General features: G+C 44.2%; 1 protein-coding gene across 2 annotated transcripts; it reads left to right on the top strand.

Moving 5' to 3' along the window:
• The first annotated feature begins 45711 nt into the window (after positions 1-45711).
• LOC126298752 (uncharacterized) lies at positions 45712-132427 on the top strand. 2 transcript variants are annotated; one of them, XM_049990197.1, is made up of 5 exons: positions 45712-45840; positions 63447-63567; positions 89191-89273; positions 89406-89535; positions 132020-132427. In XM_049990197.1, the coding sequence occupies exons 1-5, from the start codon at positions 45766-45768 to the stop codon at positions 132094-132096; spliced, it is 486 nt and encodes a 161-aa protein (XP_049846154.1). In that variant the 5' UTR covers positions 45712-45765; the 3' UTR covers positions 132097-132427. The 2 variants fall into 2 exon arrangements, with proteins under 2 accessions (XP_049846154.1, XP_049846155.1); XM_049990198.1 differs by lacking the exon at positions 89406-89535 and having other exon boundaries at positions 132020-132367.
• The last annotated feature ends 11752 nt before the right edge of the window (positions 132428-144179 follow it).

Raw genomic sequence — 144179 nt, 5'->3', positions numbered from 1 at the left:
CATCCTCCACACCTATAAATCCCTCATCCGCCCTATCCTCTGCTACACCCACCCGGCCTGGATCTACGCCCCCCCCCCCTACCTTTTATAAATCCCTTCAAATCCTTGAACGCCATGCTCTCCGCCTCACCTATCGCATCCGTCTCCCCTCCCCCATGCGGATCCTATACGATCTCTTTCCTTTCCCCCACCTCCTCCTTTTCCTTGAAAGGATATGGATCCTGTACACCTCCCGAAAACTCGACCCTCCTCACCCACTTGTCTCACCCATCCTCTCCCAACCCCGCCCGCTGCCGCGCCTGTATTCCCACGTCCCACCCAGTCTCCATCTCTCCACCCTCCTTACCCTCTCCCAAGGTGGCTTCCGGTAGCTCCCCCTCCCTGATGAAGTCCTCCTCCCCACCATCTACCCCTCCTATCAACTTTAATCCTACCCGCCCCCACTTCCTGTGGCCTCTCCACTTGGCACCCTCCCTCCCTTCTCTTTCCTTTTCCCCTGTCCCCTTCCTCCACCCCTCTTCCCCCGGGCTCCCCCCTTTTTTTCCTCCCCTCCCCCTGTCTCTCTTGCCCATGGCATCTGCCCTCCCCTCTCCCTGTTCCACTCCCCTTCCTCCACCCCCTCCCTTGGCAGGTCCCCGGACTCGCACACGCTCAGTGAACATTCGCGTGCCGGAGATCATCACCATCAGTGTCTCGTGTGTGTGCCTTCGTTTTGTGTTCAGTGTCCTTTCGCCGTCACGCCACCACTGTTCACGTGTGGCGTCGCAGTCATCCGAGTTATGCGCGCTGTGTCAACAAGTGTTAGTGCTTTTCGTCACCCAGCGTGAACGGCTTCATGTTTACTGTTTTTTTTTTGTATCTACATTTTTTGCCCGCCGTTTTTATTGTATTGTCTGTGCCACTTATTTGTCATGTTATTGTACCACTCAAGGCCGAAGAGCAGGGTAATGTGCTGCTGCCAGCCCGCCTTGTCTGAGGTGATTAAAATTACAATAAAGGAAAAAAAAAACGAAAAACAGCGCTGCGAGGTACGACGCGGCGCAGCGCGGTTCGCCGTCCACACTGAGCGCGCATAGCCGCGCAAAGCCGTTTTGCGCAGCGCGGCGCGGCGCGCTCAGTGTGGACCCGCCTTTAGCACCACTGAAAAAGTGAACATTACTTCCATTTTGTGTAAAGACAATAGTATATCTGTTTCCTGTCTACTTCTGCCGGCAAGCTGCCAGGGTTAAGATGTGTTTTGTTGACACTCTAATTCTAAAGAATTTGCATATGGCTTGATCACGCACTGAACCCCCCCACTGCCCCCTTTTTCTAACTACTACCACGATAACTAAAGCGTAAGGATAAATACACACGGACGTAATTACTGAAGTGACACTGTAAATGTTAGTTACAAAGATTTGCACACAGATTTAATTATATTATGAAGTATTAGTTTCCTTAGTACTCATTAATTAATAAGGAGGCCCCTCCCGCCGGAGGTTCAAGTCCTCCCTTGGGAATAGGTTTGTGGTTCTTAACAAAGGTTAGCTTAAGTAGTGTGTAAGTCTAGGCAGCGATGACCTGAGCAGTTTGGTCCCTTAGGAATTCACACACACACACACAAAATCAGTAAGGGGGTAATGGCAGCTATTAAATGATTACAGAATGACAAACAGTTTAAGTACGACGAAGTGTTTTATTGAGCTAACGACATGGAAAAAATATACATACAATTAATCCTCATAGTAAGGGCACAACGATTGGAATTTTGAATAAGAAGTTGGCCACGTAGTTGAACAGGCGCCTGTTCTCAAATAATAAGAATAAAGTGAACGACCACTTGAGTCTGCAAATGAAATGCTACACCCCAACTGTCTAACAGTATTACTGAGAACTCTCATTACGAAAAACTGAAAATTTGGGTGGTATTGGTGACACTGAGAACACGTGCTGCTGAAGGCTTCAGTTCAGAAACTTTTCCAAAGTCATTACAATGCCGGAGTAGCCAAAATACTCTACGAGAAACGTCCTCAGCTGCAAGAAATCGGCAAAGAGCAAACAGGTGTGCAGTCGCTGAAATCTCTTCTGATATGCTCCGGCTGCGAGAAAAAGCCTGACACGAATTGATTCTGTACTGATGACCAGGACAGTGCACTTGCTAGATCGCGATACACAGGGAAGAACACCTAACACGAAATTTTGCACCCAGACGGTACTAGGGCTAGATCCAGAGTGACCTCTAACGTGCACAGCACTCACAATTTCCAAGTTGAGCCATCCGCGACCCCCACCACCGTCAAAAGTTCCAAATCGACGGCGCCTGCGGAAACATGCGCTAGTCGTAAGTTTCAAGGTGCAGTTGAAAATTCCACTAAACTGGCGAGCAGCATATGCCCATCCAAATGAGTCTTGTCCGGTAAATTTCAGGACGAGGCTGTCTGATGTCACAGAGTGCCATCGTGAGCTGCCGAATCGATTTCCCACATCTACGCTGACGCGGGAAAATAGTTCCCCCCCCCCCCTCCCGCTACACACATGAGACCGAAAGTTCATCGAACTGTCGGCGCCAGAGAGTCGCACTCAGCGGAATACAGTGCTCAGTGGTGGCATCGGCCGAGACCCCAGCCGTGGTAAAGCGATTACACCGGTGCCGGGCCATCGCTTTCCGTTCTCTTCACAGACAGAGTAGAATGCAGCTCTGGTTGCACCAAAGAGAGACGGGCTGGCCGCTTTTGTCCGCTGATCCCGAAGAACGGTTGCCTTGTTTCTTCTGCGTAAGTACTCCGTGGCAACGTTTATTTGTCAATTTCGATGTCTCCGCTCCCTTCATATGCCTCAGGCTTCTACCGTTGGCTTCATCAAATCGCTATAATTTGCAGCAAGATTATTTTTAGTGTAGGATTCGAAGGTGTTTCGCAAATTTTCAACGAATGTAAACCAGGGAACTGGAGTGTCTGCATCTGTTTTAGGAGTGTTGTACAGGAACCACATTATATAATATTCAGTACCACCACCGTGTTGGAACATAAAATTGTTTACATTTACCTCTACATCTACACTCCTCAAGCCACCATATAGTGTGTGACGGAGGGTAATTCATGAGACACTGTTTGCCAATTCAAACTCAATTTCCTCGTACCCACTACCACACGTTTGCCCTCGTTATATCAGTTTGTCATGTTGCCCAATGCTCTTAGCCGGCCGAAGTGGCCGTGAGATTCTAGGCGCTGCAGTCTGGAACCGCGAGACCGCTACGGTCGCAGGTTCGAATCCTGCCTCGGGCATGGATGTGTGTGATGTCCTTAGGTTATTTGGTTTAACTAGTTCTAAGTTCTAGGGGACTAATGACCTGAGAAGTTGATTCCCATAGTGCTCAGAGCCATTTGAACCATTGCTCTTACAGTGAAATTCCGGTTTCATATTCCAGCCGAACAAGCATCGACTGATCTCCGTACTTGATGGTTGGAATTACTGTGTTTGTTTAGGCTGCAGTTCTGTATGTGCTCTTTGTAAAGTTAAAAACACAAGAGAAAGTGGCGAAATAAGTATGTTTGTTACACATAAAATGATACTTTCATTACGAGTTGAATGAACTGTTCTACTTATTTTATTTCGTATTTTTGACGATATAGCAAAACTGTTCATTTTTAAGATTTCTTCCCACTAAGTATTTATGGGTCTGAATTAAACATTTCAAACAAAGACAAATCAGAGGCTGGTTTCGTGGAAAAATAAATACAAGTTTATTTAATTTAGAAATGCATTTGCCGGCCGCGGTGGCCGAGCGGTTCTAGGCGCCTCAGTACAGAACCGCACGACTGGTACGGTCGCAGGTTCGAGCCCTGCCTCGGGCATTATGTATGTGATGTCCCCTCGCACACCCGATTTTGAAGAGGAGGTTCTGGAGCCAGCCGATGTGGCCTAGCGGTTCTAGGCGCTTCAATCTGTCACAGTGCTAAACACACATTATCTGTTGAAAGAACGCAAAGCTGCATCCCATGGCAATAACCTCACGTGAGGCTTCTTCTTATTACCGTACAATTCTGTAGACTGTTTGGCTCTGGGTCGTTCTAAATGGCGAGTAACTCAGAGAGCTCGGCATTCATTGACTGGGTACGGGTCTGACGAACCTGGGTTACCTTAGATGGGCACTGGTGAGAGCCCCAGTCGTCTGTAATCGTAAGCTCTGTGTATGCCTCAGTTACCACTGAGCGGCGCGATGTTGGAGTGTTGTGTATTATTTAAGTTTTTGAAAACAAAGTAGTTCAAAATGGTTCTGAGCACTATGAGACTTAACATCTTAGGTCATCAGTCTCCTAGAACTACTTAAAACTAACTAACCTAAGGACATCACACACATCCATGCCCGAGGCAGGATTCGAATTTGCGACCTTAACAGCAGCGCGGTTCCGGACTGAAGCGCCTAGACCCACTCGACCACAGCGGCCGGCCTGACAGTTTTAATAATTAGTAATAAAGGTATTTTTCCTATAGTGTTATAGGTATGGACATCACTGTTCTTCTCAAGTTCTGATGGATTATTTATGACGAATATCGTTAATGAATATAGTTTTGTGGTAGTGTAGTTAAAATGCCTATACCATGAAGAGGTGCCTGTATGACCACTGCGGGTGAACGCTACATATTATTCTCATTGCTCGCTCGTTTTGCGGCCAGTAAATTCTTTATAAGTGATGAATTACCCCAGAAAATTATTCCGTAAGAGTTTATTGATTGTAAATACGCAAAAATGTCAGTAGGTAGATTCTTTTATGTCCAGGACTAACAATTATACGACGATCAAAAGTAGTTGAACTTACCTGTTTTAAGGAAATAGGGAAGGAAAGAAAGACAAAAAAAGATCAGGGTTTAACATCCCGTCTACATAGAGGTCATCAGAGCCACAGCACAAACTCGGCTTGTTTCAAGGATAAGAAAGGGTATCGGCCATGCCCTTTGAATGTGAGCGCAGTGTGCTAACCGCTGCGCCTACTCGCTCGTTTTAATTGTCTGAGCAGCTCAGAAAAATGCTTCTTCCAGTTCAAGTTTTCATCAGTATGTTCAATGAAAATTTGGAGCGTTCTACCTTGTTTACTGATCCCTGTTCATGTGCTACAATAACGTTAGTATCACTATTTGTTGTACACAATCGAATGGTGTATCTTCTCAAAATTAAGGGAGAGTCCATCTTCAGAGACCCACTTAATAATTTTTTGGAAAAGGTCATTAATAATCCCTTTTGTTGCTTTCTCTCTAATAGGATTTATTGTAACATTTGTTTCGTTTCCTAAATGTTCCAGTTCTGCTGGATGCAGTTTAAGCGGAAGGTCATTCACATCTATAAGGCATGGGAGTGGACCCAATATCGAATCTTTTGGGACACCGTACGTGGTTTCTCCCCAGTCACTAAAATTTTCTCTCCTTTCAACATTGTTTGAATTTCTATGATAATTTTTGCATTCTGTTTGTTAAATATGATTCAAAACCACTTGTGTGTAAAACCCTCAACTGAAGGTTTTATGAGAAAGTACGCAATGAAACTCTTTGGAAATAACTGAAAAAATATCAACAGGTAACATTTTACTGTTCAAGTCATGCAATATTTGATGAGTGAATGTATAAATAGCATTCTCATTCGGGCAACTATTTTGGAATGGGAGCACCGATTATGGCTTAACCGCCTGTATCTCAACGATAGCATAAACCTCTTTAAACAGTCCTCACCCTAGGTGTGCTACGTGCAGTTAGGGTCGATACCTGTTGAAGTGAAACAGTCGCTAGCGGGTGACCCCTTCTGGACCACCGACCGCGGTGGTGCAGTGCTTGTAGCACAATAGACAAGCATTCGGGAAGTCGACGGTTCAAATACCCCTCCGGCCATCCAGATTTAGGTTTTTCACAATTTCCGTAAATCACTCCAGGCAAATTCCATGGTGGTTCCTTTGAAAAGGGCACGGAGGATTTTCTTCCTCATCTTTTCAATCCGAGATTGTGCTCCGTCTCTAATGATCGTGCTGTCGACGAGACGTTGAACACTAATCTTCATTCCTTCCTTCTGGCAAACATAACACATTTCAGTTTTGTCATGCTTAACCCAGGCAAGAATGGCTCTGCCTGTGTGGAGTCGCATTTCCCTAGATGCTCGCTGGACAACTATAAGGCGTACGTTATGTTCAGACACTGCCAGCGATTCGGGTGGTCCGTTGGGCAGTATTAACACCCAAACAGCAAAGCGACCTCAAGATGCTAGTCCATCTAAGATATCTGCAACTGTAAGAGAAAACACTAGTAATAACGGACCACATATACGGTAAATGATATATTAAATAAGTGGAAAGTTCATTTGAGAAATTGTCGCCTTTCTACATGCATAAGGCTTTAGAGCCACTTGCAGGACAACTTAAATTTAGTAAGAAGGTGCACAACCGTGCAGTTTGATTCCGTTCCAAGTAAAACTGAGCAAGATAAGTGAAATTCGGGGTAAGCAGAGTTAGGGGAAGGGGTGTCCCTAGTCCTTCAAAATCGAAAAATCCAATTGAAAAGGAAAAGTATGAACTTGGCAGAATCCTGTTACCGAATGGTAAATTGATTCACTACCTAATTTAGGCAGACTGCTTACATAAATTTTCTTAATGGGATGCTTTCTCTATTCCCGCTTTAAACTAATCGGAAAACGTGACGCGTCATGTTGAGAGGGGGCAGAGCGAGCCGAATCATTCCTTTTTTTGTGAACTAAGCCAGGCCATTCGCGTAATCTTTCACTTTTGAGGGCAGCTAGCAGAAGCAGCACGTTGAAGGTTCTTTTAGGGGAGATGGCACATTTGTTCCTGCATTACTTGTACTACGCAGCTGGAGGCAAAGTGCGAATTGTCAAACAAATGTTATTAATATTTTACAATTTTCAGATCATAAATGAACTGTGCATCAAAGTGACACACTAGTTACTACAGCAGTATAATTATGTGGAAAGTAAGAAATATTAGCTAATCAACATTGCCTGAACAATATTTTTTGATGTAAAAAGTAAGATTTCATGTGTTTTTTTATGTAGCAGCCGAGGGGTACTTCTTTTCCTATTCATCTGAAATTACACACAACTCGTTTTTTTGTACACTGAAATCACATTGGAGGGCGGAGGTAGAAAGAAGAAAAGTGAGAGCCATCCTAATGGATACAGATGAAAGAGGAATGACAAGGGGAAAGTGACGCTAAAGGAAAGAACTTCATGAAAATAGTAAATGATGACCTCGAGATAACCTCTAATTCTGACATTCAGTTTACCGAAGTTGCCCGAGTACTTAGCAACAGGGGTTTCCCGCTTTTAAGTTATGCCCTACATATCTCACCCTACGTTCTTCTTTAAATGTCATTACTTCGGTCACACCACTATGTTTTGCAAATGTCGGGGTACGAGCGGAAGATGCTGTTCAGCTACCTACGAATCAGGCATTCAGTACTCTGCTCCACACATATGTATAAATTGTTCCAAAAAGCATCCGTTTGGGGCAGGAAATGTATAATATTCGCAGAAGACAAGAAAATCAAAGACGTAAAGGTTACACAACTCTTCTAATACTCTGAGCCTAAGAAAACATTTAAAGCCACACAGCCTCCTATTTTTGTGAATCGAAACAGCCTGTACAAAGACTAATTTCGGTAACTTGACATTGGCCACGGAACACAGCACAATAACCTGACCTGTAAATGTACCTGCAACTATGCGCTACTGGTTAAACCAACAACTATGTGTAAAAAATACAATGATGACACCAGAACGTATTGTTGAAGAGAATAATACGAGCGCACGGCAGAGAGAAAAATATAATCAGAATATCTTTTCTTAAATCGCCTTACTACTGCTCTCAAAATTCCAACTGGAGACAAAGATCCACAGCCTAAAAAGATCACCTCCAAAAGCATCAACGTGACCCTTGGTCGTAAACACGATCAAGGACAATGACCACAGTTACGATGGTATAGATGCAGATGTCTGAGGAAACTAACAAGTTCCTCGAGTAACGACCTCTCCGCTGCGAACTCCACATTGGAGAAACAACAGAGGGAAAGAAATAGGAAAATATCAGAAAAAGCGCCACCAAAGCTGTACCTTGACAGTGTCCTTATTCTATCACACGACTAGTTTCGGCGGCACATTACCGCCATCCTCAGGCGCCACCACTGCCAAAAGAATATTTGATTTTCTTGGCGCATGTACTGTGGGAGGTGGGGTCTGAGGATGGCGGTAATGTGCCGTCGAAACTAGTCGTACGATAGAACAAAGACATTTTCCAGATACAGCTGTGGTGGTACTTTCTCCCATATGTATCATCAGCCGAAATCCCTCGTCCATGCAATAAGATGGACACCCATAAACTGAAATTCAATCTTGCAACAACAGCTCATCAGTCGCAACTGATAATCAAGGACTGGAGAAATTAGTGGAAAAGAGAGCTTTTAACATTCCGGCCGAGAAGTTTGTGTGTGTCCTTTTTAGGCGATCTCGATGGACTTTTAGATTTTTCCTATGTTGATGATAAGGAAAAATGTTCTTTATTTTAAAGAAGTGGTGAAGTTTCTCAGCCTTCAATTTTATTTTAACACCTACGGGCCTGTAATCATGTCTGCTAAAAGCACTAAATAATTAAAATGTATTAATCATTGTTCACAGTTAGCGGAACAAACCTGCATGCTAGAGTTTTACGGATTTATTATGAGTCCATTGTGTATGGGTCTGCAAGACCCCCCTATTGAAACATGTTGGATGTGGTGTACCATGAAAGAATTAGGCTGGGTACTGGTGTGTTAAAAACCAGTCTCACACCAGGCCTCTGCTTTAGGAATGGTGAGCCACCTCTTACTATCAGGCGGTGAGCCTTAAGTGAGCGACGTAGTAAGGGGGTGCGCTAGCAGGACAGTGGGCTCATAATCGGAAAGATAGCGGTTCAAATCCCTATTCGACCCTCCACAATCCGTGATATTCCTAAATCACGGTAAGTGCTGGAATGGTTTTTTTTTTGAAAACGGCACGGCTGATTTCCCTTCCCATCCTTTCCTAACCCGAGCTTGTCTTCCATCACTTAAGATCTTGTCGTCGATGATACGTTACAACCCTTGCTTCGTTTTCCTACGTGCTCTGGCAAGCCTACATGACGATACCCACGCCTCAGATGCCTGCATACTTTGTTGTTCACCCACTAAGCTTCAGCAAACAGTGAAGCCCCCTGGGATTAGCGCAAAGGGCTGCTTTGATTGCTATAGAGTTGCAGATTGACCCCCAAATAAGCCAAGAATTATTTTAGATTTGACAGATTTGAAAGTAATGCGCCCCGTATTTACCGCTAAATTTTTATTTTATAACATGTTAGACAGGTATATGGCTTACAATAGTATACATTGATGCTTCGAAGCAAAAGGACTCCCTTGGCTGATCAGTCATGTTTCCTGAGAGAGTTTTTAGGATTAGCCTTCCAAATGAATACTGTATCTACTGCTGAGCTACAAGCTATCATGAAGGGCCTGCAGCAGGTGATGTGACTTATAACCAAAAAGTTTCTCTTCTGTTCAGATTCTTTTAGTGCCCTTGTTGTATTGCAGCTAGTGTACCAACTAGAGAAAGCACTAGTCTCCTTCTTCAGATGGAGGGGAAACAGGTATTACTCTGCTGGATACCAGGGCATGTGGGAAGAAACAGGCCAAGGAGGTCTGCAAGGAGGCTTACGTGTCACAATGTGCCATTGCCCACCCCGCAGGCTATAATTTCGCCGTTGAGTCATAGAGCGATGCATGTGTGGTTGGGAGAGCGGCTAGCAGTCAGAGGCAATAGACGCCCTCAGCCGGACACTCTTAAACAGCACGATTTAGGACGAGCCACTCGGATCGACGCGATGTCCGCGTGAACGCAGTGTCATCAGTGACAGATGTGCGGTTGAGCCGCCGGCCAGATGCGCACCTTACCTGCCAGCCAGCGCATTTGGACTTACACGTGTAGCGTGTGGCGTTCTCACTCAGGGTGTTGTTAGTTCTCTCGCAGATTCTGTTCTGTCAATTGCGTTCAGTGCGCGACGGGACTGTTGTGTATTCTTTCCCAGATTCCTGCCAATAGCCTACAGAGCGCGACTTGGTCATGACGGATTACCGGCGATGGACTAAGGACGTTTTGTCGGAATTTGTAAATATGTACAAAGAGCAACAGTGTTTGTGAAAAGTGAGATCCAAACACTACATAAATAAGAATGTAAAGATTAAATATTATGATAAATTTGTTGCGTTTTGCAAACCACTTTTTCTCGAAGGAAACTGTGACTTTGTACCCAGAAATAAAATAAAATAAAAATAGAAAGCTTATGGGGCTCGTTTACAAAAGGGACTGAAGGAAGTTAGTGACAGTAAACTCAGTGGAAGGTCTCTAGATTACATTTAGTACCAACTTTGTGGCACTACGACTTGCTCTTATCTGCTATAAATCAAAAGCTGTCCAACTTTGCTGAAAACCTTGACTACAAAAAATGGTTCAAATGGCTCTGAGCACTATGGGACTCAACTGCTGAGGTCATAAGTCCCCTAGAACTTAGAACTACTTAAACCTAACTAACCTAAGGACATCACACGCATCCATGCCCGAGGCAGGATTCGAACCTGCGACCGTAGCGGTCGCGCGGTTCCAGACTGTAGCGCCAGAACCGCTCGGCCACCAGCGGCCAGCCCTTGACTACACAAATTAATTGTATGACAGTAATGTGTCTACCGTTAGGCTCTTGCCAGCACCATACCATGCTTCAACGCGTCTTTCTCTTTGGTCTGTTTCCACGTCTGCTAGCTCTCACACTCTTGTTCCAGCCGGGGCACTACTTCCTTTTAACACAATTTACGACTAATATGGTAATTATATGATAACAGACCAGTACCAACAGCGAGTATTTCTTTCTCGTTTATAAGCACTGACATCGCTAGAAAATTTACTTGGATGTCAGTGTGAGTTTTCTTCCATGTACATTTTTGCAATTTATTAAGTAAAAAATATTGATACATACTTACAATTGTTTACTTTCCTGGCCTCTGGCCGTAGCGAATCATATAACGTGCTTGGCAAGTCTCGGGAATTATGTTAGATAGCAACGATGCGAGAATTCCTGTGGGGAATTTTAAATCCTCGAGAGAGTGACCCGTTGCTAAAAATTCGAGAGTAACTGTAAGACGTTCCTCTGTGGCAATGATTTTCTTTATAACTGTGCCGTTCCAGCTGATTTTGTCCTCAATGACGCAGGCAATACATCATTCTTCAATAATTTCGACGGTCATCTGAGTAATTTTCTCCCACCTTTACAATAACAGAAATATGATAGTGACGGAAATTGTACTCCTTCACACAAGTAACATGTTTTCTTTCGTTTATGTTCATTCTCATAGCTGCAACACCTGTTCCTGTAGTAGCGACAATAATATGTTTTCGATCCGTTTTCGCATGAAAAGTAGCTGCAACTAACGTACTCTCCGAGCAAAGGCAATGCAAGATTTTGGAACTGACGAAATTCCACGCGCCACACTCGTGCACGTGCCTGCGCGCGGATCTCATCAGTTACACGCTGACGCTTTCGCGTGGTGCTTTTGAACGACGACTATCTTGCAATTAAGAATGTGGCCCTAAACTTCACTCCACGCACCTGCACGCATTCAGGCACGCGCGCAGCTGCGCCCCGCTCAGTCGCACTGTTGTGTGAGGTCCGCTAATAAGTTGTGGTCGGTGAAGTCAGTTGTCCCGTTGTGGTGTACCTCACATCCGCCAGTCGCCTACAAATAGGACGCAGTCCATTAACACGTGAAAATTGGAAATCTATGTTAAGTTCCTATGGGACCAAACTCCTGAGGCCATCGGTCCATAGTCTTACACACTACTTAACCTAACCTACCCTAAGGACAATACACACACACACACACACACACACACACACACGTCCGAGGGAGGGCTGGAACCTCCGACGTGGGAGCCGCGCGAACCGTGGCAAGGCGCCTAAGACCACGCGGCTACCCCGCGTGACGCTAACACGTGGCATCATACTTCGGCAAGGGAACCCCCCAGTCTGTGATGGTTGTGGCACACGAGTCACTATACGTCAGTTTTAATTGCATGTATTTTATATTGTGATGAAATAGCAAAAGCAAATTTAAGTGTTGTGCCATCTGTTTTAGGAAATAACGAGGCAAATAATGTAATGTTTTCGTATTTTAATGTTTGTACAGTATCTGGAATCCAGCATAAGCTTTTAGAGTGCAGATTTCAGTGCGTTGCAGTGTGGCTGGCACATCCTTTTTACTCTAGTGATCAGTCTGTGACATTTCCTGTACTGCGCTGCTGGATACTAAACTTGCAGCATCGTGAATATGGTATTCAACAAACGTCAAATTGGCGTAAAGAGTGCTACAGTCTTAGATATGCAAATGATTAGCATTTAAGCACAACCACACAAAATAGGAGTAACGCTGTCTACATTTTGCAGCTAAGGAAAGATTGCACAGCGGGTTTCTCATTCAGAAATAGTAAATAAAAGTTGTTTGTGTGTGAGAAGATCACTATACATCCGGTATCAACAGGAGAAATGACTACAAGCACATGTAACAATGCACATATCAGTATGTGGAGACCCCGAGATCGAACGTTGCCAGATCGTGTAAGTCATCGCCAATAATTTGGACAGCACCTATCACATTTATTTTTATTTATTTATATATTTATTTATTCGCCCAGAGACCATTTGATACGATAGCATCGGACATTTCTAATGTGTTACGGCAGAAGGCTGAACCCTATCGTGGGGGTTTCCATAGTTTTATCTTTCAACAAGATAACACTGAACTGCCTGTTGTCCTTGCTGTCCTGAATCTATACCTTAACGATAGTTCTGAATAACTACGTTCTTCGGGAGAATTATCTTGTAAACATTCTGTTGATTTGCCTCTATTAGCTCGAAATATGATTGCTCGGATTGTAATCATTCTTTCTCATATAACAGTAACAAAAATAATAATAACTAATATAATGATTCCAACAATTGAAATAGTATATTCAGTACTTAACAGTACATTTCATGATGTATTAGCGTTTGTGTAATTAGTATCAACGAGGATACCTTCTTTGATGCAGAGGGTGTTCAACTGTTGTCCTGTCCAGCACATTCTACAGAAACATCTGCTCATAGATTGCTGAGACTGACACATTTCCACTCGACAACCGTTACGATTGATGAACTTCGGCGTAGAGTCAAAGCAGCACCTTTCATACAATATGAATTCGATTCAGTGATTACCCACCTAAGAGCCAATATTGTTGATAGGTGTGGCGGCGCTGTTTACTAAATTCACACCCTGTATGCCTCCTAATCACCTACAAATATAACCATATATTCTTCCTACTATGCTTCTTTCATTCTATACCTCAGTGATCTGAGAAATGTGAAAAAATTCACACCAAATACCATGCAAACTTTTGGATACTATGAGTGAGGGACTATGCTCTGAATAAAATTGCTTTGTTATTGACAGATTGTAGCTGTGAGGGGCCCGGTTGCCGATGAGCAGCCAACAACATTTCACAATGCGCTGCATGTATCTACAAAACAGGCAACATAGCGAGCACGTGGCGCTCGAGAAGGAAGTACAACTGGACGGCGTCTGATCCTAACCACTCGGTTTCTGAAATATCAGTCACAAAGTAATTTTAATTGGTGTATGAACATTTCACCTGAACTATTTTTTCGTTCGTCAAAGATATTCATAAATGAGAATCTGTTTTCAATTGACTACCAGTCAGCAGGGTTCTCTAAGTCTTCAATGCGATTATAGGTTCAGAGATATGAAATATATAGTCTCAACAAGAACTACTAATCTGGTGCAAAACGCGACACACTTATATTTGTTAAAACAAAGTAACCGCTTCTACGAGCCGCTGGCGGCTACTCATCAAGATGAAAACAGTTTATATCAAACATAACAAAAGACGTTTGTGGTGAAACAGTCGACTTTCAAACAGTATGGAAACAAAAAGATGGTGCGCTATGTGCTATGAATTGTTTTATCTACATCTACATCTACATCCGTACTCCGCAAGCCACCTGACGGTGTGTGGCGGAGGGTACCCTGAGTACCTCTATCGGTTCTCCCTTCTATTCCAGTCTCGTATTGTACGTGGAAAGAAGGATTGTCGGTATGCTTCTGTGTGGGCTCTAATCTCTCTGATTTTATCCTCATGGTCTCTTCGCGAGATATACGTAGGAGGGAGCAATATACTGCTTGACTCTTCGGTGAAGGTATGTTCTCGAAACTTCAACAAAAGCCCGTACCGAGCTACTGAGCGTCTCTCCTGCAGAGTCTTCCACTGGAGTTTATCTATCATCTCCGTAACGCTTTCGCAATTACTAAATGATCCTGTAACGAAGCGCGCTGCTCTCCGTTGGATCTTCTCTATCTCTTCTATCAACCCTACCTGGTGCGGATCCCACACTGCAGAGCAGTATTCAAGCATTGGGCGAACAAGCGTACTGTAACCTACTTCCTTTGTTGTCGGATTGCATTTCCTTAGGATTCTTCCAATGAATCTCAGTCTGGCATCTGCTTTACCGACGATCAACTTTATATGATCATTCCATTTTAAATCACTCCTAATGCGTACTCCCAGATAATTTATGGAATTAACTGCTTCCAGTTGCTGACCTGCTATTTTGTAGCTAAATGATAAGGGACCTATCTTTCTATGTATTCGCATCACATTACACTTCGCTACATTGAGATTCAATTGCCATTCCGTGCACCATGCGTCAATTCGCTGCAGATCCTCCTGCATTTCAGTACAATTTTCCATTGTTGCAACCTCTCGATACACCACAGCATCATCTGCAAAAAGCCTCAGTGAACTTCCGATGTCATCCACCAGGTCATTTATGTATATTGTGAATAGCAACGGTCCTATGACACTCCCCTGCGGCACACCTGAAATCACTCTTACTTCGGAAGACTTCTCTCCATTGAGAATGACATGCTGCGTTCTGTTATCTAGGAACTCCTCAATCCAATCACACAATTGATCTGATAGTCCGTATGCTCTTACTTTGTTCATTAAACGACTGTGGGGAACTGTGTCAAACGCCTTGCGGAAGTCAAGAAACACGGCATCTACCTGTGAACCCGTGTCTAAGGCCCTCTGAGTCTCGTGGACGAATAGCGCGAGCTGGGTTTCACACGATCGTCTTTTTCGAAACCCATGCTGATTCCTACAGAGTAGATTTCTAGTCTCCAGAAAAGACATTATACTCGAACATAATACGTGTTCCAAAATTCTACAACTGATCGACGTTAGAGATATAGGTCTATAGTTCTGCACATCTGTTCGACGTCCCTTCTTGAGAACGGGGATGACCTGTGCCCTTTTCCAATCCTTTGGAACGCTTCGCTCTTCTAGAGACCTACGGTACACCGCTGCAAGAAGGGGGGCAAGTTCCTTCGCGTACTCTGTGTAAAATCGAACTGGTATCCCATCAGGACCAGCGGCCTTTCCTCTTTTGAGCGATTTTAATTGTTTCTCTATCCCTCTGTCGTCTACTTCGATATCTACCATTTTGTCAACTGTGCGACAATCTAGAGAAGGAAGCACAGTGCAGTCTTCCTCTGTGAAACAGCTTTGGAAGAAGACATTTAGTAATTCGGCCTTTAGTCTGTCATCCTCTGTTTCAGTACCATTTTGGTCACAGAGTGTCTGGACATTTTGTTTTGATCCACCTACCGCTTTGACATAGGACCAAAATTTCTTAGGATTTTCTGCCAAGTCAGTACATAGAACGTTACTTTCGAATTCATTGAAAGCCTCTCGCATAGCCCTCCTCACACTACATTTCGCTTCGCGTAATTTTTGTTTGTCTGCAAGGCTTTGGCTATGTTTATGTTTGCTGTGAAGTTCCCTTTGCTTCCGCAGCAGTTTTCTAACTCGGTTGTTGTACCACGGTGGCTCTTTTCCATCTCTTACGATCTTGCTTGGCACATACTCATCTAACGCATATTGTACCATGGTTTTGAACTTTGTCCACTGATCCTCAACACTATCTGCACTTGAGACAAAACTTTTGTGTTGAGCCGTCAGGTACTCTGTAATCTGCTTTTTGTCACTTTTGCTAAACAGAAAAATCTTCCTACCTTTTTTAATATTTCTATTTACGGCTGAAATCATCGACGCAGTAACTGCTTTATGATCGCTGATTCCCTGTTCTGCATTAACTGATTCAAATAGTTCGGGTCTGTTTGTCACCAGAAGGTCTAATATATTATCGCCACGAGTCGGTTTTCTGTTTAACTGCTCAAGGTAGTTTTCAGATAAAGCACTTAAAAATATTTCACTGGATTCTTTGTCCCTGCCACCCGTTATGAACGTTTGAGTCTCCCAGTCTATATCCGGCAAATTAAAATCTCCACCCAGAACTATAACATGGTGGGGAAATCTACTCGAAATATTTTCCAAATTATTCTTCAGGTGCTGAGCCACAACAGCTGCTGAGCCCGGGGGTCTATAGAGACATCCAATTACCATGTCTGAGCCTGCTTTAACCGTGACCTTCACCCAAATCATTTCACAATTCGAATCTCCGTCAATTTCCTTCGATACTATTGCACTTCTTATCGCTATAAACACGCCTCCCCCTTCACTGTCCAGCCTATCTCTGCGGTATACATTCCAATCAGAGTTTAGGATTTCATTACTGTTTACGTCTGGTTTCAGCCAACTTTCTGTTCCTAGTACTATATGGGCGTTGTGACCGTTTATTAATGAGAGCAGTTCTGGGACCTTTCTATAGACGCTTCTGCAGTTTACTATTAGCACATTAATATTGTTATTCCTTGTTGCATTTTGCCTACTCCTGCCTTGCCGCGTCTCAGGAGGCGTCTTGTCGGGCCTAGGGAGGGAATTCTCTAACCTAAAAAAACCCCATGTGCACTCCACACGTACTCCGCTACCCTCGTAGCCGCTTCCGGCGTGTAGTGCACGCCTGACCTATTCAGGGGGACCCTACATTTCTCCACCCGATAGCGGAGGTCGAGAAATTTGCACCCCAGCTCTCCGCAGAATCGTCTGAGCCTCTGGTTTAAGCCTTCCACTCGGCTCCAAACCAGAGGACCGCGATCGGTTCTCGGAACGATACTACAAATAGTTAGCTCTGATTCCACCCCGCGAGCGAGGCTTTCCACCTTCACCAACTCCGCCAACCGCCTGTACGAACTGAGGATGACCTCTGAACCCAGACGGCAAGAGTCATTGGTGCCGACATGAGCAACAATTTGCAGTCGGGTGCACCCAGTGCTCTCTATCGCCGCCGGTAGGGCCTCCTCCACATCTCGGATGAGACCCCCCGGCAAGCAGACAGAGTGAACACTGGCCTTCTTCCCCGACCTTTCCGCTAATTCCCTAAGGGGCTCCATCACCCGCCTAACGTTGGAGCTCCCAATAACTAATAAACCCCTCCCCCCATGTGCCTGCTCGGACCTTGCTGAAGGAGCAGCCACATGTCCATTCACAGGCAGAGCGGGCGATGCCACACGGCCAGCCTCCACATTGACCCTCCGCCTCGTGCGCCGCGAACGCCGCTGAACCCGCCACTCCCCTTGGGGAGAGGGTGGCCCAACCGCGCCCGGTACCCGCGAAGATGTCTCGACAGCAGGGACAGTGGGTGAAGCATCTAACACCTGGGGTGCACCATGCGACGCACCAGACTCCCCACTGCCGCTACACTCCGAGGCAGCAGCCTGAAGACGGCTGACCGCGGCCATCAACACGCTCAGCTGTTCGCGAAGAGTGGCCAGCTCCTCCTGCGTCCGTACACAGCAGCCACACATCCTAGCCATCCTAAGAAATCAATTTACTATAGAGTGTTAATCAGCTTTTAACTAGACTGCTAATTCACTAAAGGCGGTTGATTATTGACTAAACTGTGATTGCTAACCACTTCTTGTAGAAACAAGGAAAATAGCACTACCTGTCTCTGGACGGTATTGAAAACAAACACTAGCACTACGAGCGCTATGGCTGACTAAAGGGACTCTCTGACTGTATTTGAAACACACACGAGATCTATGGAACACTTAATAGCACTCTACTATTAAAGCTTCCTAAAAGCAAAAACACGCAGAAGAAGAAGTGACAAGTAAGAAAAATACAGATAATACTTAAATTAAGGTAGCTCGCTGCACAGCAGACGTGAAGCAGACGGCGGTTAGGGCGACACTGACACTACTGGCACTATGGCTGACTAAAGGGACTCTCTCTGACTGTATTCAAAACAAACACGAGATCTATGGAACACTTAATAGCACTCTACTATTAAAGCTTCCTAAAAGCAAAAACACGCAGAAGAAGAAGTGACAAGTAAGAAAAATACAGATAATACTTAAATTAAGGTAGCTCGCTGCACAGCAGACGTGAAGCAGATCACTGAGGTATAGAAATTAAATCTTTTTGCAAGTTTTAGTCTCCATTACACATTGGGCTACCCGTTAAAGGATCCGGCTCAAATTGCAACTAAAAGAGCGATTTACTTTCGTTTGACTTGTTAAGCTTATATTGTTTTCTGAAAAGCGACATTCGCTTCTTTTGCCAAACTAACACTCAAATGCAGTTGAAGTTGCAGGAGAATCCTGGCAAAGTGGGTTATTAAACGAGGAATTGAACACAAGTCAGGTAAATAGCTTATGAAAAAGTACTTTTTCGGCATAAAAATAAACATATGATTTCTTCACTTATGTTTCTGCAGAGACGCGCTAACTCAGTTTACCAACTATAGAGGACCCTTAAAAGAATTACATTATTCCACTGAAAATGTCTTTTATTTCTAGTATACCAGGGTGTTAAGATAGATCCGCCAGTTAACCTCGCGGAAAAGTACTCTCTTGCTTGTGTGCTATGAGTTGCACAAATTCCTTTCAGTATCTCGAACGGTGTAGAAGGCACAATCGATGTTATGAATATTACATTCTCGTTTTATCGTTATGCACGTGCATGCGGAAATGAACTTCCTATATAAAACCCATTTTCTCATCATTTGAGGTGAATATTGACCTTCTGCCAAATTACAAGCGAAATTCAATATGTTAGTTACATTTTATAAATGCACGAAATGTGAACTCATAGCGACTCTTATTTTTCATTGCTGTCTATTTGAATTTCGTGCAGTGTATTACCTAACTGCGAAATACAACAATAACTATTGTTATGCCGGAGCCAAGATAGCCCCTGAGGGCCGGTAACCCATATTACACCACTGAGGACTGGGTTGTCTATGTCCAAAAACACCATGGTAAACACAAACACCCATTATTTACATGCAAGATAATGGAAGCAGACATTCCGAGTACTACTTCCTGAAGTGGGAGCTGGATCCACGGCCTGCAGGAAGTATCACTACGCCAAAACCTGATTGGCTGGAGATAGTTATTTAGGGGCTAGAAGCAGCCCTGAAGTTCAGATCACTCAGGATGCTCACCTCTTGGACTTCGACCGCTGAAGATTACGTCTTCCTCTTTGCATTGGACTTTTACTAGTGTCGGTGTGTGGACACGAACCTTTGTGGAAAATTAGAAGTGAACTTTTGTTGCCTCAGTTAGGAGGACACTTTTTCTGGCATCGCTGTTGTTACCTTTCTTTTGTGGCTCAGTCATCAACGTTGTAAACGTACACAAATAAAAGTTGTTTTTGTGAAAATTGCGAATTGTCATTCACAACAACTATGACCATTAACGAAATGATACGCAGTTTATCTTGAAGCTGACCAACAGCCTGTGTAAGTCAAGAAAAAATTATCTTGTTTTACCGAACAGTTTCTTTAAAATCATGTGAGAAGGATTGCAGAGCTTCAGATGTGTGCACAACTTTCTACTCCTAGTGGCATTGTTACCTTGAGTAGCGGGCTAACCTGTGTTCTCAGTTGACACTTACAGGGTGACAGTTATTGAACTATGTAAAAAAAACGTAAATTAGTTACAAACTACGGCTGCACACTCTTTTTTCAGCATGTAAACGTCACTACAGATATTCATATTTAGGTTATGACATGTTCGATGTACCTGCCATCATTTGCGATGACGTGGCGCAGACGAGTAGCGAAATTCTGAATAACCCGCTGAAGTCTCGGAACATCAATGCCGTCGATGACCTCCTGAATGGCTGTTTTCAGCTCAGCAATGGTTTTGGGGTTATTGCTGTACACCTTGTCTTTAATATAGCTCAACAAAAAAGAGTCGCATGTGTTTAGATCCGGGGAATATGGCAGCCAATCGAGGCCCATGCCAGTGGCCTCTGGGTACCCCAGAGCCAGAATGCGGTCCCCAAAGTGCTCCTCCAAAACGTCAAACTCTCTCCTGTTTCGGTGGGGTCGAGCTCCACCTTGCATGAACCACATCTTGTCGAAATCAGGGTCACTATGGATAATGGGGATAAAATCATCTTTCAAAGCCTAAACGTACCATTCGGTAGTCACGGTGCCATCAAGGAATATCACACCGATTACTCCGTGACTGGACATTGCACACTGCGCAGTAACCCACTGAGGGTGAAGAGACTTCTCGATCGCGAAATGTGGATTCTAAGTCCCTCAAATTCGCTAATTTTGCTTATTAACGAACCCATCCAAATCAAAGTGGGCTTCTTCGCTAAACCACACCATGTTCATATCAAAGTTCTGTTCGTCAATTCTGTGGCCAACAGTGTTGGCAAAACACAACCGCTGTTCCATGGTCCTGTGGCTTAATGGCTGATGGAAAGTGATGCAGGTCCTCAACAACAATTTGTTGCAGTGTCTCCCGGTTGTTTTCCATCTATTGTGCAGCTCATCGGATCGATTTCCTGGGGCTGGTGTGAAACACAGGGCGTGCCATTTGATGTCTTCAGGCTTTTTCATCCTTTTTGTATGACCGACATCGCCAACAATGTCATCACGTACGCTACCCATTCTCTGTAACTTTCCAATCAAATTCTTGATTGTTAATCATACAATGAAGGCCTTTAAGACCAGATGTTTCAGCTGCCGAGAATTCTTCCAGGTTGTATGGCCGTGGTCCATGGAACTCTTCTATGCCTGACGTTTCGTTCAAAGCTGTGTTGGACATCATCGGAGGTGCTCTTGGTTGTGCTGAGTCTTGCCGACAGTCGGCAAGACTCAGAACAACCAGGAGCACCTCCGAAATGACGAACGTAGCTTTGGATGAAACATCAGGGATAGAAGAGTTCCATGGAGCATGGCCATAAAACCCGGAAGAATTCTTTTGACTATTAACACACCTGACTCGGTTGTCTTCAGCTTGAACTCGGTAGCAAACTTCCTCTGCACCACAGCTGGGCTGTTATTGTTCGCATAGTAGGCCTACACAAGGACGGTGTTATATTTTGCCGAAAACCGGTAAGAAAGTCTGTTCTAAGAAATTTGCAGGCAGTAGGAAACATTGCGTGACATTTTCACGTGCAAATAGCCGACGACAACAAGGCAAAGCGCATGCGCATGCACATACTAATTCCCAACATGCCCAGCGGCCAACCGTGCAGTTTGAATGTCCTAATGCAAATCGTTCAGAAGTTACGATGATTTTATTTCGTATAGTTCAATAACTGAGGCATTACCTGGCAAAACGTCGTAACGTCCATTCTCCGACAGACGCAACGCCCTCTAGAAACATTTGACGATCGTGCTGTTCCAAATCATTGTTCCACCGACTGCCGTAGTCAGTAGACAACTTCCACGCCGCTCGTACCAGTGTTGTGTGTGCGCTGTGCTGAGACGTATCTGTCAGTGACGGGATATCCTTACCGTGTAATTTACGTTTGTCATCATCAAATAGGAAGTAAATAGTGACTGTAGACAAAATATGGGAAGTGACTGTGATAGTATATCCAGTACGAAGTGATTATAAGAACGTAAAATTCAGAAAGGGAAGTGGAAGAAAGAGGTCGCGAAGAAGAAGAGAAATCAGTACAGTGTTATGTTTCGCCGATAACCTGTAAGAAAGCCTGTTTTAAAAATTTTGCTGTCAATAAGAAATGTTGCGCAAGAGAATGCTATCCAAAAATACACTGAAACGCCAAAGAAACTGGTATAGGCATGTGTATTCAAATACAGAGATATGTAAACAGGCAGAATACGGCGCTGCGGTCGGCAGTGCCTATATGAGACACATTTTAGATCGGCTACTGCTGCTACAAAGAAAGGTTATCAAGATTTATAGTGCGTTTAAAATTAGTTGGATCGGCTACTGCTGCTTCAATGAAAGGTTATCAAGATTTATAGTGCGTTTAAAATTAGTTGCCACTTTTGACGTTTGACTGACGGGAGGGGGACAGCCGCGGGGGATTAGCCGCGCTGTGCGGCTGGTCCCGGCGGAGGTTCGAGTCCTCCCTTGGGCATGGGTGTGTGTGTTTGTCCTTAGGATAATTTAGTTTCAGTAGTGTGTAAGCTTAGGGACTGATGACCTTAGCAGTTAAGTCCCATAAGATTTCACATACATTTGAACATTTTTTTGGAGGGGGACATGACCCCCAGGTAACACCAATGGTGAGCCGGCTTTCCCTACTACGCCCCAAGTAATTCGGTTGGTAAAGCGGCCCTGTTGCCACGCCGTGGATAAACGGTATCACGTGGTGTCGCGCATTCGAGGCACATATGTTCATTAGCTCTCGTTGTAAAGTGATATTTACTGGCACTGAAGTGTTCTACAGTCGTCAGGTATTGTGACGAGTGTTTCATGTTGGTGCTGCATTACCAACAGCACTGCAGCACGTCTGAACACGAGATTCGCAATAAAAGTGGTTGCCTAAGAACGCGTTCACCGACGGTAAAGATAATGTTCTGTTGCAAAACATTCCTGCATATTCGGTAACAGTAATGGACAATACGCAATACAACTCGGCTATGATGGATGAAGCTCCAATACTGCAGCAGAGGAAAGCTGCTAGCTGGCCGGTGTGGCCGTGCGGTTCTAGGCGCGTCTAGCGTGACCGCTACGGTCGCAGGTTCGAATCCCGCCTCTGGTATGGATGTGTGTGATGTCCCTAGTTTAGTTAGGTTTAAGTAGTTCTAAGTTCTCGGGGACTGATGACCACAGATGTTAAGTCCCATAGTGCTCAGAGCCATTTGAACCATTTTGAAAACAGCTGTTTTTCTCTGGATACAAGGAAATGTTCGATTGGATGAAGTTGAAACTAGCATGTGTGGGGCGAGGTAAATGGAAGTTGTGGTATTGTACAAGCTGAAAATTCCACCCTACCAGGTCGATGAAATGGCTAACGCTGAAGAGCATAGTTTAATCAGCCTTCCTCAATATCGTGCTCATCCAATCTGAGAGAATGTATGGACCTAGGTGAAAAGTTATATGGCAAAAAATAACAATAAATTTACGCTCTGTGAAACTGAAATACTGACAAAAGAAGTTATTGCAAATGTTACATCACTGGTCTCAAGTTGGCAGCCGAACCAAGAATGTTGTCGAGGAGACATGGTTTCATGAAGGATTGTATCCAGTTTTGAGTAATACGTTACTTCTCTTGTTGGTGTGTTAATATCTGTTTCTTTTGCCTAAACACAGCAGCGTTGACAGGTATACGTCTCACTAACATTCTAAAGTAATTGAAATTATGCCAGATTCACAAAACAGTGTGTCATTAAACTAGCAACTGAGGGCGAGACATATCAATAGTTACGAGAAATCCCATATAAATGTGCAGCTTCTTCACTCACATAGTTGCAAAACCCACAGCAAGTCTCGTTTCACAGGCTATTGATCGTCGTTAAAGATTACATTGTTTCATTTTAAAAAATCTTTAGTTACTTAGATATGGAAGTTTCGCATATTAATCATATGACAAAATACTCTTCTCTTTCAGTACTATCATTTGCCAAAATCGTTTGTTAGATATGAGGGATTTATGAATATTATATTCTGGCTTTTTCTCTGGCGAGTGCGTTCGTGGCGGAGCCCAAAATACATTCCATTTTCTCGACATTGGAGACCAGGCGATATCCTTCCACGTTTAAAGAATAATTTAGTATGTTATCTATATTTCATATGCAGCAACATATGACGTAAGACACACCAAACACAAATTCATAGCGGTCCGTATTTTTCACTGCAAACTTCAAGAATTTCTTGCAGTAGTTTGGCTAATACCGAAATATCACAATAACTATGACTACTATCGTAATGACAGGTAATACGCCATGAATCTGACAAATGAAGCTGTAAGATTTGCGAAGCTTAGAGTTTATTACCGTATGGTTCCTTTAAAATCGTTTGAGAAGGACTAATGGTCGGCCAGCTTTCGTGGCTGACACGTTACGCGCCGAGCAGGCTTGGCATCATCGCCCCTGTTGACGCGTCCAGCACACGCTGGCAACTACGCTTCCCTCCACTCGCTCCGTACTGAACTGTCAAATGTTACAACTAATTTTAAACGCACTGTAAGTGAGTTTGCACTTGGTGTTATAGTCGGCGCACGAGAGATGGATACAGCATCTCCGAGGCACCGATGACGTGGGGATTTTCCCGTACGACAATTTCACGAGTGTACCGTGAATATCTGGAATCCGGTAAAACATTAAATTTCCGACAACGCTGCGGCCGAAAAAGCATCCTGCAAGGACGGTAGCAACGACGACTGAAGAGAATCGTTCAACGTAAAAGACGTGCAGCCCTTCCGCAGATTCCAATGCTGGGACATCAACAATTCGCAGCTTGCGAACCATTCAGTGAAACATCATAGATATGGGAGCCGAAGGCCCACTCGTGTACCATTAATGACTGCACGACAATAAGCTTTACCCCTCGCCTGGGCCCGTCAGCGCCGACATTGGACTGTTGATGACTGGGAACATGTTGCCTGGTCGGACGAGTCTTGTTTCAAATTGTATCGAACGGATGAATCCATGGACCCTGTATGTCATCAGGCCACTGTTCAAGCTCGTGGAGGCTCTGTAATGGTGTGGGGCGTGTGCAGTTGGTGTGATATGGGACCCCTGATATGTCTAGATACGAGTCTGACATGTGACACGTATGCATGCATCCTGTCTGATCACCTGCATCCATTCATGTCCATTGTGCATTCTGAGGGACTTGTGCAATTCCAGCAGGACAAATGAACACCCCAAACGTCCAGAATTGCTACAGAGTGGCTCCAGAAAGGTTCTTCTCAGCTTAGACACTTCCACTGGCCACCAAACTGCCCAGACGTGAACATTATTGAGCATATCTGCGATGCCCTGCAACGTGCTGCTCAGGCGAAATGTCCACCCCCTCGTACTATTACCTATTTACCGACAGCAAGATTCATGGTGTCAGTTCCCTCCAGCACTACTTCAGACATCAATCGAGTACCTGCCACGTCTTGTTGCAGCAGTTCTGTGTGTTCACGGGGGACCTACAGAATATTAGTCAGGTGTACCAGTTTCTTTGGCTCTTCAGTGTATGTCCAACGGATCAAGAACAGGTCCAGGACCAATTTTGGGCTTTAGCTGACAAGAACGCACACGATACATTGATGTTACACTGTGTGATCAAAAGTATCCGGACACCCCTAAAAACATACGTTTTTTATATTAGGTGCATTGTGCTGCCAATTACTGCCAGGTACTATACATCAGCGACCTGAGTAGTCATTAGACATCGTGAGAGAGCAGAATGGGGTGCTCCATGGAACTCCTGGACTTCAAACGGGGTCAGGTGATTGGGTGTCACTTGTGTCATACGTCTGTGAGCGAGATTTCCACACCTCTAAACATCCCTAGGTCCACTGTTTTCGATGTGATAGCGAAGTGGAAACCTTAAGGGACACGTACAGCACAAAACCGTACAGGCCGACCTCGTCTGTTGACTGACAGGGACCGCCGACAGTTGAAAAGCCTCGTAATGTGTAATAGGCAGACATCTATGTAGACCATCTCACAGGAATTCCAAACTGCATCAGGATCCACTGCAAGTACTATGACAGTTAGGCGGGAGGGGATAAAACTTGGATTTGATGGTTGAGCGACTGCTCATAAGCCACGAATCACGCTGGCAAATGCCAGATAGTGTTGAGCATCAGTGGACGAAGTTCAAAACCATGGTACAATATGCGTTAGATGAGTATGTGCCAAGCAAGATCGTAAGAGATGGAAAAGAGCCACCGTGGTACAACAACCGAGTTAGAAAACTGCTGCGGAAGCAAAGGGAACTTCATAGCAAACATAAACATAGCCAAAGCCTTGCAGACAAACAAAAATTACGCGAAGCGAAATGTAGTGTGAGGAGGGCTATGCGAGAGGCTTTCAATGAATTCGAAAGTAAAGTTCTATGTACTGACTTGGCAGAAAATCCTAAGAAATTTTGGTCCTATGTCAAAGCGGTAGGTGGATCGAAACAAAATGTCCAGACACTCTGTGACCAAAATGGTACTGAAACAGAGGATGACAGACTAAAAGCCGAATTACTAAATGTCTTCTTCCAAAGCTGTTTCACAGAGGAAGACTGCACTGTGCTTCCTTCTCTAGATTGTCGCACAGTTGACAAAATGGTAGATATCGAAGTAGACGACAGAGGGATAGAGAAACAATTAAAATCGCTCAAAAGAGGAAAGGCCGCTGGTCCTGATGGGATACCAGTTCGATTTTACACAGAGTACGCGAAGGAACTTGCCCCCCTTCTTGCAGCGGTGTACCGTAGGTCTCTAGAAGAGCGAAGCGTTCCAAAGGATTGGAAAAGGGCACAGGTCATCCCCGTTCTCAAGAAGGGACGTCGAACAGATGTGCAGAACTATAGACCTATATCTCTAACGTCGATCAGTTGTAGAATTTTGGAACACGTATTATGTTCGAGTATAATGTCTTTTCTGGAGACTAGAAATCTACTCTGTAGGAATCAGCATGGGTTTCGAAAAAGACGATCGTGTGAAACCCAGCTCGCGCTATTCGTCCACGAGACTCAGAGGGCCTTAGACACGGGTTCACAGGTAGATGCCGTGTTTCTTGACTTCCGCAAGGCGTTTGACACAGTTCCCCACAGTCGTTTAATGAACAAAGTAAGAGCATACGGACTATCAGATCAATTGTGTGATTGGATTGAGGAGTTCCTAGATAACAGAACGCAGCACGTCATTCTCAATGGAGAGAAGTCTTCCGAAGTAAGAGTGATTTCAGGTGTGCCGCAGGGGAGTGTCATAGGACCGTTGCTATTCACAATATACATAAATGACCTGGAGGATGACATCGGAAGTTCACTGAGGCTTTTTGCAGATGATGCTGTGGTGTATCGAAAGGTTGCAACAATGGAAAATTGTACTGAAATGCGGGAGGATCTGCAGCGAATTGACGCATGGTGCACGGAATGGCAATTGAATCTCAATGTAGCGAAGTGTAATGTGATGCGAATACATAGAAAGATAGGTCCCTTATCATTTAGCTACAAAATAGCAGGTCAGCAACTGGAAGCAGTTAATTCCATAAATTATCTGGGAGTACGCATTAGGAGTGATTTAAAATGGAATGATCATATGAAGTTGATCGTCGGTAAAGCAGATGCCAGACTGAGATTCATTGGAAGAATCCTAAGGAAATGCAATCCGACAACAAAGGAAGTAGGTTACAGTACGCTTGTTCGCCCAATGCTTGAATACTGCTCAGCAGTGTGGGATCCGCACCAGGTAGGGTTGATAGAAGAGATAGAGAAGATCCAACGGAGAGCAGCGCGCTTCGTTACAGGATCATTTAGTAATTGCGAAAGCGTTACGGAGATGATAGATAAACTCCAGTGGAAGACTCTGCAGGAGAGACGCTCAGTAGCTCGGTACGGGCTTTTGTTAAAGTTTCGAGAACATACCTTCACCGAAGAGTCAAGCAGTATATTGCTCCCTCCTACGTATATCTCGCGAAGAGACCATGAGGATAAAATCAGAGAGATTAGAGCCCACACAGAAGCATACCGACAATCCTTCTTTCCACGTACAATACGAGACTGGAATAGAAGGGAGAACCGATAGAGGTACTCAGGGTACCCTCCGCCACACACCGTCAGGTGGCTTGCGGAGTACGGATGTAGATGTAGATGTAGAACTGTTGTCTGTGACTTCTGCCGGGAGTGTGAAGTCATATTGAGTGTCAATGCAAATGATCTTCGTAAAGACGTATATGAAGAAAATAAACCAAAGGTTTCATAGACCAATAAACTGAGGAATAACTATCTGAATTCGGCCAAACTTGAAAACACAGATAACTTATTGCTCGAGTTTGATTACGCACAGAACATGCCTCTGCTTAAACTGATTATTACTACGCAATTCTATAAGAGGCTACTGTGGCTCTATGTATTTAGTGTTCACTGTCACAATGATCAGTCAAGTATATGTTATTGGTTTCTCTAAGATTGAGCAAAAGAAAAAAGAAAAAATTCTGTTTGTTGCTCTTTATGTGACTTCATACGTAGGGAACGCTGGAGCCAAACAGCATTAAGACTACTATACTTCTATTGGATTCGTGTGGAAGGCAAAATAAAAATATGCTGTATTTGGCTTTCAGAAATAAAACGACGTACCCTACAACACGTATTTCCAGTTCGGGGACACTCATACAATCAATGCGACTGTAACTTCGGCCTAAGCTGGAAAAAATACTAAGGAATATTGAAAACACTGAGAATATGGGCCAATATATTTCAGTGCTTCAGAGTTGCAGAAAGAATCCAGCACCCTTTGAGATTGTGAAGGGAGTGGACATGCCGGCCGGGGTGGCCGAGCGGTTCTAGGCGCTACAGTCTGGAACCGCGCCGCCGCTACGGTCGCAGGTTCAAATCCTGCCTCGGGCATGGATGTGTGTGATGTCCTTAGGTTAGTTAGGTTTAAGTAGTTATAAGTTCTAGGGGACTGATGACCTTAGAAGTTAAGTCCCATAGTGCTCAGAGCCATTTGAACCATTTTTTTGGGTCGGACATTATTGAGGACGGGCATCAGCTTTATCACAATACTACGGCACAAAATCCACAGGAAGGACACCATCTGGAATACAAAAATACGCCATTTTGTATTAGAATGGAAACGCATTTTCCGTCTCATCTACTTATGCAGAAACATTCAATCCTTACCAAATAAAGAAACGTGGATGTAAATTGCCAATGCAGAAAACGGATACGGCGATGGCGAAGACGTCTCGTCCTGGGATTACGGGTGCAAATAAGAAATATATCTTCGCACTTCTCAGTTTTCTTTGAGACAACAGTGCAGAAATGCTGAAGAATGTTGTCGACGGTTATGCATCTATGCATCTACGACGGACAATGACTGCTCAGGACGCGAAACAGGCACATGATCGGTAGTAACCACGCGTAGACTGTTGTAGATCATTGTTGAGGACTGTGTTCTGTCCTATGTACGTCTGTAATTGAATAAATGATTTCTTTAACTTTGTGGATGATTATGTTAATTCTAAGCTTTTAGAGAGTATTACTATTTGTTATTTTTGTTGGTATGTATAATTCCTTCAGGAGCACCATGTACTGTTGCTCTGAAAACTAATTACGTTTGTCGAATAAAAATATATTTTGTTACTTTGGGGTATGAATACGCTACTTTTAGGTTTAACGACTGATTAATAATGAAATATGGAAAACGTCGTTTTCTTTTTCGTGTTATACAGTGATCTAAGGAAAAACAAGTGTGGTTCAGAATGGCTCTAAGCACTATGGGACTTAAGATCTGTGGTAATCAGTCCCCTAGAACTTAGAACTACTTAAACGTAAGTAACCTAAGGACATCACATACATCCATGCTCGAGGCAGGATTCGAACCTGAGAGCGTAGCGTCACGCGGTTCCAGACTGTAGCGCCTAGAACCGCACGGCCACACCTACCGGCTACAAGTGTGGTACGGTATTATCAGTTCAAATCAGTAAGTCGTACGTAGTACATCATCGCGTCATTTATTCTGAAACAACAATACGTCGTTTCTATATGACTGAAATTTCATCCATGTATGAGGGACTGAAATGAATGAAAACAATACGTCAAATATTTGATAGTATGTATCTTGATTTACATATACTGAAATTAATTTGTTGTTACAGGGAACGGCTCAGTTGTCACCCTGTATAGCTGTGCTGGACGGCGAATCGTGTCAGAACGCCCATTATCGACTTTCTTTGTATACTCACACTAAGGAAGGGACGATATGAGTGGAACGTTCTGCGACAGAAGACGTAATGCGGCGAAATGTAGAGTCCTGTAGCTCTGCATAGAGCTGTGGAACGATATGTGGAGAGCCATATATAGAGTTATCTGTTGTGCATCTAAAACAGTTCTATGTAAATAAAGCAAAGCTACATCAGTCTCTGTAATTACTTTGTGAATAAGAGTTACATTTCTTGTAAGGCGTTAAAAGCCTTTGTTAAAGGGTTTTCCTGTGTTCTGCGCTGTGTTCCCTTTCTCATTCAACTTTGAGAAAACTATTTAACGAAAGAATTTCTTTCTTCCCATGCAATGCGGCTCTGCGAAATTCCACAGCCGCAGATGTTCCGCCCTGCATGGACTTCTGCATCTACCAAAGGAGGTTATAATCTATCGAGATGCTCTAACTCCGGAAAAGTGAAGCCAGCGACTCCGCCATTTCTTTGAGACCGAAACATTGTATGTAGCCCATTGTGGCTTTGTTCATCGAAATAATAACGTAAAAATGGTTACTTGTGTTGCCTAGGGATCCACTAACAGAAGCGGAAAGTCATCTGCTACTTCCCACAGCTATACGCTGTAGCTAAACAAATAGTTTTTGTTTAAATAAGGACTGTGTGCTTCAGTGATTTCACTTATTGGCTTTAAAATTTTATGTTTACGACGCATAGTTTCCCCAAGGTCACCGCAAGGAAAAGTTTGTGGACCAAGACATTGCGACGAAAAGACTTGGAACCAACAAAATATAGTGGAATATGTTCACAGCATTTCCGAGAACCTGACATTGCTCAACTATCAAATGTTCGCCGCAGAGACGGCGCCGTGCTATGTATTTTCTCATTCTTTTCCTCGTACCTGCAGAGTGTAAGTTGCACTAAATGTTTCATCCAAGATTGTAATTTTTAAGTGCGTGATACATATTTATCTGACACAATTTGCTGACAGCTTGGTTCCATGTGGCGTTGATGTGCCATGTATATTTTTACTTCACTGTTTACGTTTGAGACAATCCATTGAGTGAATATTCTAACCAAGAAGCGATCATTTTTTTAAAATGCATAACATACATTATGATTTTTTCTGTGTGTACGTGGTTGCTGTGCTCTGTGTCAGTTACTGTGTTGTAAAGTTTTTCTGCTTCTTCGAAAAAAATAGCTCGCAAAAATTAAATAGGACATAGAGCAGGCTCCACTGAACAGTTTGAGGTAGGGAAGCTGGGGTTGGAGAAGCCAGCTTAAGGTGATAATAGGAACAAAATTACATTACTGTGCACTTTTGTATTTACATTAGTTACAGTTAACTGCAAATACCATCACTGACACAATTAGGGTGCCACTTGTAATGTATTTTACAAAATGTACTGAAACTGACGGCCATCAACCTCAATGCAAGCATTACATTGGCGAACAAGATACTGACGCACCATGACAAATACTCCTGGTGTGTTTCGAATCACGGCACAGACAGCTACAAATCTGTTAAGCTAATTTCATCACCGTATCCACTCGGGTCTCATACACAAGTGACTTAAGATATCCCCATAGGAAATATTCAAGGGGATTCAGGTCAGGTGTCCTCATAGGCCATGGAATAGGACCACTTTTCAGTCCAGCGACCAGGAAATGCAGCATTGAGATGGTTACGGACATCCACACTGAAGTGAGGCGGTGCACCGTCATGTTGTATCCACATCCTCTCACGAACAGGGGTACGCTCACCAACAACTCAGGTATTGCCCAGTACAATTGTCGCATACAATACCGGTCCAGAAACTCAGAACAAAACGTACTTGATGGTTCAAATGGCTCTGAGCACTATGCAACTTAACTTCTGAGGTCATCAGTCGCCTAGAACTTAGAATTAATTAAACCTAACTAACCTAAGGACATCACACACATCCATGCCCGAGGCAGGATTCGAACCTGCGACCGTAGCGGTCGCTCGGCTCCAGACTGTAGCGCCTAAAACCGCACGGTCACTCCGGCTGACCGTACTTGATGGTGTTACTCTACTACAGCGTGAGAGTTTCCTCATCCCACACATGGATATTCATTCCTGCTGTTCGAAATACCATCACGATAAAATGAAGCCTCGTTAGTAAACACAACGATTTGGAGCAAATCTGGTCGATGAGTACACTGACACAATGCGACCCTTTGTGCAAAGTCAGTCACAAGCATTGCATGGACTCGTTGTGAGTGATATGGGTGTAATTGTTGTTCGTGGAGTACTCGCCACACGTTAGTATGCGCAGCGTTCATGTCACGTGCACTACGACGAGTACTTGTAAAGGGTCCGCTGAAACACACTCCAGAACCTCAAAAATGGTTAAAATGGCTCTGAGCACTATGGTACTTAACATCTGAGGTCATCAGTCCCCTAGAACGCAGAACTACTTAAACCTAACTAACCTAAGGACATCATACACATCCATGCCCAAGGCACGATTCGAACATGCGACCGTAGCGGTCGCATGGTTCCAGACTGAAGCGCCTAGAACCGCTAGGCCACATCGGCTGGCTCCAGAACCTCCTCTTCAAAATCGAGTGTGCGAGGGGTTCTCATGTTCCAGGTCCCTCGTTTCTTCTTTCTAATGAAGCAGTCTCCCGCATTCGCCGATCGAGAGAAATAAACACTCGTCATGACGCATGATGCCTGTTAGGAAATCCTTCATAGCAGCGAGGGCATTGTAACGTAGTTCCCCATACACAAGGTGCATGTCAGTGAGTTCTGCGAAACTATACCGATGCTGCTCCATCGTACTGTACTGTGCGTCTCTGAATGGCACTGAGGAATGAATGGGGCTGTCGCCGGCCATTGTGACCGAGCTGTTCTAGGCGCTTCAGTCCGGAACCGCGCTGCTGCTACGGTCGCAGGTTCGAATCCTGTCTCGGGCATGAATGTGTGTGATGTCCTTAGGTTAGTTAGGTTTAAGTAGTTCTTAGTCTAGGGGACTGATGACCTCAAATGTTAAGTCCCATAGTGCTTGGAGCCATTTGAATTGAATGGGGCTGTCGTTGATTCAAAAATGGCTCTGAGCACTATGGGACTTAACATCTATGGTCATCAGTCCCCTAGAACTTAGAACTACTTAAACCTAACTAACCTAAGGACAGCACACAACACCCAGCCATCACGAGGCAGAGAAAATCCCTGACCCCCCCCCTCCCCCCCCCCCCCCCCGGGAATCGAACCCGGGAACCCGGGCGTGGGAAGCGAGAACGCTACCGCAGTCAGTATGTGTGAACCCAGTCAAACTGAGCATAACCTGACATGCAATGCGACTAAATTAGGATTGCTTCTGTTTACAGCAGATGTTAAAAATGATGTCCTTCTGAGGCAAGAAAGAGCCTGACATCTTTCGAACACATTGTCAAACACTCGACGAATTTCAGCTGCCGAAATTCACAAGTCTAATACTGTCTCCTAACTCTTCGAGTACTTCGGGACTGTTTGCGTTCAAATTACCTTCATTACCTAACGATAAAAATCGCACAAATTTAGATCTAGGGAAGGAGGACGCCAATCATCCATCCTGTCATGAACAACTCAGTCATTGACACTATGTCGGTATGCGGTCTTGCGTTGTCCTGCATGAAATATCAAAATGTAGATTTTTTCTTTAGTTGTTAGTTTCCTGAAAAAAAGCTGTTTGTTCAAACTTTTCGGGACACGGGTACATAATGAGGACTTGAGCACTAGAGGCCACGAGAGGCGGGCCCGCCAGTATGAAAGGGTCGGGGAGTATTGCGTTCTAAGTAGAGTAACAGTAACAGAAACAGCAGAATTGGTGGGTTAGGAGAGCTCAGTGTTTCCGAACATGGTCTGGTCATCGGATGTCACCTGAATAACTAATCTATCAAACACATTTCAACGCTTCTAACGCTGCCCGAGTCGACTGTTGGTGATGTGACTGTGAAATGGACACTCGAAGGAATAACCACAGATAACCAAAGACCAGACAGACCCCATTTACTTGCGGACAGGGACTGTCAAGCATTTCGGAGATTAGTTGTAATAAATCACATGAAATCAGCAGAAGAAACGACTCGTTAGTCCCAAAGTTCTACCAGCAGTCCAGCTACCACAATGACTGTGTGTAGGAAGTTAAACGGATGCGTTGCCTTGGTCGAGCAGCTCCTTATAAGCCAGACGTTTCTGTGGTCGGTACTAAGCGAATCTTGAACCAGAGTAAAAAGTGACGCCTCTGGACAGTGGATGACTGGAAACGAGTAATTTGGAGTGGTGAATCACGCTATACTTGCTGGAAATCTGATGGAAGGGTTTGAGATTGGCGAATGCCTGGAGAACGTTAGCTGCCGTCAAATGGTTCAAATGGCTCTGAGCACTATGGGACTTAACTTCTAAGGTCATCAGTCCCCTAGAACTTAGAACTGCTTAAACCTAACTAACCTAAGGACATCACACACATCCACGCCCGAGGCATGATTCGAACCTGCGACCGTAGCGGTCACGCGGCTCCAGACTGTAGCGCCTAGAACCGCTCGGCCACCTTGGCCGGCTAACCTGCCGTCAAGTGTAGTGCCAACAGTGAAGTACGGAAGAGATGGTGTAACGGTGTAGGGCTGCTTTAAGTGTTTAGGGAATGGCCTTCTTAGTGTGATCAAGAAAAAGTTAATTGCGGAAAGATATGGACACCTTTACTGCATACAATAGGAGATCAGTTCGGAGACCATGACTGATGGTATCATCATGAAAATTCACCCTGCCATAAAGCAGCATATGTGAGGAAATGGTATGTGGAAAATAGCATTTTTCAAATGAAATTGCCTGCCCCGAGTCACGACCTACCAATGAAACATCTATGGGATGAGTTAGAACGTCGAATTCGCTCAAGATCTCAGCGTCTCTGGTTTCGGCTCTAAGGAAAGTATCACTTGCCATTCCTATACAAAACTTCAGACAGCTGCTTGAAAGTGACCCCAGCAAGGCTCAACTCGCCGTATAGGAGAAGGCTGGACACATCCCATATTAATGTCCGGCTACTTTTAATCAGATAGTGTACCTATCAGACGTTACGGTTTGGTGGAAAACGATTCGTGTTGCGCTGATTCTACTCCACACTCCAGTCAGACGCTCTTCATATAAGTGATGAAGATTTTCAGAACTGCAGCGTCAATCATTCTCTGAGTTCACATACCATCACAAATGCAGCCGCGCTTCATGAGAGAGAGGATCAATCTTTTTATCACGGAAACTCTTAACTACGCAGTTGCAGTACCAACTTCGAGCGACAGAATCTAAATTGGTCAGTAGACGTACTACCGTTACGTGGTAAGGTTTGAGTTTGTACTCGGCCCTGCAAGCAAATGCCGCTGGCACATAAGTTTCCAGTGGCGCATCTATTTTCTCGCAGTTTCTTCCACGGTCCCTTTTAACTATTCTGTTTTGATATGAAAGGGAGCCGAAATTCTACTCTGTCCGTGCATTTTTCAACATAAGAAACACTCGTTGATCTGTCGTGTGTAACATAATGAATGGAAACCGTAGAAAACGAGAAAGGAGAAATAAATATTTCAGTCGCACAATTAAGGAGACACCCCCCTCCCCCACACACACACACTTTTAACGCCACCTGTCACGCTGTCCGAACAACAGGGCGGACCTTCATGAGGTGATCAGAAGCTGCCTGCAAACGTATTGGTTCCCAGGTAACGCTGTAGCAAGTGCTTGGTACTAGCGTCGCCCCTGAACTCCCTGTAGTTTGCATGGGAGGTTCTGAACTCAGTTTCGACTACGAATCATCTGAACTCATTGGCGAGACTGTGTGTTGCAATGCGGCGAGGGGCCATGGGAGAGCGGTAGTCGTATTTGTAAGTATCGGTTTCATGACAGCAGTCATCCATACCACGTTACCTTTGCTGCACTTCATCTTGCCTTCGAGAAACAGGGGCTACTCATCCAAAGAACGTTATCGTCGAAATCTGTAACGTGACGACACCGCATTTTGACGATGCTCTGAGAGTTTTAGGAGTGCACCTTCGACAAGTACATACATTTGGAAGTGGTTGCGGATATATCACCGACTCGTGTACCGCCTTCAGATTATGTAGGCCCAGTAGAGACGTAAACCTGTCATTCGAACACCTCACCTTCTTATTTTAACAGTCGGTCTAGTCGTATTTGAGACTATGAAGACAACGCATGGTTCGTGTCAGACATCGCCAACAAAGGTTCTTAATGAACGCTTGGGACGGAATGAGTTGAATTCATCTTCTAGCTCGCTTACCTGGAGCAGTTTAGCATTCGTTTTTTAATGAAACTCTTGCATACAATATCATAAGCTGTGTGCAGTAACCCCTGGTTCCAACATGATAGATACTAGAATATCTAAGTTTAGATGTGCGACTACCACTTGGTGTCGACTGTAGGAAACAGACTGTTCGAGGGTAACCTATTGCGAGACGAACATGTTTATCTGATACCACCTCCCTTGATTTATTATTGTATTTCACTTTTTGCCGGGGGTGGGACGTCAATAAGGTATATACTACTCCATTTGCTACCATACCTAAGACATTAATCCGAATCAATGATGCATTCCACTACATGGAACAGAATATTGCTCTATTAGACAGAGTTGGATGATAGTTGCTGCAAAGGTATAAAGAATGTGATGTAGCTGGGGGTAGACTGAGCTTATTCGAACACGTCTTTAGTAAGATATAATTTGTTTACAAATACTGTTATTCATTTTTGGAACCACATGAAGCCAAATGACCGTAATTCATGTATATAAATCGATGCTTGTATGTATGAATTTATTTATGTATGTATGGTCATCATCTCGTAAACTACTGGGTCGATTTCAAACAAACTTGGTACATGTGTCACTTGCTATCTGGGAAGAAGCATTGTTGGATTAAGTAACACCTATCTCTCAAAGGGGAGAATGAGTGCACTTATCGACTTACAACAAACTTCACGTATAATTTCGAACTTTTACAAAACTTTTTCTCGTTGAGATCCCCCACCCTCCTCCTCAGAAAATGATGAAAGTAGAAAAGTTTATCTCCCCATACATGTTCTCTGTTAATGCAGTGAAACTGCCGCATCAGACATATCGTTTTAATTTATAACATCTTTCCTACTAATTCTATTCGCAACACATTTCGCAGACAGTATCCACATACACCTTTGATTATACGTGCAAAATTATATCATTGTGCTACACGAAGTTCAGGAGACATAGTGTTATAAACACTGAGACGCGTGAAAAACTGGGTTTTCGTAAAACGGAGCAGAAATTACCCAGACTGTACACTGCCAGTATTTTGCAATGAGACCACTTAGCGACTTCTAGCAAACTTTAAACATAATTTCAAACCTTTTCTAAGCTTTTTGTCGCGTACATGCTTAATGCCAAATACTTAATACTTTAAGTAATTTGTAAAGTAATTAGAAGTTCGAATCTGTTTTACACAAAGAAGTACGATTTTTTAAGTATCTAGGGTTTGCAGGTTACTTGCTATCTGGAAAGAAGCACCGTAGGGTTAAGAACCACCTACATCTCATAGGGGTGGGAATAAATAGATGGTGACGTTGGAAGCATAACTCAGGATCACTTGGACCAATTTCAAAGAAAAGCTGATTAGGTACATGACTTATTATTTGCAAAAAATACTGTGGGGATAAGATTCCCCACCAGCATTAAGCGTGGGGTATGGATGGGTAGGGGTGACGCAAAAATGTTCGAAAACGATCTATTTGTTTTTATTTCCTGTAGTTAGTAATGTGAAATACTGTTAAAAGAGTGAAGTGCAATTTGTCTCTTACTTGCGCTATTCAGTGTGTCAACCAGGTCGCGAGAATTAACACTGTAGTGCGCCAATAATTTGTCAACTTCTTTCGGTACCTGGCGTCAAGACAGATAAATTTAACAAAATGGCTCTGAGCACTATGGGACTTAACAATTATGGTCATCAGTCCCCTAGAACTTGGAACTACTTAAACCTAACTAACCTAAGGACATCACACAACAGCCAGCCATCACGAGACAGAGAAAATCCCTGACCCCGCCGGGAATCGAACCCGGGAACCCGGGCGGGAGAAGCGAGAACGCTACCGCACGACCACGAGATGCGGGCTAAATTTAACATTCTATCTAGAGTCGTGTCGTGTAAAACAGCAGAGAACCACAGACATGCGTGTGACGTATATTGCATACATACAGGGTGGTCAAAAACAGTCTGGAAAGCTTTCAAAGGTATTGCAGGATAGCGTGTGCTGAGAAGGAAATGTTACGAAAAAACTTTAATTCTTTGCGCCGTTTCCGAGTTCGCAGGAGAGCTTCTGTAAAGTTTGGAAGGTAGGAGATGAGATACTGGCAGAAGTAAAGCTGTGAGTACCGGGCGTGGGTCGTGCTTCGGTAGCTCAGATGGTAGAGCACTTGCCCGCGAAAGGCAAAGGTCCCGAGTTTGAGTCTCGGTCGGGTACACAGTTTTAATCTGCCAGGAAGTTTCATATCAGCGCACAGTCCGCTGCAGAGTGAAAATCTCATTATGCTTTACAGAGTCTGCAAGCCTGCGACCTCCACGTTCTGTAATGAGGCGTGGACGTTCAGTACCTTTTCGCCTACGTGTGGTTTCAGCGCCCTTCAACTTTTCCATTGATGCCCACGACAGCACGCAAACAGCCGACCAGCACCGTCGTTTCAGAGATGCTGGGTCCCAGGTGCTAGGCCATAACAATCTGCCCTTTTTAAAAGTCGCTTATGTCAGTGGATTTCACCATTTCGGAGTCGTATGGTAGCTAGAATGGCTCTCCATTCGTCTGTGCTCTACTATATTACTATATTATTTTTCTTCTCGCGTCACGTGTCGCAAAAATACCAAACGACATTCCATGTCGCGATGGGCAGTGGTCATAACGTTTTCTCTTAATTTCTTGTTTATTTGCTAAGGACCTGAAGAAGCCTATACACCCCGTCATTTAGAGTTATTTAGTGCGTCTCTGCAGTTGGCTATGCCCGTTATTGCCGTCTAGACAGAAATGCGATACGTCTTTGACCACCATAGGATGACATTTTGCAATATGTCTTTGACCACGATAGGATGACATTTTGCATCTGTCTTTGACACCCCGACACTACACAGTTTCATCCTATGCTGGCGTTAGTGAATGCTGATGGCATTTAGCCAAAGTGCGTGTAACACCTATCGATTGCACGTGGGGTGGGGGGATCTTACTGTCGTCTGGATTTGTGGACAGTGGCTAATTCAGAGCATACTAATAGTACTACAGGTAGCAATTAAAAACGTCTCTTCTCTGTTTTCTTTTCTTTTCTTTGTGTGCAGAATGATCAAGCACACAGTCAGCAACTCCTACGACTGCCTGTGAACGACAGTGAGTTGATTCCGTGAGGAAATGAGAGGGTAATTGATTTACTCGGAGACACGGGTCATGGTGGAGAGTGGTATAAAGATAGACTCATCATGGATTGCTTCGCTTTTTTATATATGTCTTCTTGAGAGTACTTACGAGAGCGGTGACAAAAAAGAGTGTTGGCTCTCCCTCATGCGTCAGTCACATTACATGCTCTGTTACGAATTGCATATATTCAGTCGAAACAGGCATGTCGGTCTGCAGGGATTACATAAATGTTTTAGGTTTAAAATTTGCTGGAAAAACAAGTGGTCCCAATAGATCACGGACTACGACCTGTTTAAACATTGATTTTGACCTTTATTGCTGCGATGTTTCAGCCACTGAGCACAGGCTTCCCGTATCGCGCAAAAAAAAAAAAAAAAAAAAAAAAAAAAAAAAAAAAAAAAAACTGTTTTGTTGGTCGATGATACAAACATCTGCAAGACTGAAAATGAATCTGACTAGCAGCAGAAGAGCTAGACACGAACAGAATCTCACCCAGACAAAAAAAGTCCACTTTCGATGATCCCACATACGTTGAAGGTTGTAAGGACAATAGCAATGTTCAACGCCGTTCTTTGGATTAACCGCGCTCCATTCATGAGCAGAGTGCTCAATGACCTGTACGTGTTCTTACAGGTTCTGAGTACGAACTTGAAGCGGATGCATTACGTATTGATCTCTTCTAGTAAAGAAAGCAGCACAAGAATAACACCCCTAATTGTGGCAGGAGTTTGAGAATTCTGCTGAATTGTCTGGAGAGGAGCGTTCTCGGTTGGTCCACGCGTATTTCCTGTCTCCTGGACGTACATGAAAATCATCTCCGTAAAAAGGACCGATCACTATGTAGCTGTCCTTGATTACGTTCCGTGAATAGCGCACTACAGCGTGAGGTGGTGCAGTCGTTACTAGACTCGACTCCCACTGAGAGGAGCGAGGTTTAAACCCCCATATGACCGTCCAGATTTAGGCTCTCCATGATTTTCCAAAAACTTCCATGTGGAATGGCGGAGTGGAAAGAATACTGCTGACTTCCTTCCTCATCTTTGCCTTGTCCTGACTTCTGTAGTGTGACTGTAATTTGTTTCCTTTATTGCTACAACCGAGCGAGGTGGCTCAGTGGTTAGCACACTGGACTCGCATTCGGGAGGACGACGGCTCAATCCCGTCTCCAGCCATCCTAATTTAGGTTTTCCGTGATTTCCCTAAATCGTTTCAGGCAAATGCCGGGATGGTTCCTTTGAAAGGGCACGGCCGATTTCCTTCCCCATCCTTCCCGTACCCGAGATTGTTCTCCGTCTCTAATGACCTCGTTGTCGACGGGACGTTAAAATACACTAACCTTACCTAACCTTTATTGCTACAAGTCGTTTCCTATCTACATCTACATCTACATCCATACTCCGCAAACCACCTGACGGTGTGTGCCGGAGGGTACCCTGAGTACCTCTATCGGTTCTCCCTTCTATTTCAGTCTCGTATTGTTCGTGGAAAGAAGGATTGTCGGTACGCTTCTGTGTGGGTTCTAATCTCTCTGATTTTATCCTCATGGTCTCTTCGCGAGATATACGTAGGAGGGAGCAATATACTGCTTGACTCTTCGGTGAAGGTATGTTCTCGAAACTTTAACAAAAGCCCGTACCGAGCTACTGAGCGTCTCTCCTGCAGAGTCTTCCACTGGAGTTTATCTATCATCTCCGTAACGCTTTCGCGATTACTAAATGATCCTGTAACGAAGCGCGCTGCTCTCCGTTGGATCTTCTCTATCTCTTCTATCAACCCTATCTGGTACGGATCCCACACTGCTGAGCAGTATTAAAGCAGTGGGCGAACAAGAGTAGTGTAACCTACTTCCTTTGTTTTCGGATTGCTATTTCAATTCCCAACGGAGGAGGAGGCTGGCAGTGGATAAAAACGCTCTTCAGTCACAGGTTTTACACATTCAACAGAAGATTTAAAGTACATAAAAACCAATGAAAATAATTTTTAACGCTTTTTGGTGGCTAACTTTTTATTTGTAATTTTTAGATGGTTTTATATTACAATCAAAATAGAATCTCTGATGATAACAGTGCTGCTATAGTATAATGGTAATATTGGTAGTGCCTGAAAATGATCAGGTTCATGATGGAGGTGGAATGATGAATATGACTATGGGACCTTGTGGAAACGCAGGTAGCGACTAAAAACCATTGAAGGTAAGGAAGGGGAAGGAAAAAAAAATAGAAGGTTTGTATGAGGCGAGGCGTTGTGACTAGGGCTGGAAATAAGGGTATGTCTTAGGATGGATTTTGTTGTGGGAAGTGGGAGTTTGTTGAAGTTCCGGTTGGTGAGGATGGATAATGCATGAAGTGCATAGAAGATGGGATATGGGTGTGGTGGTGCATCAGTGTACCTTTACCAGTGATTAGAGGATAGGATACTGGGTGCCGAGACTGCGTTTTGTGGTTCATGCATTGGTTCCATAAAGAGAAAAAGTGTGTGGGAAGTGGATGAGCTGGTATGGGAAGCGAGCTGAGGAAGTAGCTGGATACTGATTTCAAGAGATTCGTAGAATTTAGTGGAGGCATTGATCCAGGAAATGTAGACGTAAATTAAGATGTGGCGGATGAGATTTATAGGTGAGGATAATTGTAGGAGAATGTAGACCTCAGGTGTGGGCCTGTTAGTAGTTTTAATCTATTTAGAGCTTTGTGTTCGATAGTAAGTAGGCGTGCGTACCACATTAGTTTTCTGTCAATTACTAGTGCTAGATGCTTTACTGTGTTAATGAGAAGGATAAGTTAGTTACAGATGTAGAGGTGGAAATCCGGACGACGGAAACCGCCAAGTGGTGCGACAAATAATGGTGACTTGGCTTTTCTGTGGATTTACTTAAAGTTTTCACGTATTACACCACTCGAACAGGAGGTTCCAGTGGCGTTGGAGGGAGGCATGGGATAATTGGCGAGTGTGGAGTGTAGCTTGGTCTGTTGGTACAAGCATCGCCCCTTTTTATAACTTAATGTCATTAATACACATTGCTGATGAAGCAGGGACAGAAGAATCTGGCCAAGGATCTGAGGAAAATGATGGACGCATTTTGATCTAAAATATCTAATGCAACCATTCACAGCTAAATATACGAAATAGGAAAAAAAAAACATACGTGAAATATCAACGACAGGTCTTGAAAACTAGAATCTAATGTCCGTATAAGAACTATTTCATTGACTAAGAAACTGAAATTTGCTTAAGTCACTGTCGTTCTTTAGGCCCCTACACTCGCATCACTTCATCGGCCGACCGACCGATAAGTGTCGTAGAAGCCTACACAGGTCCCGACCGACTGCACTCAGCGATTATAGTGTCGCCCTATTGATGTGATTTGTTATCTTAATTTCATTCTGTTTATGTTCTACGAGAGACCGGTTGGTTGTACACAGGCACAAAAGCAGGTGTTTCCTTTGGCTGTTTAAGAGGGGGAAAAAAAACGCTGGGAGAAAACTGTGTGCAAAGAAGTTCACAATGCAAGGAAAGGAATTCACCCACGTTCTGTTACTAAACCAGCTAAAATCCGACGATTATCATAATTATCTAAGAATGGATGAATCATGCATTTCTGAGCTGCTTGCGCACTCACAACATAGATGATATATTTCGTTATCCAAGTTCCAATCAAGTACCGAGTGAGGTGGCTACCCCACTCTTAATGTAATGTACTCACATTTGGGAGAACTGGGGTTTGTTCCACATCCGGCCATCCTGACTTCGGTTTTCCTTGGTTTTCCCTTGTCGCAAAGGTGAATGTTGAGATGGTTCCTTTGATTAGGCCATGACCAATTTCCTGCCCTATCCTCATCTCATCCTATCCTATTTTGTAAATGTTTTGTATATAAATAATTTCTCTTTGTTTCTGACATGGTCTATTCTGAAACTTCCTGGCAGATTAAAACTGTATGCCGGATAGAGACTCCAATTCGGGACCTTCACCTTCCGCGGGCAAGCGCTCTACCATCTGAGCTACCCAAGATCGACTCACGACCCGTCCCCACAGCCTCAATTCTGCCAGGACCTCATTCCTACCTTCCCAACTTCACAGAAGCTCTTCAGCTCTTCTGCTTCTGACGAGGTACTGCAAGCGCGCTTGGTACTGGTGGAGCACTTGCCCGCTGGAAAAATGGTCTATGGACGAATAAATAAATAAATACATCAAACCGTACTTGACGAAAAAGATTACAGTCATGATCTATATTAACGACGTAGGAGACAATCTGAGTAGCTGTCTTATATTGTTTGCAGATGATGCTGTCATTTACCGTCTTGTAAAGTCATCAGACGATCAAAACGACTTGCAAAACGATTTAGATAAGATATCTGTATGGTGCGAAAAGTGGCAATTGACCCTGAATAAAGAAAAGTGTGAAGTTATTCACATGAGTACTAAAAGAAATCAGCTAAATTTCGATTACGTGATAAGTCACACAAATCTGAAGGCTGTAAATTCAACTAAATACTTAGGGATTACTGTTACAAATAACCTAAATTGGAAGGATCACATAGATAATATTGTGGTTAGAGCAAACCAAAGACTATGATTCATTGGCAGAACACTCAGAAGGTGCAACAGGGCTACTAAAGAGACTGCTTACACCACGCTTGTCCGCCGTATTCTGGAGTATTGGTGTGCGGTGTGGGGTCCGCATCAAGTGGGACTGACGGATGACATCGAAAAAGTACAAACAAGGGCAGCTCGTTTTGTATTATCGCGAAAAAGGAGAGATAGTGTCACAGACATTATACGTGAATTGGAGTGGCAATCATTAAAACAAAGGCGTTTTTCGTTGCGACGGGATCTTCTCATGAAATTCCAGTCACCAGTTTTCTCATCCGATTGCAAAAACATTCTGTTGGAACCCACCTACATAGGGAGAAATCATCATCACGATAAAATAAGACAAATCAGGGCTCGCACAGAAAAATTTAAGTGCTCGTTTTTCCCGCGTGCCGTTCGAGGGTGGAACGGTAGAGAGACAGCTTGAAGGTGGTTCATTGAACCCTCTGCCAGGTACTTTATAGTGAATAGCAGAGTAATCACGTAGATGTAGATGTAGATGTAGATGTAGTGAGGCTGTAAGCTGCGAGGAGAGGCCGTTAGCTACGTTACGGTCTCTAGCCAGTGGCAGAAGTTAGGAGGACCTCAAAGTCATTGCTCTTGTACGCCCACAATCACTAACTGTGGAAATGATTCCTGTAACCTGCAACGTGGTTTATAGCTGAATGAGGAAATACTTGTTGGTAAAGGAAAGTAAATGAAACGTTATCAATTTTTAATGTATGTAGCATAAAAGACGACATGTAAATTTAAGTGGCTCATTTCAGATTGGAAGACGAAAGACAACACTTGATGGTGATACACATCATCTAATAAATATAACAGATAAATCAGAAATAAAGCATTTAGCAACTGCTGGATCCGTACTTTGCACTTCATAGAGTGGACTTGCATATATAGGCTGAATTTTTTCAAACACTTGTAACAACGAAGCAAATATATTTTATGAATTAATGTCTATGGAACATCGATATTTCGGTTTTAGATTTCATTTCCCGTAAGTATCAGAAATAAAATCTAAAAACAGAAATACAGAAGATCGACGGACTTGTATGCTCTATGTGCCACACAAAACCATTACAGATTCGCTGTAAGAAAAAAAAAAGTGCTTCATTTCTAGCATCCACATGGCTGTACTCCTCAAGTGGCGTGTCCCACAAACATCTAAACATGTGCAATCTGTTTCTTCAGAAACTCTGTCAAATTTTCGTTCGCTTCCACCCTGTCATGTACATTAGAACAGAATTTAATCCCTCGCACAATGACAAAAGAAATTTGACGGTGATTTGGCACGACAGCGCTACACGCGGCACTACTTGGGATGAGGGGGAGGGGAGGGGCCGCCCGGCATTCCGACAATGAATTTTAGTCGGTCGGTCGGTCAAAACACTTACACACTTCCAGTTTGTCGGTCGTTCGGTCCGTCGGTTTGTGCGTGTTTAGGGCCCTTTACAACCGTACTCAGCTTGTAGATTTCTAGCCGAAGTGTTTAAGGGAAACTCCTCCGTTGGTATAGTTGCATTTGAACGCGGATGTTTTCCCGTCATGTGACCCAACAGCTGAGGCGGAGAGCTGGGTAGTCAGACAGCAACAGCCATCAGGGAAACATGTGTGGAGCTGCACGCAACGTGTTGACCGCTTTGAGGCAGAATTGCTTCCTGATCTTCCCATTAATTGGTTTTGTGAGTGTAACACCAATGCACTTGAAAAATCCTAATCTGGGGTGATGCTTAGCACGTGAAATACTTTTGTCTAAAAATAACTGAGTGTCGATTACGTGGTTTAAAAGTTTACAACTTTTCATCGCTCTAGTACGCAGATAAGTTCACTATGAGCATGGTAACACGTATTGTGCGTAAGGAGATGATTGTTAAATTTTTTCTCGTGATACACACGGGTTTGCTGAAACTGTTTAGCCAATTTAAACTAGGCCTTTGGAACAAATCTCTTTCGCTAACTGGCGCACTAGGCAAACTGATGCGGTTTTGTCGTATATAGCTTGTTAATGTGCCATTTGGGACTAATGACCACAGCAGTTGAGTCCCATAGTGCTCAGAGCCATTTGCCGCTATCGGGACAAGTAGAAACTAGAATTATTATTGGTTACCAAGAAGTCAAATATGTTCACAGGGAATACAAACTGTTGTATATATGTCGAGAAGCCGCCAACAGGATGCAGTTTGTTTCTGTAGGTCCTTCGTACAGTTTTTGAATGACGGCTGTCTAATTACATTGCAGCTGGAGCAATTTGCCCGGACTTACTTTCCACATGGCTTTTACCTCATTTACCAGATCCCTATGAACTTCATTGCAGATAGTTTCGAATTATAGGTGTTTTGTTCAGCAAGATTTATTTGTCCATGGACCATTTAATCAGTAGCGTGAGATACGTCAAGTGTACTATAAAATATAATTGTATATAAAAATAAAGGAAAAATTATAGTTGCGTAAGAGGAGAAAACACTCATTAGAATGACGCACAGGTATATGTCTACTGTAGCTTCCTCAAAGGAATCATCCGAAAATTTGCCTCCGTGATTAGTGAAAACCACGGAAAGCCTAATCAGGATGGTTGAAAAGATATATAAAGCCCTCTCACCTCTCCACGCTTCACAGCCAGGCATTCTTGCACCAGAAGTTTCCGCTTACATCAATGTATATCAAATGCGTTGACGTAATTAAAACTGTAAACAACAAAATGGCAGATATCACAGCACAACTCAACTTCACATTCCATCCAGGGACATTGCACTTTTTCTGCTTTATTGTTAAATTTCAAGTTGATTACAACGGTTCGTTTTATCTATTATTCTGCAGTTGTTCAAGTAAATTTCGGATTTTTGTTTTTCTAAAAGTAAGGATCACATCTGTAGTAGGAGGGGGGGGGGGGGAATTCTTCCATTAATATGTATTGCTGTCTCAAATACTGCTGGTGTGGATTGTTTCCACGATCTTGTAAACTCTCGTAAATATTCTCTGGATGCCCGTGTTTAACGTCGTTACATTATGTGTATGGTCGTCATCTAATCACACTTCCTTCAGCTATTTATTGTTTGCTTATTCTCGGATACACTTCGTGCGTTTCCTCGACGCAGTTATCTGATGCTGTATCGCTGTCAGAAATCCCTCTGATTTTACGTGCAAACCTGCGTTCGTCAACCAGTTGTTCCATGTTTTTAAATGAACATGATACTGAGTAGGTAGTTAGCATGTTTCTTCTGCCATATAAGTGTAATGTTAAATATCTATCTCCCCCTCCCCCCTCCCCCCCCCCCTCTCTCTCTCTCTCTCTCTCTCTCTCTCTCTCTCTCTCTCTCTCTCTCTCTCTATCTCTATCTCTATCTCTCTCTCTCCCCTCCTTACCAGGTTGATGACTTTTGATGCCCGAGGATGGCCTATCGACCAATCTCTCCTTTCAGTCAAGTTGTACGATAAATTTATTTTTCTCCAGTTCGATTCAGCACCATCATATTACTCAATGTAAATATTTAATCTTGACAAAACTCTACCAGCTGGTGAGCAAGATGTATGAGACAGGTGAAATACCCTCAGACTTCTAGAAGAATATAATAATTCCAATCCCAAAGAAAGCAGGTGCTGACAGATGTGAAAATTACCGAACTATCAGTTTAATAAGTCACAGCTGCAAAATACTAACGCGAATTCTTTACAGACGAATGGAAAAACTGGTAGATGCGGACCTCGGGGAGGATCAGTTTGGATTCCGTAGGAATGTTGGAACATGTGAGGCAATACTGACCTTACGACTTATCTTAGAAGAAAGATTAAGAAAAGGCAAACCTACGTTTCTAGCATTTGTAGACTTAGAGAAAGCTTTTGACAATGTTGACTGGAATACTCTCCTTCAAATTCTGAAGGTGGCAGGGGTAAAATACAGGGAGCGAAAGGCTATTTACAATTTGTACAGAAACCAGATGGCAGTAATAAGAGTCGAGGGGCATTAAAGGGAAGCAGTGGTTGGGAAAGGAGTGAGACAGGGTTGTAGCCTCTCCCAGATGTTATTCAATCTGTATATTGAGCAAGCAGTAAAGGAAACAAAAGAAAAATTTGGAGTAGGTATTAAAATTCATGGAGAAGAAATAAAAACTTTGAGGTTCGCCGATGACATTGTAATTCTGTCAGAGACGGCAAAGGACTTGGAAGAGCAGTTGAACGGAATGGACAGTGTCTTGAAAAGAGGATATAAGATGAACATCAACAAAAGCAAAACGAGGATAATGGAATGTAGTCAAATTAAATCAGGTGATGCTGAGGGAATTAGATTAGGAAATGAGACACTTAAAGTAGTAAAGGAGTTTTGCTATTTAGGAAGTAAAATAACTGATGATGGTCGAAGTAGAGAGGATATAAAATGTAGACTGACAATGGCAAGGAAAGCGTTTCTCAAGAAGAGAAATTTGTTAACATCGAATATAGATTTAAGTGTCAGGAAGTCATTTATGAAAGTATTTGTTTGGAGTTTAGCCATGTATGGAAGTGAAACATGGACGATAACTAGTTTGGACAAGAAGAGAATAGAAGCTTTCGAAATGTGGTGCTACAGAAGAATGCTGAAGATTAGATGGATAGATCACGTAACTAATGAGGAGGTATTGAATAGGATTGGGGATAAGAGAAGTTTGTGGCACAACTTGACTAGAAGAAGGGATCGGTTGGTAGGACATGTTTTGAGGCATCAAGGGATCACAAATTTAGCATTAGAGGGCAGCGTGGAGGGTAAAAACCGTAGAGGGAGACCAAGAGATGAATACACTAAGCAGATTCAGAAGGATGTAGGTTGCAGTAGGTACTGGGAGATGAAGCAGCTTGCACAGGATAGAGTAGCATGGAGAGCTGCATCAAACCAGTCTCAGGACTGAACACAACAACAACAACAACAACAACAACAAGCATATTTTGGAACACCATATTTCAAAAGCTTCTATTCTCCTCTTGGCTTGTACTGCTCAGAGCCCGTTTCATTTACATGGAACGTTCCTCTCAAACAAATATTTCCAAGAAAGACTTTCTAACACATCTATACATCGCACCCCGGCAAGAACAGTGACAAAACTCAATAATGCAATACTTGAGAAAAATCGACTTAAAGAATTCTATAAAAATTATACTGAAATTGTATAAGCCTCTCTTAAATTTCAAATATTTACTCGCTGTAAATTGTTAGTCTATACAACAGCAATACGGACACGTAGTTCTGTACTCGTCGAGTATGAGGTGTTATCAGGTAATTATTAATACTTCGAGTTGTCAATTTTCTTGATTTTTTAAAAACTATTTCGTTTTTGCTATGACCGCTCATGTAATACTTTAGCTGTTTTTCCACCCCAAATAATGTGTAATAAGACTTTTTAACCTCATTTGGGCGCGATTAGTACTGAAGTTAGAATAAAAAAGAAAAACAAGCTGAATTTTTGTATTACAAAAATACAAAATACAGAATTGTAATTTATTAAAAATAATATAGGAACTAAATTACGTACAACTTAAGGAAAACATTGTACGAAATCATAAGATTATAAATGGGCTTAAAATAATGTAGGAATACTTTACGTCGAGAAAAGGGATTAAATGTGAACTTTTTTGTAGCAGAAATTTCCATGTTCTTGTACGCAGCATTGCGCGAAATTCCGTAATATTTACAGCAGCTGTAATTGTCAAAACAGTGTCTGTTCCTGCAGACAACCCAGAATGTGCCGCTCTTCTTGAAAAGGCTCATGCGCACCTACCAGCACCAAATATAATGACATTATTCTTGCCGTGGCGAGTCATGAAGTAGCCTACAACAAAATTGATACAACTGCCCTGAAGTGGACAAATTGCAAGATAGTGATGTGACAAGTACTTTTCATTGACAAAAATAAAAACTGTCGTATTTTGATTTTTCACTGTTGTTACGTGGGTGCGACATGAAGTAAACAAATGTGTTTCCGAAATGCTCCTTTTACTACTTCCAGTCAGCATTTTATATCCTCATTACTTTTGACATAATCAGCTATTTTCCTGTACCAATAGCAAATCTCGCATACTACTTCGTCATATTTCCCAGTCTAATTCCTTCATCATAGTTTGATTTAAATCGACTACATTCCATTATCTTTGTTTCACTTGCGATATTCATCTAGTAAGTTCTTTTCGGGACTACCCATTCCGTTCAACTGACTGCCAAAGTTCCTCGCCGCCTCTGAAAGAATAACAATATCATCGACAAATTTCACTTTTACTTTCTTCTCCCTGAACTGAAATTTACCATTCCAAATACATCCTTGGTTTCATTTGCTGATTTCTCAATGTACGAACTGAATAACGTCGGGGAAGGGCTACAAATCTCTCACGTCTTTCTGAACAACCTGATTCCCTTTCATGTCCTCACACACTAATTACAGTCTGGTTTCCGCACAAGTTTGACAAATGTTCATTCCCTGTAGTTTACCTAATCTAGCTCCAGAAATCAGAGTATACCAGTTAACATTGTCACATGCTTTCTCTAAATCTATAAATGATAGAAACGAAAGTTTGCTTTTCTTCAGCCCCTCTACTAAGATAAGTTGTAGGGTCGCTATTGTCCTTGTACGCACATTTCACCAGAATCTCAACCGACTGACCCAGGTTGTCTTTGATCAACTTTTTCCTTTATTCTCTAAATAATTCGTTTCATTATCTTGCAGCTACGAGGTATTAAATTGACGGTTTGGTGATAGCCACACACGTCAGCACCTACCTTCTTCGGAACTGTAATTATCAAATTCTGCCTGCAGTCTGAGGGTATTTCCCTTGTCTCATATATCTCGTGCACCAGGCGCAATAGTACTGTCATGGCGGGCTTTCCCAAGAATATCAACCATTTTCAGGGAATTTAGTCACCAGTGGTCTTGCTTCCACTTAAGTCTCTTGAACTGTCAAATTCTTCCCACAGTGGAACATGTCACATCACTTCGTCTACTTCTTTTCTTACTGCAGTATTGTCCTAAAATTTGCTTCTCTTATTTAGATCCCCTATATATTTCTTCCACCTTCTGTCCGCAGCTCGTGTTCTCGCTTCCCGAGCAAGGTGTCCCAGGTTCGATTCCCGGTGGGGTGAGGGATTTTCACCTGCCTCGAGATGACTGGGTGTTTGTGTTGTCCTCATCAATTCATCATTCATGAAAGTGGCGAGACTCGACTGAGCAAAGATTGGGAATTTGTGCGGGCGCTGATAACGGCACAGTTGAGCTCCCCACAAACCAATCATCATCATCCACCTTTTAGCTTTCCGATCTTTGCTCACAACTGGCTTGCTGTCTGTGCTCTTGATATTTTTACACCTGCTTCTTTCCTCAGGAAGTCCCTATAATATTGATATAGGTGGCATCAATCATCGCTCCATTCATGCATGCTTCTACAGCCTTGCATTTATCTTCTAGCCATTCCTGCTTATAGTCATTTTGCATTTTCTGTCAGCCTCATTCTCCTGACGTCTGTACTCCCTTTCACCTGCTTTATTTGCAGAATTTTTATATATTCTCCTTTCGCAAGTTAAATTCAGTAACTCTTGTGTTATCCAAGGATTGTGACTAGATCTTGGCTTTTTTCCTGTGTGGTGTTCTTATTTATTAACTATTTCTCAGAGCTACAAATTCGTCTTATGTTGTGTTCCTTTCCCCTGCTATAATCCTACGTCGCCTAATGCTCCTTCTGAAATTAACTAAATGCAAGCGACGATTAAAGTATGCCCTGTGCAAAATTCGAACAGGCAGTTTCCTATTTAATTCATTCCCGCAGTCCATGGTCTCCTATTTCTTCCTTCTCCTCTTTTTCCTACTATCGAATTGTAACCACCCTTCAAAATTAAATTTTCTTCTCCTTTAAATATCTTAATAATTTCCTTTACATCATGGCCCATTCTTTCCATGTCATCTGCGGAGCTAGTTGGGATATAAACTTGTGCTAATATGATGGTTGTTGACTTCTTGTCTTTCTTGGGTACGATAAACAATAATGCCTTCACTATGTTCTTCGTAGTTGCTAACGCGCTTTAATATTTTGTTATTGATTATTATGCCTATTCCATCATAAGTCCTACTTGATTTTGTGTTGGCCCTATAGCCACCTGACCAGAAGACTGTTTTTCTTGCCACTGTAACTTCAATCTATCCATTCCCCTTTTTAAATTCTCCATGCCATCTGGAAAAATATAACGGCTATAGTTTCCCCTTTCTTGCAGGCATCTGCACTATCGGCACAGCAAGTCCATATGGGCTGACGTTACATGACAAGATCAGTCACACACTGTTGCCCCTTGGACTGCTAAAAATGCTGCTGCTCCCTTTCAGGAATCATGGCTTCGTCTGGCCTCTGCACAGATAACTCTCCAATGTGGTTGCACCGATGAGTACAGCTACCTGTGTCGTTGAGGCACCTAAGCCTCTCGATCTTATCAAGTTGCATGGTCCGTGGTCTGGGACATAGTGTTCTAGTATCAGGGTCCCCATCATGTGGCTCTGATGAAGGCTCTAAGGACGTTTCCCTTGGAGGTAAGGCAAATTACGGAACACGTAATCTCCTTCCAAATAATCTCAATTAGGACTGTTTGCCTCACTATTAACTCGCCTCGTATTTGACTGCAATGTGTGTGACTCTAGTGATATTAAACGAACAGCCCACTCAGTACAAAAGAATTGAACAGTTCTACCTACGATACAGATCGCAAATGAAGGAAATCCACTGACGTGAAGGACAACGGGAGGATCATGTACATTCAAGGTGGACGGCGTTGGGGAGGAAAGGGAAAGAATTAATGATATTAGCTGCATTGGGATTTTATACGGAATCAGTGGCGACGAGTGAAAACGTGTGCTGGACCTCGTACCTGGTATCTCCTGCTTAGTATGCAGTTGCGTTAACCACTACACCACCCAGACACAGTGATTATCGCAGATGTGCGGTATATATCACTCATTCTCACCTAGCGCCACCTATCTTCAGTTCCTGTCCATGTCCTCCATACACGCAAATTTTAGATTCCGGCTGGAGGTCGAACGTAAATGTGCATACACACTGAAGGTTAGGGATTCGTTGTCCATAGATGCAAATATATTATACACACATCAAAAAAGTTTTTCATCACCTCGGTTTCGAGAGTTCTGGAACCTGTACAGAAATTGGAATAGAGATCAACATAACATCACTTCCGCCCTTTTTACATCTCTTGAAAACCACAAATTGCATGTTGTACCACCATACAGCGAGACCTTCAGATGTTCTGATCCAGCTTGATGTACACACCGGTACCTCTAACACCCAGTAACGCGTCCTCGTGGCATACTATCAACGGGACTGTTGGTCCAGATTGGCCCATTTCTCGACGGCAATTCGGCATAGACCCCTCAGAGTGGTTGGTGGGTCACGTCGTCCATAAACAGCCCTTATCATTCTATCCCACGCATGTTCGATAGTGTTCATGTCTGCAGAACATGCAGGCCACTCTGGTCGAGCGATGTCGTTATCCTGAAGAAAGTCATTCACAAGATGGGCACGATGGGGGGCGCGAATTGTCCATGAAGACGAATGCCTCGTCAACATGCTGCCGATACGGTTGCACTATTGGTCGAGAGATGGCATTCATGTACCGTACAGCCATTATGGCGCCTTCCACGACAACCAGTGGCGTAAATCGGCCCCACATAATGCCACCCCAAAACAGGAAACATCCACCTTGCAGTACTCACTGGGCAGTGTGTCCAAGGCGCCCAGCCTGACAGGGTTGCATCCAAACACTTCTCCGACGATTGCCTAGTTGAAGGCATATGTCATACTCATCGGTGAAGAGAACGTGATGCCAATCCTGAGCGGTCAATTTGGCATGTTGTTGCCCTAGGGGGTGCTCAGGGTTCTTTCGTGAGTTCGTGTTTGGTGCACACAGGGTCCTGAGCCATTGCAGCTCATTCTTCATTCCATAGCTGCTTTTCCTTCTCCGTGCCCCCTCCCTCCCTACCCCCACTCTTTGCCACCTTCTTCCCCTCTCTGTGTTATGCTTTATGTCGACCTGGCTATTCCCCTGGCTTCCTGTATCAGTTGCAATTTTGTTCCTTTTGCCGTTTCTTTCACCCTTTTGGCGTTTTGGTCCCACTTGAAGTTTGACCTCCACTTCAAAATTTCCTGTGTTTAGTCCATATGGGGAATAACTCTCCCTAGCATCTACGGTGTGGATTCCTCTCCCCTCTCCCTTCCCCACTGTAGCCCCCTTCCACCCTGCTAGGTCACCAGCACGTTGTAGCCAGTCTGTGTGGTGGGAGTGTTGTGTACCCATATGGCTGAGCCCCCTGACAACACAAGGATCACACTATACATACCTGAACTGTTTCCTCCCCATGTATGCCAAGGAGTGGCTGCTTATCTTCTTGGAGCATCGGAATTCCTGGCAATGGCAGCTGTGGCAGACGGCCCTTCCTGTGGCTGGGTGATGCCCATGGGGAGATCCCCTGGTCGGGGAGTGCAGGGTATCAGGGTGGATGCTTGGCACATGAAGCGTATGAAGCTACAAAAATGTGGCTGTTATCACACAGCCGTCTCTTCGAATGGTGAAGGGTCCTTACATGCTGTCTCGTATGCCCCAGCAGCCTTCCCTTCCCTGTCTACCCCATGGGAGGAGGGAAAGGCTCGCCATCTTGGTCTGAAACCTTTTCCCCGTTACCAAATCTGTGCTAGGACGGATGGGGGCACATTCACCGCCATAAAGCCATTGTTTTTCATTGAAACTATTGAGGACAAGTTTAGTGAAGTGGAGTCTATTATTAAGATGCAGTCACGTTCGCTGTTCATCAAAGCTAATTCTGCCACCTAATCCGCAGCTCTTCGTGCCTGTGATCGTCTTGGCAACGTCCCAGTATCTACCACTCCTCACCAATTTCTAAATGTGATCCAGGGAGTCATTCTTCATAGGGACCTCACCCTGAAAACTGACGAGGAACTCCGGGCTAATCTGTAGTGGCGTGGCATTCATTTTGTTCGACGTGTGCAGAAGGGTCGCAAAGACAACCGCACTGATACTGGCGCCTTCATCCTGGCTTTCGAGGATACCCTCCCAGAGAAGGTCAAGTTTATGTTCTACAGATGTGGCTTGAAGCTGTACATCCTTCCACCTATGCGGAGATTTTCGTGCTTGTGTTTTGGGCATATGTCTTCCTGCTGTACCCTGTGGACCCTTCATGTGATGACTGTGGCCACCCTAACCATGAGGGAACCCCTTGTGTTCCGCCGCCTGTATGTGTTAATTGTGGGGACTGCCACTCCCCTCGCTCACCGGATTGCTCAGCTTACAAGAGAAAAAAGAAGATAAAAGAATGTAAGTTCCTGGATCGCTTGTCTTACACTGAGGCTCGCCAAAAGCATGAGAGACTCCATCCGGTGTCACTATCTTCAACTTTTGCCTATGCTACTTTCTTTCATCCTCCTCCTCCTCCTCCTCCTCCTCCTCCTCCTCCTCATCCTTACCTCAGCCCCACCCCACTCTCCCCTCTCCTTACCTCCCCTCCCCTCCCCTCAAACTCTCCCTCCCCTCCCCTGCCATTCCCACGACCTGCCGTCAGGGAGTCGCCCCCCACCCCAGCTGAAGAAGTGTCCCCCTTCTTCAGCATCTGCCAGTGATTGGGCTCCCTCCCGGGAACCCTCTCCCCAGTCTCTCAGGCCAGAATACTGTTACCACCACTCATCCACGAGGCTCACCATATGTGGGCCCCAAGGTCGCCCACTCTTTTGGTTCCTGATCTTGCATACGCCTGTACTCCCCCTGTGCCCTTTCCTCCTTCACCTCAGAAAGAGAAGATGAAGAAACATAAATCCCAAGAGAAGGCATCTCCAATGCCCCCAGAGGTGCCAACTCCCATCTTGCAACATGATTTGACATGACCTCCCCCTCGCCTCCTTCATGCCTACCTTAGACTCAAGCCACACGATCATCCAGTGGACCTGCAACGGCTATTATTGTCACCTACTGGAAATGCAATGTCTTGTCTCCTCTTATTCTGCATTCTGTATTCTGTCTTGTTCACCAAGAAACGCATTTCCTTGACGACCACTCTCCCACTTTACATGGTTATTGGGCATTCTGTTGGAACCATGCTGGCACTGGGATAGCATCTGGTGGGGTCTGCACTATGGTTCGCTCTGATAACCTTAGTGACTGGAACATCAGCGTACCACCTTGTAAGTGATAGCAGTTAAGACTGCAAATGACTCCAGCAATCACCATTTGCAATGTCTACCTCCCTCCAGGTGAGCCACTTGCTTATGTTGCACTACCTAACTTACTTCAGCAACTCCCGTCCCCATTTCTCCTCCTTGGTGCTTTCAATGCCCACCATCCACTGTGGAGGAGTGTTACATCAATGGCTCAGGGTATCCTAATTGACCAACTTATCACGGGTTTCGATTTGTGTCTCCTCGATGATGGTTCCACTACCCACTTCAGTGCCATTCATGGCACCTTCTCTGCTATCGATGTCGCTATCTCCACCCCTGCCCTTGTGGCTTTCATACATTGATCATCCCATGATGACCTTTGTGACACTGACCATTTCCCAGTGACACCATCGTTCCCCTGCTGCCGCCAGGCAGACAGGCCCCTAAATTGGGCATTCCACAGGGCCATTTGGCCTTTATACATGTCTGCTGTCCGCTTTGACACCTCCCTTTCGAATTCCATTGATGTAGTCGTGCAAGGCATCCCTGCCACTCTTCTTCATGCTGCTGGCACTGCTGTCTCATTATCCATGGGGCCCCCTCGTCATCGGATGGTACTGTGGTGGACCAAGGACGTTGCAGTCGCTTTCCAGGACCGCCGACGAGCGCTGCAGCGATTTAAGACACCCCTCTCAGACAAACATCCTCACTTTGAAGCATCATTGTGCTAAGGCTCATTACATTGTTACGCGGATTGGTTGAAGCTCCATAGTGTTCTGGGTCACCAGCAACAGTCAAGGAGCTCTGTGCACTGATCCATTGGTCCTCACAGAGCACCTTGGGACACACTTTGTGATGGCACCGTCGTCCGCTTCCTATCCTCCTGCCTTGCTCCAGCAGAAACGCAGGGTTGAACAGACTCCCCTCCATTTCATCCTACACCACGTTGAGCCCTACAAAGCTCCTTTCTCTGAATGGGAGTTGGTGCAGGCTCTTAGCTCTTCACGAGACACAGTCACAGGGCCAGACTCCATTCACAATCAGATGATTCAAAACTTCGACATTCCCCAGAGGCAACAGCTCCTCAGGGTCTTCAATCACATCTGGCTCACGGGTGTTTTTTAAGTCACAATCCCCATCCTCAAACCTGGGAAAATTCCAACGTCTCTAGACAGCTACTGCCTCATTAGCCTTACAACTGCGCTTTGTAAACGGCTTGAAAGGATGTCAACTCCACATTATGTTGGGTACTCGAATCTCAGGGCCATTTGTCACCGTATCAGTGTGGCTTCCAGGCAGGGCGATCTCCAACTGACCATTTACTCCGATTGGAATCGGCCATCCGACAGGCTTTCTCACCGCCGACAACTTGTCACAGTGTTCCTTGACCTACATAAGGCGTATGACATGGCTTGGCGCCATCATATTTTAGTTATCCTGCATGACTGGGGCTTCCGTGGTCCCCTTCTGATTTTCATCCGCGAGTTTTCATCTTACCGACTCTTCCAGGTTCGAGTTGGCACTTCAGTCAGCACCCCTCAGATTCAGGAGAATGGTATCCCACAGGGTTCTGTGCTAAGTGTCACGCTCTTCCTCATTACCATAAATGGGATTGTGGCCTCTGGTTAACCTGGCGTTGTACATTGACGATTTTTGCATCGGGTGCAGCTCCCACTCGATGGCGTGTGCTGAGTGCCAGCTCCAAGGCGCCATCCGACGGGCCTCTACGTGGGCCACTGCCCATGGCTTCCAGTTTTCCTTCTCCAAAACGCTGGTTACGCATTTTTGTTGTCAACCCAAAGTACACCCTGATCCAGAACTTTATTTAGGGAACCAACTACTTGATGTTGTAACACAGTCCTGTTTCTTGGACCTTATTTTTGATAACAAGCTGACACAGCTGCCCCACATTCGTCACGTAAAGACTACATGCATGCGGAAGCTTAATGCTCTCTGCCTCCTGGCGCACACATCTTGGGGTGCAGACTGTTCCACACTTCTCCACCTTTACCATTCTCTGATTTGTCCAGACTCGATTATGGTAGTCAGGTTTATGGCTCAGCAGCTGCTTTCACTTTGAAACGCCTTGGCCCTGTCCATCATTGTGGGGTGCGTCTGGCTATTGGCACCTTTCACACTAGTCCTGTTGATAGTCTCCTCACAGAAGCAGGGATTCCCCCTCTACACACCCGACAGAGCCAACTCCTTGTTTCTTACGCAGTCGCCATTCGCCAATTCCCTGACCATCCTCTATACCCTGTGCTCTTCGCCAATGAGGAATGTCTCCCTCCTAACAACCACCATGGGTATGATTGCCAATTGGCATGCGTCTCACTGCCCTCTGCTGAGATCTCCATCTGCACCCACTGGACTGCGCCCCATGTCCTTCCTCCCGTATCCCCCCTCCCCTTGGATAGTGTCTAGACCACAGATTAGGAGCGCTCTCTTCCAGGGTCCTAAGGTCTCTGTTGCTCCTATGGTTTCCCAGCGTCTTGTATGTGCCATCCTCGCAGAGTTCCAGAGTGCCACCATCCTTTACACTTATGGTTCTAAGACTACTGATAAGGTGGGATACGCTTTCACATCTCCTACCAGCTTTGAGCACCATTTGTTGCCAGGATCATGTAGTGCATTTACAGCAGAGCTTCTAACCATTTACAGGGCCCTCCTTGTTGTTTCTCACGCCTCTCCATAGTGTTTTAATTTGTTCTGACTCCATGGGTTAGCCTTCAGGCTATCGATCGATGTTACTCTCGTCAGCCCTTGGTCTCTGCCATCCATAACCTTCTCTCTGCCCTTGAGAGTGCTGCCTGTCCAGTCGTCTTTCTCTGGGTCCCGAGTCATGTGGGGATCTCAGGGAATGAATTGGCTGACCATTCGGCTAGAGAAGCGGATACTTACTCCATTTTCCCTTCACGATTTCAGCTGCGGATATAGGGATCTATGTCAAATCTCTCTTTGCCCAACAGTGGAATGCAATTTGGAGCGCTACTGCTCGTAGTAATAAACGCCACACAGTCAAAGAGTGTACTGCAGTTTGGGTTACTTCTTTCAGCCCCTCTCGGAACGAGTGCACTGTTTTATGTCGTTTACGCATTGACCATACCCGGCTCACCTATTGTTTCCTCCCACGTAACGACCCACCCCCACAATGTGGTTGTGGCGCCAGACAGACTATATCTGACATATTGGTGGCATGTCCCATTCTTTCGACCCTTCGTGCTAAGTATAGTTTCCCTGGTTCCTTACATTTAATATTAGCGGACGATCCACAGATGGTAGACTTGGTCCTCGGTTTCCTCTGTGAAAGTGGTTTTCATTTCCAGATATAAGGTTCTCCTTTCGTCTTGGAGCAGGGGCGGGTTGGTTGTGATTGGGACTCCTTTTGCAGTCTTCACGGTCTGTGACCCCATGACCGTCCCCCCTTTTTCCAGTTTTTAGATTTGGTCTCACCTTTCATGCTTATACTGTGTGTGTTTAATGTTCATTCTTTTATAATTTGATTCCTCTAACTGAATCCGTTCACTTTTAGCAGACTCTTTCTTATGGAAGCCCCTTTGGAATCGCAGGACTGATGACCTTACCGTTTGGTCCCATATTCTCTCAATTAATTAATTAATTACTCAGTCAATCAATCGCCATGTTGTTGGGCCCATCTGTACCGCACTGCGTGTTGTCGTGGTTGCAAAGATGGACCTCGCCGTGGACGTCTGGAGTGAAGTTGCGCATCATGCAGCCTACAGTGCACCGTTTGAGTCTGAACACTACGTCGTGTGCCTGCACGAAAAGCATTATTCAACATGGTGGCATTGCCGTCAGGGTTCCTCCAAGCCATAATCCATAGGTAGCGGTCATCCACTGCAGTAGCAGCCGTTAGGCGGCCTGAGCGAGGCATGTCATCAACAGTTCCTGTCTCTCTGTATCTCCTCCATGTCCGGACAACATCGCTTTGGTTCCCTCCGAGACGCCTGGACACTTCCCTTGTTGAGAGCCTTTCCTGGCACAACGTAACAATGCGGAGGCGATCGAACCACGGTATTGACCGTCTAGGCATGGTTGAATTGAACTACAGACAATACGAGCTGTGTACCTCCCCCCTGGTGGAATGACTGGAACTGATCGGCTGTCGGAACTTCTCCGTCTCATAGGCGCTGCTCATGCATGGTTGATTACATATTTGGGCGGGTTTAGCGACATCTGTGAACAGTCGGAGTGACTGTGTCTGTGATACAATATCCACAGTCAACGTCTATCTTCAGGAGTTCTGGTAACTAGGGTGATGGAAAACTTTTTTTGATGTGTGTATGAACGCATGGTGTATAGTTTTTCGGACATTCCCGAAAGAGCAGTGAGCGTCTCGCAAAGGGTGAAGTTGCTATACTGATAAGGTGCTACTGTTGTGTCAATGAAAAGAGGTTGACGAGGAGATTAGTGTTCGATGTCCCTTCGACAACGAGGTCATTAGAGACCTAGCACAAGCTGGTATTGGGGAAGGATGGGACAGGAAATCGGCTATGTCCTTCCAAAGGAACCATCACGACATTTGCCCGATCAATATTGGAAAATCACGGAAAACCTAAATCAGGATGGCCCGACGCGGGTTTGAACCGTCGTCCTCCCGAATTATCAATGGAAAGAGGTCGAAGGACAGAGAAACCAAGAAATCGCAACAAGGTGTTGGACTGGGAGGCTGGGGCTTGTCTGCTCTAGAAAGTAGGGTAGTTGGCGATGTGTGGCACACCTGACGACACAGTACAGTTCTGGTGTAGGCACAAATGTTCCAGAGCACACTGTTCAGCGCACATCGTTGCATATGGGGTTCATAAGAAGACGTGTTCCATTGTTTATCCAACGTCATTGACAGTTAAGACTACAGTGCACGGGGGAGCGTAGAGATCGGACCGCGGATCAGTGGAAACGTGGTTGGTCATACAATTCGTACCACGTCGATAGTCGTTTACAGATACGTCGTCATCCAGGCGAACGGCTGCTCAAAAGACGCACTGTGCCACAAAACCCAGCCGGTGGGGGCTGTGTTATGGTATTGGGGAAATTCACCTTGGCTGCTTTGGGGCCTGTAGATGTAATCGAAGGCATCGGGAAAGAAACCATGCGAAACGCAACTGTCACGTCCACGCTCCCAACACGCAGTGGCTGGCGTTATGCCTTACGGGACAACATACGCTCACTGGAAACTGTACATGTTCAAACTGAAATTGTTAGTTATTAAAAGCAAGTAGAATTTGGGGTTTAAAACTTCGCTGATATGTGCCACTTCGTCTAAATTTCCGCTGCTATAAAGGTACATTGAAGAGAAGTAACTTCAATCCTCTGAGTGAATGGTTGTGAGGAGCAAGGTAATTCTCAATTATCTCGATCAGAGTTAAAGCACTCCTCGCTTTAGAAGGAATTTTCAAAGGCAAGTTAATGCCTGACGTTCCAGTGCCATAGAAAGTCTCACCTCAAGAGCTTCATTGGATTCTTGAGACTACATGGGCCTGTGTCTTTTAGCCGTTCTGGTGTATTCAGAAAGACTTGACAGTTTTCTAGGCATATTTATTTCTAAACAAAGCGTAGGCTAAATGACGAAGCCCCCAAATTACAAAGGTAACTTAACAAATTTGCTTTCCTAGCAAAGAAAAGAATAAAACCTAACAAAAGAATGGAAGAAATGTCAAGTTTTTAATACACAAAGCGAAGTCAGTAAATCCGTATATCCAAGCTAGGTAAATTTTCTGTTAATATTCGTGAAGATAAGAATTTGGTTTTTAATTCCGTCACTGAGTTAAAAAAACCGTGCCATCTCTTGGTTCTCTGATGTACTATGCCGTGGTGGTTAAATGTCCGAAAAGTATATAAAAATTCGTCCAGTAGTTTTAGAGATTAATGTGTCCAGACACGACGGTTTTACACTTCTATTATTGGTGCAGATCTGTACAGCTTAAATATGCCGTATCCGTGAATCATAATCGAATATTTTGTTTTTGTAATCAATATTCGTCTCAAATATGTTAAATTTTATTTGTGATATTTGCCTAGTATGACTGATTGGCTACTCTTTATAATCCAGCCGCGCGGTCTCAGGCGCCTTGACACGTTTCGCGCCGCTTCCCCCGGCGGAGGCTAGAGTCCGCGCCCTTCTAAAAGATTTGAAGAATGGGACTTCCCCCCAGGTCGCCACCAGTCACCGACAACGGTCGCTCGAGGTAGTGCAGAACCACGATTAGTCGCTCAATACGTTCAGCAGCAATTCATGATTCCCGGCCACAGCACCACTCCAAACGCAGCTATTTGTGTTGTGATGTGAACGACAGCCTTCGGATGAGACGGTAATTCCACAGTCAGGCTGTTACTAATCTCCGACCAATGGTGCGTGGTACACAGAATGTTGACCGGAGCCAATTACGTGTTTCCGAGTGACAAGTGCGGACGCAAAGGGGTTACGATGTGGTAGGTGCACAAAACGGCGATGCTCCCTTGTGGTGGTCGATCGGAACCTTGACGACGAGTATACATGCCCTCACGTTCCCATGTATTCCAATATCGGACCGCTGTCACATCCGAATGTCCCACAAATCTGGATGTTGCACGATCCGAGCAGCCGGCCAAATGGAGATCCCCAGTGAGGCCTCTTCCAAATTGTCAGTTGCTGCAAGACACTCTCACGTGGACACGAAATCTTCGTGTACTTCGGCGGTCACACAACATTTGACGTCTTCCACTACCCTGACATACCCTACGAAGCCTAGTAACAACTGACATCCGACCATGTCTTCCGGCTGCTTCCCTTTTCTTGTCAGCCTGTGTACACAAAAGTAAAGTCATTGTCACTTCTCACTGCTCGTACTTACGAGATATATTTGGGTAACAGCCAAGAGTTCTTTCCCACGAAAAATTACAAAAGTACACATTAAACTTAGGAAATCTGTGGGAGGTGAGATGTAAAATTCGTTGGACAAAATTAGAGTAACTGTAACCAGTTGTCTGCCTTCTCAGTAGTTGTTCACGAGTGTTAATATTTCCATGTTAATAAATTATTGCTATTTGAATGACTTGTCCAGTCTTACCCGAAAGTTACAAAATAGAAATGTAGTTTAATTTTTGTTTTCAGCTATGCTCGTTCCTGGTCTTCATAGAGATGATACAAAAACTTTCTTTTCCCTCTGAAACAAACTGGTCTCCGCTGCGGCTCCTGGGGCCTGCGACGTGGCTACCGCTGACCACTGACACAGGTATGTGCTTTCATTGTTAAGCTATAGCTATGTGTTAACCCGACGAAAATACAGATGCCAAAACAATGTAAATTATGTCCGCATCAAAAAGTTATTTTTGCAGCAAAAATCTTCATTTTTAAATGTGATTAAATTCGAAATTTCAGTAATTTGTCCAGTTTGTGCCTGTTTTCTTGCTGAAAGGATTTCTCTGGTTCAGGAGAAATGTTAATGAATGAGGCGAACGAGTCCTTTCTGTACTGATAGTGAAAGCTACAGGTTGATGACAGAACTTTTAATGAACATCACAAAATGAAATTTACTTTTACGTGTTTTTCCTCCTGTATACATCCAGCAGTTTTCTTTAATGAACATGATTAATTGAATTAAGTAGTTCTCAGATGAAACTTCTTTTTTCTAAAACCTTTTTTTCTGTATCTAAATCAATATTTAAAAAAACTTAATCCTCTGCCTATGTTTTTCACTGCAATATTCTGTACATTTATTCTGAGCTATTGCTTCCGTAGGAATACTCAGCTTTGTTGCTCGCAGTACTTCGTTAAATTCACAGAACATGCGTTGTCAAGTAACGAACAATCAGCTTTTGTAGCCCCTTTATCAGAAATGAATATTTTAATAACAGATGGCAAAATTTAAGTTAAATTAAATTCCCCCTCCCGCCACCAGCTCTTTCATGAACAGCAGTGTGTTTAATTTGAACGTCTACACATTCTGCCTTCAGATTGGTTAAGTGTGTGTTGTTACTCCTATCAGAAACAAGAAGACAATGTACGTGCCGCCAAAGAGGACAAATTCCCAGATTCCGAATGGATACTTCAGGATAGGCATACCCAAAGAAAACAACAAACGAAGCTACACTGGTGTGAAAAACATCAGCACTAAAGTAACTTTAGCATGTCCCTGACAATTAACATAGTTTGATGAAACTTCGACACTTAGAAAGAACTGCTACTGTATTGTACAGAAGGTAACTGAAAGAAATAACACGAACATAAATGGCACTTTCGTTCAAAGACAATAATTATTCCGAAGTTAGAGATTAATGATGGTCCCCTGGACATTAAAAAGGGGGATTGGTTATTAATAGGATGTGCGATCACCGCAGATGACAGTGCATGCTCTGCAAAGTGCTCCCATGTTGAGCACAAGGCTGGTTAAGAGTTTTTGTGGTAAGGTGTGCCATTACTCCAGCAGTGTGGTTGACAACTGGTGGATGGAATTTAATTTAGGGCAACAGTATGTCAGTCCATTCGCCGAATATCCTCTCGTTCCAAGAGCTTTTCCACTTGTGCTGTTTGATGCGGTCGTGCACTGTTACCCATGAAAATGTAGTCAGGACTGAATGCACCCCTGCAAAGCCGCCCATGGTGAAGGACCAGTGTCACCATAACGTTAACTGGTGTGTGTGCCCTATTCAAAGATCTGGAGTTTAGTACAGTCATGCAACCTTCTCTCTCACACCATAGCACCTGTGCAACCAAAACGATCATGTTCGACTATATTCCTGGGTACACTGCATGTTCCCACCTTATATGAGGGTACGTCCAGAATCACTACTCAGACGGTATCTGCTCTTATCCGAGATGATTATAGGACCCACCTCCTCCTTGGTCTAGTCCCTGTGCTCTTGGCACCATGTAAACTGTGTCGACGATGTCCGGGTGTCATCAAAACACAAGTTACTGGTCGTCGGGCAGCTGTACCACACCCTTGCCACTGTTGACCGTAAGATTGCGTGCTGGGAGTCCTGTTAAATGTGGTCGCCATTGCACCCACATTTGGAAGTAGATCCATTCTTGCCTGTAGCCGACATCTGTTGCTATAGTTGACCGTGATCAACCACCAGCGCTCCTTCGGACAGCAGTGCCTTTGTTTCGGAACACTCCCCATGCACGTGAAACTATTCTGTGACCAATGCCAAACTCCTGTGTTGCACTAGTCATACTTCGTCTCTCTTCCAGTTCCCCGAGGGTTCTTCCCCGTGTCAAGTCATCCAGATTTTGTCTACGGAACGAAGAATACCACACAATGCATAGTGCACAGTAAGGACCAGCTGACTGATACTTCCCTTTCCCGTTCCTTCAATTGCGTCTTCTTGGGGGCCGACTCCACTTGGCGTTAAAGTCATGGCCATCTCGCGCCATGTGACGTCAAAGTTTCTTCGTACGACTGGGAGACCGTTGGCAACATTATTCTGCACATTATCATTGCCATCCAGTAGTTAACGTATTACGTTATTTCATCTACCTCGTCCTTAAGTTTCGCAGTGTAGATTGGCGGCAAATCTTCCTTGGAGATTAAAACTGTTTGCCTGACGAGGGCCCGAACCTCGGGACATTGCCTTTTACGGTCAATAGTCTTACCGAATGAGCTATGAAAGCACTATTCAGATTTCTTTCTGGCGGTACCTCTACTACATTCTAACATTTGCAGAAACTCTCCTGCATACCTCACCAGACTAGCAATTATTAAAAAGAGGCTTAGCCACAGCAAGAAACTTCTAGAATGAATCTTTCATTAACTAGTGGAGGATGAGATTCTGAAACTTCCTAAGAGTTAGAAACTTCTTGGGCCGCACGTCCTCGAACGGGTGAATTCCACATATTCATGCCAGGCACAGCGAATTTCAAAACAATCTCCCTTGTAGAGCAAAAAATTTAATTTTAAAATATTAGTTACTTTGTGTTCATGCCATTTCAGTGTAAAGGAAACGGAATAAGCGAGCTTTAAGAGCTGTTGAAACTGAGTGGAGTTCGGAGTTTATTCGACCTACTCGTATAGCTTCACACGGAACGCGATAGCTTGCTAGCCGGAGAGGTGAGCCACACTCTGTTGGTTTGACACACCGTCCAGCCTGTGTATAAAAGCGGTTCTTCACGCGTATGTGTACAGTGAGTAGTAAAGGGAAAGAGAACTGGCCTAGGATTGGAAGATTGGCAGAGACAATGTCATCTTCGGGGCAACTCGGTTACAGTTCTGAACAGATCAAGTGATGATTTAGAGCACAGTGTAACGATTACGTGGGTTTTGCATTTCTATGCCTTAAATCTTCGGCTTCGTATGTGTGCAAATAATGTTGCTTGGGAGCACTTAATGAACGTTTGGGTTCAGGCCTATTGTTATTTGCTATGATTGCATATTCAGAGGATGGAATTCTGTCATTGGTTCCAGCATTTTAAGTATCGAAAGCACGATCCATTGTCAACTGTTGTTCCTATTTTGTACAGTTTTTATAAAAACGTTCAACATGTAATTCTGGAAATGATTTAATGCAGTACACACAATTTCGCTAGTATTTTTGAAACTAGCTGGCACATTAAAACTGTGCTGGAGACGGCTCTCACACCTTCGAGAATTGCTCAGGGACATAGTTTTAATCTCCCAGCTGGTCTGCACTTCAGATTCACTTCTGGACTTTGTACCCGAATACCGCGTAATGCTTCACTCCATTCGTGAATCACCATCTCTGCGGCAATCTGAAAAAGGACGACGTAATCAGGTCAAAATTGTTTCTGAAGACAGAGGAAACAGCGTAGAAAGTAATGGAAATATTTTGATATTACAGATATCGTAAGTTACTTTGTTTCTTTTCCCATTCGAAATCACCACCTGAAGTTTGTCCGTATAATTTAAGCACAAAATTTATACCTCTCTGTAAGGAGTTTGTCATTAGTATTTCACGATCCTGAAATACCCCATTAAAAAGTTCTCTTTTCTTAGACACGCAAGCCTTAAAACTAGGTTATCCAATACAATCATATACTTGTACATAGGCTTTAAGGCAGCGCCATTGTCAAAACAGAGTGACTTTTCCCTACTTCATCCTATTTAGGGAAGAGGCTATTTTTGGTGAGGAAGCACGCTCGAACTTGCATGGCTGACAGCAGTAAACATACGGAAGTCCTTACTTCATTCAAGAACACATTTGCTAGAAAAGGTTTTTAGTGAATACCTTGGGAGAAATTCAGTGACAACTTGATTGGACCTTTCACTTTACCTCTCCCACCATCAACGCATGTATTAACAGTTCATGCTGCTGGAAGACGTCCCTTCTCAAATGCGTTAAAGAACGGAGATCCACCGCATTCCACTATGGCAACTATACCGTTTATAGATAAGTGTTTGAGAGCGAAGGTGGGTTGGGCGCAATAGTTTGAGTTTGGTCTCCCAGATCACCAGATTTTTCACTACTGGACTTCGTGGTGCGTGGTTTGTGGAATACCACATCCATCACAAACCAGGCAGCACACATGAGAAAGTAGTATCATGAGTTTTTGAAGCCACGACAATCATTCGCAATATGTCAGGACTTTTCGAGAAGATGAGTCAGACATTTCTTCTATGGTATCAATGGCGACATTGGAGACAGGAATGTTGTATAAATTTGCTGTAATGTGTTTTAAGAAAAGAAGTATTCAAATCTAATTTGTTTCCTTCTTCCACATTTTATTGGTTCAGTTCACTTATTTACTGTCCTTGTTGCGAACAAAAGTTCGTTCATTTTCTCTGTACGTTAGAAAAATTAAAATGTGCCCTTCAGATTTCATTATTAATAATGCACCACATTCGTCTGTTATTGCTGTGCTGTTTCTGTAGTACAACTTATGCTATCAAATTAATGGCATTAGAGTACTTTCAGCACAGTTGATTTAATAGTCGAACGTAGCCCACTAAGCATTACAGAAAATTCACGTCTAACATAATCAACCATGGATAGGAATTATCCTAGCTTTGGATGGTCGGATGACTCAATTATCAGCTGATCCAGTTACTAACTGAGATTTTTGCCATAACAAGTCTCAGCTGCTGCAAGTTTAAGACACTTGAGCGCTCGGCGATGATGGGCTGTCGTTTTATGACCGTAGCTCCACAACAGTGACTTTTCGCCCCATGTTTACCTAGAAAAAATTGTTAGAATCTGCGTACCGTACCCTACTGACTTTACACTGTTTTTCTCTACCCTGTATATGCCAACAGCTATCCCACAGCTGTATAACCGAATGTGCACTACCGCAGGAGTGCAATTTAGCTAGAGTAGGATAGAGAAGAGATGGAAATTACTGGTAAGGTGATCTGTGCATAAATTCATGCTCCTGCTGATATCACTACCCTCACTGTAAAATAAATGTAAGTGAATAAAACTCTATGTAAATTCACGATATTCATTTCCCAAGTATCTTGAGTTTACTTTCACTGGTTTATGAATTTATACTAGATCAAAATGTAAAATTTGTTCCCATTTAAAAACATAACTTCCGAAATACGACACGTAATCTAGTGAATTACTAGTGCATTCCTACAAAATTATACCATTCAACGGATTTATTTCATTATGTCATTAGCTAGTTTTACGAAGTGTGCTTTCTGTGTTACTGATTAAATACACTGCTGCAGGTATGTACTCAAATACTGAAGCAGGTGCTGTTGGCGTCGAGAGGGCAAAAACTTTGGGATGCTTCAGGAATAAGCATTTTTCTAACCAGTCACATAAGCAGACATTAGGTTTCCATTAGCTGCGTACAACTGACTTCAGCAAGTTTTCCCATACTGCTGCTGCACTCGTTTCTGATCTAACCTAAATGACAGTGTTCCATGAAGCGAATAGAAAGCTTGCAGGATGTTGGCGACAATAAAGATAGTGACAAGCGTCATTCATCAAAGCGAACCGGATGCTGTACAGCCAGTTAGCGAGATTTGAACTCAGACCGCATCCAAAACTGGGCGAATCGTATCAAGCGAGAGCCACTATCCCGCTAGAAAATCTGTACAAAAGGCCTTAGAACGCCTTAGAGGGCCACCTGCACTCTGGTGGAACGGTGAATGTCGCATTGCAATCAAGAACAGGCGAACGGAACTGCAAGGGTTGTGGGCCAGACCATCAGGAGAGAAGCTAGTTGTCTTTCGGCTCGCGAGGGCAAAAGAACCGCGAACAATTAAAAAATGCAAAAAAAGACGTCAGTTTCTGAATTCCATTAATCGTTCCACAGAGGCCACAAGAATATGGGAATCCACAGTGGATTACGCAGATGGATCCAAGAAAGAGCTCTTCACTATTTCGTTATCATCCCAGACAACGATCTAAAGAGTCACATACCACCATAATTCAGCATCGTCAATGCCGAATTGTATGTGATTCTGATGGCTCTGAAGTTCGTAAAATGTGCCCAGACGACTGCTTTCCTTATCTGCACCGAGCGAGGTGGCGCAGTGGTTAGCACACTGGGCTCGCATTCGGGAGGACGACGGTTCAATCCCGTCTCCGGCCATCCTGATTTGGGTTTTCCGTGATTTCCCTAAATCGCTTCAGGCAAATGCCGGGATGGTTCCTTTGAAAGGGCACGGCCGATTTCCTTCCCCATCCTTCCCTCACCCGAGCTTGCGCTCCGTCTCTAATGACCTCGTTGTCGACGGGACATTAAACACTAATCTCCTCCTCCTCCTCCTCCTCCTCCTCCTCCTCCTCATCTGCTTAGACTCGTAGTGTACCCTGCATATCATTCAGAGAATGTACCCTGCAAAGAATCTCAATCAGAACATGCGGGACAGTTTCTGTACAGAAGGAGCGTGAAGACGTGTATTTGAGTTAAATATTGGAATATGAGGAAATTTTTTGATAACGAGACCGCAGATGCAGCAGCTAAGCAGGCTTGTGGTAAGAATAGACATCATGTGAGATTCCTCTGCAATTATTTAGGTTATTGGTGAATACGATTTCGGGTATGTGGGACAGAGTGACTGGAACCAAGTGAAAATAACCTTCGGCGGTTAAACAGACGACTCGACGGTCGCTACTTCCATCCAGTCTCCCAGCGAAACGACGACATTGTAGCTTGGTATTGTGTGGGGCATTATACATTGTCATGGCCTCTTCTTGCATCGCGAAGAGCGTTCTGAATGTAACGAATGTGGCATCATAACTACTAAGTCATACTTCAACTGAATTTTGTTACTGAACTGAAGACATTGATTTAACTAGAGATACTCCGTCTATTCGAAGCAAGATTGGACGAGTTTACCATAAGTTTTTGAATTTTTTGAATAATCTGCACCCATCCCCAAGTTGCTGGGTCTTTCCTCATTTTTGTGTCACGGCTCGTGATGCGACGACCATCAATGCAGGCGGAAGAGCACGAGCGTGCAAATCACTGCCGTCTCTGCTGCAACGACAGTAGCTCGCTGTCTTGTAGTTTTCGCCAGTTGTCATCTGAAACCCCGATTCCCATTATCAATCATTTTAATAATGTCAGTAGTAACTCTTCGTCTTTTTTTAAGGCTCACTCGTCTAACACTTCTTAACCTGATGAAACATTGAATTGGAGGAGTTTTGGCTTTGGCCTAGGTGGATGTCTGGCTCATAGAGACTGCCCGCCAAGGAACTGACATTACCACACACGGCTGTAATACGTTAATTTCCATAGTGTACTATTATTTGTAACCAAAGACCTCTAGTTTCAGTTCACAACTTGCAGACATCCATATCCAGCATATGCACTGTTTATTGTATTATTATTATTATTATTATTATTATTAGTAGTAGTAGTAGTAGTAGTAGTAGTAGTAGTAGCAGTAGTAGTTCAAATGGCTCAGAGCACTATGGGACTTAACATCTGAGGTCATAAATCCCCTAGAACTACTTAAACCTAACCAACCTAAGGACATCACACACATCAATGCCCGAGGCAGGATTCGAACCTGCGACCGTAGCGGTCGAGTGGTTCCAGACTGAAGCGCCTAGAACCGCTCGGCCACACCGGCCGGCAATTAGTAGTAGTAGTAGTAGTAGTAGTAGTAGTAATCGTCTGTGACTGAATGATAAGGAGAAATATCAGTGTCAGTGATAATTGTTGTAAAGTTCCCACCAAAAATAATTCTCAATGCGAAACGATTAGCAGCAGAGGGGAAATAATGTCATTTGTATTCACTTGTCAGTCTCTTGTAGCTGACACTATCCCACATGTAATAGAACTAAGTAGAACCTAGTTTGAAGCTTTTCCATATGTAAACACAACTGTGCTGCTACTTTGGCCGATATTTGTTAGCTTTGTCGAAAGTATACAGCTATTAAAGGGGCCTACCGATCTGATCTTCCACTTACATCAGACACATAATTTACGTAACACGTGAAGTGCGATACGGCCACTGCCTGGAAAGCTGTAAAAGTTTGAGCACCTCTCAACTATGCTTAGCGGAACATGAAAGATGTGATTCCACTGATATCAACTTTTCACGGAATGACAAGTTTCTCTATGTAATAGCGCGAGGCAACGAAAGTACTTTCGTGCGTCGGTCAGTGCCTTTTGCGACGTACGCGACACCACTATGCCGCGTAACTGCACGAATATTGCTGAAGGAACTGTTAATCGACGGAACCTCGTCGATTCTCTAAATTGTTCATGAGGATCGCCAGTCTGGAGGTAGCACGCAACAAAATCTTAAAAAGTCACAGCTGTGACATGCTGGTCAGTACCAGACAGGAATCCAGTGGTATCCAAAATAAAAGTAAACGGCTACTTCAAGGGAGTATTCTCAATTCATCGGAATTGAGACTACTCCCTTGAAGTGGCCGTTTATTTGTATTTTGGAAACCATTGGATTCGGTCTGGTACTAGCAGACCTACTGTGGCCCGTGGAAAGTTATAGCGCTGCAACACATTCTATAGGTACTGGCAACTGACTTCATCAAAGGCATCTTCTATGTCGATGTTCAACGATCCTATTGTTTATGTTTGGTACATCCATGAGAAGAAGGTCGTGTCTCTGAGAGCAATGTCCATCAGTGATCTTGTTGGGAACAATAAACGTCTGGTTAGGCCCGATTATATCTGGAAGATTCTCTTTTGGTCTTCCTGCTATTATGCACGCCATTATTTTTAAGTTGGCATATAACGAAATTCTTGGCCTATGATAAGTTATTCTTCTTGGTTTCGAAGTTTTGTGTGCAAAGACTGTAATTCCTGGTTCATTTTCTGAATATATTTGACCCACACTTTCTTCCTGTTTCATGAGCTCCGTGAATTCCGCTTTGATAACTGACCAGAATACTTTGTAAAAGTCATACGCCGTGCCGTCAATGCCCCGACGCCTATAGCGTGGTGTAAGTGCTTTTGTGATGTCTTAAGTTTCTTCTTCGGATATGGACTCTATCAGCATAGTGTCATGTTCGTTTGTGAGGGGAGTCATGCAGTGTTGTAGTAAACTCACTGTCTTCGTAGGATCTGGCGGCTGTTCTGCGAATAATCTGCGAAATGGTCCTTAATATCTTCAGTATTAGCGGTGTTGTTCCCGTCAGAAGACGTTAGATTTCCGATAAATCTGTCTGCACCGTTTCGATCTCTACTCAAGTGGTAATTGCCCGAATATTCGTCTGGAATGTAACCCTTATCTTTGCAAGTGACTATTTTGCCTTAGAGTTCGGTTTCCCATAGATCTAGGATAATTTTGAATGTCTTCAAATCGTGGGGCAGATCTTCGCCGTTTTTAGTTTCTATTGGTGTTCTCGAAAATCACATGAGTTCGATGTTTTTATTTCTAGTGTCACTGAGTCTGCACGGTACGTTTCTGAACGGTTTTCGAATTCCAGATTTCACCAGTTTATCCCACCATTCAAGAACGCTATTAAAGAACCGGTTCCAATGAACCTACGTTCGATAATATTCGCAGAATTTTGTTTTTTTCCCATTCATCGTCGAGCAGGTTGCGTTTAAGCTTCCGGTACACCTTTCCCATTACGCTCGATCGGGGTGAACCTATTTTAACGACAGTTGCATGATGGTTCTAGAAGCTGCCGGGGATTACTTCATAGTCCTGTACATCTATTCCTGTTTTATAAAGTCTGTACCGTCTCGAGACTGACAGTGGAGATAGGTACGTATAGTGGGATCGCGTAATAGCCAGTCGATCTACGACGTTTATCAGTTTTAGTCCTCCAATCACTTTATTTAAGGGGCCGCAAATAGAGGTCGATCCTATTGTGTCTGCCGATCTCTCAACACAATCAAAGTCTCCTCTCATTATTGCGTCTCCTTTTGCATGTCTAATAGTTTCACTAAAAACTTTTCTCTACCAGTTGTTGTTCGTGCCTGGTGGGGCATAAAAGTTTAATATTGTTTTACTTCATTTAGTTTGGCTTTGATAACGTGTCCATCCGGTTGCTTTTCTAAGTTCTCGAATTCCACGCCCATTCTAGTTAAAATGAGCAAACCCTACCGCTGTAGTCGACATCGTTCTAAACATTCTGTTGCTGTTGTAGGTTCGTCCCTTCGCAAGCTACTTCCCAAAGGACGGCAACGTCCACTTCATTGTTTCTTTAAGAATTTCCTCAGAACTCTCAACTTTTTCACTTCTTATTCCGCAGGCATTTAGCGTGAGTAGAGTAAGCGCTCTACTGTTGTCCACTGCAAGCTATTTGTCAGTTTCCGTGTCCATTCATAGTCCGCTACTTAACTGTCCTCTCAGGATTCGTTTCCAGGAGGTTCACTGTCCATTTCTCTTTTCTCGTCGTCTCGGTATTCTCTTTCTGCCTTTTTCTAATTTTTCTGACGTGTCACATTTAGATTCTGTTTGGCTTTCACTCTCGGTGTCTTGTCAACACCTTGAGATTTTATAGCGTTTTCGTTGGTAATACTTCCCTCTGCTGTCTTAACTGTGTGCTTTGCAGATCGCTTGGTGACACTGACAGCTGTTTCCGCACATCTTCTACATCTACATGACTACTCTGCAATTCACATTTAAGTGCTTGGCAGAGGGTTCATCGAACCACAATCATACTATCTCTCTACTATTCCACTCCCGAACAGCGAGCGGGAAAAACGAACACCTAAACCTTTCTGTTCGAGCTCTGATTCTACCTTACTTTCCCGTTTACATGTTCTATTCACAGCTTTTGTGGTTTCACACAGCTTTTGCTGTATCGCTGTCTGGCATGTTGTTTCTTGCAATGGCTGTTCACTTTCCTGCTGTAGACGGCTCACGGGGCTCGCCACGTATGGTTGTCGGGATTGAAGAATATTTCTGTCCGCGTGTTTTTCTATCCCAATCTGTATTACAGCAGCGTTTTCAGGCTTTGTTTCCTGTGCCGATTTATCTTCAGGGTCTTCTTCGAAGCTTGTACTGCCCTTTTCTAATGACCGTGCGTTATTATTCTGATTTCGATGAGAACAAGGACTACTTCAATTTTCCGAGTCCGTTTCGTTTTATTGCTTTTGAATTGAAATCTCATGGACACTCTGTTTTCCTAAACAATATCTGCAAACTGGTCTTCACCTGTTTCAGCCTTTTCATTGTTATTTGATTCTTTGCGTATTTCATTTGTTGCTGGTCTCTTGTTCAAGGGTGGAAATTCCTCTTCAACTTAACTAGGGGCTGGTCAGTGGACTCTGTATTTTTGGTGTTGCCCGTCGCAATACTTAAAGTAATCAGTTCTTGCGCCTCACGTACAATCTTGTCCGCTGTTGCAGATTATTTTGTAAAATAAACACGCTCTCTGGCCAGTTTTCTCGAAGATGTCCTTGTTTATAACACATGGGACATGTGGGAGTTTTCCCACCATATATTGTGTGTGCCTTGCAACCGCCCACAAGAAGGGGGGCGGGATATCGAAAGTAGCAACCATTCGTACTGATCTAATCCCGTTGTAGTACTGAAGTTTCTATCTAGTAGACCATCTTTTGAATTCGGTACTTGTCTGTAAGTGGAAAGTACCTGTATGAAGTCTTTGTCTACCTCTGGGGGAAGATTTAGCAGCTTGACAGTTTTCAGTTAACTGTTACTTATATCGATGGTACTCTCTGAATCATCATGATGACAGAATTCAAACTTGGCCTGGGTTTTAAGTAATATTCTATCTAACACAACAGAACTATTAAATCCAGCAAAAGCACAATTCTCACTATCGATTTAAATGAACTTAGCATTTTAATCAGAAATATCGAAATTTTGATGCAGCCAGTCGTGAATTTCCTAAGCTATAGGTTCCATATGTCTTATATTCTTGTTGAAAGCGAACCTCAAATTATTTTTCTTGGTCAAATTCATGGACATTATTTAGGGGTACGAAGCGGAACCTCCGATTCACAAACAATACACAACGACGACGAAGACAATGAGCAATAAGTATCTGTACCTAATAGTTCTGTGGCTGCTCAACGAACGCAATACACACGTATCGTAACACTTGCTTACGTAACCAGTCAGCTACAACACGGAGCGCCGCAGCGCATCTCCACGCGGGCTGAGCGCTAGGCTGCGACTTACGACTGAGTTACCCAAGCACGACTCACGTCCCGTCCTCACAGCTTTACTTCCGCCAGCACCTCGTCTCCTGCCTTCCAACCTCCTAGGAAGTATTTGGACAGCTTAGTCGGTAGAGTACTTCCCCGCAAAAAACAACGGTGCCGACTACGAGTCGCGGTCCAGCACAATTTTAATCTCCTACGAAGTTTGATATCAGTGTACACTCCGCTGCAGAGTGAAAATTTCGTTCTGGATACGTCAATCGTTATCTGAAACAGCACTAAGACTCCAAAGACACTGAACTACCTCGCTGGCTGTAGTAAAGGCATGCAAAGAGTTAAAAATGCCTCTGCTGGTTGCAGTTCTTTCTGGACTGATGATTTCGCGGAAGTTAGAATGCACTTAATAAGTTATTCTCAGATAAAATACTGTCTCGTGAAAAACTAAGAGCATATGTGAACAATTAAAAAACTGTGCAAATTTTATTCAAGAAGATGGGACGAAAATAAATCGAAAGTGCTTTCGTGAAATTTCTGATTACTAGTAGGTAACTCAATTAACAATGGCAAACACAAAATTACATTAGTCATACGATGAAGCACGTGGTATATGATTCCATGACATAAGAGAATCAGATAAAAATAAGTCCATATGCTCTAGAATACTCGGAGCAGTATTAAAACAGTGGGGATGTAACGAAAGCCATACTTCAATCTCATGCATCGACAATGGAAATGCCGATACTGTTCCGCGATCTCTCCATGAACAACGGAAGTTGTCTGGAGACGACTGAAGGTAGATCAATAATCGTGAAAGTGTTGCAAACATAATATTAAGCCAAGTTGCGCAAGCACTGCCACGACCTCACCTTAATTCGTGTAGTTTAGAGCGTGGGAATGGCCATCGAAATGTAACCTAAACTCAGTACACAGCCCCGATATGCATGAAGATCCAGCACGACCACCAACAGGAAACGCCAACTGTAGGTAACTGAATGCAGAAAGCAGAAAACAGAATGCCTTTGTCTAGCCTTCGACGGGGCATGCTTCGACCAAACACTACTGCACGGGCATTTGATTGGTGAGCCAACGGCCGGCCGCTGTGACCGAGCGCTTCTAGGCGCTTAAGTCCGAAACCGAGCTGCGACTACGGTCGCAGGTTAGAATCCTGCCTCGGGAATGGATGTGTGTGATGTCCTTAGGTTAGTTAGATTTAAGTAGTTCTACGTCGAGGGGACTGATGACCTCAGATGTAAGTCCCATAGTGCTCAGAGCCATTTGAACCATTTGTAAGCCAACGTTACTTTCAAAATACCGACTTAATTAAAAAAATGAACAAACTGAAAGGTGACTTTCAACGGACGGCTTTCATCACACTCCCACATATTAAATATTACCCTTTGGAATGTTATAGGAGGGCGATCAGCAGAAGAAATTTCAAAAATGATCGAACCTTTCACATGTATACCACATGAGCATAATGGTTATCTATGATTCACAATAATGTAAAATGGCCTTTTTGGGCTTGAAGTAATTGAAAACCGTGAATACATAAGCTGCTAAAAAGTCACCTCAACTAAATGAATCTTTAGTTACTAAACAATATTCTTGATACACAGAGGAAAGTGGCATGCCGATTTTAGTTTTTTTTAAATAAACCGTTCAGATGAGTGTAGGATCCTACACGCTTTAATAAATGACTCCTACTTTTACATAAATTCTAATATGATTACCATAAAGTAAGGCTACATAAAAATGAACATAATTCCAATTATAGAAGACACACATTAGTATCAATTACATGTACAATACGGAAGGCGAATTTAAAATAAAATTCGTGAAAGAGAATGGCAGTAAGATGCTAGAAGCAGTAATTCGTGAAGTTGTCCTTCTGAATGTACTACCTAATCACATAATATCCTAACACGTTTTCTTGCAGTTGGCTGTACAGAGGAAGCATTTGTTGTTTGTCCCGCAGTTTATTGTACTGTTAGAACATACTCACGCTCACGTGGAACTTTGGAAGGCAGTTTTATAATAAAAGATGTGACTGACTCTGGTTGCAAGAGATTGTTAACTTTATCGAGGGCAGGGCAGAAGTTGGTTGCGGTTGACGAGGGGAGCCTTAATTTGGAGTCCAGACAAGTGTATGGCTGTGATTACAGTCTTAAATGACTGCTGCTTAATCCATGGTAAATCTATTTGACTGAGTTTGACTGACATCGGCAAATCACAGTTCACTGGTAAATGAGTCAACCTTCTGGCAGTTAGTACCTCACCCTCTCATGAAAGTGTGTCCAATAATAGTCATGCATGAGTATCATGCTGTCAGGTACAGTGCTGTGTCAAAGCGATACTTCATGTTGTTCAGGATGTTCCATTAATTACTTTCTTAATATCTCGTCAAGTGATATGGTCCTTCATAGCGAATGCCCATTATTTAGTTTGGATAGATGGCAACCTCGTCCAGTATGTGGCCCATCCTCATGTGTGTCCCCACAGTAGCACCCAGTGAACATCTCCCTCGCACCTCCTCGACGTAAATATATTTACCAAGAAAATCAGTACAGAATTGGGCAAACGTTTATAATTACTATGAAGGGTCACATATAGCCCAAAATATTCCATCTGGAATAGTGAGCGTAGTGTATCATCAGGTCCACAATGTAAAATAAGTGCTGGTTTAACATGGGCAATAAAAAGTTGACAATAAACAAAAACATACACTCAGAGATAAACTCTCATCACAGGGTACACTGTGGTACAATTCCACATTGCTCTTCTTCACACAACATTTTAGCCAGTCGTGATCTCTTTGTGCTATCACAGTATTTCGTTTCTGGGAGAATATCCTTCACCAGTCAATTCTCTAACTACATGACGCAGGCTCAAACTTCACTAATCTACACCACCACTTTACGTAACTCCTAGTCTAAATTATAGGCCCTTAATTAGAACATTCTGATATTACTCAACTGTTTTGACTCTGTAATACAAGATGCATATATATGTACAAATAAATAAATACGTGGCCTAGCTGGCCATTTCGTTATTCACTTTTTAACATTATCATCACGATGAGTATCTACAAAAATAAAGTTTATCATAACATACTGCAAAGACTTATAGATTTCTCGACCTTTGAGGACAAAAGACATTTGATCCGAGGCATTAAGTCTTGTCACTCTTTGAGTTCACAGTACAATCAGCAGTCCACAAAAAGTACTCATCATTAAGAGAGCAACGTATACCGTAACATTCGACAAAAACTAACATATGAGCTACCAAAATAAACAACATTACATATATTATTTAAGTCATACTAATCAGACAGTTTGCTAATAATAAAATAAAATGTTGTTAATAATAGCGCACTTTCTTCTCTCAATGTAGAAGAAATAAGAAATCCGAAAAAATGTGGACAGAAAAAGAAAACATGGAGAGAAGGTGCACAGAAAAAACAGGAAACCACAGCAGGGAGAGAAGAGAAATTAAAGTTGTTCCGTGATCCTAGGTGGTCAGTACGAAGATGACGATAAAGATAGGCCACTGATCAAAATCCAATATTAACGGTAACATGTATTCATTCTTGGACAGCTGTACAAAACAAAATGTAAGAACAGGTCTGACATACTGTACAAGTAGACGATCCTGCATTTGCAATACTACACTGCTTCTCTGCGAGAGAGAAAAAAATTATTGTAAGAAAACAATCAGGAACATATGAAATCCCTGTCAGTGTAACAGCATTATAATCCACTGCAATACTGAAAAAGAATACCACAAGAAAGAAAAGAATTCCGTAGAGTCTCTAAATTTAATATAACATACTAGTCGAAAGAATATTTTACAGCTCGGCTCATCTTCTTTGAAATTGTTATCCATAAGCTACCAAAATTTAGGGAGGAGAAAAATATAGTTTTACCTTTACTTTCCAGTTTCATCTCTTATGCCTCCAATCCAAAGTTCTCACTCCAGTAGTTCGCGAGTAGCATTATTTTATTTAACTTGTTTCTCTATATTTGTTAATATTAAAATTGTGTCCCTTTACAGTGTGTAAAATGTTTCAGTACGTTCCCTTCTAAACTTAAAACCGGACTCAAACTTCGAATAATATTCTAATTCAAACGATAAGGAATGATACTTCGTTGTAAATCAACCATCAGTGCTCTCCTTAATTCATTTCAAACAACAAATAGGCAACTATGAACCTGGAACCAGCGAAAAACATCAGTATTCTCACTATGGGCACTATTCTTTGACACCACTGAACATAAAACCTCACCTTCAATCCCTGCGGACACGGTGCTGTTCTTTAAAATACTGGTAAACATAAATCCTAATCTCAGAAACAAGTGCAATCACTGTACGGTCAACCTTTAATCAAGGACTACAAAAAACATAACACAGTAACAAACTCTATTTGAGGGGAAACTGTCATCATCATTACAATCCTTAGTAATCCATAAGAAGACATAAAAATCATAAAACCACCCTGCCCGTGCTCTACCTTGGTGGAAATACATAATTACAAAAATTCATCTCAAACAGCTACAGTACAGCCACAAACAAGATGATCAAGCTATTCACTTCAAAGCTTTGAAGTAAATCTTAGGTACCACCACAGTCAGAGAGACAATCGTAAAATTAAAAAAAAAAAACTTTATCTACTTCTATATAGATATCGTACGGTGGGTGGCGGAGGGTACCATGTACCACTGCTTGTCATTTCCTTTCCTGTTCCAAAAAAAAAAAAAATGGTTCAAATGGCTCTGAGCTCTATGGGACTCAACTGCTGTGGTCATCAGTCCCCTAGAACTTAGAACTACTGAAACCTAACTAACCTAAGGACATCACACACATCCATGCCCGATGCAGGATTCGAACCTGCGAGCGTAGCAGTCGCGCGGTTCCGGACTGAAGCGCCTAGAACCGCTTGGTCACTGCGGCCGGCTCTTCTGTCTCAAGAAAGTTTATTATATTCGAAGTGCTCTTAAACATCAATTATTGTTCCCGTGATATATTAGTATTGCTCTAGTCAATCAATTCACTTTTATTTCACATGCACATAGTCATTTTCTTACAGACTACCAAGTTCTCCAAAACATTTCACATAAAGTGCACAGACAGCAATAGATACATACTCACTTTGACGTAGGACAGATAATGAGCAGGAAACAGTTCAGAACATTAAAGGTGAAAACACTCTAGGAAAGAGACTTAACGAAAAAATTACCCGAATTGGACGGAAATCGATAAATATGATGTACATAGATGGACGATTAAAATTTCAGAAATATTTGATTCAAGAGTAAGAGCTTTACTACCGGAGCAAGTAAATGACGGGTTGGTCCATATCAGGCTCTTGAGCAAGCAGTTATTCCGTTTGGCATTAGCATAGTTACTGGATGTTCTCCTGAGAGATATTGTGACAAGTTCTGTCCAGTTGGCGTGTTATATCGTCAAAATCCAGATATGGTTAAAGGGTCCTGTCCCCAACACCTCAAACGTTCTCAATTGGCGAGAGAACAGGCGACCTTGGTAGCCAAGGCAGCGTTCGGCAAGCATGAAGACAACCAGTACAAACTAGTGCGGGGTGGGCATTATCTTGTTGAAATGTAAGCCCAGGATGGCTTGCCATGAAGCGATACAAAGCAGGCCGTAGAATACCGTAGACGTACCACTGTGCTGTAAGGATGCGGTGGATGATAACCAAAGGCGTCCTGCTATGAAAAGAAATGCCAGCCTATACCATTGCTCTTCGTTGCTGGGCCATACGGCGGGCGACATTCAGGTCGGTACCCACTGGTGTCAGGGGCGTCTCCAGGCACCTCTTTGGCCTGGGTTCTCATTAACTGCAGTACAGTTGTCTTCAGTGATGAGTCCCGCTTCTAACTGAGCCCATATAACGAGCAAAGGCGTGTTCAGAGACGCCTCAGTCATTGTTGGGACACCAACCTGACTGTCGCCCGCCCAACCATCCGACAACCAGAATGTTGGTCTGGGATGCCATTTCATAACAGGACTCCTTTGGTTGTCATCTGCGGCACCCCTAAAGCACAACATTACGTCGACTATATTCTACTCCCCGTTCTGTTTACCTTCACGGCAAGCCATCCTGGGCTTATACTTCAGCAAGATAAAGCCCGCCAGCTCAAGACGAGAATTTCTACTGCTTCTCATCGAGATTGCCAAACATCACTTTGTCCCCGAAGGTCGCCGGATCTCTCCCCACTGGAGAAAGTTTGAAGCACTATGTGCAGTGCCCCCCAAACAGCTAGGAATTTTTACGATTTAACGTACCGATTGGACAGAATTCGGCACGATATTCCTCAGAACGACAGTAAACAACTCTATCAATGAATGTCAAGCTGAATAATTGTTCACGTAGGGTCCAGAGGTGGACCAACGCGTTATTGACTTAATCAGTGTGTGAAGCTCTTTCTCTTGAATAAATCATCCATTTTTTTCTGAAATTGTAATCATCTGTTTGTCTGTACATGTACATCACATCTACCGACTTCCATCCCATTCGGATAACTCCTTCGTGGTGCGTCGTTTCTTTTAGTGTGTATGTGATGTCACAACTATGGTGATCTTACGCTCGCTAGGCACATCTTGATAGTAGGTATATATACCCCTAAGGGTTAAGATAGAGCATCCTCACTTCATATCAGATTCGTAATCATCCATGCAGTTTAAACTCACTTAATCATGGAACTGGCAAAACTTCGTCCACATGAAATACTCATGTCACACAGACGGAGAGAACCACCTGTCAAATCAAAACTAGCTTGTTAACATGAAAGAGCAGAACACAACTTCGTCCTGACAACTGAGCTCATATAACCATTTGAATAATCCCAACATATGGCAAGATATACAGGGCCTTACAAAAAGGTACGGCCAAACTTTCAGGAAACATTCCTCACACACATATAAAGAAAAGATATTATGTGAACATGTGTCCTGCAACGCTTAATTTCCATGTTAGAGCTCATTTTAGTTTCGTCCACCTACGATCAATGGAGCACGTTATCATGATTTCATACGGGATACTCTACCTGTGCTGCTAGAACATGTGCTTTTACAAGTACGACACAACATGTGGTTCATGCGCTATGGAGCTCTTGCACATTTCAGTCGAAGTGTTCGTACGCTTGTCAACAACAGATTCGGTGACCGATGGATTGGTAGAGGCGGACCAATTCCATGGCCTCCACGCTCTCCTGACCTCAAACCTCTTGACTTTCATTTATGGGGGAATTTGAAAGCTCTTGCCTACGCAACCCCGGTACCAAATTTAGAGACTCTTCGTGCTCGTATTGTGGACGACTGTGATAAAATACGCCATTCCCCAGGGCTGCATCAGCGCATCAGGGATTCCATGCGACGGAGAGTGGATACATGTATCCTCGCTAACGGAGGACATTTTGAACGTTTCCTGTAACAAAGTGTTTGAAGTCACTCTGGTACATTCTGTTGCTGTGTGTTTCCATTCGATGATTAATGTGATTTGAAGAGAAGTTATAAAATGAGCTCTAACATGGTAAGTTAGCGTTTCCGGACACATGTCCACATAACATATTTTCTTTCTTTGTGTGTGTGAGGAATTTTTCCTGAAAGTTTGGCCGTACCTTTTTGTAACACCCTGTATACACTGATGTGACAAAAGTCGTGGGATACAGATATGCACATGTGCAGATGACGGCAGCATCGCGTAAACAAGGTACAAAAGGCAGTGCATTACCGGAGCTGTCAGTTGCACTCATGTGATAAACGTAAAAAGGCTTCCGACGTGATTGTCGCCGCACTATGGGGACTTTTCAAATCGGAAATCGTTAGGGAATTCAACATTCAGAGATCGACCGTGTCAAGAATGTGTCGAGAATACCAAATTTCAGGCATTACCTCTCACCACAGACATCGTAGTGGCAGACAGCTTTCACTTAACGACTGAGAGCAGGGCATTTGCATAGAGTTGTCAGTGGTAACAGACAAGCAACAATGCTTGAAATAGCCGCAGAAATCAATGTTGGACGTACGACGAATGTATCCGTTAGGGCACTGCGGCGAAATTTGGGGTTAGTTGGCTATGACAGCAGATGGCTGACGCAATAGCCTTTGCTAACAGCACGACATCGCCTGCACTGCTTCTCCTGGGCCTGTGACTATATCGGTTGGAAGATTGAAAAATCATGGCCTGGTAAGATGAGTCCCAATTTAATTTGGTATGAGCTGATGGTAGTAAGTGTGGCGCAGACCCCACGAAGCCTTGGACCCAGTTTGTCAACAAGGCACTTATAAAGCTGGTGGTGGCTCGATATGGTATGCTGTGGTGTGAACCGATCATTCAGTGGAAATGGTTATATTCGGCTACTTGGACACCATTTGCAGCCATTCATGGATGCCATGTTCCCAAACAACGATGAAATTATTATGGATGACAATGCGTCATGTCACCGAGCCATAATTGTTCTCAATTAGCTTGAAGAACATTCTGGAGAATTCGAGCGAATGGTTTGGCCATCCAGATCACCGGTCATGAATCCCATCGAACATTTATGGTACATAATCAAGAGGTCAGTTTGTCCGCAAGAGACTGCACTGGCAATACTTTCGCAATTACGGAACGCTATAGAGCAACATGGCTCAATATTTTTACAGGGACTGCAAACGACTTGAGTCAATGCCACGTCGAGAAGCTACGCTATGCCTGGTAAAACGTGGTCCGACACGATAGTAGGTGGTGTACTGTAACTGTTTTTCCGATATTTTATAATCATCCTCAATAGTAGCCCTTCTTTGTTATCTTCATTGATTTGTCAGCCCTTATTTGTTTGAAATTTTAATATATTTCCTCCAGAGCTTTCATAAACATGACAAATACATTATTGAGGATATCTATAGTCTGAAGGGACGCCCTGTGGAACAACTTGAACTCACTGCAGTTTCTACATACCCGTAACAAAATAGCAATTACTATAGACAAATTTCACTGCAAATTCACACAAGAGTATATAAAAGCTCACCGAATCACTTAAAGTAAACGAAGCAGCAAATGGTGAACCCTAGCTGAGAAATACACCAAAAATTTGAAGTCTAGACTCAGCACCACCTCACCACATTTTTTTAAATTTCGGCATACCCTCTTCTCTAAGTAAATAAATCAAGAAGAATAACTAAAGCTATTAAATCCCATGTACTTAACATCCTCAAACGCTTGAAAATGAATATGCACTCAGCTGTAGAAGATTCACACATCAGACCAACAACCTCTGCTAAACATAACTGTGGAGCTGACAAAGCTTCGTCCACCATTCCATTGTCACAATGCCGTCTGTTGAACAACCTGCAAGAACACCGGTTGTGAACTCCAGTAAAGATACTCGGATCAACAGCTGGTAACATAGACAGCGTAGCCGCAAGTGTGTTCTGCGGAACAGCTACAATTCCAATTAAGTAGCAATTAAATTCTCATACCAATATACCAGGGCGTGCTGAAAATTAATGCCTCCAATTTTTTTGTGAAAACTCTTAAAGCTTTTTAAATAAAACAAATGATATTAACATTCTAAATCCTTCATGTCTATACATTTACTTCTCAACCGCCACCCTGACGGCGAACACGTTCCTCCCAGCTACAGGCCAATTCGTTGACACTGTCTTTGTAGAGTGAATGACTTCGTTGACGGAGCCACAATCTCGCCTCTGCTTGCACCGCTTCACCACTATTAAAATGAAGTCTTCCACGGTATTTTCAAGAAACTCGTGTGTGGGCAGTTATTCAAGCTAAAGGAGAGGGTGCTCCATGCGTGGACGAACTCTTGGAGTTCGTGCTTTTTTTCTGGGTGTCTAGCCGTAGCTTGCAGAGTTCGTGGTGGTGCTTTTAGGCAAGAATTTCAACTATACCACACGTTGAACAGCTCAGAACATTGTGAACATGGCTACCCTTGCTTATGTCAAGGTTTTGAGATTTTTTGTCGTCTGTGATCATTTGTACTGTGACTTGATTGATTCTCTCTTGTTTACGAGCTCAAGACCGTGGAACCAGCTTTCATCACCCGTCACAATGCATAGAAATGTGGAATCCAATTAATATTTCAACCTTGCAAAGATGAAATATGAATAAAGGGATATGCAGTCGAAATTATGTACGTCTCCTGAAGACGTATACATTTGTTAATTTGTTTGTTAATTTCTTGGACATTCGTTGGAATGATGTCGACATTTCGTTACAAATTGTAGAAGCATTAGAACGAACGGGAAATAACTGACCATTCCATGAATTGTGGTTCGAACGGTGATTGTTAAGCTAATTAAAGTCCAGAACAGAAAGAGTACGTAACAAGCGCAAGGGAAACGTGTGGTAATAACTTTCAGTATCAAAGAAAAGGCTGTAAGTTCTTTGGTTAAATAAAAGGAGGGTGAAAACACTTAAACATAATGCAAAGCTGGTTCCATTCCGTAAAATCTCTACGTGAACTGTATAAAGGGAACGGATTACGCGAAACAATAAATACGCCCCAGAATCAAACTTGTAAAACTGTGAAAAAACTGTTAGAAAGAATTAAAACAGCTTATGAGTCACTGCACGCTTACCAAGTGAGAACTACGTGAATGAGCCCTATGAATTTCAAGTAAGATTAAAATCATTCATGTCCACGTTTCTTTGATCTTCTTACAGGCTCCAGACAGAAATTGTTTCGACATTGCAAAGCATTTTTCAGAAAATTGCCACACAATATAATTTCTGATAGCTCTGGATGATTTCAGGTTTTTCAGCGGTATATAAATATTAAACTTGAGACTATTGTAAACTGTCAGTTTGCATCACCAGATTTTACGAATTTGATAAAGTATGCCTGGTACACAGCACAATATGCAGAGCAATGGCCACGACTGTTTCTTACTCCGTCCCGATTCTGTCTAAATAATAGTAGTAATTATTGTGACATGACTAAATGCATTAATCTTTGTTTTGTTAGGTCTACCTGGCGTAAAGAAAATGTTTTCGTCGTACAATATACAGTTCGCATTTCTGTGATGATTGAAGGGAATAAATAACGAACTGTTACATTATTCACAAATTATTATAAGGACTGTGATACAGAAATTGCAATATTTCGTGTCCACATATGGAAGCCCAATTGATGGAACTTGTCTGTAATGTAACATCACACACTGCCTTGATTTTCTTCCCTCTGCTAATCACTTGTGTAACAATTAGAACTGCAACAATTTGACGATATGGACTGCAAGTTATTCAAAAATTTATGATTTTAGACACTTTTGGTACGGTTGAAGTGCTTAAAATTCGCATGTGTGCAATTTGGACTTCGCTCTACGAGGTGCTACGTTCTCTTGTCGTGGCTGCATCTGCTTTTTCGCCGATTCGCGCACCGTACAGGAAGGGCTACACACATAGCTGTTACAAGAGGTTCTTCGTGCGCCAGATTAGTAACTTTAACGGTTTCTTTAAAGATAACTACAGTGCGCCTTAGCTGCTAAAATTTTTATAGTGCATCTCTTTCGGGGTATTCCTACTGTCTGAAAAATTTCAGGTTAGGGTTTCGTCATGGCGGATGGGACCATTCCCTTGTGACCACACTAAGGCATCAGTTATCAAATTTACACTGGTTGACATTTCCTAGGTCCGAAAGTTCCTGTATCTGTTAACTAAAAAACAAAAAAAAAAAAAACAAAAAAGAAACCGAAGTTTTAAAGAGGAGGATGACCATGTTAATGCACCAATGCAAATAATATGAGAACTACATAAGTTTAACAGTCGCTAAATTTTTCCCTGTGAAGAAAGACTTCAGTATATTTTTCCTGCAACATGCGACACATTTGTCTTTCATCCTGTTTTGCTCAATAGACTGTTGCTTGTAGTAAGAACTTTGATCCAACGTATTTAATAAAATTGAAAAAAAATTCATTAATTTAAATATTTTTAGGACAGGATTGTCAGTATTAAACTTCAGCAAGTAACTCTACATCCTATTAAAACTTTCTACATCAAACATTAATTCAAAACATATCTGAAAATACATAGAATTTAAAAAAATTCACAACCCTATGTCTAAAGAAAATTAAAATAGCTTCATAAATGCAACAACGCACTTCTTTTAGTGAATTATAAATACCAAAATTGTAGTGCGACTAGTGGTAAGAGTAAAGATGAAATGTTCCTACAGTTTCCCCCTCGTTACTGAAACTCGCTAAGCCTGTTCTTCACTCTATCTCCATCCATTATGTCCATAAATTAACGCACAGTAAATGCCGTATGACAGACGTTAAAGCGTCATTGCTTTAAACTCTACTATTCCGAACTGGCGATCTGCCATCATTGCAGAAAAACTTTCTTCGTTAAACTACGCAAGCCCACACTAAAATGACAGCTCGTTGATGGAATTCGGAACTACCGACAGCACTTCTATCTCGATTCTGCCAGACAGGACAACTTCCTTAGAAGGTTCACGGCGATTCCATGGGTCTTAGAGCTCAGAGCACCTCTCAAAATTTGTCAGACATTTAGATCTCTTGGGTAAATCGTAAATCAGCGTTGTGGTAGGAGATCGATTGCCTTGTCAGTCAGTTGCAAGTATTCTCGTTTATTCAGCTTTACTTCTTGGTGCTTTTGCCGCCGTTGCCTGGTAGAACCACTCACAACAGAATTTTAAAAAACAAGTACGCTGAATAATGCTCACAGTAAAATCATTGAGTATTTTACTAAGCTAAGATTTGGGAAAAATTCCATTCTCCAAACACTGGTGACAATTTCCAATCAGTTTGGAATGGTTTCTGGAAATTCGAATGTGTGTTTTCGTTCGTCTTAACGATGATTTGTTTCACCACACTTACGACATCCGTAATAGCTTCCAGAATTTCTGCTAAGTAATAGTGCTTCTTTCAGTCTGTTACCCATACTAGTAATTTACGTTTTCGCACAGAATGCATTTCTCCTTGTTTATGAAGCATTTTGTGATCTGCCACTGTACGGACTTCGGTGAGCTGCTTTAAAGAAATAGTTCAGTACAGGAACGTAATTGGTAGAACTACTGCAACAAAGATTTATATTTTGCGTAAGGGTGGTTATATTACTTACGTGGTGTTTGGATCTTGGTTATGTTACTGTAAACATAATTTTTCAAACATGGACTACTTTACTTTCAAGAATAATATCATACATGGTTCCAGGCACACTACATATTTAAAATATCAAATTGCTGGGTAATGAGTCGTTGAAAACAACCCATACATACATAAAGTCACTTAAATACTCGAGAATAAACTGCCTTACAAAACATTTATGGTAATTTACATTTACACGTTATTTGGAATGACAGATTCAATTTCCTTAACAACTTGTAAGATAACTTAACTGTTACAGGAAAGCTGGTTGCTGTACAAACTATGATACACAGTATCCTGTACTTCATAGCATGTTACTATCTCATCCAGGGGATTTCACAGGTAAACCACAATGCACTTCACTATAACTATTAATAAATGAATAACTTTAGTATGGAGGAAATATGTCAACTATTTCTCGTATTAGGTTTTCACATTCTTAGAACATGTAAGGATGCACTTTTTTCCCCTCAGAGAATTGATGCACTGATGGCCCCATGGTATATGATGCATAGCTTCTTTTTCACGTACCAAATGATACTGATAATTGTCTTTGAGAATGATTACAACTCAGCTCAAAACGTTGTGGCAGCTGGTAACGCCTGTAAGTATTTCATTATTCCATCACAGTCTGTTAGATTTATTTCGGAGTTGTCCAGTTATGTAATTGCTTTGAGAATATATTGAAATTTCATTAGCATACCTAACAAAACAAGAAAATAATCAGGTTTAATATGAAGTTAATAAGTAACTTGGATTGGGGAAATATCTGCTAGGAAATTAACGAAACTCTTTTGAAAAGTATAATACTACCACTTGTCCTGTGTCCCATGACCTCGTTGAGTAACACAGCTGTGATGGTAAGGTGGAGATTTGAGCCCCACTCCTCATAACTGACAGTAAAGTACCTTAATCAAACGTACGCAGAAGTTTTAAATCACCACAAAAAGAGTGTTAACAGTAAGAAATAAATATTTCCAGAAAGAAGCCAAAATGTCATGAGATTAAACAAACATGTACTATTGTAGCTCCCCCTTTTTTGCAGAAAATATTTTTTAACGAATTAAAATTCTGTAGGAAAAAGTAAATGGAACGAATAAGTGCGTAGTTTATATTTTCAATCAAATTTTATAGTATTAAACAGTTGGCTCAGTATGAGGAAAATTAGTGTGCCACATTTCATTTCAGTTACTTGTATTTCTTAAATTTGCATTAGAAATAAGACTGTCCATTAAAAAGCTCCGTCATTAAATAGCTAAAAATTTAATTCCTGTGCCGCGCGCGATTAGCCGAGCGGTCTCAGGCGCAGCAGTCACGAACTGTGCGGCTGGTCCCGGCGGAGGTTAGAGTCCTACCTCGGGCGTGTGTGTGTTTTTTCAATTCCTGTCCTCTAAAGTACAATGCGCTTACTGACAAAATTTATATCCCTCATAATTCAGTGTATTCAAACAAATTAACTTTATTAAAATTGTTGCCACGTTTATGCAACAGGAACGTTTATCTCTATTCTAATTACCTTTTTGTTTAGAAATCTATATATAATCCAGTTTGGAATACAGAATTAAATGTAAGAAGATAAGTAGTGAAATATAAACATTTTCTTGAGATTATTACTTGACTTAGATTAAATGTAAAGATAAACACTTAAAGAACATAAATTTTACGAAAATATATCCCATTTCCTGAATTGTGAACGTCCTTCACAATAATACTAAGATTCTTGTGCAGATAATCTGTCGCTTTGCTATTCAGTGTTTACACTGGATGTTCTTCGTGTTACTGTATTAAGTACTGAAAATAATGCTAAAATTTCCTTCATATATTCATGGGAAAACTTATTTTATCACTTGCATCTTAAAGTTTTCCAGCAAATAATTTCCTTAATTTTGAATACAAAAAACTATTTTCTGTTTTGTTAAAATTGACTCAGTCTTTGATCTTCCATTTATCTTGAAAATTTAATTTGCTTATTCTGTTTCTAATTTATGCATTTACGCGTTTTTAAAACTGTTACTAATGTTCCTCACTCTTTGGTAAAATCATCTACAATTTTTCTTTGTGTTGGCATCTTTACTACTGAGATGCAGATAATTAAAACATCTGAATATCTTCATTTTTAATAATATCTTGTAAGTATTTTTTTAGCTAGACAAAAAGTAAAGACTCAGTGTAATACTATAGAAAGTTACATAAATCAGTTCTGGCATCTGATAACAAAATATTAATTTATAGTGATTAGATGAACAGATTGGAAATAACAGGTGTCAAGTTCCACACAAATATGTAAAAATGACTGACTCGCAAGGAGTATTCAAATGTTACTCTTGTAAAATGGCTCACGTCATTAGACTTTTGTTTTCGAAAAAACAGATAATCGTAATGCACATCGTTCAGCCAGTCACTTCCTGATACTCGTCTTAACATAATGCCAGGTGAAGAAGTCATAAAAGTGTTCAAAAAAGGGCGCACACACACACACACACACACACACACACACACACACACACACACACACACACACACACAATTTTCTGCACCAGGAGTATTGAAAAAGACAGTTCAGTGCACACACACTTGTCGTGGCTTAAATCGCTGGTAAAAAAATTTAGATTATCATCACGAAAAACCATCTATACATAGTTAACGATAATATATGGGCTGCATAATAAAAAAATAAGCTTTATGGATATGTATAACTGCATACTGTGTTGTTATTACCTATATGACTATATTACACTGTAATTACTTCATAAAGTAAAGTTAATTTTCAGTGTTAATAAATACTCCTAATTCATTTCCTGCAGCAGCTGTTGTATAAGGGAACGAGCAAAAAGTTTCCTCTCGAAGGCTGTACAGTTTAGAATAGGTATTCCAATCAGGTAGATTAAAACTGAAGAAACTCCAAAAAGGTGGGAATTTAAGGAGATAGGACCTGGATAAACTGACTAAACCAGAGATTGTACAGAGTTGCAGGGAGAGCATAAGGGAACAATTGAACGGAATGGGGGAAAGAAATAAACTAGAAGAAGAATGAGTAGCTCTGAGGGATGAAGTAGTGAAGGCAGCAGAGGATCAAGTAGATCTAGTAGAAATCCTTGGTTAACAGGAGGAATATTGAATTTAATTGATGAAAGGAGAAAACATAAAAACGCAGTAAATGAAGCAGGAAAAAAGGAATACAGACGTCTCAAAAATGACATCGACAGGAAGTGCAAAATGGCTAAGCAGGGATGGCTAGACGACAGATGTAAGGATGTAGAGGCTTACCTCACTAGGGGTAAGATAGATACTGCCTACAGGAAAATTTAAGAGACCTTTGGAGAAAAGAGAGCCACTTGTATGAATATCAAGAGCTCAGATGGAAACCCAGTTCTAAGCAAAGAAGGGAAAGCAGAAAGGTGGAGGGAGTATATAGAGGGTCTATACAAGGGCGATGTGCTTTGAGGACAATATTATGGAAATGGAAGAGGATGTAGATGAAGATGAAATGGGAGATATGATACTGCGTGAAGACTTTGACAGAGCACTGAAAGACCTGAGTCGAAACAAGGCCCCCGGAGTAGACAACATTCCACTGGAACTACTGATGGCCTTGGGAGATCCAGTTCTGACAAAACTCTACCATTTGGTTAGCAAGATGTATGAGACAGGGAAATACCCTCAGACTTCAAGAAGAATATAATAAGTCCAATCCCAAAGAAAGCATGTGTTAGTAGATGTGAAAATTGCCGAACTATCACTTTAACAAGTCACAGCTGCAAAATACTAATGCGAATTCTTTACAGACGAATGGAAAAACTGGTAGAAGCCGACCTCGGCTAAGATCAGTTTGGATTCCGCAGAAATGTTAGAACACGTGAGGCAATACTGACCCTACCACTTACCTTAGAAAATAGATTAAGGAAAGGCCAACCTACATTTCTAGCATTTGTAGACTTAGAGAAAGCTTTTGACAATGTTGACTGGAATACTCTCTTTCAAATTCTAAAGGTGGGAGGGGTAAAATACAGGGAGCGAAAGGCTGTTTACAATTTGTACAAAAACCAGATGGCATTTATAAGAGTCGAGGGGCATGAGAGGGAAGCAGCGGTTGGGAAGGGAATGAGACAGGGTTGTAGCCTGTCCCGATGTTATTCAATCTGTATATTGAGCAAACAGTAAAGGAAACAAAAGAAAAGTTCGGAGTAGGTATTAAAGTCCATGGAGAAGAAATAAAAACTGACATTGTAATTCAGAGACACCAAAGGACTTGGAAGAGCAGTTGAACGGAATGGACAGTGTCTTGAAAGGAGGATATAAGATGAACATCAACAAAAGCAAAACGAGGATAATGGAATGTAGTCAAATTAAATCGGGTGATGCTGAGGGAATTAGATTAGGAAATGAGGCACTTAAAGTAGTAAAGGAGTTTTGCTATTTGGGGAGCAAAATAACTGATGATAGTCGAAGTAGATAGGATATAAAATGTAGACTGGCAATGGCAAGGAAAGCATTTCTGAAGAAGAGAAATTTGTTAACATAGAGTATAGATTTAAGTGCCAGGAAGCCGTTTCTGAAAGTATTTGTATGAAGTGTAGCCATGTATGGAAGTGAAACATGGACGATAAATAGTTTCCACAAGAAGAGAATAGAAGCTTTAGAAAAGTGGTGCTCCAGAATAATGCTGAAGTTTATATGGGTAGATCACATAACTAATGAGGAATTATTGAATAGAATTGGGGAGAAGAGGAGTTTGTGGAGCAGCCTGACAAGAAGGGACCGGTTGGTAGGACACGTTCTGAGGCATCAACGGATCACAAATTTAGCATTGGAGGGCAGCGTGGAGGGTAAAAATCGTACAGGGAGACCAACAGATGAATACACTAAGCAGATTCAGAAGGATGTAGGTTGCAGTAAGTACTGGGAGATGATGAAGCTTGCACAGGATAGAGTAGCATGGAGAGCTGCATCAAACCAGTCTCAGGACTGAAGACGACGACGACGACAACAACAACATTCCAATCAGGCAGGACCGCCGTAAGCATTGTAAATGCCTGATTGCACATCCCCGTCCGACAGGAATTTTCGGCACTTCAAGGACTTTTTTTTAAGGGACCTCAGGCGTTATAATAATGAGTGATAAAGAATATAGGATGGGTCCTCGAGTGTCTCCCTACTTGAGTTGGCATAACTTCTGCGTTACGAATTTACGATGTTGGAACGTGAGTTGTCATGAGTCAGCAGCACCCTCTTGCCGCAGGTTTTCCGGACATTTCGCCTTAACAGCATGCCGTAATTTCTCCAGTGTTGATCAGTATCGTTCCCCAGTGATGGGTCCACCAGGTTCCTTGAAATCAATAAGCATTGGGCCCCAGTAATCAAAGAACAGGTGAGTATCACCCTTCCAGCAGATGGCTGGCTTTTGAACTTCTTGGGACGAGGGGAAGATGGATGACATCTTTGCATCGTCGACGCTTTATACTCCAGTTCTTATTGGTGGCATTAGGTTATGTTGCCTGCAACAATGCACTCAAGGAGCGTGTTGCCTTCAACTTTTCAAAGCGTCAGATGCATCAGGCAAACAGCAATCCGGTTTGCTTTTCTTTTGGCATCCCACGCACAGGGTATTCACTGGCTGCAGACCTTATGGTAGTGTAACTCGTGCCGGACAATGTGTTGCACCCTACCGAAGCTGATGTCGAGATCCTTTGTTAGCGCATGTGTGGTTGTGCACCAATCTGCCCTAATTGCCCAACTGTCCAGTTGTCATTTGATGAGGCTCGTCTCCTGGAACGACCGGTGTTTTGTGTCGAATCGTGACTAGTACGGAACTTCGGGTGCCATTCTAACATGGTAATTTTCGATACATAATCTGCTCCACACCCCACTTTAATTCTCCGATGGATGTCTACCAGTGTTTGTCCTTCAGCAGCCAAGAAAAGAATAACAGCGCATCGGTCTTGTTTGGACACATTTGGTATAAATGTCGCCATAGTTCACGTTTACTCATTTACCGCACGCACTTCGAATAGACATGAATGCCACATTAATTCCTTGCCTATATGTCGGTGATTACACACCCACATTAGAGTCACGTTACGTTGCATATACGGTGCAGCAATGCTCTCAAACGGAAAATTTTTGATGGCCCATTACATTTCTGTTATTATTGATTTATCTGTTCTGAGCTCTTTGAGCGCAATTAGGTTAAGATGGAAAAACAAACTATTACATATACTGTCAACTAAATAGATGAAAAATAAACGTAAGCATGAGCATCTACACCAAAGACGTCCTTAGAAGTAAGTGATCGCTCTAATTTCTGTACCAACTCTACAATTAAATGTAGTAAATAGCTCAAGCGTGCTGGTAATTGATATAGATTGTTTTCGAAAGCTGTAGCTTATTGATGCGAACCCTGCCTGAACACATTTAGAAGAGACAAAATTGGTTAGCATACTTATGGATTATCTATCCCAAAGGGAACGTCGTTCTGCAGTAATTTATCACGTTAGACGTTATCCCCGCACGTAGTGACAATCTTCCTTTGCTTTACCTGACAGTCAAATGTAGCGAGCTGTCTCATCATGCCATTCGTTTAATAACTGCCAGTGACGGGCGCAATACAGGTTCAGGTACCTGAACAACCTAGCTTTGAGTGCAGCCACTTCATTTACGAAGGATGGCTCACCACCAGACTATTCAGCGATTGCTTTACTGCTCTTGTAGAGACAGATAATTTGATGGTGTTGGAGGTTGGGGCAATCCTGAGCAGACTGTGTAACGGTGGATAAAACAGTATTGTGAAATTGGAGAATCTAGTAGGCTTGTGGGAATTGGACGTTAGCGTGTACGAACACCAGTCCAAGGTTATCAGCTTGTAAACATACCACAGCCTCTTTATTAGCTGTGTGGCAGTTGAAGCAATGAGTTTCTGGGGTCGGTAGAATGGTTCGACGGCAGATTGGGGAGATCAGACTACAAAGAAAACAAGGGGCAATCAAAGGGAAGCCCTGATGATGACTGACTCTACCAATTAGCATTTGCTAAGGGAAATATCGATGGTGACTAGCGGAGTCCAATATTTTCCAACGAATCAGTATGTTCCACAAAAAATGATTATTGAGTAAAACTACATAGGTCACATGATGTCTGTTACGATCACAAGTACTTACACGAATCATTTCATGAGGGTTGTGCGACTATGGCAGTTGGGGGCTGAATATGTTCCCATGGACTTTGCCGTTTTCAAAGGTAGATAGCCGATTTAGTACTGCCCAACGAACTAACGGGTAATGAGTGTAACAGTTATGCCCTGATACAATAAAATGTTAATAGCACGATCTGTCATGAACAGACAAGTCAACTACTGTGCAGGAGTAGTTTGCAGAAAGAAACGGGATTTCTCTTCTTGACTGGGCTCCACCTGCACATCAATTTCATTGAAAACGTGTCGGTGGAGACAAAACGGAAGATGCAATAAAACTGCATTGCCCTAGGATTATCTTTGGAATGTTGGCGCCCTAACTAAGGTTGTCGAAAATGAGACTTATTACTTACCTCATAAAGTGTATTTCTTGGAGGATGCAGACTGCTAATGCAGAAGGACTTCAGATATGATACTAGTATCCAGGTTTTGCCAGTTCTGACCCAGTGCTTACGTATGACCTATCATCCTTACCTCCGGTTACCAATGAGTCATTACTCCTTCTGTCACCCTAATCCTTGTAGCTGAATTACTTAAGGTACTTCATTATCCTGAAATAATCAGGATAATTTCACCTTCCCATTTCACCTTCCCAATCACTCTATTCAAGGGCAGCTATCGTATTAGTTCCCACAAAGTCAAGATGACATCCGGTATGACATCACAGACCAAGATGTTAGCCTTTATTAATTGCGGTATAAATTCGTCCAGCCAAGATGTCGGCCCAAGACAAAGACATAGATGATGTCAGAAAGGAAATAATTGTCTTGGAATGCTCCCCTACTACTCTTAGAGTGTTTTTAACAGTTCCATATTGCATGGTCTATTCATTTAAAGTTTTTAACTCCCCAGGTGTGTAGCAGTATTGCATCCCAGACACAGTCAAGGTCGCAATAGTTCTTACAATTAACTTATTACAACCTCTTTCATGCAGTCACGCTATATCAGTTCATTTTTAAACAAAGTACACTCTTCCTATGTAATAATTGGACTGTGAAGGTATTGTGTTCATTTTGAGCTACATAACAATTAAACTGTGGATGTTCAGCGCTCGTATTTTAAACAAAATTGCATTAATCGGCTCCTCATGTTCTATGTTTAACGATTACAGGAAATAAGTGTAGCAGTGTGTCAGCCATATTTAATTATCGCTGAAGCAAGGACGATTTACTTAAACAACCTGCAGGTGACGGGCTCAGGCACACATCACTGACCGTGCTGGGCAATGCATGCAAAAGGATTGTCAACAGTGCTTCATTCACTAAAAGTACTATCAAGTGTTCGCAGCGCACAGGCCGCGCCAGTACCAGGCCGATATTGGCCCACTTACGTCTTGAGTTGAGCCAGTTATGACCCCATGGGCTGTATTTTTTGCCTCCACACACGAAGGAAGCGCCTCACATGTGCTCGAACAATGTCGAATACTGTTACATATTTTATCGGCGAAAAATGCTTGCAAAAATTCAAATTTCCGATTCCTCATTAACTCTTCGTGTAAACTCACGTTTGACGCTTTTTTTTTTTTTACCTGACCTTGTGTGGAATTCAGGACACGTTCAAGATCAGCTAGTGTTTCCTAGCCAACGCATCATCAGCCAGGTGGAGCCATAAGAAGGGTCATAGTGCAGTCAAGAACTGCACTACGTACACAACCATGCAGTTCTGTGAAGGCTTTGTCTTATCATAATAAGTTTGCACATTATCGGGGTAGGTGAATGTCTACATTTCATATAAACGCAGTATTGTCTACAGCAGTTCCTGAACAGGTTTCTATACTAAAACTAGCGGTAGCACATAACCAGTCTCGCCTCGTTGCTTATTGCACAGATGCAGATAGATTCTTCAGCTGTAGTAATATTATAATTTGAACCTCCAGCCAACACTAGCACAGAGGTACCAAATGAGATCAGATGCATAACATAGTTCCATCTATTCCATTAGGAGTACATCCTCTCATAAATAATGTATCGTATAGTAACTTTCTCATTATGGTTAGTAATAGTAGTCACTGTTTAGTAGTTTTGTATGTTCTAAATAGCATCTGTACATCTACAGAAATGGGGCCAAATATCACGAGTATCCTTTCTAATAGTCGTCAGGTTAAGTTTGAAGGGTCATCCAAAGACCGTTTTTTATTGCCAGAACACTCAGAAAATGCAGCATGTGTATTAAAGACACTACCTACATTGCACCTATCACTCTTTCAGATTAAAGCTACATACTATGGAAATACTTGACAGACAGGAGTCATTGTTCCTTAGAGGAGGGCACAGCCGATTCACATCCGCATCATTACCTAACTCCGCTTGTGCTTCCCCTGATGTTTACAACTGATATCGTTGTACTGTCCATGAAGCTTTTTCCAGACGACGAAGTTGTCTATGTCAAGGCCGGCCATGGCGTGCCAAACTTCTCGCGTGCAGCGTGTGCAGACCAAGGCCCGGACTGTCACTCTGCTTTGTTCGGTCCTTCCCGGAAATACCCAGAATAGCGTGACATTTCATTTAGCACTGGGGTGCAGAATCTTGATGTCAGTGCAGTTTATCCTTCGTTAATCGTTCGTGGTATGATAGACGTTCACAGATCCAGTGGCTATTTGCACATAACGAGTCAGTCTAGTAGTCTATCGTCACAATCCTTTAAAAATGAAAAGGAATGACTGAAGAGAGTGATGAGAATTCTCGATTCGTTTAAGCAACGGATACTTCATATTTGCTATGGAACGACATTACAAAACCATTTAACGAAATATAGATTTAGTTGACAATGAAAGAGCAAGAAATTGCAACGATCAACAGATGGGGTTCATTATTCTCAACACTAAGAAGCACTCCGTGCTAAATTTACAGGCATGGAGCACGTGAAGAAACTGGTGTTCGAATAGAAAAATTTCTGAAGTCACACTCATTATTGCACTGCAGCATTTTTCATTTTAACCAAACGAAGAGTATGGAGACTTCACGTATTACTGTAAAGCACGTTGGTTATGTCATGGAGCAAGCCTGGAATTATTTTTCTATTTATGAAGGAAAAAAATAGCGTGCGAACGGAAAATAGAACATCGGGAATGATTTACAGACTCAGCATTTTCTATGGAATTGACTGCATGCTGCCTACAGTAAGAAACTACAAGGTGACAAACTATTCCTATCTGATTTGATGGGAGTGTGTTTGAGAAGAAAATCGCGTTGTAGGAAGGTCACAGTCTAACAAACTCAGTCATATTCCCTAGCCTCACTGGTGTTACAGAAAACGTGGAGTTCGAAGAATTCATTGTGGCCTTGAAAACATGATGGTAGTTTCTTAAACCTTTTGAGAGCACTGTCAGTCTTCCATCTGTTTTCAAGCTCGTTTGCCGTTACAGTTGAAAGTGCCCCTATGCATGTACAGTTGTAGCTGTTTGATCTGCAAGGTAATTTCCGCTTTAAATACAAATGCCTATAATGTTAAAACTGTCCAGGGCATCTATATTGCTTTCTTCAGGTAGAGTTTCCACATCTCCATACTGAGGTTGCAAAAGTGCTTCAGTATTTCGATCAACATATGTGCGTGAAAGACCTGTTTTCGATTCTGAAACTAAATAAGTCACGATTAGGTGGCAACCCGAGGGTGAAAATCTGTGAAATTATCTTCATCTGTCCGTAAGTCGACAATTTGTATCAGATAATTTTTATCTCACGCCTACAGCACACGAAAAACAAATTCTTCTGAAAATTTGTTTTACTTCTAATCTATTTTGTTGAGAAATGTGAAACATAAAACAAACTCGTATGCAGTGCAACTGCATTGCCATTTAAATGAGCTGCGCTCGCTGTTTCCTCATCTTGCCAGTCCCCAGGATCAGACAGCGTAGTGTGACGGTGCGTGAAACGTACCAGCCAGGATGAACGCTATGACGCCTATGTCAGCGCACGGATCACGAGTCGATTTCTAGGCCACCCATGGTGTACATGAAGACACTATCGAAAGTCAGATGCATTAGATCTGGGTGGCACCTTACGATGTGTGATGGAGTGTACTTCCGGCACCTGCAACATTTAAGCCCCATTCCTGTTCTATTTGTTAACGGCACGTGGAAAGAACGATTGTCTGTAACTCGCCGTATTAGTTCTAATTTATCGGATTTTCTCATTGTGTTCATTTTGCGAGACATATTTGGGAGGAATTAATGTTTCCTAATTTTACGGAAAGTAGTCTCTTGGATTTTGAACAGTAAACTTCTCTATAACGCCCTCGCACTGACTAAATGGTGGTGTGCGTGTCACTTTCTGTTGGATCTTGTCTACCTGTTCTATTAATGTGACCATATAAGGGTGAGAGACTCACAAGGAATACCCGGAATTTGGTCGAACAAGTGTTTTGTAAGCCACTCTATTTTGTGGATGACATTTCTATAAGGTTATTCCAGTGAACAGGAGCCGGGCATACACTTTTTCTACCTTTCTTTGTGGTCATTCCACTTTAGGTAGCTCTGGATGGCTACTTCCAGGTAATTGTTCGGCCCGTTATTGCGCACCATGTTGCATTTCTTACATTTATTATCAACTCCCAGTCCCTAGTACCAACCATCAATCCTCTGCAGGCCTCCTGCAATTCGCAACGGTTTTCTGGAGTTCTTACCTTCTTACAGAATACTGCGTCATCTGCAGCCAGCCTCATGGACCTTCCGATGTTATCCACTGGATTGTTTGTACCAGTGCTGCTGCTTCGCAGGTCTGCCACCACCAGTTAGGTAGCGCGATTTTCTCAGTCGTGGTAATATATACCATCCACGAGCATTTTTTACTGCTATTGAACAGTTACATTGTTACGTAGTGCCACGTGTGTTTGTAATCGAAATGTTATATATTTTTGTAAATAACACTAAAGACAATTTTATTTTGACGCAAGATAGTTTTTTATTCATCTGTAACTATATTTTTATATTATGACGAACAAACTTTGTGTTTTCCCCCCTATGGGTCCGGGGGTAAGAGTAGGCCCACGGTATTCCTGCCTGTCGTAAGAGGCGACTAAAAGGAGTCTCAAACGTTTTGGCCTTGTGAGATGGTCCCCTAACGGGTTTGACCTCCATCCTTCTAAATTTTCCGAAGAGCGAGCCGATTGGGGAAGGGCGCCTTACAAGGAGCGATGTGTCCATCATGCATTACCATCTCCAGCCAGGTTTGTCGTCATCGCTTAGCAGTCCCGCTCACCTACCATCTCTTGGGCGTGGATTTGTTCTTGGGTGCAGTTTATTGCAGTCTGCTATGCTGTGTCGCTTTATGCGCCAATGACGATATTGGACTACATCACCTGAAATCCAGCACGGTAGCCAGTCCGTTGTGGTGGGGCCGCCATGTACCCTGTTGGTTGTAGCCCCCTGACTACACAGGGATCGCTCTGCTGATGCCAGCGCCGTTAACTCCCCACGTATGCCAAGGAGTAAATGCCTATCTCCTTGGGGCATTGGGTTCCCAGCAATGGCCATCTTGCCAGGTGGTCGTTGCTGAGGCTGGGTGGCGCCCGTGGGGAGGGCCCTTGGTCGGAGTAGGTGGCATCAGGGCGGATGACCCGCAATGAAGCGTGGTACATCATCTCTTGCTGGCGCCCAGCCGCCAGCAGTCTCTAAGCGTTCCAGGGCTCAATACAACGCAACTACATATGACTCCAAATCGTTCCCCTCCCTGGCTACACCATGGGAGGAACGAAAGACTAAGGATGCCAGCGAACCATACTCGCCCCGCTACCTGGTGTGTACGAGAGCTGATGGTGAATCCTTTACATCCATGAAGCCTCAGTTCTTCGTCGAGCACTTAGAGGACAAGTTCGGGGAGGTGGGGGGCTTGTCCAAAATGCGCTCGGGCTCGGTTTTGATCAAATCGGCGTCCTCCGCCCAGTCACGCCGGTTACTCGATTGTAACAAGCTGGGGGATGTTCCGGTTACAATCACGCCCCATAAGAGTCTTAATATGGTCCAGGGCATAATATTCCATCGGGACCTTCTATTGCAGTCCGATGACGAGCTTCGCGCCAATTTAGAGCGGCGAGGTGTTCACTTCGTCCGGCGCGTACATCGTGGTCCAAGGGATAAGCAGGTTGCCACCGGTGCCTTCATCTTGGCCTTCGAGGGTGATACTTTACCTGAGAAGGTCAAGGTGATGGTCTATCGTTGTGACGTCAAGCCATACATCCCTCCCCCGATGCGGTGCTTTAAGTGCTGGATGTTCGGGCATATGTCTTCCCGCTGTACTTCCAGCCTCACATGTCGAGATTGTGGACGCCCATCCCATCCCAATACTCCATGTGCTCCGCCTCCCACCTGTGTAAACTGCGGAGAGCACCACTCGCCTTGCTCGCCGGACTGCAGGATCTTCCTGAAAGAGCGCAAAATCATGGAGTATAAGACCCTGGACCGCCTGACATACACTGAGGCCAGGCAGAAGTTCGAACGCCTCCATCCTGTTCGAATGACTGCCTCTTACGCCGCGGCTACTACTGTTATGGCCCCATTAGCTCTCCCTCAGACTGCCACCTCTCAGAGCCATAATGCTACACCTGCCCCCTTGATGGTGGGGGGCACTTCACTCCCTGCTGCTCCTGCACTACCTGCCTCAGGAGCAGCAATCCCCAACCATCGGGGACATCAGTCCCCACTTCTAAGCTGGGGAAGCCACAAACTTTCCCGGCTCGAATAGCACGGAAAGGGTCCCTTGGGTCCCTTCCTTCCCAGGTTTCCGCCTCTGGGAAGGGTGACGTCAGCCAATGGAAGAAAAGCAGACCAGCGGCTGATATCAGGGCTTCCCGCTCCTCCTCCGTCCCGGAGACTGACTCGCTGGAGCCCTCCCAGCCAATGAAACCCAAGGACCAGAGAGACAAGACGAAGAAGAAGACCTCTAAGGCCAAGGCACACGCGGTGGCGTCCACCCCACTGCTCCCTACAGGCTCTGCGTCCGGGGATAAGGCGGAGATCCGGGCGTCTGCTGAGGACCTGGATCTCGCCGGACCCTCGGACACCATGGAAGCAGATTGTACTGGTCCTCCATCGGTGATAGCAGGTGACCCAGTGGCGTGATCTGCCTCCTCGGCCCCTTCACGCCTTTTTCGGACATGGACAAAGCGATACTCCAGTGGAACTGCAGCGCTTTTTTCCACCACCTTGCTGAGCTTCGCCAACTCATCAGCAGTCACCCTTTCCTCTGCATTGCCCTACAGGAAACTTTGTTTCCGGCAATGCGGACCCCTGCCCTACGTGGGTATCGGGGTTATTACAAGAACCGGGCAGCTTATGAGAGGGTTTCTGTTGGAGTCTGCGTCTACATCCTTAACTCTGTCTACAGCGAATGTGTACCTCTCCACACACCTTTAGAGGCAGTCGCTGTAAGGATGTGGACGCCTCAGCCTATTACTGTCTGCAGTTTGTATCTTCCGCCAGATGGTGATGTCTCGCGTCATGTGTTGGCTGCATTGATAGCACAACTGCCTCCTCCTTTTGTGTTACTGGGCGACTTTAACGCCCATAACCCCCTGTGGGGTAGCGCCGCGATTACTGGCCGGGGTAGAGATGTCGAGACTCTTCTCTCGCAGCTTGACCTCTGCCTCTTAAACACGGGAGAGCCGACACATTTCAGCGTAGTCCATGGCACATTTTCGGCCATCGACCTTTCTATCTGCAGCCCCGGACTTTCACCATCCATCCACTGGAGTGTCCATGACGACTTATGTGGTAGTGACCATTTCCCCATCTTTCTGTCACTACCACAGCGTCACTCTTCTGAACGCCCCTCCAGATGGGCTTTGAATAGGGCTGATTGGGGCTTGTTCTCCTCTCTCGCCACTATCGCACCTCCTTCCCATGACACCATTGATGCGGTGGTTCAGTCGGTCACCACCGGCATCGTTTCTGCGGTGGCATCTGCGATTCCCTGTTCATCCGGGTCCCCTCGGCGGAGGACTGTGCCTTGGTGGGCGCCCGAGATCGCAGAGGCGATTAGAGATCGCCGGCGGGCTCTTCAACGCCATAAGCGGCACCCGTCCTTGGAGAACCTCATCGTTTTTAAACAGCTCCGTGCCCGTGCCCGACGCCTTATTCGCCAACGGAAGCAGGAGTGCTGGGAACGGTATGTTTCCACCATTGGCGTCCGTACCTCTGCATCGCAGGTTTGGGCTAAGATTAGGCGACTCCATGGCTATCGGCCGCCTGTCTCTGTCCCTGGGCTTTCGCTGAATGGCGTGGTGTGTCCTGACTCCGACACGATTGCGGACCGGTTAGCAACGCATTTTGCTCAGTGTTCCGTATCTACGAATTACCCAGTGGCCTTCCGCTCCCGGAAAGAGCGGCTGGAAAGTTGGAGGCTTTAATTTCACACACGGCACGCGGAGTCGTACAATGCTCCTTTCAGCGACTGGGAATTCCAGAGTGCACTATCTGCTTGCCCTCATACGGCTCCTGGGCCAGACCGCATCCACAGCCAGATGCTGAAACACCTCTCTGTGAATTGCCAGCGACGCCTCCTAGATGTTTTCAACCGCATCTGGGTTGAGGGTGTGTTCCCGTCTCAATGGCGAGAAAGCATCGTCCTCCCCGTGTTGAAACCTGGCAAGAACCCGCTGGAGGTGGACAGCTACCGCCCATAAGCCTCACCAACGTTCTTTGCAAGTTGCTAGAAGGTATGGTGGGCCAGAGGTTGAGTTGGCTCCTCGAGTCTCGAGGCCTTCTGGCTCCGTCTCAGGGTGGGTCCCGTAAAGGCCGCTCTGCCGTCGATAATCTGGTCTCCCTAGAGTCTGCCGTCCGTACAGCCTTTGCACGCCGCCAACATCAGGTTGCCGTCTTCTTCGACATGCGGAAGGCGTACGATACGACTTAGCGATATCACATCCTGGCCACACTTCATGGGTGGGGTCTTAGGGGCCCGCTCCCGATTTTTATTCAGAATTTTCTGTCGTCTCGTTCCTTCCGAGTGCAAGTTGCTGCGTCCCATAGTTCCTCCCGGGTCAAGGAGAACGGGGTCCCACAGGGGTCTGTCCTCAGTGTCTCCCTGTTTTTAATTGCGATCAATGGGCTCCCTGAGGCGGTGGGATCGTCCGTCGCAGCTTCGTTGTATGCAGACGACTTCTGCCTCTACTACAGCTCCGCTGGCTTTGCAGTTGCTGAGCGCCAGCTGCAGGGCGCTATCTGCAAGGCGCAGTCGTGGGCTGTAGCGCATGGCTTCCAGTTTTCGGCCGCTAAGACCTGCGTTATGCATTTCTGCCGGCGTCGCACGGTTCACCCTGAGCCACGCCTTTACCTTGACGGTGAACCTCTTGCTGTGGTAGAGACGCATCGGTTCTTGCGACTGGTATTTGATGCCCGGTTGACTTGGCTGCCTCATATTAGGCAGCTTAAACAAACATGCTGGCGGCATTTAAACGCTCTCCGTTGCCTTAGCCACACCGGATGGGGTGCCGATCGGTCCACCCTTCTCCGGCTGTATCAAGCGCTGATCCAGTCCCGCCTTGATTATGGGTGTGTGGCTTATGGTTCGGCATCGCCATCAGCATTGCAATTGCTGGATCCCATCCAACACTGCGGGATCCGACTCGCCACAGGAGCATTTCGGACAAGCCCTGTTGACAGCTTACTTGTGGAGGCTGGTGTTCCTCCATTGCGGATCCGGCGCGACCGACTTCTGGCCGCTTATGCTGCCCACGTTTGTAGCTTGCCAGGGCATCCCAACTACCGTCTCCTGTTCCCGCACTCGATCGTCCATCTTCCAGACAGGCGGCCCCAGTCAGGGTGTACGATCGCGGTTCGCATCCGGGCTCTACTGTGTGGGATTGAGTTTTTTCCTCTCCCGCCTGTTTTCCGGGCCAATCTCCGTCTGCCCCCTTGGTGTGTGCGCCGACCATGCATTCGGCTGGATTTGGCACAGGGTCCGAAAGACTCGGTCCCTCCTCCGGCCCTCCGCCGCCACTTTGTTGCTCTCCTTGCCGAGTTTCCCGGATCTGCCGTGACCTATACCGACGGTTCGATGGTCTCTGGTCGCACTGGTTACGCTCTTACTCTAGAGGATCATTGTGAGCAACGGTCGCTGGCACCCGGGAACAGTGTATACACTGCCGAGTTGGTTGCCATCTATCGCGCCCTAGGGTATATCCGCTCCCGCTCAGGTGAGTCCTTTGTCATCTGTAGTGACTCCCTGAGTGGTTTACGAGCTCTTGACCAGTGCTTTCCTCGTTCCCGTCTGGTGATGGCCATCCACGAGTCGCTCCATGCTCTTGCCCGTTGCGGCCGCTCCGTGGTCTTTGTTTGGACCCCAGGTCATGTCGGCATCCCGGGCAATGAGCGGGTTGACACGCTGGCTAAACAGGCAGTGAGTTCACCGGCTCTGGAACTCGGCCTTATGGAGTGTGATCTCCTGTCGCTTTTGCGCCAGAAAGTGCTTGGTGCTTGGGGTGACGAGTGGCGCACCCTGCCCACGCCCAACAAACTTCGGGCGGTGAAGGAGACGACCCGTGTGTGGCGCTCCTCCATGCGGGCCTCTCGGAAGGACTCTGTCGTCCTCTGCCGGCTGCGCGTTGGCCACACGTGGCTGACGCATGGCCATTTGTTGCGCCGGGAGGACCCACCGCTATGTCGCTGCGGGGCAGCTCTGACGGTGGTCCACATTTTGGTGGACTGCCCGCTTTTAACAGGACTCAGGCAGACGTTTGCGCTGCCTGATACCCTCCCTGCCCTTTTATGTGATGACGATGCTATGGCGGACCTCGTGTTGAGTTTTATTCGGGCAGGGGGTTTTTATCGTATGATTTGAGTGTTTGTCCTTTTATTTCCTGTATTGACTTGGGCCTTTGGCCTGTGGTTTTAAACTGTGGGTTTTAATGTCATTTGGTGGTTGGCTTTTCCTTATTTTCACGGTCGGCCAACCACCTTCACACTCGGTGTGATTTTAGTTCCGTTTGTCTGGTCTTTGTCTGCCTTTCTTGTATTGTGTCGTCCCTTGTCTCAGTTCTCCGTTTTTAACGACTGACAGTTTTTATTTCGTGTGATTTTATCGTGGAACAAGGGACCGATGACCTTAGCAGTCTGGTCCCTTCAATCCCACACCAAACCAACCAAACTTTGTGTTTTCTATATACTCTGTTACTCTCCACCCGAAAACATCCTTACGGAGAAAATTTATTAAAGTTATATCATTCGTTCTTACAGTGCAGGCGACAACTAAATTACATCCGAGCATAGTAAAACGTTACATACTGCAACGCCCCATCTACTTCTAACATTCCGAGTGATTGAGATCCACAACGAGTAATGTTAATGGTACGTGTGTATTGTGACAAGAAACCTGCGTGTGTTTTGGATGCATACTGGTACTCTCTACCCGAACACATCAGCTTAAGTGGAAATTAAGGATTGTAGATTTATCAGAATACACATTAAAAAAGATAATGAAATGTTTCAAAAATTACTGCTTTTACATATATTTTGCCTACACATGCACTATGTAACGGCTTTTTAACTGTGTGGAACTAGGAGACTGCATCCATCAACGTTCTGAGTTTAGGAGATGCAGCTGTGATGACATGATCACTTGACCAAAAGTGTCAGTGTCTAAGATCTTTCAAGTTTCTAACAAGCCTTGACAGCAACAACTAATCAGTCCTTTGTGGTTGTGGAAACTGTCAACAAGATTCACTCCAGAATGCTGAACGTCCCTCAGCTAATAGGAAAGACGACCAGCCAACAAGTGCTTTGGTTTGTGCTTGTTATTGGAGAACCTGGATAGTCTCATTACTGGCAATAGTAACATAAATTACACCAAAAATGACGCACTCCTTAGGAAGAAGAATATAAATGTGCTTATCTCCATTTTGTGACAACGCTGTGGTGGTTAAAATGTGCATTTAAATGGAGTGTCAAGAACAATTAGAGAAGTGCAGCTCTATAATGTTGAAGGAAATTTGCGATGCAGTGAACAATTACCTACATGGTAATTTCTCCAAGTTCACCAGTGCGAGACACTGCGTCAAGATAATATTTCACTGCTCTGCAAAACTTACACGTGATACATAACGTAAAATGACATAGTAACAACTTTGTGGAAACGATGAAAGTTCAGGAGCATGTTTCCAGAGGTCTCAATGACGTGCGAAGAAAGCTGGTCGTCTCATGCCGTGAGGTCAGCTTGAGTATAGCACGAGACGAGACTACCCTCACAACACGATGCAATTATAGGAGTAGGAAAAAGACAGTGAGCGTCGATCAGCGTGCAGTTACGTGCACTGTAGTGGTATCTTCGTTACAGTACGGCCCGTAGATATCATATGGATGACTTCACATGGGGAACGATCATTGGGAAATCGTACGGAAGAGAAGGAGGAGGAGATTAGTGTTTAACGTCCCGTCGACAACAACGTCATTAGAGACGGAGCACAAGCTCGGATTAGGGAAGGATGGGGAAGGAAACCGGCCGTGCCCTTTCGAAGGAACCATCCCGACATTTACCTGAAGTGATCTAGGGAAATCACGGAAAACCTAAATCAGGGTGGCCGGACGCGGGATTGAACCGTCGTCGTCCCGAATGCGAGTCCAGTGTGCTAACCACTGCGCAACCTCGCTCGGTGTATGGAAGAAATGTGACAAGTGTAGCCGAGTAGTTTTGATTTTGCTCGCAGCATCGTTTCACGTGCATGGGGAGCGTTCCAAACCACATGCATTGCTGCCCAAAGGAGAGAAGGTAGTCGACCATGGTCAACTACAGTAGCAGACGACCGCTAAATTGTACAACAGGCAAGAACGAGCTTATGTTAAGCAATGAGCGAAATTGCAAACATTCAACAGGACTGCAGGCACCAAATCTCAGATTCCAGAGTGACACTTGTCTGTATGGGGGTGGTCTCTCTTCCCAACAGTCAGTGTGTTGTCGATATCTGGACAAGAGCGCCACCCTTTCTGATGGTGCCAGGAGCACATGGAGTGGACCAACGAGGAGTTGGGTCACATGCTGTCCTCAGATGAGAGCCAGTTGTCTGAGAAGTGACTCAGGATGTAGCCTCATGTGACAATAAGTGGGAACACGTACAGCACCACGGAACATTGTACATCGTTTTGGTGGTACAGTTGCTATGGTGTGGGAGGCAATCTTGCTTGGGCCTACTGACCTCCAAATCTTTGAACAGGGCACACTCAACGTTATGGTGACACTGGTACCTCGGCATGTGAAGTTTTGTCGGGATGAATTTCCATGGATGACAGTGCACATCAGCAGAGGTGGAAGAGATCTGGGAAGAAAAGAATATTCGGCATATGGAAAGACCTGCCCGTTGCCTTGAATTAAATCACATCCACGAGTTGTCAATCACATGGGTGGGATAGTGGATCGCGACACCACAAGAACTCTTAATCAACACTGTGGCCAGCATGAGAGCACGATGCAGAGCATGCAATGCCAACTGCGATGATCATACACCCTATTAAAAACCATGCTGCGCCTTTGTAACGTCCAGGGTACCATTATGAATCGCAGTGACTTCAGTGTATACGTTGTCCTAGAATGAAAACGTCATTTGTGTTCGTCTCATTGCATATTTCTTCCAGTTACCTTCTTTACGATACTTTAGCGTTTCTTTCTGTATACGGTCCAAGTTTCATCAAGCTATGTTACTTGCCAATGACACTGCGCAAACGTTGCTTCCATCCTTAAATTTTGCACATCAGTGTAGAAGTTCTACATGGTATCCATTATGTGACAGCAAGAGAAGTATGGACAAGATTTTGGCGAGGTAGCGCCGATATTTATTTTGAGGAAATATAAAAATACTGTAGATGTACAATATAAAATGTATTTGGCTGACGTTAAAATGAATGTTCAAATAAATCAATTGCCTGGAATAGTGAAATAGCTTCATCCAGACCACTATTACCTGATTGACTGAAACATAACACAAGATTTTACAGGTATTTTCAACAAAATGCAGATGATACTACAGCATTCCAATATTTCTGCGAGGAAGAAGACTACCAAGGAAACAGCTATGTGATTATATGAAGAACGATCACACATTTTACAAAGGCTATTGGATATGGACGAGCTCCAGTTGTAGAACAAAGATAAACAAATGTATATGTCAAACCACGAGCCCAAGAGTAAGCAAAATTATTGGTAACCATCTTAAGAATTTTTATAAAGAGTGTTGATGGATGTCTACTACACTTTTAAATCTTCCTTGGCTAAATAAAATAGTCTTACCAGACTAGAAGCCATGATATATAACTATGGAATGGAGGAAGTGTTCGAACCTGTAGAAATTTAAGTGTATTAAATGCCAGCAAACAGTACTTAGAATACGCTCTGCACTGCACTGTTTCAATCGGTTCTAAGTGGCATAAATTATCAGATCTTACAAAACAGCTTCTGTGTTGTTTTTATAGTCTTCTGCCATTCTTCTAGTAGGGCTGTAAGAACACATGAAAGTTTCCTGGTCTAAAAGTAAAATTTCTTCATTGTCTGAAATTAGCAAGGTTATAAACAATGTTGTGCCTGACTACAGTTTTAATTATTCACCTGTAACTTACGTGGAGAACGTTAACACAAACTCCAACTAAGATGACACTATGACAATATTATAGATGTTATATTAAAACTGGAGAAACATATTTCTCTGAGTCTAGAACTTGTTCTTTACAGTGCTATCAAATACAGATATTGCAGAATTAGGATTTGTCGCCATGAATAACGTTAATTCACAGCTATAAAGAAAAAGAAGCAGTACACTGAACAGACCTAAACCATTGCATGTTAAAGAAATTACTAACTTCAGTGAAGTTAATGTTAAATGTTCGAGAAGGAAACTGTAAATCGAAGAGGTTGAAGTCAAAAAACGAGAACTGGAGTATATGATGAAAACAGTTGCCACTAAGAAAGAATTCAAACTGCTACAGGAAAAAGAGCAGTCCATTGTAGACGTACAAGCAAGGCTTATAAATTACATCATAGAGGGTTGCCGGTCTTTGGCTGGTTTGTGCTCGGCTACCATGGGGCCCCAGCCTTTGCAGCATCTCTTTCCCACCGTGCTGCACGTCTATCCTCTTCATAGCCACATTACTGGGATGTTTCTGGAAATGTGTTCCGCATTTTCAGAGGCCGATATCAGAACATTCTCTCCACTGTTTCTCTTTCATTTATTTCTTTCTCTATTCCCCTTCTCCTAATCTTCCTCCGTTTTGGCGTTTGAGGTCCCTATTTTTCTTCTTCCTCCCTGTGTGCTCCTGAAGGCCAGCCCACGCATCTGACACGTGACAGGTGACTGGGTAACGCGTAATTACCAGCCCCAGGTCGACAGGTATGGTTCACATGTACCGCTGGCACAGGCCAGGCCCGGGGAGGAGTGATTGCCTGAAACTGTGACATTCCCAAATTGCCATTTGGTCCTTCTGCCAAAGCTTAGGGAGGTGTGACCTGAGGCATGAACAACCACCTAAGGCGGGTGCGCCCCCTGCTGGGGCAGGGGAGGGAAGGGGGAGGAGGGTGCAATTGGAAGGAGGGTGCTGTCGGAGAGTCTGGCAATCGTGGGGATTTTCTCCCTATAAGACAATCATCATCTTCACATTCTGTCTCCTAAACGTAAACGGAATTAGGCTAATGATCCAAAGACCCTCCCAGCTGCACAATGGTTTCTCGTGGCTTCATGTACTGAAAACAGTCAGTCCTCTACTGCGGTCAATACATGAAATTCTGCTCTCGTTTATGCAATAACACTTCGCTTTTGGAGACTACTTCTAACTCTCAAGCACAACTGCTGCATGCAGCTTCGCTTCTCCATGGGTATCCTGTTCGTGTCGAGGCTTACTGAATGCTGAATTTGCTGCAGTCCATTGGGTAATGAGAATGGTTAATGCGACCTTAGTACCTACATGCACTCTTTCCTCACATTTGTTGGATAGTGCGTTGATAAAAGATCAGAGAAGGCTATAAAGTCATTAAGGTCCAACCGTACATTCCAAACCCAAAATGCTGCTACCAGTGTCAACTCTACAACCACACTCGAATGTTCTGTGGAAACAAAGCCAAATGTATAAGCTGTGGTATGGATGCTCCAGAGGTCAATTGTCTGCCTCCTCGCCCTCCTCATAGAATAATACGCTTCCTTCAAATGGTTCAAATGGCTCTGAGCACTATGGGACTTAGCTTCTGAGGTCATCAGTCCCCTAGAACTAAGAACTACTTAAGCCTAACTAACCTAAGGACATCACACACATCCATGCCCAAGGCAGGATTCGAACCTGCGACCGTAGCGATCGCGCGGTTCTCGACAATAGCGCCTAGAACTGCTCGGCCACTCCCGCCGGCATACGCTTCCTTATAATCTATAAACGTAATTGAGAGAGGCCTGTTTCGTTTGCGGTAATAAGCCATGATTAATTTCAGAGTAATTATTTTTTCGACACAGTTTCCCCAGAGTCTGATGCCTTCTTAGTATTCCACCAGTTCCTTATCCAGTTGGTCATTGATCATATTGCGTAAAATCTTGGAAAAACTCTTGTAGCTACAGTCCAAGAGCGAGATTCCTCCACAGTTATCTGGACCTCTCTTGTCTCCTTCCTGATGAAACGTATTAACTATAGCTTCTTCTGGGTATTTTTCTGTTGCCCAAGGTTTTTGTAAAATACTATGTAAAAACGTCTGAGCTTTAACCAGCATAATTTCACGTTAGTGTAGACACTTGATTTTCACCACATGCTTTGTAGTTTCCCACTTCTTTAAGTGCAATTTCCATTTCTTGTACTGCAGGTGGGTATATACAGGGTGTTACAAAAAGGTACGGCCAACCTTTCAGGAAACATTCCTCACACACAAATAAAGAAAAGATTTTATGTGGACATGTGTCCGGAAACGCTTAATTTCCATGTTAGTGCTGATTTTAGTTTCGTCCACCTACGCTCAATGGAGCACGTTATCATGATTTCATACTCTACCTGTGCTGCTAGAACATGTGGTTCATGAACGATGGAGCTCCTGCACATTTCAGTCGAAGTGTTCGTACACTTCTCAACAACAGATTCGGTGACCGATGGATTGGTAGAAACGGACCAATTCCATGGCCTCCACGCTCTCCTGACCTCAACCCTCTTGACTTTCATTTATGGGGGCATTTGAAAGCTCTTGTCTACCCAACCCCGGTACCAAATGTAGACTCTTCGTGCTCGTATTGTGGACGGCTGTGATACAATACGCCATTCTCTAGGACTGCATCAGTGCATCAGGGATTCCATGCGACGGAGCGTGGATGCATGTATCCATGTATCCTCGGTAACGGAGGATATTTTGAACATTTTCTGTAACGAAGGTTTAAAGTCACGCTGGTACGTTTTGTTGCTGTGTGTTTCCATTCCATGATTAATGTGATTTGAAGAGAAGTAATAAAATGAGCTCTAACATGGAAAGTAAGCTTTTCCGGACACATGTCCACATAACATATTTTCTTTGTATGTCAGGAATGTTTCCTGAAAGTTTGGCCGTACCTTTTTGTAACACCCTGCATTTCCTGGTTTGGTTTTTGCACAGGTGTTTGTGTGTATTGTTAAACGCTTTTCGGGTTCATCACAGTTCAAGAGCTTGTAGAATGATTTTCCCATGATTTTTGCATTTCTCTTGTTATTGTGGGCTATTCTTACATCTATGTTTCTCAGCAGTAGTGTGGGAGGGTTGTCATTACGTAACTGTTTATCAAAGGTTTTGAAATAATCTCTGGAATTGGTTTGTAGTAATTTTATCCAGTGGAACGCTGTAGATCCTTTTGATATTGCCGCTTTGTTTTTCTGGTAATTTAAGAGAGTTTTTTCTCGTGTTTTAGAGGTTACTTGCACTGTCTTCCGTTTCGTGAGTTGAAACTATGTGCAATCTTGATGTCTTCATCACGAATTTCATCGCATTGCGTATTTCACCATGCATGTATCCAAGTTTACTATGCAGTTTTTCCTTGTCTTGGTGTAAGGAACTTTCCCTCGGAGATTGTAAAGGAAATTCAGTTACATCCTATATGATGAAAGTAATGTATTGGTGACATCGTGTTCTTCATGTGGATTTTTTAATTCAGGTACAAGCAATAAAACACAGTTAGTGACTAGCCGACGTTTGTTGACATATTTCAAAGTGAAAATAAAGCAAATCATAGCCCTTCAGCACATTTTGTTATTATTGATAATGTTATAGGTGCTTAAGTTTTATGAACTTCCTGACTCCTATCCTCGGTTGCATTAGGAAGTAATGTAAATCTGCATTAAATCACACATTGTGTAAAATTAAATCATTAGTGGGGGTGGTGTAATAATATACCAGCAAGCTGCACACAGATGCAGAGGCTCTCTCCCGCGTTTAAAATTTCTTCAGATGCGATAAAATTAATGTAGTTCACAGTCTGCGATTATTAAGTAATTTAAACGAACATTCAGGTATCTAGAAACTTACTTTTGTTGATAGTCCTAAAAGTTAATTTTTGAATGAAACCTACTTAATGCAATTCGAGGAACTTAAAGGTAAAATGCATAGAATTTTTATTTTACCAAAATGATTATAACAGTGTTTGTGTTGGAACACATCTGGCCTATACGATGAAATTTTGAAATATGTAGGACCCCAGGGGGCGCACAGATCTTTCGTGAGTCTGCGTGTAGCGCGCACGGGCCCCTAAGCTATTGCAGGCCATTCTTCCTTGCCAGACTGGATTTCCTTCCCCGTCCCTTCTCACCCCATGCTTGCTCCTTCCCCTCCTCTTTCGATGTTCTTATTTATGTCGACGTGGCTATTTATCTGGTTTCCTGTATTCCTTACGCTTTTGTTCCCCTTACATTTTCTTACTCATTCTTTCTTTTTCGCAGTTGTGGCTCCCATTTCAGGTTTGATCTCCACTTCTAAATTTTCTATCCGTTGTGTGAGCCATTTTGGGAAGACCTCCCTACCACCTATGTTGAGGATAATCCTTCCCTCTTCCTTCCCCGCCATAGCCCCTGCCCACCCCATTATCACCAGCATGTGTAGCAAATCTGTGTTGTGGGGCATTTAAGTAATACCTGGCTGAGCGCTCTGACAACAAAGAGATTATACTTCTGATACCTGAGCTGTTGCCACCGCATGTATGCCTTGGAGTGGTTGCTTTTCATTATGGAGTATCGGAACTCCCGACAACGGTCGCTGTGCCAGACAGCCCTTGCTGTGGCTGGATAGTGCCCGTGGGGGAGAGCCTCTGACTGGAGTGAATGGTATCAGGGCAGATGCTTTGCGTATGAAATGTATAAAGTTCCACAAATTTAGCCGATCTTCTACAGCTGTCTCTTAGAGTGGTGATGGATCCTTTAATGCTGCGGCCATCCCTTCCCTGGCTACACTCTGGGAGGAGGGCGAGGCTCATTGGTTTGTGGTGAAACACTCTCCTTACTATCTTGTCTGCGCTAGGACAGATTCTTACTTTTTGTGTAAAATGTCTAAGGTAAGTTTGGAGAAGTGGAGTCTCTGAGTAAGATGTTGTCAGGTTCACTGTTCATGAAAACTACTTCTGTGGCCTAATCTGCACTCTTTCGTGCTTGTGATCATCTTGGCAATGTCTCGTTGTCCATTACTCCTCATCAGTTTTCGAATATGGTTCTGGGAGTCCTTAAAACTGATGAACTGGAGGCCACTCTGGAATGACTGGACATTTATTTTGTTAATCGTGTTCAGAAAGTTTGTAAGGACAATTGCACAAACACCCATGCCTTTATTCTGGAGTTTGAGATTACATCCCAGAGAAGGTCAAAGTTTTGTCAGGTTATGTGTTATCAGTGTGATGTGATGCTGCACGTCCCACCAGTTGGTGCTTGGTTTTTGGACACGTCTTCATGCTGTACAGCAGACCCTTTATGCAGTGACTGTGGACACTGCGTAAAGCTGGTGTTCTGTTGCCCATGTGTGTAACTGGACATGACCATTACTCTCCATGCTCATCAGATTGCCAGCTTACAAGAAGGAAGAGAAATACAGGAGTAAAAGCCCTTCGATCATTTAGTGTTCACTGAGGGGTGGCAGAAATATGACTGACTTCACCCTATGTCGATGACTTATACCTTCAGCTCTGTTGAATCCTTTCCCCTCCTCTCTCTTTCTTCCTCACTCCCACCCCCTCTCCTCTCCCCTGCCCTGTGGTTCCCACGCCCTCCCCTCTTTGTGCCACTGCCCCCCCCCCCCGTTGGTGGGAGAAGTGTTAATCTCCTTCAGTGCCCGCCAGTGATGGGACTCTCTCGTGGGACTGCTTCCCCTGGTGTCTCACTAACCTGAGGCATTCTACCACCACTCAGCTGTGGGACACACAGCTTGTGCGCCTCAAGGTCGCCCACTCTTTCAGTTCCAGACATTGCTGAAGCCTGTTCTCGCTCCATGGCCTACCCTCCTCGACCTGTGAAATGAAGAAGAAAGAAGAAGAAGAAGAAGAAGAAGAAGAAGAAAAGACAAAGGAAGAAAGAAGAAGAAAACATAAGTGCCAGAACAAGGAGCTCCAGGCACTCACCCCGCCCTTCCCCTGGAGGTGCTGACTCCCCCATTAAAACCTGAGTCTGACCTCTTATTTATGGATGTCACCCTGTCCTCATTGGTGATGGATGGTGAAGTGTAAGCATGATTGGCTCCAGTCTGTTCACCTCACATTTGGATAGCAGCTCTGTGTTTATTCAATGAAACTGTAAGAGATTTTACCTTCACCTCCCAGAGTTGAAATCCCTTATTACCTGTTACTCACCAACTTGTGTCGTTCCTAAGGAATATCATTTTACTGATTCTCACTCACTAACCCTTCATGGCTTCCATGCTTTCTGACTGAACTTGGTCGGCCCTTTGAGAGCTTGAAAAATATTTCAATGTGTGTGAAATCCTAAGGGCCCAAACTGCTGTCTTCATTGATCCCTAGTCTTACACACTACTTAATCTAACTTATGTTAAGAACGACACATACACCCATGCCCGAGGGAGGACTCGAACCTCCAGCAGGAGGGGCCACGCAGTCCTTGACATGACACCTTAAACCGCGCGGCCACTCCTCGTGGCCTTTGAGGGCTTCCAATGGCTTTGCACATTGGTCTGTATGGACATTGTTAGTACATAGATCCCCCTTCATACCACATTGAAAGCAGGTGCCATCAGGGTCCACTTGGACTCTGCAGTCACAGTTTGTGACCTCTATCTCCCTCGTGACAGGCCACCTACATCTGCTGCTGTAACTGACACCCTTCAGCAACTCCATCTCTGTTCCTCCTCCCTGCGGATTTTAATGCACATGACCCTTTCTGAGGCAGTGCTTTTTTGTTTCGTTCGGGCTACTCATTGACCAGTCTCTTTCAGACTACAACCTGTGTTTTCTCAATCAGTTCCCCTACTCATTTTAGTGCTGCATATGGAACTTAATGTCACTGATTTTTCACTCACTTCCCCTCTCCTCCTTCCTTCATTGCACTGATTGTGACATGATGAACTCTGTGCAAATGACCAATTCTCGCTGATTCTCTCTTCCCTTCTACTGACAAGGTTACTCCGCTGGGCTTTCAATCATGCTAATTGGCCTCTACATGATTCCCAGGTCGTATTCACACCTTTTTTGTCAGGTTGTATCGATGAAGTCGTACGTGATGTGTCTAATGAGATAATCAAAACTTCCTCAGCGTGTTCCATGGTAGGGCAAAGCCATTGCCACCACCACCATCTGTGATTGTTGTTGTGCCTTGCAAAATCTTAAGTGGCACACATCCTCTACCGATCTTATTACATTTAAATGTCTTTGTTCAGAGACCCATTACTTAAACAGAACAGTGGGTGGTTGGGAACCACATGGCAATTTTACAGATCCATCAGTTATCGTGGAACATATTGTGACCCAATTTTTGGGTGCATTGGCGTCAGTGTCCTATCCTGCCACCTTACTCCTGTGGGCTGTGGGCTGGCGCTTCTTGCTTATGTTTTACCCCTTGTTAGGTTTTACTGAATGGCGGCTTCTCCTGGCCCCCTCTTCTCCCCTCGATTCAGCTCCTGGCCCTGATTCAATCCATAACCTATTGCTTCAACACCTCAGTCCTCCACAATGACAATATCTATTCCAAATGTTTAACCGTATTTAGCGCCAAGGCATTTTCTCCCCTCAATGCAGAGACAGTGGTGCTATTCCTGTACTTAGGTCTGGCAAAGATCCAGTGTCCCATGATAATTACCGGCCAGTCACCCTAACCAATGTCCCCTGCAAGTTACTAGAATCGATGGTGGGTCATTGGCTGAATTGGGTCATAAAATATTGGGACCTTGTATCTCCTTACCAGTGTGGCTTTCAGGAGGGAGAGTCTCAAATCGATCATCTACTTTGATTGGAAACTGCAGTTCAGCAAGCCTGTTCTCAAAGCCACCATCTTGTTGCAGTTTTCTTCAATCTTCATAAGGCCTTCATAAGACTTAGTTTGTGCCATCACATCTTACTTATGGTGCATGAGTGGGGTCTTGGGGGACCCCCTTTCGAAATTTATTTACCAGTTCCTGTCTCATCATTCATTCAGAGGTCGGTTGGCACTGTTCCTGGCTCTCAGCAGACCCAGGAGAATGATGATGCTCCACATGGCTCTGCATTAATTGCCTTTCTTTCTCTCATCACTGTTAATGGACTTGGAGCCTCTGCTGGACCATTGGTCACACCTGCTGCGTATGTCGATGATTTCTGTATTTGGAGTAGCTCCCACTCTGTGGCCTCTGGAATGGCAGCTCCAGGGCGCCATCCTGCCATCCAACATGCTTCCACATGGACACTTTGGAGCAGTTTTCAGTTCTCTCCCGTTACATCGAGGGTGGTGCATTTCTGTCACTGCACTACAGTCCATCCTGACCTGCAGCTCTATCTCAATGCCCAAAACCTGAGCATGGTCCCCCCCCCCCAGCTCCGTTTATTGCGTCTCCTTTTTGACAACAAGCTTAAATGTTTTACCCATATCCATCATCTGTAAGATGGCTGTTCCATAAACTCAATGTCCTTCACTTCTTTGCCCACATGTCATGCAGTGCAGATCGTTCAACCCTTCTCCATCTTTACTAGGCGTAAGTTCTCTCTCATCTGGACTATGGTTGTCAGCTGTCCCTTCCATGCTGCTCCTTTTGGACCCAGTTCACCATCATGGTATGCAGTTAGCTATCAGTACCTTTCGTTACAAGCCCTATTGATAGTCTTCTCACTGATGCTGTGATTCCTCCCCTTTTAGTTCGGTTCTCACAGCTCCTGGTTTCCTGTGCTGTCACTATTCACTCATCTTCTGCTCACCCCTTGCAGCCTGTCGCCAGCCTGTCAGCCACTCTCAGGTGAGTTTACCAGTTCGGATCCACCGCACTTCTCTGCACTATGGTTTCCATCTCACCTCAGCGCCCTCTTTCCCATGTTGTCTCCCGACCACCCCTTACCCTTGGTTAGCTACTCAGCCCAAGATGGGGATGCACCCCCCCCCCCTCCAGGGGAATCACAACTCTCTTGTGAGAAAGTACCTGGCTACCATGGTGCCCCAGCCTTTGTAACATTATCTGCTTTCCATGCTACAAGCTTATAATTCCATTTTCCCTTCACCCCTTCCCCCCTTTGTCTCTCCATTGGCTGGTTTTCTTGATGCAGATCCTGCTTGGATCTGTTGTGTTATTGGGACTCGAGCTTCCACTTCTGGTGCTCTCTTCAACATTGCATTAATAAACACATGGTCCCCATTTTGGGTTTCGCCTACCACCAATTTCCAAAATTCTCCTAAAGTGTAGATCGTGCAGGGATGGTCGCCTAATGCAGTGTATGCTCCACCTTTGTGCCTGTTCATCTTTGCACCCTTCCGTTTAATAAGGTAATATTCCAAAAACCCAGCACAGTAGCCATTCTTTTGGGAGGTGTCATCAAATACCTGCACAGTGTTAATCCTCCGACTACAAAGGGATTGCACTGTCAGTGCCTGAGCTGAAAACTCCCCATGTATGCTTATTGTGAATGGGACACAGGGACTTGGAGCAATAGGTTACTGGCCAGGTAGCCATTCTTTTGAGGCTGGGTGGCGCCCCTGTTTGGAGTGGGTGGCACTATGACGGATAAACTGCAGATGAAGTTACCTGCTACTGGTGCGTCAGCAGTCTCTATGAAAGGAGAGTCCTGTTTTAATGCAGAGATACGACCCTAATGTGTTCCCTTCCATGGCTCACTGTGGGAGGAACATAAGGCAAAGTGCCAAGTAGAAAAATACTCCCCCCAGTACTTAGTTTGCACAGGGACTGATCATGATTTATCTTTGTGGAGAACTTAGAACACACATTTTGGAAAGTTGCAGTGATCTACAAATTGTGGGTCAGTTTTGATCGAAACAGCATCCCCAGAGTCGTGGGTACTGCTTGTTTAGAATGTGCTGAGTGACATGCCAGTGACTATTACTCTCCATAAGTCTTCATATGGTTCATTGAGACCTGATATTGCAATCTCATGACAATCTACGCACTGACCTGGAGCGATGGGGTGCATGCTTTGTCTTTCTTGTACATAGGGGCCGAAAGGACAGTAGGGTCATTACCATTGTCCTCATCTTGGTCTTTGAGGGAGATTGAATGTCTGAAAAGATAAGGGTGATACGATACCGATGCAGTGTAAAACTGGCACAGGGTTCAGCATTACCTTGAGCATTGCAGATACTGAATCTGATACATCACTGTGGGGTTAGACTTGCAGCACAAGCCTTTCGAACTATCCCTGTGAACAGCTTATTCGTGGAGTCTAGGGGCCCTCCATTGATCATCAGGTGCCAACAACAGCTTTTCAATTATGATCTCCACGTTTGCACCTCACCTAAGCATCCAAACCAGCATCTCTTCTTTGCATACATGGAAATCCATCTCCTGCAACAGCGCCCCAGATCAGGGATTACAATCATAGTCCGCATCTAGTCCCTCCTCTCTGAACTCACTTAAACTTCTTCTCCAGGCCCACTCACATACACCTTCATGGTGCATCTGGCCACACGTTGTCTTGACCTATCACAAGGTTCAAAAGATTTGGTACCTCCCAAGGCCCTCCACCACCAATTTTTCTCCATCCTCAATTTTTCTCCATCCTCAGTGCATCCTGGGGTTCAGAAGTAGTCTGGACTGATGGTTTCATGTTTGTTGGTCATGTGGGCTTTGCTTACACTGCGTTCCTTGCTGGGTGGCTGTAGTGTCTCCATTGCAGAGTTGGTAGCCATCTCTCATACTCTTAAAACCATCTGTTGCTGCGTGGGTGGGTCCTTTCGCATCTGTAGCGACTTTGAGCAATTTGCAAGCTCTAATCAAGTGTTCTCCTCGCCATCCCTTGGTCAGTGCTATCCAGGATTCCCTATATGCCCTTGAACAGTGTGGATGCTCAGTGACTTTTGTCTGAACCATAGGCTATGTCGGGGTCGCAGTGAATGAACTCACTGATAGCCTGGCCAAATTGGCAACTAGTAAACTGACTCTTGAAATTTGTCTTCCAGAAACACACCTTCGATTGGTATTATGCCGTCAAGTTACAGGCATCTGGAGTACAGAATGGTTCAAACTGACTTCACAAACTAACAACAGTTGACAAAGGACACGACAAATCTATGGAGGTCATTCATGCAGGCTGTTTGCAAGGACTCTACCAACCTTTTCCAGCTCCACATCAGCAATACCTGGCTGACTCATTGTTATCTCCTCCATCATCAAGCTCATTGACGCTGTCCACCATGAGGGGATTCAGCTGGCCATGCGTGCTTACAGGACCAGTCCCACACAGGCTTTGTGCGGAGGCCAGGGAACTACCATTCACCAAGTGGTGGCAGATCCTCATGGTGCATCAGGCGTGTAAGTTCCTCGCAACTCTGACTTCGCCCGCATACCATAGTGTTGCTTGTCTGCCTCTGGAATGTCATTTCTCCAGTCATGCTTTCTGAGCTACAATGCCAACTGTAATCCGCATGCAGTATGTTCTGGAGTCAGTGTGAAGCAAGTACAACCTCAAATCCACGGTTTTAACCGTCTGCCGCCCTGGTTATTGCAGACGCACATAGTAATTTTAGATCTGGTGCAGTAGAGGAGAGATTGCGCTCCTGCTTCTGTTTGTAATGCCATATTTTCTGACATTTTATATGAGCACCACAACTATGTAGCTGTCTTTATGGATGGGTCTGAACAGGGGGCCTCAGCTGGTTGCTTCGTTGTTTTTCCTGGATTTTGTCCCCCAGGTCTGACTCGATGAAGACTTTACCGTCTTTCACGCAGAGTTATATGCAGTCTTGCGGCCACTGGAACAGATGAGAAGTTCTTCTAGTGCTAAATTTCTTGTCTGTCCGATGCACTGAGCACCCTTCACTCTGTACAACGTTTGTACCCACCAAATAAAGTAGTTCAGAATATCCAAGATGCCCTCCTCAAACTACAACGACTGGAGAAAGAAGTTTCTTTCTGCTGGGTACCAGGGCACGTGATTACTGTGGAGAACAAAAGGGCAGATCCAGCAAACTAGGAGACATGTCGTAATCCTCAGCTATTTCAGTATTTCATCCCCCTACATGCTATAGTCTTGATGCTGAGCTTGAGTTTTGCATCGATGGGAGGATGAGTGTCTAGAAGTGACAGACAATAAACTCCGTGTTTTTATTTTCCGATCAGCAGGCTGTGGCGGATTTGCCCTCTATTTCAGGTAACATTCAAACTAATGTGGTTAGGATTTTATAATTTTGTGAATTGTCCAAAGTTTTTATCAAGGCTTTATAGAGATGGTTTTAATGTGTTAACAGGGTGACTAGCTCACCCCTGTTTCTTTTGTACGTGGTCAGCCAGTCACATTTTCCTGTGCCTTGCCTTTATGTCCTCTCTCGTTTTACTTGTGTTCGAATCTCCTGTATAGCACATTTTAGAATTTCTTCCTTGTATTAGCGCATCTGCTAACATTTCCGCTATTTTATACATATTCCTTTTTTTAAATGCTTGTGATGGCGCTGATACCCTCGCCGTTCAGCACCCATAACCTTCTCTCTCTCTCTCTCTCTCTCTCTCTCTCTCTCTCGCTCTCTTTGTGGTGTCCGTTTGACAGTGGTCAACATTTTGCTAGACTGCCCCAACCAGCCACCCTGTGGTGGACTTGTTACCCATAATGTTAGGAGACACTACCTCAGCAGCTGATTTAGTTTTACATTTAATTCATGAAGGGGCCTCTTACCACTCTCTTTAAGGGAGGTCACTTATCCTTATTGGCCCATTGAAGGGTTGGCAGAACACTGTTGGCTCCTCTGCTCATACTTGGTGGTCCCTACCTACTCTTTCACTCTTCTTCACCCCTCTCATGTGGTCTGTGAGACTTTCCATCTTCCGTCTCTCTATGCTTCTCTTGCGCTGCGCACAGTTCACGGTCTAGTGGCTACCATTACTGACTCTGCATCACGGTGTCCCGGGTTCGATTCTCTGACAGATTGGGGATTTTGTCTGACTGGGCGATGGGTGTTTGTGGTGTCCTCATCATTTCATCAGTATCATTTTTGACAGTGGCTAGATTGGACTCTGAAAAATTTGGGACTTTGTATGGGTGCTGATGACTGCCCAATCCATCATCATCATCTCTTGCCCTGTCTGTGTTGCTAGTCTTTCCTAGGCAATCTCTGAGTGGCGAACCTCTGGTAAGATGCGGTGACTGGTGAGGTCTCTCTCCACTCATTGCACTCCGCTTTCAGGGGACTTCCAGCTGCTCCCTAGATGGGGCACATTGCCTGCCTTTATTTCTGTCTCACTTTCTTTATATCCATTATCTCACCTTCGTTGACCTTTCGTAGACCTTGGCGTTTTCTCATCCGTAGTTTTGTGTGGTAGGCTATCTCTGATCTGCAGTCATGTAGACCTGTGTGTTCAAGGAAAAACGGACTGATGATCCAGTAGTTCGGTCCGTTTAATCATCCAACCAACTACTGGATTGGGATGGATCTCATCTGGAAACTGAAAGCCTTAATTGCTCCAATGGTGTTCTGTTGTTTGTTCCAAATGCTCTTCCTGGAGTTTCAGGATGGCATTGTTTCTTACACCAGTGGCTCTAAATGCGCCGATCATGTGGGATATGTGTTCATGTCTTCCACTGGCACAGAATACCATCTTTTGTCTGTCATGTTTGCGGTGTTTACTGCAGAACTGATGGCCATCTATTCGGCCCTCTGCTTCATTAAATGGTCCTCTCTCACCCGAGTTTTGCTATGTGTGGACTCAACGAGTGGTCTTCAAGCTACCACTGTTTTTCCCGCTATTGGTTGGTCTCTGTATTCCACGACCTTCTTACTGAGCTTGGTCATGCTGCTTGTTTGGTTGATTTCCTTTGGGTTCCTGCCCACATATAGCCTTGCGGTTCTAGACGCTACATTCTGGAGCTGATCGACCACTCCGGTCGCAGGTTCGAATCCTGCCTCGGGCATGGATGTGTGTGATGTCCTTAGGTTAGTTAGGTTTAATTAGTTCTAAGTTCTAGGCGACTGATGACCACAGATGTTAAGTCCCATAGTGATCAGAGCCATTTGAACCACATAGATACCTTCTGGCCTCAGGTTTCGGGGGGGGGGGGGGGGGGGGCGGCGGCGGCCACCTACCTCCCCTCCTCCCATTCTCTGTGACCCCTTAAAGGGCAGATTCGCGGCTTTACATGAAATCCCTATTTGCTCAATCATGGGTCGACTCTTAGGGAACTATTCCCCCTGCCTAATACACTTCGCACAATCAACAAGATTCCTACCATTTGGCGTTCTTCTGTCCACCTGTCCCAGTGGGTATCTACCATGCTGTGCCATCATCATATCGGCCATACTAGGTTGAACCATGGTTTTTTACTCCACAACGAGCCACGCTTCCCCTTTTGTAGCTGTAAGACTCTCCTATCCTGATCCATACTTTGGACTGCCCCTATCTTTTGGTACTTCACACTAAATATCCACAACCACCACCACCACCACCACCACCACCACCACCACCACCACCACCACCACCACCACCACCACCACCATCTTCCATGTCTCAAGTGTTGGTGGACAACGCTCACATGGTAAAGTCTGTCTTCAGTTTCCTTCATAAGTGATTTGACCTCTGAAGTTTAAATCATCGAATTTTCCTCTGGCAATTCAGTCCACCAGTTGGCGTAGGCGTTGATTATGGAGGCCTTGGGCCTTGAATCTACACCAGCCAGGTCCTTCCCACCTTTTCCCCTAGATGTTGTGCGGTCTGTTGTGCAGTTTTTTCTTGTCCTTTTTTCCCCAGGTGTTGCCCCATTGTATCGTGACTACGGTATGGTATTTTGTGTGTGTGTGTGTGTGTGTGTGTGTGTGTGTGTGTGTGTGTGTGTGTGTTTGTGTGTTTGTGTGTTTGTGTGTGTGTGTTTGTGTGTTTGTGTGTTTGTGTGTTTGTGTGTTTGTGTGTTTGTGTGTTTGTGTGTTTGTGTGTTTGTGTGTTTGTGTGTTTGTGTGTTTGTGTGTGTGTGTGTGTGTGTGTTTTTGTGTGTTTGTGTGTTTGTGTGTTTGTGTGTTTGTGTGTTTGTGTGTTTGTGTGTTTGTGTGTTTGTGTGTTTGTGTGTTTGTGTGTTTGTGTGTTTGTGTGTTTGTGTGTTTGTGTGTTTGTGTGTTTGTGTGTTTGTGTGTTTGTGTGTTTGTGTGTTTGTGTGTTTGTGTGTTTGTGTGTTTGTGTGTTTGTGTGTTGGGAAAGGTAGATGGCGATGTCTGTGCCTCACTGTGTGTAGTGTTTGTGAAGCACCCATGCTTTCCCCATTTCTACCCACCGCACCGCCTCTCATGTTCCTTCCTCTTTTTGTTACCCAAACTTTTCATTTCACCCCTTTGTTTGCCCATTACCCCTTCCCCTTGAGTGGGATGTGTTGTTCGTGTTGTTCCTCCCTTGATTTCTGCTGTCGAATAAAATGGGACTGATGACCTAGCTGTTTGGTCCCCTCCCTCCAACCAACCAATAAACTAGGAGATGGCACAGAGTACTGTTAATAACGCCATCGCTCCATCGTTGCTTAAACCTTCTGGCTCATTTGCATGATGGGAGTAGTTTATATATATAATCACAGATTGTTGCACTTGGGTCAAATCACTCTCAAAATTTTGCACATCATGCATTTTTAAATGTTTTGATGTGTAATGAAAGACTGGTAACGTATCTGTTCCCCTTCTTTCACCCATGTGCATATTACATTTTTATGATAGTGTGCAATTTTGTAGCTTTTAGTTACGAAAATACTGTATTTATGTGAACAGCATTCTGCAGCTGGCCAATTATGGGAAAGGGAGTAAATGGGAATGCAAGAGGACACTTTGCTTTCTTAAATTTAGTGATGAAAACATGTAAATTTTACTTTTTATTTGATTTTACTCGTGAAGACATTAGCTAAGTTCCTTCACATTATGGAAAACATTTCCCAATCCAATGTGGAGTAATTTATTAGGCACAATCCTATGATTACATCATACTTTTAGAGCGTCTCACTCAGGGATGTCACAACTAAAAGCTTCATTTCCCAGTCGATAAAGGAGTTTAACAGCATTGTGTAATAATCAAAATATCCACGGGTGTACTGCCGGTCTATAGTGTCCAACGGGCACAATATTTCGGCGATCAAACATGTCGCCATCATCAGGTGAACTGACGGACTGAGCTCCTGTGAACGTGCCGGCACGGAGATCCGTACGCTTTGGCTGCTCAGGGGGAACTGGGTTCGGTCGCGGCGGCGGCCGATTTAAATACCCTCCGCCCGCGGCGCGCTCCCTCCGCCGTCCGCGCCCCGCGCCACGGTAGCGCGGTGGAACAGATTGCGACGGCGTCTGAGATGACGTCGGTGTGATGGCTCTGTCCGTCGTGGTCGTCACAACTATGCGTTTGCTCGATTTACTCTTGATTAACCCAATCGCTGGTTCCCAAGCCTTGCTAAGATTATAGCCACAGTCACGGTTTATGAGGTCGTCATTGGTGCGAATTTCGATAGCCTCTCTAACAACGCTGTCCCAGTATCTCGACGTTTGTACCAGAATCCTCGTGCGGTCATACTCCGTAGCGTGATTTTCCGACAAACAATGTTCAGCGAACGCCGACTTGCTCGGATACATCAGTCGAGTGTGCCTCTGGTGTTCACGGCATCGATCCTCGACGGTACGCATCGTCTGACCAATATACGACTTGCCACATTGACACGGAATCTGGTACACGCCGGCCTTCCTCAAACCGAGGTCATCTTTGGCGCTCCCCACCAGTGCACGAGTTTTATTCGGAGGACAAAACACAGTTCCAACCCGGTGTTTCTTCAGAATGCGGGCGATTTTCCCCGAGAGTGCGCCTGTGTACGGAATAAATGCAGTGCCTACCTCCTCCCTCGTGACTTCATCCATCTCAACAGGTTGTGCTGCAGTGGCTGGGCGGAGAGCACGTTGGATCTGACACTCTGAGTACCCATTCTTTCGAATTGGGACATCTGAGAACTGGAGCAACAGTATCCCTAATTTGCTGGGAAGTGTCGGTGCGGTCCCCTACGGCACTGCGTAGGATCCTACGGTCTTGGCGTGCATCTGTGCGTCGCTGCGGTCCGGTCCCAGGTCTACGGGCACGTGCACCTTCCGCCGACCACTGGCGACAACATCGATGTACTGTGGAGACCTCACACCCCACGTGTTGAGCAATTCGGCGGTACGTCCACCCGGCCTCCCGCATGCCCACTATACGCCCTCGCTCAAAGTCCGTCAACTGCACATACGGTTCACGTCCACGCTGTCGCGGCATGCTACCAGTGTTAAAGACTGCGATGGAGCTCCGTATGCCACGGCAAACTGGCTGACACTGACGGCAGCGGTGCACAAATGCTGCGCAGCTAGCGCCATTCGACGGCCAACACCGCGGTTCCTGGTGTGTCCGCTGTGCCGTGCGTGTGATCATTGCTTGTACAGCCCTCTTGCAGTGTCCGGAGCAAGTATGGTGGGTCTGACACACCGGTGTCAATATGTTCTTTTTTCCATTTCCAGGAGTGTATTTAAACTACACTGTTAGCAACAACGTTTAGAACAATATTTAACTTCTTTGATTTCTTCAACAATCGATTCAAATTTTTGTGACATGATTCGCCCTGTACATCCCTTCAGAACCATAGACAGCCACAGTGTGATTACTTGCATGCCTAAACGATACAGACAGCTAGGCTACCATATGGTTCTTTATAAGGGGCTGTAGACTTAACAGTTGTTTAAATGGTGGGGAGGGTGGGGGGGGGGGGGGGGAGACGGGGAGGTGGCGTTAACAGTAACCGTCACGGTGGTTATGGTTAACTGATCTGGCATCGCAACATTAGGCAACTGGTCCCACTATTTTTATTGGTACTGCGAATGACTGAATTCGTCAGGAAAACACAATCTTATTTTTCTTGAAGACATAAAACTCTATAGTATGGCTTAATAATGACAAGTTATTGGATTAAATATTGCCAAGACGAAATATACCTTACATTTACATCTACATGATTACTGTGCAGTCCACATTTAAGTGCTTGGCAGAGGGTTCATCGAACCACAATCATACTATCTCCCTACCATTCCACTCCCGAACAGCGCGCGGGAAAAACGAACACCTAAACCTTTCTGTTCGAGCTCTGATTTCTCTTATTTTATTTTGATGATCATTCCTACCAATTTAGGTTGGGCTCAACAAAATATTTTCGCATTCGGAAGAAAAAGTTGGTGACTGAAATTTCGTAAATAGATGTCGTCGCGACGGAAAACGTCTTTGCTTTAATGACTTCCATCCCAACTCGCGTATCATATCTGCCACACTCTCTCCCCTATAACGTGATAATACAAAACGAGCTGCCCTTTTTTGCTCCCTTTCGATGTCCTCCCTCAATCCCACCTGGTAAGGATCCCACACCGCGCAGCAATATTCTAACAGAGGACGAACGAGTGTAGTGTAAGCTGTCTCTTTAGTGGACTTGTTGCATCCTTTGTGTCCTGCCAATGAAACGCAACGTTTGGCTCGCCTTTCCCACAATATTATCTATGTGGTCTTTCCAACTGAAGTTGTTCGTAATCTTTACACCCAGGTACTTAGTTGAATTGACATCCTTGAGAATTGTACTATTTATCGAGTAATCGAATTCCAACAGATTTCTTTTGGAACTGATGTGGATCACCTCACACTTTTCGTTATTTAGCGTCAACTGCCACCTGACACACCATACAGCAATCTTTTCTAAATCGCTTTGCAACTGATTTTGGTCTTCGGGTGACCTTACTAGACGGTAAATTACAGCATCATCTGCGAACAGCCTAAGAGAACTGCTCAAATTGTCACCCAGGTCATTTACATAGATCAGGAACAGCAGAGCTCCCGGGACGCTTCCCTGGGGAACACCTGATATCACTACAGTTTTACTCGATGATTTGCCGTCTATTACTACGAACTGCGACTTTCCTGACAGGAAATCACGAATCCAGGTGCACAACTGAGACGATACCCCATAGGCCCGCAGCTTGATTAGAAGTCACTTGTGAGGAACGGTGTCAAAAGCTTTCCAGAAATCTAGAAATACGGAATCAACTTGAGATCCCCTGTCGATAGCGGCCATTACTTCGTGCGAATAAAGAGCTGGCTGCGTTGCACAAGAACGATGTTTTCTGAAACAATGCTGATTACGTATCAATAGATCGTTCCCGTCGAGGTGATTCTTAATGTTTGAATACAGTATATGCTCCCAAACGCTACTCGAAACCGACGTCAATGATATAGGTCTGTAGTTCGATGGATTACTGCTACTATCCTTCTTAAACACTGGTGCGACCTGCGCAATTTTCCAATCTGTGGGTACAGATCTATCGGAGAGCGAGCGGTTGTATATGATTGCTAAGTGGGGAGCTATAGTATCAGCGTAATCTCAAAGGAACCTAATCGGTATACAATGTGGACCTGAAGACTTGCCCGTATCAAGTGATTTGAGTTGCTTCGCAACCCGTTAGGTATCTAATTCTAAGAAACTCATGCTAGCAGCTGGTCGTGTTTCAAATTCTGGAATATTCCATTCGTCTTCCCTGGTGAAGGAATTTCGGAAAACTGCGTTCAATAACTCCGCTTTAGCGGCACAGTCTTCGGTAACAGTACCATCGGCACTGCACAGCGAAGGTATTGGCTGCCTCTTGCCACTTGTGTACTTTACATACGACGAGAATGTCTTCAGATTTTCTACCAAATTTCGAGACAATGTTTCGTTGTGGAACCTATTAAAGGTATCTAGCATTGAAATCCGCGACAGATTTCGCGCGTCTGTAAATTTTACCCAATCTTCGGGATTTCGCGTTCTTCTGAACTTCGCATGCCCTTTGCGTTGCCTCTGCAACAGCGTTCGGACCTGTTTTGTGTAACATGGGGGGATCAGTTTCATCTCTTCCCAATTTATGAGGTATGAATCTCTCAATTGCTGTTGCTACTATATCTTTGAATTTGAGCCACATCTCGTCTACATTTGCATATTCAGTTCGTAAGGAATGGAGATGGTCTCTTAGGAAGGCTTCTAGTGACACTTCATCCGCTTTTTTTAAATAAAATTATTTTGCGTTTGTTTCTGGTGGATTTGGAAGAAACGGTATTGAGCCTTTGACCCAAATGCCGACACTCTTGTTCATTTATTTTGCGATGATTTCGAGTCCTGAAAACAAAAGCAATGTTGCTAGTAAAATAAGACGTTCCGATAAAAGCAATAACATCTCTGTTATTGAAAGCCTCCAATCCAGAAACACCTTTAACGGTGTAAAATGGTTCAAATAGCTCTGAGCACTATGCGACTTAACTTCTGAGGTCATCAGTCGCCTAGAACTAATTAAACGTAACTAACCTAAGGACGTCACACACATCCATGCCCGAGGCAGGATTCGAACCTGCGACCGCAGCGGTCGCTCGGTTCCAGACTGTAGCGCCAAGAACCGCACGGCCACTCCGGCCGGTTTAACGGTGTAGGTAAGAGCACGTCATGCTAGATATCTCGAATGAGTATTTTATTTAGGTGACTTAAAAAGGGATATGGATAGACTGTATTTAGATACAGTGGGAATTAGTGAAGTACACTGGCAGGAAGAAAAGAATTCCTGGTTAGGTGAGTGCAAGGCTGGCAAAACAAAATCGCATGTTGGTACTGTAGGAGAAGGACCAACAATGAATAAGAAAATAAAAATGTGGTTATGCTACTAAGAGGAGAAGTGTGAACGCACTTTCATAGCTGAAATACACTCAAAAGCAACATCCAACTTAAGATTAAAAGTTTATGGGCCTACTAGTTCCACTGATGATGAGACTGGAATAACTTATAAAGGTACAAAATAAATTTTCAGAAACCTAAAGTTCGTGTTGGGACACTGGCATTTGATAATGTAGACAGAGGATAAAACAACATAACATGGGTGTGGGTAAGAAATGGAGTGGTGACGCCGCCTTGTGTAATTTCACACAGAGCGCAATTTAATTATTACGAACTCTTGGTTTAATAATCATGAAACAAAGTTGTATACCTAGAAGACACTTGGCGACAAAGAAAGGGTTCAAGAAGATACATAATAATAAGACAACAGTATAGTAAGTTTAGTTATAACTTTATTTATCTTTAATTGCAATGTAGGGGTTTTCTTTTGAGCCCCTGATTTAGGAGCTTCTTCTCCATCCTTCCTGTTTTTTTTTTTCCAAAGAAAGAAACTTAATCATTCTCACTTCGCAAAGAAGGTTTGCATATTTCATATCTTCATAACATTCTCAAGAAAATCTTCAAAAGCACTACCACTCACATATTCTAATTTCTGACTATGACTTAATTACTTGCAAAAACACATTTGGTTTATTTATTTTATTGCTTTTTACAATAAAGTTATGTAATGAGGTTTTTACTTTTTTTACAGTAGTGCATTTTGGGCTGCTGATGTATGCAATTTTCACTCTACTTAAGTGGTGTACGCAAGATCTCTTAAATGAGTAGGTATGTGGAGACTCCGCCACTAATCTGGGCGGTCTGTAAAAGGATCTGAGATGGAAGTAGGTCTCGTGACAAGGGCCTGGCACTGCGTGAGTTTCCAACTACGTGCACCTGTGGAACCTTGCAGCGTGTTCGGTGGACACAACACTGCATGACCAATCAAATACAAGACACATACCAACCAGAAATAGTTTATTCAGAACAGTAGTACATGTTCTGCTTGTAATGTCAGTACCTTCTATTTCTTTAACAATACTGAATACATTTTGGTACATGTTATATGGCTTGTGTTTGTTATTAAACAATAGGAAATAAATGTGATTGTCACCGAACGTAATCTCAAGGTTTTGGCAACAGCTGATGTGAGATTTTCCCCACCAATGTTGCATTTTGTGTTTGACATTTTTTCAGAAATATTATTTTGTCTCTCAGAACATGAAATCGATTGATTAGAACAAAATTCTGGAATATGTCATTGGTCACTTCACCATATATAAAAATCTGAGATGTTTGAGTTACGTTAGTTGCAATTCCTGTCACTTGCAACAACTTGCTATGATGTGAAGGGCAATGAGTCAGTAACTTTAAAAATACTACAGATTTCCTCAGTGGAAAATCAGGAACTTTCCAACTGATGTATGGCAGTGGTAGGTTACGTCCCTATCCACACTCATTTAGGAAAACAATGTAGGTAATCACTTAAGCTAAGGAAAAAGGTAAGTTATTGTAGAATAGATTGAAAATATGCAGCTGGAATTTCGCAAGTCATTGCTGCCACCTACATCAAAATTCAACGTTTGGTTTGCGTGTTACGTAATTTTCAATTGCCTGAAGCAGCAGAATTCAGGGAGGTGCGTGGCAGCCATATTTGGCCTTTGTCACTCAAAGTAACGCGGGACACCAATGGAAGACGTGGGGCTGCTGAACTGTATCCCAGAGAGGGGCACTAGAAAGGTACCTCGAATGTTCACAAAAATTAGTGTAGGAATACTTCTGTCAAAAGTAAAAAGTAAAATGCAATTTGTTCGAAGAGGCACCTTGCTTACAGCGGAATGGACGCATCCCTGTCCCTTCAGTGTGGTTAAAAAAGGAACATTGTACCGATGAAAGTACAGTTTGAGACAGAGCAGTCCTAAAATTGTCGCAGGAGGTGCTCCAAGTGAGCTTGGGTCACTGTTAGTACTAAAGTAGTTTAGTTCTGAATTTTACGAAAACATGGTGTCTGATGCCACAGGTCGAAAACGTTTACAGAGACAAATCGTGAAGGTGTGTGGCTGAGGGAAGATCATACAACTGGAGGCGTCCAAACCACAGTGGCGGAATAAGTTTTACTGATAGTTCGTCCATTATTATAAAGTAAAACTATGTACAGTCGAGTAGGAAGCGACTTTGATTTTTTTTACTCATTATTTTCAATTGTGGCAATAACTATGGACTTAGATGTGTTTAGATCAGATGAAGAAAGCTTATGTCCTGCTACTTCGCCACGTCTCTCACCAGTACTGTTCAGGAGGGCTGTGCTCTCTCTGTCTTGGTGTGTGTGTGTGTGTGTGTGTGTGTGTGTGTGTGTGTGTGTGTGTGTGTGTGTGTGTTGCGGATAGTGACCTCGGATGACCTTCTGGTCATGATTGATTGCCTTAACATTAGTGGAGGATATTGTAAGCAACTGTGCCACGCTGCGTCAAAATATCCTGGCGTTTTGTGTATGAAGTTGCATAAGACAAGCGTCCTGGAATGCATGTGGTAGTTACAGTTTATTGCGGAGACGATTCTCGGAATTAGTGGCTTTCGTGAAGGCTCCTTGCGTTTTTGTGTGATGAACATTTATGTTACATTAGATTTTAATATGATACTGATGTATACCAATGTAAATGCAGAACGCAAGGCTTCAGCAATACAGTTAGTTTTACCTGACGTAGTGGGTACTTAGTCTGTGGCCAACCCTCTTTTCTGGCCTATGATGTAATTCAAAGTTTGTGCATGTGCCACCAGCAGGAGTGCAACTTAAGAACTTGAGTAGTGAAGGTAAGGCATACAATTGTAGGCGGTATGCAGCATCGTTGATGTGGGCCGACTGGGAGAAACCAGAAGGTGGATTTGCTTTAGTGCGAGATGGCTCACACGTGTAGCTCAACCAGCCACCAATGCGGGAAGTTGTTTTTCGTAGAGACGTTGTGTGTTGTGCTTTCACCTGACTTGTAGAAATCGAGGCATAAAATTCGGAGAAAGTTGCGATGCCCCACCCAGTTTATCCTAATACGGATATTCGCCTATAACTGACGCTGAGCGGCGACTGACCGCGTAAATATTTGTGGGCGTGTTGTTAAGTAGTCAGCATTGACTTTCTCTCTCTCTCTCTCTCTCTCTCTCTCTCTCTCTCTCTCTCTCTCTCTCTCTCTCTCTCTCTCTCTCTAGAATGCAGAGCTTTCATCTTACCACACAAATAGAATTTCGATTAAAGGACCCGACAGGGTAATGTTATTGAAAACACTGAAGAGAAGTGCACAGATATTAATGGAAAACACTTTGAGATGAGAATTTTTCACTGCAAATGACTGACATGGACACGAAACATGTACTGGGTTAATTTGCAGGAAAAAGAATAATTTAATCTACACAAAATACCCCTATTGTAAACATGATACACTTACAAATTAATGCACAGTGAAATATTCGGTGAAAATATTCTGCCAAGCATAGAAGATGATTTTATTAATAGTGTACCTAGTAAACATTACTTTCGTATAACTTTTATAATATCTGATCACTCTGCATAGAAATGTGCTTCATAGTTATTGTTAAATCATTACACTTTATGTCGAAGGAAGCCTGAAATGGTGTGATTACACTTTTATTGAACAAAAAGCACTATATCCTGCACTTCATCAAAGCAGACGTTACTTCCATCGCACACAAATAAATTTATGAAATCGTGTAGACTGAAGTGCCACCACAGAATTTTCCTGTTGCAGGTAAGTAAAATTGCACAGTACCTTTCCGTGTTTTTTTCTGATACACTGCTCCAATATGTACTCCTAGTAATATCTATAGCAATATAGCTGATAGAGATTCTTTGGTAACACTAAGATGTTTTACCCAATAATGCCAGTAAAAGAAATTTAGAACGTGTTATACGTATAACCAGCTGAAATATCTTCACACAATGAGGAAGATGGTCAGGACTTTTACAGTATGTTGTCCTAGTATAAAAACTATTATACACTGAACTGCATCAATAAAAAATATACCTTAGTCTTTTCACAGATGATGAGCACTGCTTATAGCTTCTAACGAGATTTGCTATGGTACGATGAATCTGCAGCTTTTAATTATGACTTATACACTCCTGGAAATGGAAAAAAGAAAACATAGACACCGGTGTGTCAGACCCACCATACTTGCACCGAACACTGCGAGAGGGCTGTACAAGCAATGATCACACGCAAGGCACAGCGGACACACCAGGAACCGCGGTGTGGGCCGTCGAATGGCGCTAGCATTTGTGCACCGCAGCCGTCAGTGTCAGCCAGTTTGCCGTGGCATACGGAGCTCCATCGCAGTCTTTAACACTGGTAGCATGCCGCGACAGCGTGGACGTGAACCGTATGTGCAGTTGACGGACTTTGAGCGAGGGCGTATAGTGGGCATGCGGGAGGCCGGGTGGACGTACCGCCGAATTGCTCAACACGCGGGGCGTGAGGTCTCCACAGTACGTCGATGTTGTCGCCAGTGGTCGGCGGAAGGTGCACGTGCCCGTCGACCTGGAACCGGACCGCAGCGACGCACGGATGCACGCCACGACCGTAGGATCCTACGCAGTACCGTAGGGGACCGCACCGACACTTCCCAGCAAATTAGGGACACTGTTGCTCCTGGGGTATCGGCGAGGACCATTCGCAACCGTCTCCATGAAGCTGGGCTACGGTCCCGCACACCGTTAGGCCGTCTTCCACTCACGCCCCAACATCGTGCAGCCCGCCTCCAGTGGTGTCGCGACAGGCGTGAATGGAGGGACGAATGGAGACGTGTCGTCTTCAGCGATGAGAGTCGCTTCTGCCTTGGTGCCAATGATGGTCGTATGCGTGTTTGGCGCCGTGCAGGTGAGCGCCACAATCAGGACTGCATACGACCGAGGCACACAGGGCCAACACCCGGCATCATGGTGTGGGGAGCAATCTCCTACACTGGCCGTACACCTCTGGTGATCGTCGAGGGGATACTGAATAGTGCACGGTACATCCAAACCGTCATCGAACCCATCGTTCTACCATTCCTAGACCGGCAAGGGAACTTGCTGTTCCAACAGGACAATGCACGTCCGCATGTATCCCGTGCCACCCAACGTGCTCTAGAAGGTGTAATTCAACTACCCTGGCCAGCAAGATCTCCGGATCTGTCCCCCATTGAGCATGTTTGGGACTGGATGAAGCGTCGTCTGACGCGGTCTGTACGTCCAGCACGAACGCTGGTCCAACTGAGGCGCCAGGTGGAAATGGCATGGCAAGCCGTTCCACAGGACTACATCCAGCATCTCTACGATCGTCTCCATGGGAGAATAGCAGCCTGCATTGCTGCGAAAGGTGGATATACACTGTACTAGTGGCGACATTGTGCATGCTCTGTTGCCTGTGTCTATGTGCCTGTGGTTCTGTCAGTGTGATCATGTGATGTATCTGACCCCAGGAATGTGTCAATAAAGTTTCCCCTTCCTGGGACAATGAATTCATGATGTTCTTATTTCAATTTCCAGGAGTGTATATCATAGTACTTTCCATCGTCATACTTGGCCAGCACAGTAGATGTTGCTGCAACGTAATACATGCTGTAAGCCAGCAAACAACTACCCTGCTGGCCATTAAAATTGCTACACCACGAAGGTGACGTGCTATAGACGCGAAATTTATCCAACATTAAGAAGACGCTGTGATACGCAATTGATTAGCTCTTCAGAGCATTCACACAAAGTTGGCACCGGTGGCAACACCTACAACGTGATGACATAAGAAAAGTTTCCAACCGATTTCTCATACATAAACAGCAGCTGACAGGCGTTGCCTGGTGAAACGTTGTTGTGATGCCTCGTGTAACGAGGAGAAATGCATATCATCACGTTTCCGACTTTGATAAAGGTCGGATTGTAGCCTATCGCGATTGCGGTTTATCGTATTGCGACATTGTTGCTGGCGTTGGTCTAGATCCAATGACTGTTAGCATAATATGGAATCGGTGGGTTCAGGAGGGTAATACGGAACGCCGTGCTGGATCCCAACGACCTCGTATCACTAGCAGTCGAGATGATAAGGACCTTACCAGCATGGCTGTAATGGATCGTGCAGCCACGTCTCGATCCCTGAGTCAACAGATGGGGACCTTTGCATGACAATAACCATCTGCACGAACAGTTCGACGTCGTCTGCAGTAGCATGGACTATCAGCTCGGAGACCGTGGGTGGTGTTACCCTTGACGCTGCATCACAGACAGGAGCGCCTGCTATGGTGTACTCAACGACGAACCTGGGTGCACGAATGGCAAAACCTCATTTTTTCGGATGAATCCAGGTTATGTTTACAGCATCATGAAGGTTGCATCGGTGTTTGGCGACATCGCAGTGAACGCACATTGGAAGCGTGTATTCATCATCGCCTTATTGGCATATCACCCGTCGTGATGATATAGGGTGCCATTGGTTACACGTCTCTGTCACCTCTTGTCCGCATTGGCGGCACTTTGAACAGTGGACGTTACATTTCAGATGTGTTACGACCCGTGACTCTACCCTTCATTCGATCCCTACGAAACCCTACATTTCAGCAGGATAATGCATGTTTCAGGTCCTGTACGGGCCTTTCTGGATACAGGAAATGTTCGACTGCTGCACTGGTGAGCACATTTTCCAGATCTCTCACCAACTAAAAACGTCTGGTCAATAGTGGCCGAGCAACTGACTCGTCACAATACGCCATACACTATTGATGAACTGTGGTATCGTGTTATCGTGTTGAAGCTGCATGTGCAGCTGTACCTGTAAACGCCATCCAAGCTCTGTTTTGACTCGGTGCCCAGGCGTGTCAAGGCCGTTATTAAGGCCAGAGGTGGTTGTTCTGGGTACTGATTTCTCAGGATCTATGCACCCACATTGCGTGAAAATGTAATCAAATGTCAGTTCTAGTATAATATTTTTGCCCAATGAATACCCGTTTATCATCTGCATTTCTTCTTGGTGTAGCAATTTTAATGGCCAGTGGTGTACTACAAATTGCCTCACAATATGCACTCCTGGAAATTGAAATAAGAACACCGTGAATTCATAGTCCAAGGAAGGGGAAACTTTATTGACTCATTCTTGGGGTCAGATACATCACATTATCACACTGACAGAACCACAGGCACATAGACACAGGCAACAGAGCATGCACAATGTCGGCACTAGTACAGTGTATATCCACCTTTCGCAGCAATGCAGGCTGCTATTCTCCCATGGAGACGATCGTAGAGATGCTGGATGTAGTCCTGTGGAACGGCTTGCCATGCCATTTCCACCTGGCGCCTCAGTTGGTCCAGCGTTCGTGCTGGACGTGCAGACCGCGTCAGATGACGCTTCATCCAGTACCAAACATGCTCAATGGGGGACAGATCCGGAGATCTTGCTGGCCAGGGTAGTTGAATTACACCTTCTAGAGCACGTTGGGTGGCACGGGATACATGCGGACGTGCATTGTCCTGTTGGAACAGCAAGTTCCCTTGCCGGTCTAGGAATGGTAGAACGATGGGTTCGATGACGGTTTGGATGTACCGTGCACTATTCAGTATCCCCTCGACGATCACCAGAGGTGTACGGCCAGTGTAGGAGATCGCTCCCCACACCATGATGCCGGGTGTTGGCCCTGTGTGCCTCGGTCGTATGCAGTCCTGATTGTGGCGGTCACCTGCACGGCACCAAACACGCATACGACCATCATTGGCACCAAGGCAGAAGCGACTCTCATCGCTGAAGACGACACGTCTCCATTCGTCCCTCCATTCACGCCTGTCGCGACACCACTGGAGGCGGGCTGCACGATGTTGGAGCGTGAGCGGAAGACGGCCTAACGGTGTGCAGGACCGTAGCCCAGCTTCATGGAAAAGGTTGCGAATGGTCCTCGCCGATACCCCAGGAGCAACAGTGTCCCTAATTTGCTGGGAAGTGGCGATGCGGTCCCCTACGGCACTGCGTAGGATCCTACGGTCTTGGCGTGCGTCGCTGCGGTCCGGTCCCAGGTCGACGGGCACGTGCACCTTCCGCCGACCACTGGCGACAACATCGATGTACCGTGGAGACCTCACGCCCCACATGTTGAGCAATTCGACGGTACGTCCACCTGGCCTCCCGCATGCCCACTATACGCCCTCACACAAAGTCCGTCAACTGCACATACGGTTGACGTCCAAGCTGTCGCGGCATGCTACCAGTGTTAAAAACTGCGATGGAGCTCCGTATGCCACGGCAAACTGGCTGACACTCACGGCGGCGGTGCACAAATGTTGCGCAGCTAGCGCCATTCGACGGCCAACACCGCGGTTCCTGGTGTGGCCGCTGTGCCGTACGTGTGATCATTGCTTGTACAGCCCTCTCGCAGTGTTCGGAGCAAGTATGGTGGGTCTGACACACCGGTGTCAATGTGTTCTTTTTTCCATTTCCAGGAGTGTATATAGCCACCTCTTCTTCCTTGGATAAGAGCTGTTTAAAACCCTAGAAAATTGCTAGTAGCAACTTTACCTTATTCATCCGAGGCTTTTATAACAATTAACCTCAATTTTGCCACAATAACATAAGTGTTCACCATTTTAAAGCAAACTCGAGGCTGTGTTACAATACTACTTAGAGAATGTTCTAATGAATAAAAAGATGGTAATTTTGCCACGAAAACCTTTCTGTGGGGAAGTCTCTGCTGATTGTGCCTTAAAACTAGTCTGTAAATTTGTATTTACATAAATCCGTGACAATTGCAGCGATTCAATGAGATTTACAAAATGTATCTAACAATTCACACGTCATTATTTAAAGAGTTAAAAATACATCTATGAGTTAAGATTGGTCATTTATCTGTCTGGTGGCAGCACCGTATGGTGCTAGGTGAGTTCAGTTTCTCACTGTCGCCCCTAAATGGCAGAAGCATAGAATGCTTGATCTGACATCTCACTGCCTTCTATATAACAAGTTACAAAAAATCTATGTTATCCAAACGAAACGTTTTATACAAGAAGGTAATGATACTTCTATTGTCACAGAGTCCATACGTGTTCTGGCAGCACAGAACTTCGAAAGTTGACAAGCCAGGAATGGGGTTGTTAGCCAGCAGCCAAGTATCAACCAGGTCTGCCACAGAAAGCGTGATGTCAATCCTCAGTATCATCTATTTAGACTATTTACAGAATTTTACGAACCATGAAGAGCAAGCTGTTTTCCTGTCTTCAAAACCTAAATGCACTACGTGACCAAAAGTATCCGGACACCCCAAAAAACATAATTTGTTCATATTAGGTGTAGTGTGCTGCCAGGTACTCCATATTAGCAAAGTACGTAGTCATTAGACATCGTGAAGGAGTAGAATGGGGCGCTCTGCGGAACTCAAGGACTTCGAACATGGTCAGGTGACTGGATGTAACTTGGGTTATACGTATGTAAGCGAGATTTCCACACTCCTGAACATCCCTAGGTCCACTGTCTCGGATGAGATAGTGAAGTGGAAACGTTAAGGGACACGTATAGCTCAAAAGAGTACAGGCCGACCTCATCTGTTGACTGACAGAGACCGCAAACAGTTGAAGAGGGTCGCAATGTGTAATAGGCAGACATCTATCCAGACCGTCACACAGGAATTCCAAACTGTATCAGGAGCCACTGCAAGTATTATGACAGTTTGGTGGGAGGTGAGAAAACTTGGATTTCGTGGTCCAGCAGCTGCTCATAAGGTACACATCACGCTGGTAAATGCCAAACGACGCCTCACTTAGTGTAAGGGGCGTAAACATTGTACCACTGAACAGTGGATAAACGTTGTGTGGAGTGACGAATCACGGTAGACAGTGTGCCGATCCGATGCCAGGGTGTAGGTATGTCGAATGCCCAGTAGGCCCGCGGTATTCCTGCCTGTCGTAAGAGGCGACTAAAAGGAGTCTCAAACGTTTCCGCCTTATGTGATGGTCACCTCTTGGGTTTGACCTCCATATTTCAAAATTTTTCCGCAGAGCGAACCGATTGGGGAAGGGCCCCTTACATGGTGCACTGTATTTGTCGTGCATTGAGACCTTTAGCCGGCTTTCTCGTCGTTGCAATGGTGTCCCGCTCGTTTTCCATCTCTTGGACGAGGATACGTCCCTGGGTGCGATTACCACGCTGCACTGTGCAGTGTTGCTTTCCGCTGCGACGACGACCTTACACATTAATGCACCTAAGATCCAGTACGGTAGCCAGTCCGTTGTGGTGGGGCCGCCATGTACCCTGTTGGTTGTAGCCCCCTGACAACACAGGGATCGCTCTACTGATGCCTGAGCCGTTTACTCCCCATGTATGCCAAGGAGTAGATGCCCATCTCCCTGGGGTATCAGGACTCCCAGCAATGGCCATCCTGCCAGGTGGCTCTTGCTGTGGCTGGGTGGCGCCCATGGGGAGGGCCCTTGGTCGGAGTAGGTGGCATCAGGGCGGATGTCCCGCAATGAAGCGTGGTACATCATCTCTTGCTGGTGGCCAGCCACCAGCAGTCTCTAAGCGTTCAAGGGCTCATTTTAAAGCTAACGTTTATGACCCCAAATCGTTCACATCCCTTGCCACACCATGGGAGGAACGAAAGGCAATGAATGATAGTGACATGTATTCGCCCAGGTATCTCGTCTGTACCAGAGCTCATGGGGAATCCTTTGTATCCATGAAGCCTCAGTTCTTTGTAGAGCATTTGGAGGACAAGTTTGGGGAGGTGGAGGGCTTGTCTAAAATGCGCTCTGGGTCAGTTTTGATCCTCCGCCCAGTCACGCAGGTTGCTTGCTTGTGACAAGTTGGGGGATGTTAACGTTACCATCACACCACATGAGAGTTTAAATATGGTCCAGGGTGTCATTTTCCATAGGGACCTACTTCTGCAGTCTGATGACGAGCTGCGCGCCAACTTAGAGCGTAGAGGTGTTCATTTCGTCTGGCGCGTTCATCGGGGTCCGAGGGACAATCAGGTTGCTACCGGTGCCTTCATCTTGGCCTTCGTGGGTGATACATTACCGGAGAAGGTCACAGTGATGGTCTACCATTGTGATGTCAAGCCCTATGTCCCTCCCCCGATGCGGTGCTTTAAGTGCTGGAAGTTCGGCCATATGTCTTCCCACTGTACTTCCAGCCTCACATGTCGAGATTGCGGACGCCCATCTCATCCCGATACTCCATGTGCTCCACCTCCTATCTGTGTCAACTGTGGAGAGCCTCATTCACCTTGCTCGGCAGACTGCAGGATCTTACAGAAAGAACGCAAAATCATGCAATATAAGACCCTGGAATGACTGACTTACACTGAAGCTAAGTGGAAATTTGAACGGCTACATCCCATGCGCTTGATGTAATCTTATGCCTCCACTGTCACTCCTACTCCAGCTCCTTTAGCTGCACCACAGACAGTCAGCTCTCAGCGTCAGAGGACCTCACCTGCCCCCTTGACGATGGGGGCCGTTTCTCTTGCTGTTGCTCCCACACCATCTACCTTGGGAGCAGCACCCACTAAACCACCGAGCACACCAGTCCCCACTTCTAAGCCGGAGAAGCGTAAGTCTTCTTCGGCTTCTCTCGCTCGGAAGGGATCCCTTGGGTCACTCCCTTCCCAGGTTCCTACCAGCGGCACAGCAGACACCAACCAGTGGCTGAAGAAGTCACAGGCCGCTGGTCGTCGAGCTTCGCGATCATCTTCGGTTCCAGAGACTGACTCCAATAAGCCCTATCAGCAACGGCAACCAAAGGAACAGCGAGACAAAACGACACTGAAGCCCCGTAATACCAAGGTACCTGCGATGGCTCCTCCTCTACCACTACCTACAAGCTCTGCATCTAAGGATGAGATGGAGATTCTTGCGTCCGCTGAGGACCTCGATCTCGCCGGTCCCTCAGACGCAATGGATAGCATTTGCATGGGTGCTCCATCGGAGGCAGCAGGTGACCCAGTGGCGTAATCTGCTTTCCCAGTCCCGTCACACCTTTCTCAGCCATGGACAACACCATCCTCCAGTGGAACTGCAGAGGTTTCTTCCACCATCTAGCTGAGATCCACCAGCTTATCAGTCCTCACCCTTTCCTCTGCATTGCTCTGCAGGAAACTTGGTTTCCGGCAATGCGAACCCCCGCCCTCCGTGGTTATCGGGGTTATTATAAGAACCGGGCAGCTTATGAAAGGGCGTCTGGTGGCGTCTGCATATATTTCCTGAACTCTGTTCACAGCGAGTCTGTACCTCTCCAAACACCTTTAGAGGCTGTCGCTGTTCGGGTGTGGACGCCACAGGCTGTTACCGTCTGCAGTCTTTACCTTCCACCAGATGGTGATGTCGTGCAGCATGTCCTGGCTGCTCTGATAGCTCAATTGCCGCCACCTTTCCTGTTACTGGGCGACTTTAACGCCCATAACCATCTGTGGGGTGGGTCAGTGGCAACAGGTCGAGGCGCCATCGTTGAGCATTTATTGGCGCAGCTCGATCTCTCGATATTAAATGATGGTGCCTTCACACACTTCAGCGTGGCGCATGGCACATACTCCGCCATTGACCTTTCCATCTGTAGCCCTAGCCTCTTACCGTCTGTCCAATGGAGAGTGCATGACGACCTGTGTGGTAGTGACCACTTTCCGATCTTTCTGTCACTGCCACAGCGTCAGTCTTCTGGGCGCCCTAAAAGATGGGCTATGAATCAGGCTGACTGGGACTTGTTCTCCTCCAGTGCCGCTATTGAGCCTCTCTCTAACGCCCCCCTGCGGGTTCGGGGGTAAGAATAGGCCCACGGTATTCCTGCCTGTCGTAAGAGGCGACTAAAAGGAGTCTCAAACGTTTTGGCCTTGTGAGATGGTCCCCTAACGGGTTTGAC

Source organism: Schistocerca gregaria, chromosome X (genome assembly GCF_023897955.1).
Source record: "Schistocerca gregaria isolate iqSchGreg1 chromosome X, iqSchGreg1.2, whole genome shotgun sequence".
Taxonomy (NCBI): Eukaryota; Metazoa; Arthropoda; class Insecta; order Orthoptera; family Acrididae; genus Schistocerca; species Schistocerca gregaria.
Note: the sequence above shows the minus strand (reverse complement) of the source record. Positions and strands in the feature narration are given on the sequence as shown.

Excerpts from the sequence above, each read along its gene's own strand:
- LOC126298752 (XM_049990197.1), top strand. The coding sequence starts at position 45,766 with ATGTGTGGAGCTGCACGCAACGTGTTGACCGCTTTGAGGCAGAATTGC. Across the intron at positions 63,568-89,190 it reads ACCGCTGACCACTGACACAG|GAAAGCTGGTTGCTGTACAA; the intron begins GTATGTGCTTTC and ends TAACTGTTACAG. Across the intron at positions 89,536-132,019 it reads TGTGGCAGCTGGTAACGCCT|TAGTGCATTTTGGGCTGCTG; the intron begins GTAAGTATTTCA and ends CTTTTTTTACAG.